This window comes from Vigna umbellata, chromosome 4 (genome assembly GCF_029865625.1).
Source record: "Vigna umbellata cultivar VRB3 chromosome 4, Vumbellata_1.0, whole genome shotgun sequence".
Lineage (NCBI taxonomy): Eukaryota > Viridiplantae > Streptophyta > Magnoliopsida > Fabales > Fabaceae > Vigna > Vigna umbellata.
In genome coordinates, this window is record NC_142168.1 from 12,971,233 (window position 1) to 13,110,831 (window position 139,599).

Here is a 139,599-nt window from a genome sequence, read left to right on the forward strand (position 1 = left end):
CCCGATTGTTTTCTACCCGCACCCAAGATTTTTCATAATATTCTTTTAACCCTCACGGAATACTCAAAAACCTAAAATCCTAAATGGAACATCTTCTTCTCTGTAATTTGGAAACCACCCTATTTTAATTTTATTTTTTCTGTGTCATTGACTTTTGAAAACTCTACAAAATTCTTTTATTTTGAATCAGTGTGTAACTCGATAATATATAATTTAAAATGCAATCCGACTAAAATAATAATTAAAAGTTACTCTTGTTCTACATTGTCAATTTCATCCGTATGTTTGTGATTTATGGAAAAAACCACAAAATAATATAATATCTTAGTATATTAATAATTAACTATCAATGACAGATGCATGCAATAATAAAAACTAATACGTGGTGTAGGTAAAAATTTAAGAAGTAATTTTAATAAATTAAAAATATAATAATAATAAAACAATAAAATCTGAAAAATGGTATTTCTGAGACACTGTTTTTCTTCTTTTCAACTTCTGTGACCGTTCCTCGTTTTCTTAAACCAGAGATTGACTCTTAAAAGAAATGGAGAATTTCTTAAAAGTGTTAATGATATAAGTTTCCATGTAGATAACAGAAATAAAATTGTTAAAAATATTTGCTCTTATTTTGTCAAATCTTCTCCGCATCTTGCAGGAAACACAGGTACACACAGTCTTACTTTGTCGAATTTGCTCTTATTTTGGTATCATACTTCCACAACAGATTATTGTGTTGTGCACCATCTGCTTGATCAAATTCATTGTTGGTTTCTAGTTTTGTGTAATTCTACCTTCAAAAACAATGCTTATAATGTGTTTGTTACAATATCTGAACCACATCATGCTTGTTGTTAGAAGATAAAATTGGCTTGATTTCGAGGATCAAGTTCGTATATGTGAATGCTTAGTTTTACAGGAAAATACATTTTGTAAGAACTCTCACCTGTGAAGCTTTGATGACATTCTACTCAAAACTTATCTCTGAGCTTGGGCGTGGAACAAACAAGCTTCAAAGGTCACCATCCTATAATCTGCTTTTGCCACTGTTTCATACTCTAGCTTGTTGTTAATCACAATTGGGTTCCTTCTCTTTATGGTTTCTTTTGTTAAGGACAAGAAGTTTCGTAGTTTCTTTCTAAAATACACAGTAAACTTAGTTTTAAGAGCCCTAATCCAACATAACTGACGTCATTTTTTATCCAAATGAAAAACACATTTACTTCTGTTCTCTAAGGCACTGATCATCTTTCCCTAAATGCATCACCTCCAAAATATTTGCTTCATACTCTTATTTTATTCAGAATAATGTTTTTTTTATTCTTATAATTTGATTAGTTACAAAAAAAATTCATTTCAGTCTGCGGGTAATCAATAGACATGTTTTATCCTACTTGTCTCTGCATAATATGTATGCCTGGTGCTCTCTAGTTTGCTTAAAATCTACAACTCTGAATATATGAATAAGATAATAGTCGTATCCGGGAGTTTCAACTTCTTCCGCTCTAGTTTGTGAACACTTGCTTGTTCCAATTACTGACATAGTAGAAGTGATGTCACATTCCATTTGCATTGATAATCAGGGCATGATTGATAGAAGTTATCGTTGAATATTATGCACTTTTGCAATCTGCTTCAAGTTATGGACCACAATGAATTGTAGAACTTGTGATATCTTGAAATTGGATGAAAGGAAAAATTATATTTAGGAACAACTATTAAGATACTATGGTGTGGTAGTATTGTCCATTGTGAATATAATTATAGGAAGATACGATAAATGTCCAAACAATATAAAACAGGGTGTTCTTTAGATCTGAATTGTAATAAAATTGACTTGCTGAAGAACATTATTTCAACTAAAACTGAAGAAAAGGACAGATACAATTCACTATTATTGATACATGGAAATTCACGATGTTGTGGATGGATCTATATACAGTACAGTACATGGAGTTTCCCGTGGGGAGTATTTATCTTAGTTTGTGTTTTTTTTCCGTATTTTTTCTTTTTCCTTGATCCTCTTTTTTTACTCCATCACCCATAGTATGTCTTATCTCAACATATGTCGTTAGAATGCAATAGCATCAAAATCAGAGATCTGCCACATAACACAAAGCATAGTAGTGTTCGGTTGAACAGGCTTACGCTGATTTTTGAACACACAATATTTGTTGGATTAGAACAATATTTGACATAGTTCTTGCTCTTATTTTAGTGCTCCTGATTTTTTAATACCAAATTGTGTTCATACTTTGCAGAGATTGCTTATTCTGGTTATGCTGTCTTGTTGAACATGCTCCAACTATTGTGTCATCCCCTACCAAGACTTCATATTTCAGGTCCTTTAAACCTCACAATCACGAGTGCATGCATCAAAGAACTTACAGAACACTGAGGAATCTTTCAGGAGTTCCCTCCTTGTCTTCTTGGTCAGGTCTTCTTCTAATGCAGCAACCAAATATCTTTGGAAGGCAAGGTATTCTGGGAAGCTGGCTCCCTGCCAGGTACATAAATAATGAATCAGTTGAGCTGAAGACTGACAATGATGTTGTGCGGTTCTCTCTGGACAAGTCCGATGATATTAATTCTACAAAAAAGACCCAGAAGAACAAAAAAGTTAAAATGTCTAAAAAAGCTAAAGTGAATGAGCTCAGGTTCTACCGTTTGAAGGCTAAGAAAAAGATGAATTCCCCAAATCCAGAGATAAGAATTAGATATAAGCTTGAAAAGGTTGGCTTTCATTGCAACTTTAAGTTCTAGTTTAAAGCTTTATCCTCTATGTTTTTGGACATGCTCCAATTTTCTAGCAGGTAACAATGGTATAAGCATTATTCTGGTATTCACTACGTTAATGTGTTTCTTTTCTTTTTTGTATGGGTGTTGAAATAATAAATATTGCTGCTTATGGATCTGTATGCAAATTCCTCCATGAAATTGTATTTTGTATTTGGGAAAGTTTGTGAAGCTATATTTTTCATTAAGACATGATTACTTCGAATATGAAATAATACAGACATGATTTAGTGACTCAGATAGGCTGGAACGATGCTTTGTTTTTTCATCCTTAATTTTTATTTTGTAATGTGGGGGTCTTTTGTTTTAACTTATAATTCTACAGGCCAAGCGGAAGGAAGCTTGGTTGATTGAGAAGCTGAGAAAATATGATGTACCAAAACCCCCTCCAGAAACATTTGATCCTGAAATTTTAACTGAGGAGGAAAGGCATTACCTGAAGCGCACAGGTGACAAAAAGAAACATTATGTTCCAGTCGGGAGACGGGGAGTATTTGGTGGGGTAGTTCTTAATATGCATCTTCACTGGAAAAATCATGAAACCGTAAAGGTTACCTGCAAGCCTTGCAAACCAGGGCAAGTACATGAATATGCTGAAGAGCTTGCTCGACTGAGCAAAGGCATTGTAATTGACATCAAGCCAAATAATACCATCATCTTTTACCGTGGAAAGAACTACGCACAACCGGAAGTAATGTCTCCTCCAAATACATTATCAAAAGCAAAGGTAATTTACATTGCATTTGTTATTCATTGGCTAAATGTGTTTGGTGATAAATATATTACGTTATTTTTATTGAAATTATAGGGTACTCAGATTATTATGACATTTGTGTCATGATGTGATAAGAGAAACTAGCCCAATAGTTCTATTTTCTTGTGAAAATTTTCCAGGCCTTGGAGAAATATAGGTTTGGCCAATCCCTTGAGCATACTAGCCATTTCATTGAAAGGTTGGAGAAAGAGCTTGAAGAGTATCATCAGCACCTTGCAAAGTTTGGAAAAGGGAAAGAGGATACCACCACTAACAATGTTAGTTTTGGCATATTACTACAATAATGTTTTTGCCTATATGATGCTTGATTTAGACAGAAATGTTTTAAGCAGATTCGTTTCCTTGTCTTTCTGTTCTTTATGGAAAAACACGCGTGATGGGCTTATGAAACAGCTCGATTGCACTAGTAAATTATAATGTAAAAGAAATAGGATGAGAAAAAGAAGAAGGACTATAAGTTCTTACAATTTTAAAACAGCATATTGCTCCAATGGCCCATTTAATAGAACACATTGTAAAGTGTAGTTATTTTGTCAGGGATTGGAGAAGCATGACTCTAATTTTTCTGGACGCCAAATGTCACATAAATGAGGCTCACACAACCTGATCGTGTTGGCTTTGGAGGAAATGTAAGATTCGTAACCTTCATCATTTTCAAGTGGTTTAAGGTCAGCATAACTTTTGCATGATATAGGAAGTGTCCATATTAGGATTGAATCCTGATGTCACAAAGGAAAAGGTTACTAATTCCTCATAACAATACACGTTACATGATAATATGTCGTTTTAAATGAATTAGTGTTATTAAGCATGTGATACCATTGGTTTATTTCCTCATATTTCCTTCATGATCCACCAGAATGACTGATATTTGCACTTTTTTTTTTTCAAATACATAGAATTATTTGTTCAGTAACCTTCAATAACACCATATATCTCACAATTTATTCTATTTAATTAAATTCAGAGTTTTTATTTTCATTTTCATTTTATAATTTTATTTTAATTATGAAATTAGAACAGTAATAATAGTACTGGTGTGACATTCTTCTGTGTCCCTCCCATCCAGTCTTACACTGTGGGAACACCTAATAAAAGAAGAGGTGAAGCCCATAATTTATTTGGACTTATATGATTTTTCACTGATAATAAAGAGTATATATATACTAATAAAATATATCAAAGTGTGTAATAAATATATATTAAAATAATTATATGCACGAGGACAAAGACGACTATGAGAAGGTGCGCAAATTACAGGACCTGTTAGTCATTATGAGCTTGTTTTAGATTTTGAGTCAATTTTATTAAAAAGCTATTGTAGTAAGAATATTACATTACAGAAATAACTTAATTACACTCCCATTTCTAATAAATGCAAATATTTCAGCGTCTCCCATTGTATGTTTCATTCAAATACAAAACAATTCACTTTATAAAAAAAGAAAATTACAATCAAAATACTAAAAATTTAAATATTATCATAAAACATTATATTTACTGACCTAATGCTAATATACAATATATTTATACACAAATTATAGAAGCTGATTCTAGCCTTAGAAAACAAAGCACGGAAGGTTAAATAATTTTGTTTGACAGTTGTTATTTATTTTTTAGTTGTGCACTTTTTTTTTTATCAGATACCGTGACTTTGCTACAACCCAATCATGTTGAGTTACTTTTATAAAATCCATATTAAATTTATAGAATTTCATTGTTTCAAAAATAAAAAATATTTGTCAAAATTAATATACCACCAACCAACCATGATTCAAAGAACATAATCCTAAGAAGTAACAAAATATTGAAAATTGATCCTACGTAGTTAAATTCATTTTCAACATAACATAACTACTGGAATCTAGAATGAAAAAAATTAGATGAAGAGAAGACACACAAACAGAGCATTACCTAGAAAAATAAAATAACGAACATTTCTTTTTTGTTCTTCCAAAATTTGGTAGTCAACATACGAAATGTTGAATACAACATTATCTTAATATATATTTCCATAGCACATGCACATGCATTGGTAACGGTGTAAAGAGAGTGATTGATATTGAAGAAAGAGATCATGCGAGAAAAAATAGGGTCAAACAACGTGAAGTAATAGTATAATGATATCAAAGTATGAGATTTTCCAGAACATTTGAAGCAAATGCAGAGTTCAGTCAACCAATGGATTCGGCTAGCTATTGCTGTGCTGTGATGCCACCATTTTCGTAATCATCATGCATTCATGCTCCAACTTTGGCGTTGACTTTTATCCTTGTCAAACGAGAACTAGCTACACTACACGTTCACGTTCACAATTATTGATATTATAAAAAGTTCTAATCTTTCACGCACCAAATTTATTAATTTGCAGGAATTTTTTTTTGGGTACACTCAGAAGAAGAAGAAGCTGTGAGATATGGCGGATTCCTCACCCTCAAGTACCACAGTTTCAAGAACTGCCCTTCTCCTTTTGAGGGTTTTAACCTTTATCTTTCTTTTCATTGCACTCATTCTCATTGCTGTAGCCAAACAAACTGATGATAACACTGGGGAAAAAATCAAGTTCAGTGATTTCTATACCTATAGGTAAGTATTCATTGCATGGTTTATATATACGTATATCAACCTTTCTCTTCGTTGTAAAATTTATTAAGAAATGTAAAAGTGAAATCTCGTAATTGCAGATATATGATCTCGACTATAATCATTGGATTTGTGTATAATCTGCTGCAAATGGGGTTCTCAATCTTCACTGTGGTATCAGGAAATCGTGTGTTAAGTGGTAATGGTGGTTATCTGTTTGATTTCTTTGGTGACAAGGTACATATTTCATGTCATAACAAGTTATATATATATATATATATATATATATATATATATATATATATATATATATATATATATTCATCAATCTTTTCCTGTAAAATCTGATAAGATTTTAAACAAGTTTGCATTGTGAATTTGCATGAACAGATCATATCGTACTTTCTGATTTCTGGTTCATCTGCTGGATTTGGTTTGACAGTGGAGTTGAGAAGAGGTACACCCTCCAACTCATTTACTGACAAGGCACACGCTTCAGCCAGTCTTCTTCTGATTGCATTTCTGTTCACTGCCGTGGCATCAACTTTCACTTCCTTTGCTTTGTCAAAGAAAACTAATAGTTAGTTAGCTTAATGCAGAAAAAAATAGTGATGTTCATGGATTATAAACTGAAAATTCTTTCTTATTCCTTCCATGGTTAATCTATGGTTCAATTTCTTTTGTTGGTCACTCAATTGTGGATTTATTTTTACCTTGTCTATATATCTTTTTCACTGTATTTCTCTTTCTGAATATATGAAACAGCTGTGTTCTTTGACTTTTGAACATAGTGAATTTTTCTCGTTTCACTCTTTGCTTTGCTTCTATTCTCGTCTACTCGTTATTAAATTAAATTATGCTGACTATAATCACCGTTTTTTAACTTCTATATCATTTCTCAAACTGACATCTTTTAAATAAATATTTGAAAGTGTTATCTATCAATGGTAGGAAATTTGATAAATGGACAATTTTTTTTTAAAATTTATTAAAATGGGTAAATTTTAGATACTATTACTTATATCATTGTGGGAAAACATGATTTTACAAGGAAGTAGTATCTAATGTATGATCTTATTTTTATTTTCAATGGTCGAAGTTGTACTTTCAAATACAACTTTGGTAAAATATTAATTATTAAGTTGTGAAATACAACTTCACTTATTTTTAAACTAATTTTTTAATCATAACTTCATTTTTTAAGCTGGAATAAATACAATTTCGCTTTCTTTTAACTAAATTTAAGTACAATTTCACTTTTTTGTAAAATTGTGTTTACAAACATAACTTAGTTATATAATTATTTATTTAAAAAAAATATTCATTTTTATAAATTATGAAAAAAAATTACATTACTTTCGTGATTTTTTATCCTTAATCTAAAATTCAAAAGGAATACTAGGGTGATAATAACATATTTTTGGATATCAAAATGACAATAAATAAATTATTATATACAAGAGTTTTAGGTTAAACAACTTAAAATTCCAAGAAGTAAGTGGTTTGATAATTTTGAACATCCTCAAACCGCAAACAATCAAACAAAATGACCTGCAAAGTGCTCTTAGCTTTTAGGTCCTGTTCTTTTGAGTGGATTTAAGAGAATTTGAAGATAAATTTTTGTCGTTTATTTGAGTGAATTTGGAGGTAAATGAGAGTGAATTTGGAAATAAAATTTGTGAGAATTAGTATAGAATTGTATTGACGTGACAAATTAAAAAAATTTATTTCCGAATTTACTCTTATTTACCTCTAAATTCACTCAAATAAACGACAAAAATATTTATCTTCAAATCCTCTCAAATCTCATCAAATCCACTCCCTCAAATTTATTCAAAAGAACAAGGCCTTAGTTCTTGAAAATATTTCCTTCATCTCCTTTACTCAAAGGGATATAGATGTAATCCTGACTTTAGAAAAAGATAGAGATATAAGAACTATATATTAGTATCTCTTATATTATATATAGAAAATGATATTTTAATACCAACATTTTCTTTATTTTCATTTGACATTAACCTTTATTATCTTTTTCTCTTTTTTTTCCTTTAAAAATATAAAAAATTATTTTTATTAATATAATTTTATCCTTATAAAAGAAATACATGTGGATGCCATAAAAAGTAGTAATAAGTGTCAAACCATCTTTTTCCTTTCTATACGTGTTTGGTTTGAAGACTTCATTAAACTAGTAATATAATATATATTGGTTTCTAATTGAACTTACTATTATAATCGGCATATGATTGCGCTGATAAGATGAAGTGAACGTTGACTAAGCTATTAAATATTTAAAATATGATTAAAATAAGATAACAAATGAACTAAAATTAAACCTTGAAAATATTTAAGAAGGAAAAAGAAAATACCCATCTGTATGCCATAAATAAGGCACATACCCATCTGTATGCCATAAACAAGATATTCTTATAATTAATGGAAGTCCAAAAGTTAAAAACATCAATACAAGATATAAAAGTCAACACTTTGAAATTTTTGGTTTCTACAAAAATACCAACGACTTTAATTTAGATTATTTTAATTTTATTAATTAGTGACGAATTTTGTTAAAGATTCTCGAATCTAAGTGTGAATGAAATATTCTGAAATCAATGTCCAGTGGTAATTATCGACATGTTTTGCTTAATAGGGTCAAAGTCAACTAATGTGAAGAAGCAGTGTTAAGAATGATCAAAGAATGAGATGGAGGTTTCGCAGAAATGATAAGCAAAGCAATGAAAGGTGTAATGCCAGCAGTTTCAAAGTCATCCATTTACGTTTCATTCGGAATCATTAGGCATCAACTTGCCTATTGACTTTATCCTTATCACACTGAGTAAACGATCAGAATTACAGAACACGTACGTTGTTCATCATTCTCGGTGTTATAAAAAGGTCAAAAACTAAACCTAAATTATTCAGAAACAAGGTTTTTGTTTTGAGATATACTAGGAAAATGCCTGAGACGGTCGTGAATACCACACCCTCCAACTCCTCCACAGCTTCATCAAGAACTGTGCTTCTCCTTATGAGAGTCTTAACCTTCGTGTTCCTTCTCATTGCTCTCATTCTCATTGCCACACTCAAACAAACTGATGCTGACACCGAGGAACAAGTCAAGTTTAGTGATTTCTATGCTTATCGGTAAGCATGCAACATTGTACTACAGTTTATAAAATTTACATATTCTCATCTATATGCATACCCTTTTGACTTTTATAGCATGCAACGTGAGAAAGATTTTTACTTGAAGCTATAGTTATATGATTGAGGATTGATTTTCAAGTATATTAATTTACAATGTGTCTCAATGAAAGTGAAAGAAACCATACTGTTTTGTAAATGCAGATATATGTTAGCGACGATAATAATTGGATTTGCGTATAACCTGCTGCAAATGGCGTTCTCAATCTTCACCGTGGTATCAGGAAACCGTGTGTTAAGTGGTGATGGTGGCTATTTGTTTGATTTCTTTGCTGACAAGGTAAATCTCATGTTATAAAAGAATATATATATATATATATATATATATATATATATATATATATATATATATATATATAGGTTTAATAGCCAATTTAGTCCTCACTTTGGTTGAAAAATCTCAATTTAGTCCCTCGTTATAAAAGTGCTTTGAATTAGTCCTAACTTTTAAAATAGTGGGTCAGATTAGTCCTTTCTGTTAAATATAAGTTAACAAAATTAATGGATGATGATGTGACACAACTTAAAGCTAACGAGGGACCAATCTAACACATCAGCTTTAAGCTGTGTCACATCATCATCTATTAATCTCGTTAACTTATATTTAACGAAAGGGACCAATCTGACCCACTATTTTAAAAGTTAGGACTAATGTAAAACACTTTTATAACGAGGGACTAAATTGAGATTTTTCAACCAAAGTGGGGACTAAATTGGCTATTAAACCTATATATATATATATATATTAAGAAGTGAATTTTAAGTTTAAGGTAACCTCACAAAATCGACTAGTCCTCTTCACGTTGAGAGACTAGATATTAAAAGATGATCCAATAACGGTTTTGGGTAGAACAACATGTCCAATAAACAACAAATATTGATAGCATATGTTTTAATATAACTCTGATATCATAGTGAACTTTAAAACTCTACAAAATCGACTTGTAAGGTGAGGTTTGTATCTATTTATATACTTAAAATTAGTCTTATCTTTAGTTGATATGAAACATCTTCTTCAAGTCAAGATATATATATATATCTCAAACATAAGATTAGACATTAATGAATGGTACGATAACGGTAATAACCAGGTAGAACAACATGTCCAACAAATAACAAATATCCATAAAATAGACTCTAATATAGCTCTGATATCATAGTAAACTTTAAATCTAACTCAACTTTACAAATTCGACTTGTAAGATGAAGTTTGGATCCATTTATTTTTTAGTTGATACGAAACTGTGACGAACAAGCTTTTTGTAATGATTTGTAATAAATACTGTGATTATGAATGATTGTGTTGTTAATTTGTATGAACAGATGATATCATACTTCATGATTTCGGGTTCAGCTGCTGGATTTGGTGTGACCGTAGAGTTGGGTAGAGGTGTACCCTCCAACCCGTTTACCGACAAGGCAAACGCTTCTGCAAGTCTTCTTCTGATTGGATTTGTGTTCACTGCCATAGCATCAACTATCACTTCCTTTGCTTTGCCAAAGAAAGCTAATTGAAGCACAAATTTAATCATATCTTGTAATTCTTTCTTATTATTGTTTCCTTCCCAACTTAGTAATCAGGTTTAGTTCAATTCAATAGATTACTTTGAATCTTGTTTATCTCTGTTATGTACTTTCACTTCCCAATATATAAAGCCAAATTGTACTTGTTTTTTTTTTTCTCAATAGAATGGGTTTTTCGTTTGTTGAACGAATGAGTGCAAATTTACAATCATGTTATCTTTGATTTTAAAACATAACAAAAATACATGTAAATTAAAAAAAATCAGAAAATAATTATAAACAATGTATGATTATAGTGTTTTAGGTCGTTTATTACACAACTTAGCGTGTTACACATTATAAATATGCATATTTATGAAAGTTTAAATTTATAATGAGTAAATACTTTTAAGGTTTAATACTTTTTTTGTTCTCAATTTTGGTTGGGAATGTTCGAAATGGTTCTATTTTTTTTTTCTGTTCATTGTTGTCCTAAAGAACGTAATTTATGTTTAATTTAGTCCTTTTTGCAAACGACTGTCCACGTGGATTCCCTTCAAGCACAGAGAGATGGAAGGTAGGAAGAGGCCGAGCAGTGAGGGACAAGAAGAAGGACACCAAACGGATGAAGAGGTGAAGCTACCGAACGGTGGAAGCACGGGAGCCGATCGATTCGCCAGAGAGATTTGTAATTTAAGCTCATGGTCTTGCAGATTTCTAGTTCTTGTGGTTTGCAGGTTTGGGGTTGGCGAGGATGATGGAGGTGTGTGCCGCGACGACGCGTTGAAGAAGGGAGAGTGGTAGTAGTAGCGGATTTAGGTTGGTGCTAGAGGAGGAAGACTCGTGATTTGCTGCAGGTTTGATGGCGTCGCGGATGGAGATGTGGTAACGCGATTCTTACGGCGGCGACAACCTGAAATGGGCTTTGCTGCGTAGCTGTGGGGGTGGCCTAAGGTTTTGGGAGCACAAGGAAGATGATGGCGAATATGGTGGTCTGGTGAGCTGAGACCCTAATTAGAAATACATTTTCAAAAATTAGTGCTTAGGTGGTGGAGAAGATGATGGAGGTGCAAAGATGGTGGTTGGTCGTGACCGTGGCAACGACAGTTAGATTTAGGTGGTGGCTAGGGTTTCTTTGTAAGGGAAATTAGGACTTTTGGAGGTAGGAGATAATGATGACGTGTCAAGGGTGATGTGTCATTTATTGCACAATTGGACAGTGCGTTGTTAATGATTTAAACGTCGTCTGCAAATAGGACTAAATTGAGCATAAATTACGTTCTTTATGACAACACTGAACAGAAAAAAAATTAGGACCATTTCGAACATTTCTAACCAAAATTGGGATAAAAAAGTTATTAAACCTAATAAGAAATCTTTTGAATTGTGATGTAAGGATGTTTTTAGTTGTTTATGACTTTATATTAATATTTATACAAGTTGAAAAATATACATATGCAAATAAAAAGAAGGTTTACCTTTTATTTTTTGGCGTCTCAATTGGGTCCTTATTTTTGTTAATTTGATGCAAATAAATCATTTCCGTCAATTTCATCAAACGGCGTTAATGAATGTGTGACGTGGCCTGAGGACAGTATTGACACGTGTAAGGCCACGTCACACATTCGTTAACGCCGTTTGATGAAATTGATGGAAAGGATTTATTTGCATCAAATTAACAAAAATAAGGACCCAATTGGGACGGCAAAAAATAAAGGGACCTATTTCAAATTCTGAACAAAAATAGGGACCTATTGAGACATTAAACCTAAAAAGAAATATGGTTTGAGATTATTTAGAAACAAATATGATAAATCATTTTAGTCTCACTTGGTTATTTATTTCATTAAAATATAAGTTTGAATATTAGGACTATGTGATAACTTTTTTCAATGCTTTACTATGATTAAGTATGGAAGTTGTAGTGCTTTGAGGAATTATTAGGATAATTAATTTAGTTTCATAACTATTGGAGTCTACTTTACTAGAAAAATTAGATAAATATTAGAAGTTAATTAAGGATTAAACTTGACTTGAATAATGGTGATTTCAACATCTACAACAACTTATTTAATATTAGAGATGAGATTCTAAACATGTGAGAAGAATTTCTTTTTTATGTTAATGATCATGATGTTATCTTTATATATATATATATATTAGAAAATAAAATATTTATCACCAAACCAAAAAGTAGTAATAAATAAAATACACAAAGACATTTTGTCTCTCAAATAAGTTGAAACAATAGGAATAATATTTATTAAAATTTATTATAAATATAAAATTATGAATAGTTGAAACAGATTGTCATCCAAATAAGAAACATAATATTACACCAACAAAAAGTAGAAGTACAAGATATTAATTTTAGTTTTTTTAAATTAATAATAAAACGTATATTATTATTATTGGAATAAAAATAATAATCGGAGAGGGTAACGGTGGACGTTTGTCTTCCTGCAAACACCTTCTATTGACGCGAGAAAGAGCTTCCCACCACACCACACGCGCCAGTGTTGCCACCGCCCGGAGGTAACGGAATTCGAACCGGAAGTTAGAGAAGGCAACGAAGGAGTTGGGGAATCGATGCGATGATGAAAAGCCATGTGCGTTAGGGTTTGCGTTCTGCATTCAAATTCCGAACACTCTTTCAGTTTGAGGAAGCGACGAGTGTAGCGTGCGTTTGAAAATGAGCATTGTTCCCAAAGAGACGATCGAAGTTATAGCGCAGAGCATTGGGATAAGCTCCTTGTCTCCCGATGTCGCTCTCGCTGTCGCTCCCGATGTCGAATACCGCATGCGCCAGATTATGCAGGTCTCTTCCGCTCTTTTCTTTTTGCAGCTATCAACTCTTTTTTTGAGTGTGTTTCGATCTGTAGTATCGTTAATTTTAGGCGATTAGACGAGTGTTGTGTTGACCTAACTCCTACCTCTTAACACTGTTTGTGTTAACCTCAGGAGGCAATTAAGTGCATGCGGCATTCTAAGAGAACCATTCTCACTGCGGATGATGTTGATGTTGCTCTGAACTTGAAGAATGTTGAAGTAAGTTTGAGTCTTAAGTGATTGAATTTTGGACTGCCAATAAAAAAGTGTTCGGGTAGTTCTTTTTGTTTTGAGGAATGCTTTCTTTTTTCACCTTTAATTTTATAACCATCCACTAGTCCTTGAACTAAAGTAGTTTGTTTCGATCAAGTGAATCAAATGTGTCTTTGCTATCTTTAAATGCAAAGCCCCTAAAGTACAAGCACTATATTAGTTTTCCGCTTTTGTTTTATCTTCCGTGGTTCTTCGTACATATTGGTTATATTAGATAATTATTGGTTTATGATTCCATATATATATATATATATATATATGTATGTATGTATGTATGTATGTATATATAATAAAAAGGTGTGTGATATGTGCAAAGATAAGTTCATGGCAAATTGATCTTCATTGTTCAAACTGTTCAGTAGTGTACTCAAAAGTTGTGGAAAGATATAATATAACTAGCTTCATTTATATTCGAACTGAGGATTGGCTGTGCATTGAGAGTAGTGAGGATTGTGATTTTACGGGTTCTTGCTATTTCCAGATAGAAGATGCATATTAGAACTACCTTGTGGAATTTTTTTGTGAATTTCTTTTCTTTTTGAGAAAAGAAAGCATAGTTGTTGTCTCCAATCTCATTATCGATTGTTTTCCTCCTTGTGACAGCCAATATATGGATTTGCATCTGGTGGTCCTTTGCGGTTCAAAAGAGCTGTTGGACACAGGGACTTGTTTTATATTGAGGACAAGGATGTAGATTTAAAAGAGGTAAGGGTGTACTCAATCATTTTCATTGACTCACTTCAATTGGATTTCAACCTGTGCATCACCTCGTTAAAATTATATAGCTTCTGTTAATCATAGGTTATTGAAGCTTCTTTACCAAAAGCACCTCTTGATACTGCAGTTACATGCCACTGGCTAGCCATTGAAGGTGTGCAACCTGCTATTCCAGAAAATGCTCCTATAGAAGGTATGTCTCTCACCTTGAGTTCTGCCTGTATTCTTTGGCTCAGATGAAACTAGGTTGTATGGTTTAGCTGCATGGATTGAGGGATCTTGGAGGTATGATTTTGTTTGATGTTATACTTGTCAGCTTGTTGTTTTGACTTCCTCTGGTTCATGATATCATGAATTTTTACTCTAGTTAGTGTTTAGATTGGGAGATGTTATTTAAGTGATTTTGTTTGTCACCATAGCATGGTCAGCTTTATGGGTCTAAAATTTGTGGAAAACATCAGTATCTTTATGCACACTAAATCACTAGAAATTAGAAATGGAAAACTAGAAGAAGTATACACATCCAATTAAATATACTGATTTTCAGAAATATTTAGTTATATGTGTGTGTGCGCCCCCATAGAATCATATAAATATTTTGCTCCTTATAATTTTGGAGATGTCCATCATACAAACAAAACAAACAGGAACTGTTTGGCTGCTTAATGCTTCGAGATCCATTATTTGTAAATTCTTCCAATTTAACCTCTACTCTCCTAATACCCCTTTTAAGAATTATTATTTACTTATTATTTTATATGCAGTAATTTCAGCTCCTTCTGATACCAAAAAGCATGAGCAGAAAGATGATGACCTTCCAGTTGACATCAAATTGCCTGTTAAGCATGTATTATCCAGAGAACTTCAGGTATTAAAATTGTTAAGGCACCATGAGCTATCTTGTTTCACATCTCGTGATTCATTTTTGTTAGTTTTATTGTTTCTTGCAGATGTATTTTGACAAAGTTGCTGAGCTTACTTTGAGTGAGTCTGATTCAGCTCTCTTTAAAGAAGCATTAGTAAGTTTGGCTACTGATTCAGGACTTCATCCACTAGTTCCATATTTCACATGCTTTATAGCTGATGAGGTAATAATATTTGTCCTTTTATGATGTTAATGGATAAAAAAAGAATTTTCACCTTATTGTAGCTCACTATAACTGCATGCTTCTCATTTCTTGTCAGGTTTCACGTGGTTTGAATAATTTTCCTCTTCTATTTGCCTTGATGCGAGTTGTTAGTAGCCTTCTGCTAAACCCTCACATCCATATTGAACCTTATGTAAGTTCACCCCTTGTTGGTTTAGTATATTTGTTTATATTCTTGCAGATGAAGTATGATCTTTGTTTGAGCACAGTAGTATTTTTAATATCTACGTAAATATTGGTTGTTTCATCCTTTTCTATTTGGTAGTCTGTTGTCTACATTGAACTTTGAAAGTATTCTGAGATATTTAAGTTGATTTATCATTTGTTGCTTGTCCATAAAGATGGCCCCGAACAAACTTGGTCGGTTGGCCCCATAAAAATTTGAAAGCAAATAAAAAATGTGCTTTCTACTGTATTTTCTTGTGGCCTGCCATGTGGCCTGACGCATCAGCCTCAAAGCAAAGGTCAGGCTTGGGTTCTGTTTTAGTAGGTCTTTTTCTGGCCAGATAGCAATGGTTTAGGTCGGTAGTCCAGTTCTTAATGGCTTTTCTTATCTTGTAAGGTAGTTTCAATGTTTGAATGATTATGGAGAGTTGTGAAAAGAAAGTAGCATGAATAACTAGAAAAGTTTTTCCATATAGGTGGGTTTAGCCACATGGATCAAGCACCACCATGTTGTTTAGAAAGGCCATTTGGTTATTGCTTTGTTCACTCGAACGAGTTTATGTGAAATCCTTGCTTAACTCTTTTCTTTCTGTTTGTGCATGTTTCAGCTACACCAGTTGATGCCATCTGTTGTGACCTGCCTCGTTGCTAAAAGGTTGGGCAGTAGGTTGGCAGACAACCACTGGGAACTTAGAGACTTTACGGCTAACCTGGTTGCCTCAATATGCAAAAGGTGAGATATCCCTCTTGCCTTGTTTATTTCGTATATATGGAAATAAGCAGTTTTCTATATTTATTGGTATGTGTACCTCCATGCTCGGTATCCCCATTTATTTGATGGTTGATGCAATTTGTTCACGTCCTTTTATTTCCTAGTAGCAAAGAGAAAGAATACTATATTTATTGTGTATTTCCTTTCAAATTCACCTATGTTTTTGGAGATCCAGTTCAAGGACACACTTCCTGGCATGGTCATTGGTATTTCAAGATGTAGAATTTGGTACAAACTGTTGAGTCATTGTATTGTAAGCTTGATAGTCTAGTTTTGCTTGATGACTTTAGGCATGTTGCTTATTTGCTGGGCTTTTATTGATTTCATTTCTATTTTTCTTACATTAACTTCATGTTTCATGCAGGTTTGGACATGTCTATAGTAATCTCCAGTATCGTTTGACTAAAACATTGCTGAATGCATTCTTGGATCCTAAGAAGGCAATGACGCAACACTATGGCGCGATTCAGGGGTTGGGGGCACTGGGACCCAATGTGGTATGTGTCTCTCCCATGTTCCTGGCGATTGTGGAGTTGGTCAAAAGCCAACAGTTGGAAATATACTTTTGGTGGTTTAAAGATGACAACTTTCCAATGCAATTTTTATATACGCTTGTCATCATATTATCATTAGATTAACATGCTATTACATTACAAATTCAGTATTGTTTCGTATTTATAATTTTAAGGTTTAAATGACCAATTTAAAAGGAACCTTGTATGGTATATTATGTTTGTTTGTTTAATTCAAAGTAGGTTTGATACTTACATATGAGGCTCTGATATATTTTTAATGTTACTTATTGCTATGGAAATAGGTTCGCCTTCTTTTGCTGCCAAACCTTGAGACATATATGCGACTTCTTGAACCAGAGATGCTTCTGGAGAAGCAGAAAAATGAAATGAAAAGGCATGAAGCTTGGCGTGTTTATGGAGCCTTGCTGGTAAGATATGCTGTCACATATAGCCACTTGCTAGTAAAAAATAGGTGCTTTTCCAACTGAAAAATATCAGTCTCGGTATAATGTGGTTGTTCTGATGATTGTATGTAATCTATCATTCAGCGTGCTGCAGGTCAGTGTATATATGATCGACTAAAGATGTTCCCAACTTTTTCAACTCCTTCTCCTAGTGCTGTCTGGAAGACCAATGCAAAAGTTCTTACTTCTTCATCTCGTGAGTATTTTCCTTGTTTCCCTTGAAAATACTAGTCACTAGTTCATGAAATACCTACTATAATCCTTTTAAGCCTTGGAGGGAAATCTTTTTTGTTTGGGCATTTAATTTAAGGTAAACAAGTATATATAATACCCACAATATATAATACCCACAGAAGAAAGGGATCTGTTTGTCAATATTAGCATCTAACTGCGGCAGGGTTGAAGCAATAGTTAATTGTGCTCATGATTGTCTCTACTAAATCATACAGGCACATAGCATAGACATAATAAATTTGATTTAAGTTCAAACCTAAATAAATTCATGTATGGAGGATTATTATAATTGAAATTTAGAAATAGAACTGTTAAATTAAAACAAATTGCTTCATCAGGTAAATTGACAGTTTTTGTTCGAATATGTTATTTTCCTCGAAACTTACTTTTCCTATTTTCTCATTGTCACTTTGAATTGTTTGTTTACAATATTTCCTTTTCTTTTCCTAACTGTTTCTGTATATTAGCTGGGATTATCTGTCACAGCAGGCACCAGATCTGTTACTTGGTTGTTATTTTCTTAAGAAATTCTTAATGCTGATGTACTGGGAGGCGCTGACTTAACGTTCAATGTTCTAATTATTATATAAATATTGTTTGTACTTTTCCGTTCTTTGTTTGTATACTTACTCCTTTTCATAATTGATTACTTAGGTAAACGCGAGGCAGACCCTGACCAATTGGAACAGCAGCCACCTTTGAAAAAAACTGCTACCGACGGAGAGGTTGGTGTGGTCCCAATGAATTCCTCACCCGCTCACAAGCAAGAGGAGGCAGAGACTCGAGCTTCTCCAGTTGATTCAATTATTGGTTCATCATCTTCTGCACAGATGAAAAATGAGACTTCTTTAGATGGCGAACTTAGAAGTAACAGGGGTGATACTCAGGCATCGAAGACATCTGCTGCTCTCACCCAGGTTTGGAAAGACGAGCTTAATTCTGGACGGATCCTGGTATCACTGTTTGACTTGTTTGGTGAAGGAATTCTTTCTTTCATTCAGGCTCCTGAGATGTATATGTTCTTGTAACTTTACAGTAATTTGATGAATAGAGCACGGATAATCCATTGACTATTAATTCGAGAACAAACTAAAATTCCTCCATGGCATGCGAAGTCCCGGTTGATGATTTCTTTAGATGTTAGTGGATAGTGCTCAATGGGAATCTAATGTTTGCGTAGCAAGTCAAATTCCTTATTGTAGCCTATTCCGAAATTCAAATGATTATGGAAAAAATACTATTTGTACTCCAAATGGCTATGTATAGACTTGAAGAAAGAAAAGAGATTGGAAGATGAAGAGAAAAGGAGATGTGATGTAAATGAAAGAGTGGTAAAAGAAGTGTATTTAGTAGGGTGTGAAATGAAAAAAAGATTGGTTCTAAGGAGGTTTTCGGATTTAGAGTCGTAACTTTTACTATTCTCAGGCGCAAATTTTCCTTTGGACATGTAAAGGGTCAGATTGAGACAGTATAGTTCATTCCGTGAGTAATTTAGAGAAAAAACAAAACAGCTTGAAAACAGTAATGGCAACAAAACAGGACATTAAAATATTACAATTCTAGTAGAACTCTGTTGATCGGAAGGTTGAGTAAAGTAGTACTCAAGCAGCTAGTTTATTGGTCTCCCTTTCAACAGCTGTTTTGAGGATGCTGTCTTCTTCCAGGACCATCTGAACTGGCACGAAACCCAATCCATCAGCCATGGCAAGCATCATCTGCCTGGTTTCCTTCTTGAATTCATCCAGATCAATCGTGCCATTCAAGTTGTGATCGAATTGTACGAACAAGGATTCATACACCTGAGCAAGCTCATCTGGGTCTGGCTCTACATCAATACCGAAGTGGGTTTCCAACACCCTAAGGCTCTGGAGCTCCTTCAGCATCTCTGCATACGAGAGAAGGCCATCATTGTCTGTGTCAAGGCGAGCAAAACGGTTTCTTACTGATACACTGAATGCTTCCTCATCCTGAAGGAAGTTCACTATGGTCGCACCATCCAAAATTTCTACACTCATATTTCTGTTCTACTTGAGGTCAAACGGAAGGTAGGTTTTCTGGACAAGGAAAGGAGAGGTTTGTGTATGATTTTGCAAATGCTGGTGCTTTGATGAAAATACTTGATTCTCTATGTATTAATTTATAGTGTTAATAGTCGGTTCAAAGAGCATATATTCTTCAATTACTCGTACAAAAGATTAAATGGTATCGAAACATTCCACTGTTTTGTGTCCTACGTTTGAATAGTAGTGTCTTGGCTTGTTTATTCTTTAGTTTAGCGGACTGTATTGGATGCTTCCTTCCAACCTTAGGTAGCGATTCTTGGTATTTTCCACAGTTTTCCACAAATTCACACTTGTACGGTGGAAAATAATTGGCATATGGGGTAAATTTTGTAAATAAAGACTTAGAATAAGACTAAAAAATGTTGTCATGGTTAACGTGACCATGCACTTTAAAAATATGGCGTATTAAAAATTGAATTTATCATTAAAGGTGTCACATGTCAAAATTAAAAAAAATAATTAAAATTTTAATACATAATATTTTTAAATAATGTTAATGTTAATTTAAAGAAGGAAATAAACTAAATCTTTCTACAAAATAAAAAAAATCAATTGAATAAATATAAATATAAAAACCAAAAACAAATTAAATGTCTAAAATACAAATATCGAATATTAATTAAGTCTAGTTTTTCTTTTAATAAATTTAGTGTATACAATTTATTTCTTATTACGTTAATTTTGTTATACATAAGCTGATCTAGTTTTATTTTTTTTTATTTTTGTTCTAGATGTATTTGATGAAAAAATTTCTTCGAAACAAAACAGGGAGTGTCCCAGTTTATAGAGAGATGGTCTTCCACTGAATAAACAAAGAATAGTTTGAAAGTCTTAAACATGGATAACCACTCATTGTTTTAATATATTCAATAACTAAAGTTATTATGCTTTTAAGGATCTTCTTCGTTTATACTTTATTCTTTCTTAATAAACTAATCACAAAGCTTATGTGTTCCGTAGCACATCTGTTTTTTTTTTTAAAAAAACCGGACCCGGTCTGGTCCGGCCCATCGGTCACTTAATGAGAATGTACTAAGTAAATATTCTGCAATTTAGTTTTGAGAATGTACTAAAATTAAATTCCCAAATCCGTTAACTAAATTTCAGAATAAGACGTCAATAGTTTCTAATGTTTTAGTGTCGTTTTGTTTTTTATGCACTCTCACCCTATTATCTACCTGTGAAACCCTAATATATATATATATATATATATATATATATATATATATATATATATATATATATATATATATATATATATATATTACATTATGATAGAGTTTGTATTTTTTTGTTTGAGTTTTTTTTATTAAAATAGATTGAGTATATTTTTGTTTCTTGGATATAAAAAAAGTGCAAATTTTAAAATTAAAGAAAAGAAAAAACAAAGCAAAATTTATGCATCTATTTTTTATCTTCGTTGATGACTAGATAAAAATTCATGTATAAATCACAAATATTATCGTGCTGGTTTATTGTTTATGATTTACATCACATCAAACTTTATGCAACACTTTCGCTTTAGCTACGTTGACAATCGCTCAACTCTTGACACCAGAACAAAAGTAATGAATTATACATCAAATTTCCACAAAGTTGCTATATGAATATACAACTTTCTTCCAAGAAACTATCATTGGTCCAAAATAGATATATTAAATCATCTTTAAAGCACATTAGATCAATTTTACAATTAATCAAATACCGATGTAATATGTAAAATACATGTTATATAAGTTGTGTAACTAATTTAATATGTATTCTAACTTATTGTATCGGTTGTCGAATATATAATGGCCTGGAAGAGAAAAAGAATTTGCTGAAGTGGGACGCGACAACAGTAAGAGACAACGACAATTATGGATAGTTGTTTGGAAGAGACGAGAACATCATCGTTTTTTTCAAGAAATAGCAAGAAAGAAAAGAAAAAACAATAAAGACATGAGAAAGAAGACAAAATTCGAAAACTAAAAAAAGCTTTTGCACTTTATAAAAGAAAATATATTAATTAGTTTTCTTTGTAACCAATTTAAAATACTTTTCATTATAAAATCGTTACCGCCTTTTAAATGAAATCAGTTTCGTTACAACCATGTTATATAATGTTCTAATATAATTGTTTTCCAATAGTGTATGATGTGTTTTCTTAATATTTTATGTCTTCCACAAAGAATATTCAAATTAATGAAAAGTTAACGTATTTTCCCTGCAATTAATTGAAGAAAAAGATTACAATTACAACCCAAATTACAACCCAGCCGAGCAACATTGACAATGACTTGAATGATTAAGAAACTATATGTTTGTTAATGTCAAACTACCAAGAAATTGCTACAACACCTTCAACATATTCATGTACAATTTCACAAAACCAGATAATTATTTTTATTAGCCAAGTCCTTTTCAAATGCCCTCCATAGAAAAAAAAAGCTACATTAATCATATTACTTTATCAGCTTCCATCCATCTATATGGGAAATTTCTATATTGTTCAAGGATTGATAGTTGAAACTGGAAATAATATATTGTTTAGATAGCCTCCTTCATAAAGTTTTACATTTTTGACCAACATAAACTTGAAACAAACTAGTTAATCTTTCATAATGGGTTCAATGAGGCTCTTCACCCTGTGCAGATGATCCACAAAAACCTCTGTTTCTGTCTTCTCCCTAGCATCAAGCAATTTCTCGGTCTCTGCAATTGCCTTGTTGATCTTCGTTTTCTCTTGTGGATTATGAACATCATCTATAGCATTCATTATCTTGTAAACGAAGTCATCCAAAGCATTAATTGCTTTAACTTTCTTTTCGTACTTCTGGTCTTCAGCCTTGTATTTCTCGCCTTCTTGAATCATTCTCATAATTTGTTGAGTTGATAGTTTTCCGTTTTCGTTGGTTACGGTAATCCAATTCTTACTTCCAATGGTTTCATCCTCAGCAATTACAGTTAGGATACCATCGGCATCTATACTGAAACATACGGTTACATGATGGCCTCGAAGAGCTTTAGGATTGCCATTAAGTTTAAAGAAACCAAGCAAATTGTTATCGCTTGCTCTTGTCCTTTCACCCTCGTAAACCTCAATAGAGATAGCAGATTGGAAATCTGTGACTGTTTTATATCCTTTCTTTTTTACAACAGGAATGGTGGTGTTCCTAGGAATCACGACATCCATGAGATCTCCTTTTAGAGATACACCGAGTGACAGCGGCGTAACATCTAATAGCACTAAGTTGGGGACAAATTTGTTGCCTTTAGTCAGCAAAGCAGCCTGAACTGCTGCTCCATAGGCAACAGCCTCGTCAGGGTTGATACTCGTGCACAGTTCTTTCCCCTTGAAGTAGTCTTGCAATAGCTGCTGTACTTTGGGAATCCTAGAAGAACCACCAACCAGTACAACATCATCTACATCACTCTTGTCCATCTTAGAATCAACAAGACACCTGTCTACTGTCTCCATACACCTTTGAAAGAGGTCTAAGTTAAGTTCCTCAAATCTTGCACGAGTGATTGATGAGCAGAAGTCAATGCTCCCAGATAAAGCATCTATCTCAATGGTGGTAGTAACAGCATATGAGAGTGTCCTTTTTGCTCTCTCACAAGCAGTTCTCAACCTCCTCAAGGCTCTCGGGTTCCCACTTATGTCCACTTTCTGCTTCCTCTTGATCTCCTCAACAAAGTACTTCACCATTCTGTTATCCATGTCCTCTCCTCCAAGGTGTGTGTCACCAGCAGTAGCCTTCACTTCAAAGACATCACCTTTGATTGTTAGCAGAGACACATCAAATGTTCCACCACCAAAATCAAAAATGAAAATATTCCGCTCTCCAGCACAATTAGCTCTCTTGTCAAGGCCATATGCCAGAGCAGCAGCCGTGGGCTCATTGATTATCCGCATAACATTGAGGCCAGCAACGGTACCAGCATCTTTCGTTGCTTGTCGCTGAGAATCATTAAAATAAGCAGGCACGGTAACCACGACATTCTTAACCTCTGATTCCAAGTACGCTTCTGCAATATCCCGCATCTTTGTAAGGACCATAGATGAGATTTCTTCAGCTGAAATTTGTTTCTCCTGACCCTTGTATGAAACAACCATCATGGGTTTTTCATCAGAATCAGCAATGACCTTAAATGGCCACAACTTTAGATCGTCCTGAATAATGGGATCACTATATCTTCTGCCGATTAACCTTTTCACATCTGCAAAATTGTTGTAAGTCAAAGTAGTCTTGTGGAATGATACTTACTAATTTAAAGTTATAGAACAAATTAGAAAACTGGAGGAAAGTATAAATAAACGACGAATGTTAAGCTATCATTTGGCACCTAAAAACCTACACAAACAGCTAGCGTAAACATTTAAACGAATTCACACGCAATAAAAAAACATTTTTTTACCAAAGAGAGTGTTGGTTGGGTTCATGGCAGCCTGATTCTTAGCAGCATCACCAATCAATCTTTGATTCTCTGTGAAAGCCACACAAGAAGGCGTAGTTCTATTGCCCTGGTCATTGTGAATGATCTCCACTCGACAGTGTTCTTCTAGCCATACAGCAACACATGAATATGTTGTGCCAAGGTCGATTCCCACAACCCATTCCTTGTTTTGTTTTGCCATTTTCTTTCAAATGATACTAAAATGTGTTCAAAGTCAAAACAAGTGAAGTAAGCCATAGAAAGTAATGTGGCATACACGAAGAGCCCATTTTGGCCTTAATAAACCAAACATTAAACATTTTGGCATAAAGGTGTAGCCTTTACCTTGAACTTATGGTGAGTAAAGCTGTGTGTTTGGAGCCTTTCCTTCAAAAACTTGTCAGCAAAGAGTATACAATAAACTGAAGCAAGGTGCTTCTCTGAAAGATTGATAATGGGAATTGTAGTAATATAACTTTGTCTAACCCTAATACTTCGCCAGCAAGCTACCAATTGATTTGACTCAAAAGTACTTCCTTTTTTCTTCATTTAATAAAGTTCACCCTTTAAAGTTTAGTTTTTTAGGACACTCCACTGTTACAGATGAGCAACACTCTAATGGGGAACAAATAAAATAAAATTATTAAACAAAATTTGGTTTATCTTTCTAAATTTAAATAAAAAACACACTAGATTATTTTCTTTAAATAGTAAATTAAATCATAACTATTAAAAATTGATAAATAAGTTATGCGTTTGTGTATGGTAACTAGAAACATATATAAAACCTTACATAAGGTGGATTGTTTTTCTCAGGTCACCTCTAAAAAAAACTTGATACTATCAATTACCTTTCCTCCCTCACCCATGCTATTTTATCATAATTATTTACAAGAAGTAAAAAAGTATTTTATATTTAAAATTGACGCATACAGTGACTAGAGTCCAGAGGTGAAGAAAGAATATATTATTAATTATTATATTATAAATAAAATCATTCGCACATATAGGTTTATATATTTTTTTTAAGTATAGAATGTTATTTGAATTTTTTATTTGAAAAAAAAAGTTGATCATTCTAATAGTTATCGTTTTTTTTATCAAAGTCGTAAATAGATTCCTCAATTTTGTTTTAATTTAGTTTGTAAACACCACCATGGTGTTTATAAGCTCGTCACTTGAATGGCGTTTCCACAATTTTCCATCATGTGTTTTGTCATTAGAGCCAACGCTAACAATCATCAACTTCAGCGTCATCCATTTCGTACAAATCATGCTCGAATCTATAACATCAAATCGCGAATATGTGAATTCACCTCGCAATAGCTGTTTTGTTCCACCATTGAACCCTAATTCTCAGAGCCCAAATCGCATATTTGCAAAAATCGCAGTCATGGAAACCTTGCGACAACGGTTTTGTTCCACCATTGAATCCTAATTCGAAAAACCCAGATCATAGATCTGCAAAAATTGCACAACCATGAAAACCTCGTGACAGCGGTTTTGTTCCATCGTTGAATCCTAATTCGCAAAGCCCAAACTGCAGATCCATGGTTCCTTCATGCCATCAGTCACCGTGACACCACTGTTCAACGTGCCACCACTGTCATCCGTTCACGCCATCATCACTCATTCACGACAACAACAACCACAAATCTTCGTCATTCATCCCACCAACAGAATCCATCACGAAATCAAGAGTACCATGTTCGACCTTCATTATACATGTCCACCTCATAATTTCCTAAAATGTTTTAATCAATTTAATGACAAGAGCAGGATTGCATCAACTTTTCATAATACCGAATTGAAATAAAAAATAATTAAAGAATCAATTTGTGAATTTGATAAAAAATGGAAACCATTGGAATAATTTAACAAAAAAAATGACAAAGATTAAAATAACTTCAAAAAAATCTATATATTATTAAAAATCTTCTTTACCTTCAATAAATTAATGAAAAAACAAAATTCCAGAAATAACTATTCTGGATGATAAGACACTCACTGATGGCAAATAGCTATTATATTAATTTGTTATTATTTTTTTTATCAAATATAATAGATTTAAATTTATTTTATATAAAATAATTATAAATAAATAGAGAAGCTTGAATAAAATATTATGATATACAAAATATAATTTAAAATATGTTTTCTAAAATTATTTAACTTTAAATATATTTAAAATGAGATTTCAATGAACTGGTCTTGTATAAACTAATACCTGTTTTATAATATAAAATCCTTTGAAAATTTAAATATAAGAATGAATTATTTAAAGATGATAAAATAGGTTATAGAAATTAACAAAGAAAATCCTTAGCCACCAAGCCGCCAGTTAACTTGACTCTAAAGTATTTTCCTTCTTTATTTTTTTTCTAATTAACTTCTCCCTTTAAATTTTAGTTTTTAAGGACACTCTCCTGTTAAAGATGAGAAAATAAAATAAAATTATTAAAGAAAATCTGGTTTAATTTTCTAAATTTAAAAAAAAACACTATATTATTTTCTTTGAATAGTAAATTAAATCATAACTATTAAAAATTGATAAATAAGGTCTGCGTTTGTGTATGGTGACCAGAAACATATATAAAACCTTATATATGGTCATTTGTTTTTCTCAGGTCAACTACCTTTCCTCCCTCATCTATGCTATTATCATGATTATTTACAAGAATTAAAAAATTATTTTATATTTAAAATTGACCGATACAGTAACTAGGTTCCAGAGGTGAAGAAAAAATATATTATTAATTATTATCTTATAAATAAAATCATTCTTACATATAGGTTTATATATTTTTAAAGTATAGAATGTTATTTGAATTCTTTATATGAAATAAAGAAAAGGTTGATCATTCCAATGATTTTCGTTTTTTATCAAAGTCAGTCGTACACTACTGTCATCCGTTCACGTCACTCTCGCTCGTTCATAACATTTATAAGGCTTAAATATTGCAATACTTGGTCCTCCCCATCCAAGATTTAATCACAATCAAATTTCTTCCTATTATAATTCATTTTACAAGAAAATAAATGCACAACATCAATAAAATGTAACATCTTCTGTAAGCTCTTAAAATGAAATTTTTTATAACTTACAGTTACATATGTGGACATACTAGTGAAAAAATGACATTTTATAACGTACAAAAATGATCTTTTATAACGGGGACATAGTTCTGGGCGTAGTTTCTAAAATCCGTCATAATATGCATAGTTTATTATGACAAATTTTCATTTGTCCGTTATAATAAATGGAAGGTAACATCACGTAGAAATTTTTGTACGTTATAATATGTGATTTATTATTACGTATATATTTTTGTACGTTATAATATGTGATCAACGTATCATGACGTACATGGTTTAGTACGTTATAATATATATTTTTTTAAAAAAAAAAATTAATTATTACATTTAAAAATTATAATAATATACTTGTATTATCATCTTATTCCATCAATTTATAGTTAATATAGCTTCAAATAAAAATATTTAATGAAACTAACAAAATAAAATTCATTTCAAACATTAAATAGTGTAATATTTAATACATCATTTATATTATACATATTTAAATGATTCATATACACTTGTGTTAAATGATTCAGTAGTAGTTGATTCACATCGTCTACCCATGAACAAATCTCTACTCATTGACAACAATTTGCATCCCCAAACAAATGCCCAGAAATGGAACACTATGTTCTCGGGCATACTTAGTCGCAAGAATTTTCCCTTGCATTCCTCCATCACCAAAACCTCTTGGAACTAGAACACCATCAACGCCCTGCAAAATAAGTCCAATTACAGAAAACCAATAAATAATATATCACTATATGAGATTTTAACATATATATCAATATTAAAGATCTGAAAATGGAATAAATATGTTTAGTCTAAATAGTAGGAATACCTTTAAAAGATTCCATGCAACTTTATATGCCTCAGGATCCTGCAGCAATATATTTTAATCAATCGTCATAGGGTTGCAATATATTTTATATCCAAACACTTTAGGATAAATTCAAAGCAAAAGGTTTAGGATATTGCATGAACTTAAACCACTTAAAATGCAAAAGTATGAAATTCAATTTTAAAAGAAAAAAGAAAAAAAGAAAACCATCAAAACCATGAAATTAACAAATTAAACTACATAAATACGGTTCCAGCAGTGCTTCAATAAAAGGCATGGACTCAATATCCCCTGCATGAAAGAAAAGTCATTGTAAATTAGTTGCTTTAAAATATAGCCGATCCCACCACCAAGTGAGAAGAAACTTGGTGGTTGCCTTAGAATATAGTATTAAAAATATGGATATGAATATTATTTTCTCCCACTGTTTGCTAAGTATAATTCATTTTTAATTTTTAGTTTTCAATTTCCATCTAACCCATAATCTTTAGAATTAAATATGGGAAAAAATTGAATGGATATAGAAATATAATATTGAAAAAGTTATATCTTAATTTAGAATAATTGAATGGATATCGAAATATAATATTAAATCTAGCAGCCAAAATAATTTAAAAAAAAGCTTTTCCTATAACATAAAATGAAAGGCCAAAAACTCTGTCCCATAGTTAATAGATAATTTTATAAATCACACACTGATAGATCCTGATCAACTACCATCACACATTCAGAACAGGGTTAGTAACAAAGTCATCAAACAGAAAAGCCACCATTAAAAGGCATGAAAGACGAAACCTGTTTTGTAGAGTTAAACCTACAAGTTACTAAAGGAAAAATGCAAATGTAAACTAAGTTACTTGGCTGACATTAAATGAAAACTTTAATTCAAGTAGAATGAGTTAGTAGTATACGGGAAAGAAATGTTATGAATGAAAGAAGTGAGGAAAGATACTATTAGAGACCAAAGAGAATCCATTGATACAATAGATTACATTTCAAACCATAAAATAATATGCACACAGATGACTCAGGATTTTCAGAAAAAGCTTTCAGCTAAGTTAATAACTAAATGTTCCAACAATCTATCAGTACAATAAGGTTGATAGATACCTGAGTCAGGTGTGCCCATGCTTCAAGAAAATTTCTATCAATTTGAAGTGATTTTAGATGTGCATCCTCAGCTTTCTTATATTCACCAATTGAAGATAATGCTAAACCCTGTAAAAGAAAGTGTTTACTCAGAAAAATAATAAAGCGATTCAAGTGAGATCTTACTTAAGTGTTATGTGTGCAAGAAAATCATTTATAATAAAAAGTGATTCAAGTGAGATCTTACTTAAGTAACTGAAAATTTCAATCACCTTCTTTTCAACTATATATATAATAAGATCACTAGTCAAACAGTTCCTTAACATGGCTCTACATAAGTCTTGACAACTGCACTAGTTTTGCTTAAACAATACATATTTGACCCAAGTGTTAATGCCTAAACCAAATCAAGTTTCTACTCCTTATAAGTCAAATCAAACATAAGTAAAAACCAGATTTCAAGATCATTTCATTTTCTGTACCAGAAGAGATCCATTTCATTAAGGGTGGGTGTCAATGGGACATACCTAACATGAAGCATTGATTAACTAAAATACCCAGGTTAAAAAATAAATAAATAAATTCCAATCAGCAATGCGAATTGGGTAAACTTCAAAAAAATTTACAAATACTAAGATCGAGTAAGCCACCCCACCTCAACAAACTCCCCCAAGGCTGCCCGAGCTTGACCTCTCCTCTTTCATAATCTCCTCTTCTCTCCTTCTCAATAACAAACTATAAACATCCAAAACAAAACAATTAGAAACATCTGGCTCACCTGATACATTTTTCTAGTAGTGATGTTATTGTCGCCAGTTAATTTAATGTCCAAAAATCGTTCGTAGTTCCCAAGATCAAGTTCAAGCTTCCACAAACAAAAAAAATAATGAAAATGGCAATCTAAAACTTCAGAGGAAAACAAACTGCAGATATCCTCTTTTACTACGACTCAAAAAGTTTTAGCTTGCACTTATGAAGTAAAATGAGAAAATGAAAAGAGCAGGGGAAAGTATAACATAACATACAACCTCAACCTTCCATTGAATTTAGAAGGAAATAAAAAATCTAATGACTGTCATCTTGTTGTAGAAAATTTTCATTTGCTTACCTCTCCGCTATCATCTAAGACGAAAACCTCCGCATGCTCGAAAGGAGACATTGTCCCCGCATCAGTGTTCAAGTAGGGGTCTGCAAATGATGGAAAAATTAAAACAAAGATAAAAACAGTGAAAATAGCATTCATTACTTTACATAATATGATAATAAAAGCAAACATGTTTTATTAAAATTTCTATAAATATGAAAACTAAATTAACAGGGTAAAGAGGGGAAAAGTGTTACAGAGAAGAATGTGAACTATAACTACGGTTGGAAGAGCAGCTCTGAGAAGATGACTGTAGGTGCGACGCGAATCCTCGAAGCTTCTTCCAAAGAGAAGACGTAGCGAAAATATGACAAAAACTCGAAGAAGAACATGAAACAAAGGATTAAACTTGATAGAAACCCTAGAAGAAGAAGGAAACCTATTCTGGACCGATTGATCGGTGTAAATCAAAGTTGAATCGGTGGAAAATGTTTCTAATGGTGAAAACAAGGTTTTAATCGGTGGAATCGAAGGAAAATGGTGAAAAGGAGAAGAAACCCCAACAGAGGGTTTAGCTCTATGAATGATGGTGAAAAATGAAGGATAGAGGAAATAGAGATGATTCTGTGAGTGAAGAAGCCTTGCCGTGATGATGAACGACGTGCGACGAGGAGATGTCTCTCGAGAAGGAAGACGCCAGGAAACCGAAATGGAGAGAAATGAGAGTGAGGCTCTCTGATGTGAGAAATGAAAGTGCTCTCTCGAATGCGCGAGAGGAAATGAAATGAGACCTCCAAGCGTGACAGCGAGCGAAGGAATACGCTCCACAACGTGGCTGAAGTTCTGAAAATGATGTGGCTGATGACGGAGATGCCGAGAAATGCAAGTGAGAGGGATGAGACGAATAGCGGAAGAAAAGAATGAGAGTGAACTTGAATGAAATCTAGCGAGAGGGAAATGTGAAAAATTAAAGAGAAAGAGATATTATAACTGATTTCTAAAACTCCTTTATAATACATTAATATTAGGTTTTTAACTTATTTATAAGTTTACCACCGCATTTTATATTATAACTGATTTTTAAAACTACGTTATAATATGTTTGACACTTATTTACAAGTTTGCCACCGCGTTTCATATTATAACTGATTTACAAAACTACGTTATAATATGTCCTATTTTTATTACCATCTTGTCACCGGTGACGGATAATTTTTATACGTTATAATAGCTTCGTTATAGAAAGGTATTTTTCCACTAGTATTGTATTGTTCATATCTACTTCAAACAAAGTCCAACATACAAATAATGTTATTTAACATATCAGTAAAATAATAAAAAATTTTATTTGCAGAAATAAACATTAAAAACTTACAAGTTTGGTTGGCTTGGTGCGTTGCAAGTGTTGTACCTTCAACGTAGTTGACCTGGTTGTGCTAAACATTTGTCTGAAGTCCCCATTTATTTTGCCTTTGCTACCACTGCAGTTTTTGCACTATGAGTTTAACAAAAAATGGTTCTTTGGATATGGAATTGTATATAAATGACATAATAATTGTGTCAAATGAACTAAACCAGTAAATGGTCAAAAAAATTAGAAAAGAACTTCATACTTTCCATCCAAAAACGCCATCAACCACTAAATCTTCCACACAACTCCAACCCACACTAAACCATACCTTGAAAAATACCAAAAAAACACAACAACACATGAATGCCCTAACAAATTTAAACAAACTAAACCAACTTTTAATGAACAAAGAGATTCCGACCACCCTTTAATGAACACCAACGCCTCTCGGTGGGTGGCACGGAGCAAGATGGGTGGGTGGATAAACGTCGACGGTGGCACTCCCGCAGACAAAGGATCGCGACGCTCCGAGGAAGACAAACCACAATGACTAGGTGGGGGAGTAGACGTAAACGATGGTAGCTCAAAACATGCCTTTGTCGGTGACGGTTCCAATCAAAGCTTCCAACGCCGTCGGTTACCGGAACGAACTCCACTTCCTCGTGCAGAACTCCGACGGACCACGCTTGCACTGACACGTTTCTGAGAAAAGACAGGTTGGCTGGGTGGGAGGGAACGAGACTCACTCTAGGGTTCGCTTTCTCTCTCTAAGCTTGGGTTCTCTCTCACACCTTGCCCGTTTTTTACTCCTTAAAACAAAACTAGGATTTGAAGTTTTCTCGGTCCACCAAGCGTAATATATTTTTCTTTGGTTTATACTCTTTGGTGGAACACAGATTGGACCGAACTTAATTTTTTAGACAAAAAGAAATACTATATAAAGATTGTTAGGTCAACATCTCTCTACAATAGTTTCTTCATGGACACAACTAAAGATTCCAATGCATGGTCAATGGAAATAAAGCACATGCACGTTTGAGAAGAATTAGTGAAAGTAATAGTCAGTGTAGATGGAAAACAGTCCAAAGATCATTCAGCAAAAATCCATGGCAGCAAAAGATAACAACAATTTATAACAATGTCCACTACAAATATATTTTAACTTGAACATTGTTCAGATAATAACAATGAGAAGAAAGTTCGTGTTTATCTAAAAAGAAATAACAGATCCGCATCAGATAAAATCTAAACTAGAAACATCTAAGCATAGCTGCTAATGACAGTGTCAAAAAAGTCCATAAGCTCATTCAGATAATCCTCAATCAATGCCGCTGCTGGTCTTCATCAAGCAACTTTGTAGCTTTCTTAACTGTTGCAGCTTCTTAACAGCAGAATTGATTTTCTCCCTATCTTGTGGACAAAGTTCTGAACTGATATTGCTGTTCTTCAATGCATTCTTCATCTTGTAAATAAAGTCATCCAAAGCATTCATTGCATTGGCCTTCTTCATGAAGTTTTGGTTCTCTCACCTTCACAAACCCCAATGTACGCAGAGATTTGGTTATCTACTGATGTATGATATATCTGGGTCTTCTTAACTGGAATAACAGTATTCCTAGGAATAACAACACTCATGAGATCTCCCTCCATGGATATACCAAGAGACAATCCAACAAAACCAAATTCGAAACATTCTCAATACCTTCACTCTAGAGAGAAATCATGAAAAACATTAATATTTTGGAGTTGAAACGTACCAAAGACAGGTTTTCTGGGTTGCTAGCTGCATGATTCTTAGCAGCTTCGCCAATCAACCTTTTTTTATCGGCGTAAAGGAATTTATATCTGTCATCGGAAATCACTACTGTTTATTCCCATAAACGACTCTTGGCGTCTGACGTTAAACTTCTGAATGGACCATGGAAAACCAAAAGACTAAGAGGATACTCATTACATTCCCATAAGCAACTTTGATTACTTCACATAGAAAATCATGACACATATAACATTTCAATTTCTAATGATAAAAAGACTCTGTAAATCTAAGGATATTATTCACCAGTGTTTTTTGAAAAAGTATGTTATAATCTCAATCATTCTACAAATATAACATTTTACTTCTCCCTTTTATTAAGTGGAAAAAAAAACATCTCTAAAATATTGTTGCGTATGTCATCATCTACCCTTATTGCTTAGAATCTTTTATACAGTAAAAGCAAGATATTGATAACTGTGTTTTTAGTCATTTGTATTCAATATACATTAGGCTTTTCAATTTTTATCGTTCAAAAGGATTTTTACTTTAAACCTTCTCTTCATATTTTATTATTATTAATAAATAAAATAATTATAATAATTTTAATGAAAATGTAAGATAAAATAGAAATATTTAGTCAAGGCATAAGAAACCCATTAAACCAATAAATTTCTTATAAATGAAGAACTAGTGACTTTTGAAGTATAAAGACTTTGATACTTTTAAAATTCTTCTCTGTTGAAAAATGAGTATTTTTTTTTTCTTTTGAAGTTAAATAAGTTTTGAAGTAACGTATAGTATGTATTCGTCACATTAAAATAGAAGCAAACAAATTTACAAAAGCTAGAAGCGGCTAAACTGCGAGAATTGAAGATTCCAAAGATAAATCAAATGTAAATGATTTGCATTTGCAACAATAACCATTTTCAAAACGAATACAATTACTACTACACTATCAAATATTCAAACGATACCTGCCAAAACATAAAAGTTTGATTTTATCACAAGTTAATGACAAATCAGTGACACACAAAACATAACAGCTTAAAACAACTACACAATCTTCTCCATGACCATAATAATTCGTTCACTGATTACTTTAAGATCTTTCAGAAAGTCTTCAATAGCAACTATATCTTCCATCTCGTTCTGACTATCAAGCATATCAGTGGCTCTAGAAATTTTAGACATGATATCTTGCTTTTCTTTCGAGCTCAACTTTGAGCTGATTTCTTCTTTCTTTAAAGCCTTTCTGATCTTATAAACATGAAAATCTAAATCATTCATTGCTTTGGCCTTCTTAAGAAACTTCTCATCTTCAGACTTATAATCCTCTGCTTCCTTAATCATTTTACTAATTTCTGCATTTGATAGTCTTCCTTTGTCATTGGATATTATAATTTCATTCCTATTACCGGTTACTTTATCCTCCGCAGAAACAGAAAGAATGCCATTTTCATTTATTGTAAAAGTCACGTCAAAAGGATAGCCACGAGGAGCTGGGGGTAAGCCAGAAATACTAAAAGAACCCAACAAATTATTATCACTTGCTTTTACTCTCTCGCCCTCACAAACCGGAAGCCTGACTGAATATTGGTCATCTTCGACTGTATAAATAACTGTTTCCTTCTTTATAGGAATAGTAGTGTTCCTAGGAATCACAACACCCATGAGATCCCCCCTTAACGATACGCCAAGTGAAAGCGGAGTAACATCTTTCAATACCAAATCTGGAACATTCTCAATGCCTTCGGTCAAGAGAGCAGCCTGCACAGCTGCACCATAAGCAACAGCCTCATCAGGGTTTACGCTCTTGCAAAGATCCTTCCCATTGAAAAAGTCTTCGAGTAGCTGCTGCATTTTGGGAATCCTAGAAGAACCACCAACAAGAACAACATCATGCACACTACTTTTCTCCATCTTAGCATCCCTAAGACACCTATCTACTGTTTCCATACACTCTTCAAACACCTCCATATTGATTTCTTCAAATTTCGCTCGGGTTATTGAAGAAAGCAAATCAATGCCTTTAAATAAACCATCTATCTCGATGCTTGTAGTAACAGCATATGACAGTGTCCTTTTTGCTCTCTCGCAAGCATTTTTCAACCTCCTTAAGGCACGTGGATTCCCACTTATGTCAACTTTACTTTTCCTTTTCATCTCCTCCACAAAGTAGTTCAACATTCTATTATCAATGTCCTCTCCGCCAAGGTGAGTGTTTCCGGCAGTGGCCTTAACTTGAAAGACTTTGTTCTCAATAGTGAGAATAGACACATCGAATGTACCACCTCCAAAGTCAAAAACAAAAATATTTCGCTGTCCAACACAATCATTTCTTTTATCAAGACCGTATGCAATAGCTGCAGCTGTCGGTTCATTGATTATACGAATAACATTGAGACCTATAATAGCACCAGCATCCATGGTGGCTTTGCGCTGAGAATCGTTGAAATAAGCAGGCACAGTAACCACTGCATTCTTCACAGGTTTTTCCAAGTATGCTTCTGCAATGTCCCGCATCTTTGAGAGGACCATGGATGATACTTCCTCCGCAATAAGGATCTTCTTCTGGCCTTTGTACTTAACAGAAATCATGGGTTTGTCATTGACACCGGCAACAACCTTAAATGGCCACAACATTTTGTCTTTTTGAACAAGCGGGTCACTGTATTTCCTACCGATCAACCTCTTAGCATCTGCAAGAGTTTAAAAAATAATATTTTGGTGGTCTATTTTTCCTGCTAAAAGTTTACAGGAAAATCATAGAAAGGAAAAAACAAGTAATAGTTTAAGAGTAAAAATATACCGAAGATGGTGTTCTCTGGATTCAAAGCAGCTTGATTTGTAGCAGCATCTCCTATCAACCTTTCATGGTCCGTGAAAGCAACACAAGAAGGAGTGGTATTGTTGCCTTGATCATTATGAATGATCTGCACCCTATTATGTTGTTGCTGCCATACTGCAACACAGGAGTATGTTGTGCCAAGGTCGATTCCTATTACCAATCCCTTTTTGGCTTTGGCCATTCTTCTTTGTATGAATGAAGACTGTGAGATAGAAGAAGCAGAGAAGTATGGATGAAGATGAAGGGTTGATTTTTATAGTTAGAAACAGTAAGAAAATGACCCCAAACGCCTGAGTTGTTCCGATCAACAGGGTCTCATCGTGCATCGTGGATCGTGGATCGTGCATCACAAGCAAAGAAATTGGAAACGAACAGACTCACGCACATTGACAGTGTGACAGTAATGACGATGGAAATGATAGTCTGACAAACAAATTTCTACTTTCAACATTATTGTTTTTTCTTTAAATATAAAAATTTATTTTTTTGTAATATTTTATTGTTGTAAGTGTATGAGATGAATGAAAATACGCGTTGTTTTATGGTTAATAATTTAAGAGGTGCTTGTTTCAAGGAGAATCTCAATTTCATCTTTTTTTTTATGCGTGTTGTTACTTTCACCGTTACTTTATATTTTTTTTACTTTTTTACATTATTTTAAATATAATTATATCTTAACTTAAAAAAAATTTTTACTTTTATTTTATTTTAAATAATTTAAAACCCTAATTTTACTTTTTCAACACTTACCTACGGAACTCTCTTCTCCTTTTCCATTTTCGTTTCACCTTCTCACCTTCCGCACTTCCATTTTTTTTTATTCCAGTTTTTGTTTTGGTTTGAAAGCTTCCATTGCCGCGGTGGTGTGAAGAAACGTCGCCGCCGTGGTATAGAGGAACATCGAGGAGCGTCCAGAGCATCAACCAGCGTGAGGAAGTATACATCCCCTAATAAAACAAACTCTAAAATAAAAAACGTAACCTTTAAACGGAGGTGACATCTTCAACGGATGTTGACATCCGTTGTAGGATGTCACCTCCATTTAAAGGTTACGTTTTTTATTTTAGGGTTTTATTTCAAGGTTTATTCGAATACGAGGAAGCACTCCACGCACTGCACCACTCCACGCACTGCACCACGAGAGCGACACTGCACCACGAGAGCAACACTGCACCACGAGAGGGAGATTGCTTGATAATTCTTTCCACCACCACCAACCTTTGCAACTTGTAGTATCTCACAACGAAAGAAAGAGAGGAAGAAATATAATGTTAAAATGAAAGAAAAATATTTTACTCATGTAGGGGACTAGAATAGGTTATTAGTGAAATATGTTGTGAATGAGTAAAATTAAAAAATAATAACCCTAAAAATAAAATTTTACTGAGGGACAAAATAGTAAAGGGAAGGTGGAGGGAGAAAGGTGTGGTGGTGGAGGGAGCAACACCCTTTTCGGATTCTCAATTGGGTCCTAATTTTGGGAAAACTATAACAATTGGGCCCCTACCGTTAAATTGGACCTAACGGTGTTAGTGTGTGATTGATGTGGCGCGCTGGAGTTTCTTTCTTAATTGACGTGGCATGCTGGAATAGAGGCACCTTAATTGACAAGTACGTCATTGGAGTCGCGGAATCTCCTAACCGCACTTCGAGTTGCGGAAACTAGTGGCCGCACTTCGAAGTGCGTTTTTTATTTTTTAGTGGCCGCACTTTGAAGTGCGTTTCTTATATGTGCACCCTTTTTCTGTTTTCTTTATTTCATGCATGCTTTTTTTCTTTCATGTTTTTTGTCTTATGCTATTATTTTTTATTTTAAATTTCTTGTTTTATGTTATGATTTTTTATTTTAAATTTCTTGTTCATGGATTATGCTTAGTCATTAGGCAATGTATTATTAGTCAAAGAATGAATTGGAAAAACCTCTTTAATAATATTTAGGTTAGTTAATTTTTATGTTGAAAAGATGAATATGAAAGTTAAGATCCCACTAGACTCAATATTATTCTCTTGCCTTATCCAACAACTCAATATTATTATCTTGACTCAACATTATTCTCTTACCTTATCCAACAACTCAATATTATTATCTTGCCTTATCCAGCAACTTAAGGTCCACGTAAGAGAGAAAGATACTCTATCTAGTTCGCGGCATAATATGTAGTTCTAAAAATATAAGTTTTCATTAACATTAGGTTAAAGAACTTCTTTATAGTTTCATTTTAATTTTAAAAGTGTTTTTGAATTTTTTATTTGTAATTTAATAAAATTTTAAATTGTAATATTTATTGTAGGTCATATTTAATTATATCAGATGGATAAGTATCCATATTTGGATTCTGAAATAAATTCTGATTTTATATCGGAGTTTTCTTATTTTTTAAAAGAAGTGGGTGAGGGTGATTACACAGATCAATTTTCCACTGATCAAATATTCCCAACACGCGCCGATTTAATTGAATGGGTTCGAAAGATTGCATTTGATCTTGGATTTGTTGTCGTCATTATAAGATCTGACACAGCAACTGGTGAAGCTGGTAGAATGACATTTATTTTGTTAGGCTGTGAAAGAAGCGGGAAGTATAGGAAGTATAAGCCAGATGTTCAACCTAGTTTCTCTGGCACAAGAAAATGTGAGTGTCCGTTTAGGTTGAGGGGTAAACCTAAAGGAGATGGTTGGGTGTTAAAGGTTATGGGCAACTATCACAACCACGAATTAGCAGAGACTTTGGTCGGTCATCCTTTCGCAGGTAGGTTAAATGCTGCTGAACAATCAATTCTTGTGGACATGACTAATAGTCAAGTAAAGCCGTCAAATATTCTTTTGACTCTGAAAGAACATAATGAAGATAACGTGACCACGATAAAGCAAATATATAATGCGAGGTACACGTACAAACGATCTTTGAGAGGGTCTAGAACTGAAATGCAGCAGTTGATGATGTTGTTAGATAGAGACAAATACATCCAGAGAAGTAGATGTTTGGACGATTCTGATGTGGTAAGTGACTTGTTTTGGACACATCCCGATTCAGTGCACTTAGTCAATTCTTTTAATATTGTTTTCTTAATGGATACGACGTACAAGACGAACAAATATCGACTTCCGTTGCTCGAGATTGTGGGAGTCACATCAACTGGTTTGATATTCACAGCCGCCTCTGTGACGTCTCGACAAGTTAACATTTGGAATGTCTATGACGAACTGGAGACACCAGCCTGTCATTTGGAATGTCTCGCCTCATGCGCGGTGCAAGACTAGGTCGTTCATCGTCGTTGCCTGGAGTGATGTACGGGTGCAACACCCGCCTAAACCACGTTATGTATCCATCAACACACGCATGTGGCTCATGAGCTTCAACGACACTAGTAATGGCATACTCTACATACCGCAACCAATTTAGATCAATCATAGGAATGTCTGGCATCGGAAGACTATCAGGTGACCGTGGTATGATCTGTTAAAAACCAAATTGACGCAACACGCGTTCAGGTAGATGTTGATGAATCATGTCACCTAATCGGATCCATCCCGAGTACATAATTATGGCAATGAATGGGCATGTACGTCTGTGCGAAACGTATGGATTCCAGATAACTACATCATAAGTGAGGGCATCCAGAAATGTTCGGCCCTCTGTCAAACTCCAACCCACCCTCGGGGGTATGTATCGTGAAGCACGTGGATCAAGTTCTGTGTACCTCTCAGACACTTTCCTCCTTCCCATTGCAGGAAAGTGCTCATATATCCAACTCTACAAAAAACATTACTTCAATTGTTTGATTCATTGTCAAACAATATTAAAATAAACTTAGACGATGGTAATGTACCTGTAGAAGAGTGGAATATCCAGCTATCTGTCTGACCTCACTGAAGCTAGCATCTCCTAGCTGCTCATATGTATGTGCAAGTGCTGCTGCTCCCCAAGCATATCTCGAACAAGCATTCAAGTCTCGCAAGAGAAGGAGATACGATACTCGAATTAGAGTCGCACTCTTATTCGTAAAAATTGTGCATCTAAGCAGATGCAACAAGTATGCCCGAGCAGCACACTCCCAACGCTCCTGCTAGATGCACTCCTGGTAGACCTCGCGTAGCCAGCTGAGCCTAACTTTTGGACCACGTGACTGTTTCATCTTAGCTGAAGCTTTAGCGTGGTCCACGCCAAGCAGCTCCATGATATGAGATCGAGCCTCATTATACTCTAACTCCTCAACCTCACAAAATTGTCCCATGATGGGTAGGTGGAGCAAATTCATAACGTCATCTAATGTGACACTCATCTCACCTATCGGTAGGTGGAAAGTATTAGTCTCTAGGTGCCACCTCTCCGAAAGGGCAACGATCAATCCATGATCGGCATACTCGTATGAGAGGTTCACTAAACAACCCAACCCCGACATGGAGATATAAGGCTCAATGGCCTCATGATACATTCCAAAATGCTTCAATTTTTTGCCATGGGTGACAACCTTTATCCCCCTTCGATCCTAAATAAAAACATAATTATATAAAAAAAATGTAACATTTATTAAATAATTAAAATTTAGGTTGATGACTAACCCGACCTTGCCATATGGCAAATGCAACATTCTGGGTATAGTGGGTAAGTAAGGAGGTGTCATGTGGACCTCCTGGGAATCCACCATCTTCACCTTCAGCTTCATCTTCATCTTCATCTTCATTTTCATCTTCATCTTCATCTTCATCTTCACCTTCAGCTTCATGTTCTTCCTGACTAGAGTCATGCTGCTGCTGAATACACTAGTGCAGAATTGGCTTTTAACGTCCCCCCATAGACGTCCGTCCACAAAAGCCCCAACGTAAATAATTGACTGGTGGCATATTCGTAAATAAGTGAAACTGTAGACGTCCGTTGTGGGGGGGGGGGGGGGGGGGACGGACGTCTATAATATTATAGACGTCCGTGGGAGGGTCCCGGACGTCTAAGAGGCTGAACAAATGAACGCTTCAACTCCCCTGTCAGCCCATTGAACGTCCGTGGGGGAGGGAGACAGACGTCTATAATATTATACACGTCTGACCCCCATATCGGACGTTTAGGTGTGCTGACAGGGTGATTGAAAAATTAATTGTCTTCAGCCCCTTAAACGTCCGTGGGGGAGGGAGACGGACGTTTATAATAAATATATACTAACATATATTTTAATAAAATTAAACATTTTATTTAACAACTAACATAAAAAATTAAATTTATTATACTAACCTAATAAAAGTAAAACCTAATAAAAGTAAAACCTAATAAAATAAATATATACTAACCTAATAAAAAAAATTAAAAAACCTATAGAAATAAAAACCTAAACGACATTTGAACTCCGGCAAGAACTAACGCACTTCCATGTGCGGTTAGTCTGAGCCGTTTTTATTATACTAACCTAATAAAAATAAAACCTAATAAAATAAATATATACTAACCTAATAAAAAAAATTAAAAAAACCATAGAAATAAAAACCTAAAACAACATTTGAACTCCGGCAAGAACTAACACACTTCCAAATGCGGTTTCTCTGTCCACCTTTCTGCACTTTCAACTGCGGAAGTCTGTGACCGCAACTCCAACAGCGTTTAAGCAGCCTGCTCTCCGGCGACCAACACGAACCAAATCTCCGACAACCAGCACGAAGAGAACACCCAAGCACATGTATAGATTGTATGACAGCAAACAAAGCAGATGCATGAATGAAGGGTACTAACCTGGACGCCAGAAACACCTGAGATTTGTGAGAAAAAAACCATGAAGGAGGATCGCAAACAAAGCTTGGCACAAGAGGGAGGGCGGAGACAAAATAATAGTGGTAGGGTTTGAGTTTGAGATGCGGTAGAGTTAAAGTTTCAAAATTAGTCAACTTTTTAAAAATTTAAAATATTCTCGTTGACTGTGCTAAAGGTATACTTGAAATTAAAATATATTTTGGAGGTGCAAAACGAAGACAATGAGGTGCAGGAGAATCACCCAAAAAAAACATTTCCCAAATGTTTAATGACTTTGAGTAATCCTCATCCTTAGCCATAAAGCCGTGACTTGACTCTTAAGTATTTTCCTTCTTTATTTTTTTCTAATAAACTTCTCCCTTTAAATTTTAGTTTTTAAGGACACTCTCCTGTTAAAGATGAGAAAATAAAATAAATTATTAAGAAAATTTGGTTTAATTTTCTAAATTTTAAAAAAACACTATATTATTTTCTTTGAATAGTAAATTAAATCATAACTATTAAAAATTGATAAATAAGGTCTGCGTTTGTGTATGGTGACCAGAAACATATATAAAACCTTATATAAGGTCATTTTGTTTTTCTCAGGTCAACTACCTTTCCTCCCTCACCCATGCTATTATCATAATTATTTACAAGAATTAAAAAAATTATTTTATGTTTAAAATTGACACATACAGTAACTAGGGTCCAGAGGTGAAGAAAAAATATATTATTAATTTTTAAATTTCCACAAAGTTGCTATATAAATATACAATATTCTTTCAAGAAACTATCAGTGGTCCAAAATGGATATATTAAATAAACTTTTAAAGCACTTGATCAATTTTACCATCAATCGATGTAGTATGTTAAATATGTGTTATATCAGTTGTGTAACTATATAATATATATTCTAATAAATCAATTCTAGATCAAAAGAAATAATAATGAATCGGTCATTGACGAACCATCAAATACCATGGACAGAGTAGGAGACTTCGCAAAACACTGTATAGATTAATTAGTGACACACATTTAATAAGAGACAATTACGAAGAAAACTTTCTTCGTAAAAAAAATCCTAAGTACGAGAAATGAGGGAAAAAAGAATACTAATTTGTTGTATTGGTTGTTAAATATATAATGATCTTGAAGAGAAAAAAAAGCTTGTTGAAACACGAGATGACAACAATAAAGCAGAAAAACAACAATGGTTAATTGTAAGGAAGAGACCATAGAGTATTTTTTACAAAAAAAAAAAAGAAGAAGAAACAATAGAGAGAAGATGAAATTCAAAAAATAAAAATGACTTTTGCACTTTATAAAAAAAACATATTAAATTAATTATTTCTTTAACCGATTATAAACCGATATAATATATGCATACTAAATCAATTTCCCTTTTAACCGATTTAAAATACTTATAAAATTGTTACCATGTAATATTCTAATATCACAGTTTTACACTATGGTGTGTTTTCTTAATATTTTATGTCTTCCGCAAAGGATATTCAAATTAATGAAAAGTTAACGTATTTTCCCTGCATTTAACTGAAGAAAAAGGAATACAAATACAACCCAGCCGAGCAACATTGACAATGACTTGAATGATTAAGAAGCTATATGTTTGTTAATGTCAAACTAAATTGCTACCTTCAACATATTCATGTACATTTCCACAAAACAAGATAATTATTTGTATTAGGCAAGTCATTTTCAAATGCCCTCCATAGAAAAAAAAAGCTACATTAATCATATTATTTTATCAGCTTCCATCCATCTATATGGGAAATTTCAAGCACATTTTCATTTTTTAAAACTAAACCATATATATATACAGCCCTTTGAGCTTTAAATTAGTATTTTAGGGTTTAATTCAAATGTTTCTCATTTTGGATTCTAAAAAAAGGTGCACTTATAATTGAACACAAGTTTACAACTGCCACATCGAGTAACATACACTGCATTGAAAACTATAGTAATCATGGGAACAAGAATATATAAAGAAGAAAAGAACATTGCTAACGTGCTTCTTTGACAATTAAGAAATTGGCTTGCATGACCTGCAACATTTTCATGCAAACATACATATATACTTTCTTCTATAAAACCATAACTTCCAGAGCTTGAATTTGAACTTTATTAATACAGGAAATTCTCAAAAACCACAACAATTTGAACTCTATGTGACACTCACTCAACATCATATCTGCACTCATGGTAAATCAAATCAACACTTGTAGGATTATGGCCATAATTTAAGAACCAAACGACAACACTTGTAGGATCTCCTAATCTGAAACTAGGGCTTCCACAAGAGAAGCAATGGCAGTGATAGGGTTTCCAAACACAGCTGAAAATACCAGTTTAAATACCAAAACAGCAATCTTTGTGTACTTCTTCATTGTCCCTAACCTCCTCGAAATTCTTCTACTTCGTACCATGTCCATGTTTCTCACTGCAAGCTGAGAGTACTCCCTGTCACTCATCCCAATTGAACTGGTTTCATTACTAAAATAGCCCTTATTCAAATTCTCTAGAATCAGTTGCTTAACACACCAAACATGGTAACAACATTTTCCCCCAGAATCTGAAGATACATAAGACCATCCTCTGATTCCATCCACAACATTCCTATGCTTACACTGGACACACTTTGAGGGAACCTTCTGACACAGTTCGAGTGACACAAGCCCTTCTTCATCAGAAATGCTATCTTTCAGGTTTATACAACATGGATGTAGATCATAACCTGTACTGAAGCAATGGTACACAAACCCTAGAACATCATTTCCACAAGCATCACAGTATCTGACCCGGTGCCCCGGTGCTTTCTCATAGAACTCGAAGTGGCTCCTGGGAAAAAATCGATGAAAGGCAAGGGAAACAGCAGTTGCACACTCTTCATGGAGGATGTAACCACACTTCTTGTTTTCACAGTGGTAACTGCCTCCAAACCCTACCTCTCGACATCCACTGCATCTGTAGGGTGACCCTTGTGGCTTCAATTGCATCTGTCGTTCTGGATGGCTCGGACAACACCTCTTGGTAGTTTCCATATCTCTTTTTTCAACTTTGTTTGTGATAATCAAGGATATACAATTTCTGTCAAAACAAAGAAAAGGCAAGAACAAAGAAAGTTAATGTGATGCACAAATACAAAATAGGAAACTGAGATATATATGCAAAAGTTCAACTGTTAAAGCAAACTTATCTAATCAAAATCACCAGAGAGAACAGGTGCAATTCTCTAGATACAAATTCAAAGATGTGAAAGAGTAACACATGTAAATTCTAGGGTCGATGTTATTAAGATAAGAAAAAGAAAGGAACATGATCTCAGATAGAGACAGAAACAGAAAATCAGAGAAAAGCCATGATGTTATGTGTAATATAAGAGATAGAAAGAAATAGGTACCGAAAACGCCACAGTGTTAGGACAAAAAGATGTTTTCTGTTGATATTAGTATGTATAAGCAAACGTATTTCCTTAAATAATGCATGAGTTACTTGGAAAGCAAACCATTTCTCATTATCTTCTTTGATAAGAGACGGAAAACGCGTAGCTCAATTTGTTATATTGTTCTTGATTTCATGTGGTAATTTCCCCTTTCATTGGACTTACACAACACAAACAAACATAAAAGTATCACACGTGTGCTCTGCATAAAAAATAAGCAAAAATTCCACACTTATCAACTTATATTAGAGATTTTCTGAAATTAAGTAAGGTTGTGATTATTTAAAAGATAAAAGTTTGGTCTGTGTCTCTGTCTGCTGGCTAACATCAAGCAATTTCCTGCAATTGCCACGTTGATCTTCGGTTTCTCTTGTGGATTATTACATTCCCTATCTTGTAAATGAAGTCATCCAAAGCATTAATTGCATTATTTTATAAAATGCAAAATAAAGAAAACATTTTACAAGGATTTAAACAAATCAAGAATTACTAGAAACGTAAGGGATTAAAATAATATCTGTCATTATATTCAAACTCAAATTTCAACATAGTTATAATAGATTGTTAAGTTTTTTCTATGCGAGTTTGATTTTTTACTGTATGAAGCAAACTTTGTTGAAGAAACAAAACCTTAATTGGGAACTATATATTTGGATAATTTATTTTACAATCACTTTCGAAAAGTAATAAGATCAACAAAAAAGTAAAAAATATTAGTCATGACTGAAGTTAATTTATGGAAACCATGTTATATTTGGTTTTTTAAATGAACATTTTAATTTATGGAAACTATGTTACATTAAGTTATTTTATCTCATAAAAAATATTTTACATATGTCTGTGAATAATAATTGTTTTTTTTTTACTATCAATCAAGAGATGTCTTTAGTACTAGTAAACTTATTTTACTATAATGTTTGTTTTGCGTTTTTTTATTTATAAAATTATCATATTATTTTCAGTTCATTTCCTACTTTTAAATGTTTGTTAAAACATTATATTGAATAATATTTTCTAAAGAAACATTTAAAATTATAAAAACTTATATTAGAAAACAAAGTAGCAGTTTCACCTTTAAAAAATGAAAAGAAACATGTAAACATACATATTCTAAATTTATAGTTGTTGTGTTCATCCACTCTCCCTCTCTTATCTGTGGGAACTCTCCTTTAATAAATATAAAGAATGAAAGATCATAACAAAGAGTCAATTGTTCACACACAAAATTATAGTCAATTGTAGTTGGTGGGTGATTCATGCACCATTGAAGATAATTACAAAACTGAATTTCCCATTATTATAATCTTTCATGGAAGAATATTGTTTCTATTGGATTGTATACTATATTGTACTTGACTTGACTGAACCACTCTCTGAGGCATATAAACAAGGTGATTCAGAGGACATTCTTTTGTGGAGTTGTTCTTGAGTTTCGTATTCGTATAATTGATTGTGCTGTGTTGTCTTGTATCTCTTATGATTTCTGACAAAAACGGTTTTTGTGTTGTTTGATTTAGTTGAAAGATTATGGCCAGAAAAAACGAGGGATGTGCAGTGGGGATAGACCTCGGAACAACGTACTCGTGTGTTGCAGTATGGCAGGAGCAGCAGGGGCGAGTGGAGATCATCCACAATGACCAAGGCAACAACATCACTCCTTCTTTTGTTGCTTTCACAGACAAACAAAGATTGATAGGTGATGCTGCTAAAAACCAGGCTGCCACCAATCCAGAGAACACTGTGTTTGGTAAGTTCTCTTTTTTTTTTATCATTGCCTTCCTTTAAATCTCTGATTTATGATCAGAATTTTGATAACTTCTGCAGATGCTAAAAGATTAATTGGTCGGAAGTGCAGTGATCCCATTGTTGAAAAAGATAAAAGGTTGTGGCCATTCAAGGTCATTCCTGGTGACGATGACAAACCCATGGTTGTAGTTAACTACAAGGGTCAGCAAAAGCACCTTTCAGCCGAGGAAATATCATCAATGGTTCTCTCAAAAATGAGGGAGATTGCAGAGACCTTTCTGGAAAAACCTGTGAGGAATGCAGTGGTTACTGTTCCTGCTCATTTCAATGACTCTCAGCGTAAAGCTACAGTAGATGCAGGAACCATTGCTGGCCTCAATGTTATGCGGATAATCAATGAACCCACAGCTGCAGCTATTGCATATGGTCTTGACAAGAGAACCAAAAGTGTTGGAGAGAGAAATGTTTTCGTATTTGACCTCGGAGGTGGTACCTTTGACGTGTCTATCCTCACAATTAAGGATAAGGTGTTCCAAGTTAAGGCTACTGCAGGAAACACTCATCTTGGGGGAGAAGACATTGATAACAGAATGGTGGAGTACTTTGTGGAGCATATCAAAAGGAAATACAAAGTGGACATTAGTGGGAACCCAAGAGCTCTAAGGAGGTTGAGAACTGCATGCGAAAGAGCAAAAAGGACACTCTCGTCTACACTCACTACAAACATTGAGATAGATGCCTTATTTCAAGGTATTGACTTCTGTTCTTCGATCACTCGTGCAAAGTTCGATGAAATCAATATGGAGCTCTTTGAAGAGTGTATGGAGACCGTAGATAGATGTCTCAGCGATGCTAAGATGGACAAGAACAGTGTGCATGATGTTGTACTGGTTGGTGGCTCTTCTAGGATTCCTAAAGTGCAGCAACTATTGCAGGAGTTCTTCAAGGGAAAGGATCTGTGCAAGAGCATCAACCCTGACGAAGCTGTTGCTAACGGTGCAGCTGTTCAAGCTGCTTTGTTGTGTGAAGGCATTGAGAATGTTCCTGACCTGGTGTTGTTGGATGTGACACCGCTGTCACTTGGTACATATACAACGGGAGATATCATGAATGTAATGATTCCTAGGAATACTGGAATTCCTGTAAAGAGGACAGAAGAGTTTGGAACAGTTTATGATGATCAAACCAGTGCCTCGATTAAAGTTTATGAGGGTGAAAGAACAAAAGCGAGTGAGAACAATTTGCTGGGGCTTTTTAGTCTTACCTTTCCTCCAGCTCCTCGTGGCTATCCTATTCTTGTGTGCTTTGGCATTGATGAAAATGGTACTCTATCTGTTTCTGCCGAGGATCAAACCACGGGCAATAAGAACCAGATTACCATAACCAACAACAAAGAGAGACTGTCAGCTGAAGAAATGAGTAGAATGATTAAAGAAGCTAAAATTTATGAGGCCGACGATAGGAAGTTCCTCAGGAAGGCTAACGCAATGAATTCTTTGGATGATTATGTTTACAAGATGACGAATGCTTTGAAGGACAAGTATAACAGATCAAAGCTTTCCTTGACACAAAAGTTGAACATCAGTTCTGCAATTACTAAGGCCACATATTTGCTTGATGATGATAACCAGCAGGTTGAAGTAGATGTATTTGAGAATTATCTGAAGGAACTCGAGAGTCTCTTTGGTCAGACAGACATCAATGGTTAGTTTATTTCCAGATGGGATATTTTGCCTTGTGTGATCAAGACAGAGTGTTTGTGATTAATGTTATCTTGACACAGTTTGATGTTATCTATCAAACCACAGTAAAGAATAGGTTTTAAATATTTTAATAAGGTTCTTTTCATAGTCTTGTTACTGATATTATCGGTTGTTTGTATTTTTCACCCTGGTGTACTGCTTTGTCTTCAGAAAAATAAAGAAAGTAATTATCTGCCTACTGATGTTATTGGTTGTTTGTATTTTTTCACCAGGCCATAAAATCCACACTGCATTTTAGGCCAACCCATGTTAACAGTCTAAAAACAATTACCCATCTGAATGCCCATATTGAAAAAATCTATACCCCACATAATTATAGGCATATCCACCTTCACGTTAACAAGATGTAGAACAAGAATGTGTTCAAGGATTGATAGTTGAAACTGGAAATTCTATATTGTTTAGATAGCATGCTTCATAAAGAATTACATTTTTCACCAACATAAACTTAAAACAAACTAGTTAATCTTCATAATGGGTTTAATGAGGCTCTTCACCCTGTGCAGATGATCCACAAAAACCTCTGTTTCTGTCTTCTCCCTAGCATCAAGCAATTTCTCGGCCTCTGCAATTGCCTTGTTGATATTCGTTTTCTCTTTTGGATTATGTACATCATCTATAGCATTCCTTATCTTGTAAACGAAGTCATCCAAAGCATTAATTGCTTTAACTTTCTTTTCGTACTTCTGGTCTTCAGCCTTGTATTTCTCGCCTTCTTGAATCATTCTCATAATTTGTTGAGTTGATAGTTTTCCGTTTTCGTTGGTTACGGTAATCCAATTCTTACTTCCAATGGTTTCATCCTCAGCAATTACAGTTAGGATACCATCATCATCTATACTGAAACATACGGTTACAGGATGGCCTCGAAGAGCTTTAGGATTGCCATTGAGATTAAAGAAACCAAGCAAATTGTTATCGCTTGCTCTTGTCCTTTCACCCTCGTAAACATCAATACAGACAATAGATTGGAAATCTTTGACTGTTACAAATCCTTTCTTTTTTACAACAGGAATGGTGGTGTTCCTAGGAATCACGACACTCATGAGATCTCCTTTTACAGATGTACCGAGTGACAGCGGCGTAACATCTAATAGCACTAAGTTGGGGACAAATTTCTTGCCTTTAGTCAGCAAAGCAGCCTGAACTGCTGCTCCATAGGCAACAGCCTCGTCAGGGTTGATGCTCGTGCACAGTTCTTTCCCCTTGAAGTAGTCTTGCAATAGCTGCTGTACTTTGGGAATCCTAGAAGAACCACCAACCAGTACAACATCGTCTACATCACTCTTGTCCATCTTAGAATCAACAAGACACCTTTCTACTGTCTCCATACACCTTTGAAGGAGGTCTAAGTTAAGTTCTTCAAATCTTGCACGAGTGATTGATGAGCAGAAGTCAATGCTCCCAGATAAAGCATCTATCTCAATGGTGGTATCAACAGCAAATGAGAGTGTTCTTTTTGCTCTTTCACAAGCAGTTCTCAACCTCCTCAAGGCTTTCGGGTTCCCACTTATGTCCACTTTCTGCTTCCTCTTGAACTCCTCAACAAAGTACTTCACCATTCTATTATCCATGTCCTCTCCTCCAAGGTGTGTGTCACCAGCAGTGGCCTTCACTTCAAAGACATCACCTTTGATTGTTAGCAGAGACACATCAAATGTTCCACCACCAAGATCAAAAATGAAAATATTCCGCTCTCCGACGCAATTAGCTCTCTTGTCGAGGCCATATGCCAGAGCAGCAGCCGTGGGCTCATTGATTATCCGCATAACATTGAGGCCAGCAATGGTACCAGCATCTTTCGTTGCTTGTCGTTGAGAATCATTAAAATAAGCAGGCACGGTAACCACAACATTCTTAACCTCTGATTCCAAGTACGCTTCTGCAATCTCCCGCATCTTTGTAAGGACCATAGATGAGATTTCTTCAGCTGAGATTTGTTTCTCCTGACCCTTGTATGAAACAACCATCATGGGTTTTTCATCAGAATCAGCAATGACCTTAAATGGCCACAACTTTAGATCGTCCTGAATAATGGGATCACTATATCTTCTGCCGATTAACCTTTTCACATCTGCAAAATTTTTGTAAGTCAAAGTAGTCTTGTGGAATGATACTTACTAATTTAAAGTTATAGAACAAATTAGAAAACTGGAGGAAAGTATAAATAAACGACGAATGTTAAGCTATCATTTGGCACCTAAAAACCAACACAAACAGCTAGCGTAAACATTTAAACGAATTCACACGCAATAAAAAAACAATTTTTTACCAAAGAGAGTGTTGGTTGGGTTGATGGCAGCCTGATTCTTAGCAGCATCACCAATCAATCTTTGATTCTCTGTGAAAGCCACACAAGAAGGCGTAGTTCTATTGCCCTGGTCATTGTGAATGATCTCCACTCGACAGTGTTCTTCTAGCCATACAGCAACACACGAATATGTTGTGCCAAGGTCGATTCCCACAACCCATTCCTTTTGTTTTGCCATTTTCTTTCAAATGATACTAAAATGTGTTCAAAGTCAAAACAAGTGAAGTAAGCCATAGCCATAGAAAGTAATGTGGCATACACGAAGAACCCATTTTGGCCTTAATAAACCAAACATTAAACATTTTGGCATAAAGGTGTAGCCTTTACCTTGAACTAATAGTGAGTAAAGCTGTGTGTTTGGAGCCTTTCCTTCAAAAACTTGTCAGCAAAGAGTATAGAATAAACTGAAGCAAGGTGCTTCTCTGAAAGATTGATAATGGGAATTGTAGTAATATAACTTTGTCTAACCCTAATACTTCGCCAGCAAGCTACCAATTGATTTGACTCAAAAGTACTTCCTTTTTTTAATTTAATAATGTTCACCCTTTAAAGTTTTGTTTTTTAGGACACTCCACTGTTACAGATGAGCGACACTCTAATGGGGAACAAATAAAATAAAATTATTAAACAAAATTTGGTTTAACTTTCTAAATTTAAATAAAAAAACACACTATATTATTTTCTTTAAATAGTAAATTAAATCATAACTATTAAAAATTGATAAATAAGTTATGCGTTTGTGTATGGTAACTAGAAACATATATAAAACCTTACATAAGGTGGATTGTTTTTCTCAGGTCACCTCTAAAAAAAACTTGATACTATCAATTACCTTTCCTCCCTCACCCATGCTATTTTATCATAATTATTTACAAGAAGTAAAAAAGTATTTTATATTTAAAATTGACACATACAGTGACTAGAGTCCAGAGGTGAAGAAAGAATATATTATTAATTATTATATTATAAATAAAATCATTCGTACATATAGGTTTATATATTTTTTTAAGTATAGAATGTTATGTGAATTTTTTATTTGAAAAAAAAGGTTGATCATTCTAATAGTTATCGTTTTTTATCAAAGTCGTAAATAGATTCCTCAATTTTGTTTTAATTTAGTTCGTAAACACCACCATGGTGTTTATAATTAGCTCGTCACTTGAATGGCGTTTCCACAATTTTCCATCATGTGTTTTGTCATTAGAGCCAACGCTAACAATCATCAACTTCAGCGTCATCCATTTCGTACAAATCATGCTCGAATCTATAACATCAAATCGCGAATATGTGAATTCACCTCGCAATAGCTGTTTTGTTCCACCATTGAACCCTAATTCTCAGAGCCCAAATCGCATATTTGCAAAAATCGCAGTCATGGAAACCTTGCGACAACGGTTTTGTTCCACCATTGAATCCTAATTCGAAAAACCCAGATCACAGATCTGCAAAAATTGCACAACCATGAAAACCTCGTGACAGCGGTTTTGTTCCATCGTTGAATCCTAATTCGCAAAGCCCAAACTGCAGATCCATGGTTCCTTCATGCCATCAGTCACCGTGACACCACTGTTCAACGTGCCACCACTGTCATCCATTCACGCCATCATCACTCATTGACGACAACAACAACCACAAATCTTCGTCATTCATCCCACCAACAGAATCCATCACGAAATCACGAGTACCATGTTCGACCTTCATTATACATGTCCACCTCATAATTTCTTAAAATGTTTTAATCAATTTAATGATAAGGCAGGATTGCATCAACTTTTCATAACACCGAATTGAAATAAAAAATAATTAAAGAATCAATTTGTGAATTTGATAAAAAATGGAAACCATTGGAATAATTTAACAAAAAAAATGACATTAAAATAACTTCAAAAAAATCTATACATTATTAAAAATCTTCTTTACCTTCAATAAATTAATGAAAAAACAAAATTCCAGAAATAATAAGACACTCACTAATGACAAATAGCTATTATATTAATTAGTTATTATATTTTTTTATCAAATATAATAGATTTAAATTTATTTTATATAAAATAATTATAAATAAATAGAGAAGCTTGAATAAAATATTATGATATACAAAATATAATTTAAAATATGTTTTCTAAAATTATTTAACTTTAAATATATTTAAAATGAGATTTCAATGAACTGGTCTTCATTGTATAAACTAATACCTGTTTTATAATATAAAATCCTTTGAAAATTTAAATATAAGAATGAATTATTTAAAGATGATAAAATAGGTTATAGAAATTAACGAAGAAAATAGTGTCACAAAGTTATGTTTTATTCTCATATAAATGAACTGTCAAGTTTTTTTTTACTCCACTTGGTACTTGCCTTTCAAATTTTTTTAGTCTTTTCATTACAGGTAAAATACTTACTGAAGATTTTCCGAAACTCAGGTTAGTGTTATGGTAAGAGATTTAATCAAAGTTGAATTAATGTAAAAGAGTGAAATCAAATTAAAATAATGTTTATAAAAGTGTTTTTTAGCATGAGTCCTACATGAATAGTCATAATTATACGTCCATTGCTCATAGACTCAATGGTCAGCTTATTTGAACTTTTGGTTTGGAAAACATAATATTTGTTATTTGGTCATTGTATTTGTTATTCAACATTGAACTTACATCTTTTGGGGTGTAATCCTCGATATTCGATAGTTCATCCATTGCAAAGTATTTGATAATCGTTCTATTAGTTATACTAGTTACAAGGTATCCGGTAGACAATATCCTATTGGTATTTTAGATATTGAAAAGTTATTAACAATGTATTTATGTAACTTGCTTTAAAAATTTCAATCAACCCGTATAATCCGGCATGTCAATTCACGAGTCAGCCGAGCCGCCTGGCTTCATTAAAAAAATTGAAATTCACGTGTGAACCTTTATATTAATACAACTTAATAGTCTGATCAAGCTCTGATATAACTTGACTAAGATATGAAATAGTCTAAACAATAACCAGTTTTAGCCTTTCTAGCCCGTAATCAATCGACAATCAACTTGTTTTTATGTAAAAAATAATAAAATTCAATTTGTTTTCATTAGATATTTTAAGGTTTAAACCCTCCCTTGGTCCTCAAGTTTATATGAAAATCTCAGTTGGGTCCTCGAGTTTTTTTCTGTCTCAATTGGGTCATATTTTTTGTAAAAGTGAGCACATTTTGCCATAACCGTTAAATTGTAACAAACGGCGTTAGTTGGTGCTGACGTGTTGCATAGTGACGTGGAATTTTTATTACGTGGAATTTTTATTTAATTTGAGAAATTATGACATGGCAACCTTTATGACGTGGTGATGTTTTGACTAGAACCAGATCTTCTCCTCCCTCCCCCCTCTGCTTCCTCCCCCGTTCGCAACACCGGACTCAACTTTATTCTTTATCATGATAATGACGCCTTGCACTGGCACTCTGTCTGCAGGCAACAAGCTTCTCCGGATCTGTATCAAACTGCAGCCATTACTCAACTGAGGGTTCCACAGGAAGGGAAAATATTTCCTGTAGTATCAGTGACGGGCAGAGCCCGACTGGAATACAAGGTTCAGCCAGCTCCCAGAAAAGTGTATCCCATCACGATTACCCTGTAAACTCTTCTCAGTCAAATGATTCGTCATTTGTTTCCCAGAATATTCAAGATATTGGTTCATTGTATTCTAAAACGACAAATGCTTCAAATAATCGTCTGGAACCTGCAGAAGACACAACTGAAGAGCTACGGGCAGAAGCAAAGATGTGGGAAATGAATGCTCGAAAGCTAATGAGTGATTTAGACGTGTTGAGGAAAGAATTCTCAGATCAATACGAAAACCTGGCAGGTATAAAAACGGAACTTTCAGCGGCCCAGGTAGAGCGTGATAGTTTTAAAAAAGAAGTTGAACAGTTAAAATTGTCGAGTGAGGATCCAAGAGCGAGAAAGCGAGCATCGGAAGATTCACTATGTGAAGGTGAATGTTTTTCAGAAATTGAGAATGCTCTAAAGGAGGAACTGAAGTTCGAAAAAGAATCAAATGCCAACTTGTCTTTGCAACTGAAGAGGAGCCAAGAAGCAAATCTGGAGCTCGTTTCTGTTCTCCAGGAGCTGGAAGAGACCATAGAACAACAGAAAATTGAGATAGAAACCCTTTCATTATTACCCTCAAAATTCAGTGATCTGGACAAAATTTTCCAAGTAAGCACACAAGAAAACAAGCGGTTAATGCAACAGCTAGAACAACTGGAGGAGTCGAAGAAAAATCTGCTAGTCAAGGTACAAGAGCTGGAAGGTGCCTTGGAAGACAAAATGCGAGATACTGCACATTTGAAGATTCAAAATAACAAAACCCTTTCAGATATTGAAATGGAATATGAAGGAAAATTAGCTGCTAAAGATGAAATTTTAAGTTTGAAAGCAAAGCTATCTGAATCTGTCCCAGAAAGTTGTAATGTGGAGACTGTGTCCAAAAATTTAGGTCATGCAGATCTTTTAAGAGAAATTGAATTACTGAAAGAGAAAGTTCAGGAACTTGAGGTGGATTGCAATGAATTGACAGAAGAAAACCTTGACCTCTTGTTCAAGCTAAAAGAAGCAAACAAAAATTCCACGTAATAAAAATTCCACGTCACTATGCAACACGTCAGCACCAACTAACGCCGTTTGTTACAATTTAACGGTTATGACAAAATGTGCTCACTTTTACAAAAATTATGACCCAATTGAGACAGAAAAAAACTTGAGGACCCAACTGAGATTTTCATATAAACTTGAGGACCAAGGGAGGGTTTAAACCATATTTTAATGATAGAAAAGAGAAAGAAAAAACAAACAAGTCAGTCGAGTAACCTCGACAATAGATTGTACCGGATTGTAAAATTCAACAGGGAGACTAGTCTAGTATGACTCGTTTTTAGTAGGTCTATGTTAGACTAGGCTTAAACGGATTAGATTTACCCATTTAGACTCCTTAAAAAAAGACTAGGATTTGAAGTTTTCGTGGTCCACCAACAACAATGCGTAATATATTTTTCTTTGGCTTATACTCTTTGGTGGAACACAGATTGGACCGAACTTAATTTATCAGACAAAAAAAAACTATATAAAGATTCTTTGGTCAACATCTCTCTACAACAGTTTCTTCATGGACACAACTAAAGATTCCAATGCATCAAGCACACTGTCAATGGAAATAATGCACATGCACCTTTGAGAAGAATTAGTCAAAGTAATAGTCAGTGCAGATGGAAAACAGTCCAAAGATCATTCAGCAAAAATCCATGGCAGCAAAAGATAACAACAATTTATAATAATGTCCACTAAAAATATATTTTAACTTGAACATATTGTTCAGATAATAACAATAAGAAGAAAGTTCGTGTTTATCTAAAAAGAAGGTTTAATCATTCACTTGGTCCCTATTTTCGCATGGAATCTCAATTTCGTCCCTTTCTTTCTGAAAATATCAATTGAGTCCCAATTTTATGAAAATTGCAACAAATCGATCCTTTCCGTTAAATACTGTCAAACGGCGTTACGGTGTGTTTGACGTGGCACGTTGCGTTGGACGTGTTATCTGACGTGGCATCTGACGTGGCCTCCACTCCCTCAAATCCCTCTCCACCCTCCACTCCCTCCTCCTCCTCAACTGCCCCGTCACCTCCACCCCCTCCCCCACTCGCTTCCCTCTCCAACTCTCCTCCACGCTCCGCTCCCTCACCTCCGTCAACAGCCTCCGCAACATCTCCGTCGTCTCCCTCTCACACCTCAGGAACCTCACCCACCTCACTCTCTCCAACCTCACCATCAAAGCATCCGCTCCCCACATCTCCAACCTCCAGACCCTCACCATTTCCCACGCCAACCTCGCCGGCTCTCTCCCTAAACACTGTACATTTTCGCCTCAACAAAAAACGGAATACTAAAGTGGGGTATATAGCGTCAGGAAAAGTTTGGGAGCATAACAGCCATCTCGCCTCCCAAAAGAACCATCCTGTGAAAAAATATGGATTTGATGTGTCATTGTTCGAATTTTCTTCTTTCGCCGGAGAACCCCAACGCGGCGTGTTCTCTTTCTCTGAACTACGCTCTCGTTATTCTCAATCAGAGTCTTCCGAGATTTGCTCCTCTGCTCTGGGACCACGGTATTCTCCCTGCACCCTTTCATCTGTTTTTTTTTTCTTTCTTTATTGTGTTGGTTGTTGATTGTTGATTCATGCATTGATGGGTGCAGCTCATGTGCGAGTGTGCGCCGATGGAGGTGCCAATAGGGTGTATGATGAAATGCCTCTTTTCTTCCCGCATCAACAACCTTCCCATGTTCGCTCCAGGTTCCTATTTTTCATTTAAATTTTGATTATTTTTTCCCCTAAGGTTTTGTTTGTTTCTCTCTTTAGCTTAGTTCCGTTTGTGTGACTTTGTGCTTGTGGTTGTGGTGTTTCTCGCAATTGGGGTGCTGAATGAAAAGTTCTAACTTTCCTATTATCACTTTTGAGTTCTCTCAATCAGTGGTCCAGGACAAGTTCACAAAAGGCTGAATGATGATTTTTTTTTTTATTCTTTTACATGATGGGAATTTCTTAACGCTCGTGATTTCTGAGTTCGATGTCTTTCTTGAAAGTTTCAAGCTGCTGTGATTTTCTTTACTTCTATTTTACGTATTTGTGGTGGGGCTGGGTTTTTTAAAGTTCTTAGTGGCTTTGAGTGAGACTGAGGGGATCAGAAAATGTACAGTGTTTAGGGAGAGAGCCGGCGAGGTTGGCGTGGGAAATGGTGAGGGTCTGGAGGTTGGAGATGTGGGGAGCGGATGCTTTGATGGTGAGGTTGGAGAGAGTGAGGTGGGTGAGGTTCCTGAGGTGTGAGAGGGAGACGACGGAGATGTTGCGGAGGCTGTTGACGGAGGTGAGGGAGCGGAGCGTGGAGGAGAGTTGGAGAGGGAAGCGAGTGGGGGAGGGGGTGGAGGTGACGGGGCAGTTGAGGAGGAGGAGGGAGTGGAGGGTGGAGAGGGATTTGAGGGAGTGGAGGCCACGTCAGATGCCACGTCAGATAACACGTCCAACGCAACGTGCCACGTCAAACACACCGTAACGCCGTTTGACAGTATTTAACGGAAAGGATCGATTTGTTGCAATTTTCATAAAATTGGGACCTAATTGATATTTTCAGAAAGAAAGGGACGAAATTGAGATTCCATGCGAAAATAGGGACCAAGTGAATGATTAAACCTAAAAAGAAATAACAGATCCGCATCAGATAAAATCTAAACTAAATATAGCTGATAATGACACTGTCGAAAAAGTCCGTAAGCTCATTCAGATAATCCTCAATCAATTATTCCATGCTGCTGCTGGTCTTCATCAAGCAACTTTGCAGCTTTCTTAACTGCAGAGTTGAGTTTTTCCCTATATTGTGGACAAAGTTTTTAACTGATATTGCTGTTCTTCAATGCATTCTTCATCTTGTAAATAAAGTCATCCAAAGCATTCATTGCATTGGCCTTCTTCATGAAGTTTTGGTTCTCTCACCTTCACAAACCCCAATGTACGCAGAGATTTGGTTATCTACTGATGTATGATATATCTGGGTCTTCTTAACTGGAATAACAGTATTCCTAGGAATAACAACACTCATGAGATCTCCCTTCATGGATATACCAAGAGACAATCCAACAAAACCAAATTCGAAACATTCTCAATACCTTCACTCTAGAGAGAAATCATGAAAAACACTAATATTTTAGTCATATGTAATCAATATACATTAGGCTTTTCAATTTTTATTGTTCAAAAGGATTTTTACTTTAAATCTTTTCTTTCATATTTTATTATTATTAATGAATAAAATAATTATAATAATTTTAATTAAAGTGTAGGACAAAATAGAACTAGTGACTTTTGAAGTATAAAGACTTTGATAGTTTTAAAATTCTTCTCTGTTGAAAAATGAGTATTTTTTTTTCTTTTGAAGTTAGATAACTTTTGAAGTAACGTATAGTATGTATTCGTCACATTAAAATAGAAGCAAACAAATTTACAAAAGCACTACACTTGAAGCGGCTAAACTGCGAGAATTGAAGATTCCAAAGATAAATCAAATGTAAATGATTTGCATTTGCAACAATAACCATTTTCAAAACGAATACAATTACTACTACACTATCAAATATTCAAACGATACCTGCCAAAACATAAAGCTTAAAACAACTACACAATCTTCTCCATGACCATAATAATTCGTTCACTGATTACTTTAAGATCTTTCAGAAAGTCTTCAATAGCAACTATATCTTCCATCTCGTTCTGACTATCAAGCATATCAGTGGCTCTAAAGGAGTGGTATTGTTGCCTTGATCATTAAGAATGATCTGCACCCTATTATGTTGTTGCTGCCATACTACAACACAGGAGTATGTTGTGCCAAGGTCGATTCCTATTATCAATCCCTTTTTGGCTTTGGCCATTCTTCTTTGTATGAATGAAGACTGTGAGATAGAAGAAGCAGAGAAGTATGGATGAAGATGAAGGGTTGATTTTTATAGTTAGAAACAATAAGAAAATGACCCCAAACGCCTGAGTTGTTCCGATCAACAGGGTCTCATCGTGCATCGTGGATCGTGCATCATTGGAAACGAACAGACTCACGCACATTGACAGTGTGACAGTAATGATGATGGGAAATGATAGTTTGACAAACAAATTTCTACTTTCAACATTATTGTTTTTTCTTTAAATATAAAAATTTATTTTTTTGTAATATTTTATTGTTGTAAGTGTGTGAGATGAACGAAAATACGTGTTGTTTTATGGTTTAAACATTTTAGAGTTCCTTGTTTTCAAAGAGAATCTTAATTTCGTTCTTTTTTTATTCTGAATTGGTTCTAATTTTGAGAAAATTATAATCCTATTGTTAAATTGGGTCCAACGATGTTTGTGTAATTGATGTGACTGTCTTGGAGTTCCTTTCTTAATTGACGTGGCATGTTGAAGTAGAGACACCTTAATTGACGTGAATTATTGTATTTTCTAAATATAAAAAAAAAGAAAAATAGGAATTAAATATTGGGATTGAGATTGAATCTTGTCCAATTAAGGATTGGGAGAGGTTTCTTTCATATTTAAGCTTCTCATCATTTCCTTCCATGATGAAAGACAACCTCAATATCTTCATCCATGATGCAAAACACTATATATATTGTTACTACCGAGGGCGGGCAACCGACCGGGAAGGTTTGGACAAGGCCGAGCGGGTGGAAGCAAGGCTAACATGTCCGATCGGGTGTTCCAGCCTGATATGTCCGATCGGAACTCTTTAGCACAACGTGTCCGATCGGGCAGATGTATAAAACTGTGGACTGGAGACAGCAGTTGAATGCTCATGAATGTGTAGTTAATGAGGTAACGGTCATTGTCGAGTATTTAAAGTGTGCATAGAAAGCCATTAAGAGGTAAATTAATGGGTAATATTCTCTGAAATCATATAAATAGCAGTCAAAGGAGAAGGTAAACTCTCTGCTCTTTGATAATTATATAGCCTTGCAAGAGCCCATTCTGACTTGAGCGTCGGAGTGTTTGCTGCAGGTCAACCCATTTGCGTTGATAACAAGTGCGAGGAGAGCGAAGGGAGAAGGACCGATCGGACGAGGAGGAGTGTTTCCGGGCGGAGGTAGCAGGAGTTTTTCCCGGTCCCATTCAGCAGAAACATATATGTATTTATACACCTATAATGCAATCACATGACGACAAAACATGTATTAACACCATAAACAAAACGCACTCAGACACACACAGAAAAACAACTTTAAACATGGAGGACCACAACATCGCAATAAAAAATGGAACACAATGCGACGGGGACCACAACCCAACATCACAATAAAAATAACACAACATATGACCCCTCTAATCAATAATCAATACAAAAACAACTTTTAATGACCTGGTCACTCAAGAAGGTTCCACAACTCCGACCACGACGATAACTGCACGCTCTCTTTCAACGTCACCTTCGATTAAACCCTAAATCCCTAAATTCATACCCCAATTTCTGAAATTGATTGAACTTTGCATGAACCCTACAAGAACCCCACAATGTCAGAAGAAACCTCTCCTAATCCCTAATTCGACAAAATTCAATCTCAATCCCAATCCAAATATTTAATTCCTACTTTTCTTTTCTTTGTATTTAAAAAAATACAATAATCCACGTCAATTAAGGTGCCTCTACTCTAGCGTGCCACGTCAATTAAGAAAGGGACTTCAGCGCGCCACGTCAACCACACACTAACGCCGTTGGGTCCAATTTAACGATAGGGGCCAAATTGTTACAATTTTTCCAAAATTAGGATCCAATTGAAAATAAAAAAAACAGGACGAAATTAAGATTCTCCTCGAAAATAGGACCTCCTGAATGATTAAACCTTCGTTTATTATATAATCATACTAGTGTGATATTTTTTGAAAAACTAATACCATTATTTTGTGTGGATTTTCTGAACACGAGTGAGTAGTGAAAGACGGATTTGGAATTTTTCTTCTTGTTTGAATTAAGTGATATGAGTGGAGAGGTGAGCGTGGATTTGTGAGATGAGGTGCATATGCCATCTTCGATGAAGAGAAGAGATTTCGAGATGAAATGGATGATTTTATAATATTATTCCTGAAATGTGCAAAGAAAAAAAAATCGGTTCTCCGATGTATGGATCCGATTCTGTGAAAACATGAAATAGAAGGAATTGACTATCTTAAACTTTCGTTTTCGTTCTCATTCGTTCTCCGAATTCTTTGTCGGAGGTACTTAGTGTAACCACATCACTCCACCGGTATTTGAAATTGTAACCGAACAGAATATATAGGAAAAATAATACTGACCGAGTTCAAATAAAATAAAAAAAGAATGGATTACAACCAAACTGGAAAAAGATCATACACGACAACTGGAAAAAAAAGAAATGGGCAACAGAAAAAGGAAAAAATAAAGCTCAAACGAAATTACAAATAAATTTCAAATTTAAGTACGAAAACAACCATCAAATTTTAATAATTTTTTTTAATAACATTTTGAGAACAGATTTTTGACAACACTATTTTATTGATTTATATATTTAAAATGAATTAATAATAATATATTATTACATAACCATTATAAAAAGATTATCAAAAAGTTGTTAAAAAGACTTTTACTTCTAACAATGTTACGTATCATTATTTTATAAGTTCGTTTGAGTTTATTTTTAAAAAAATATTTAAAACTAACCGATCACGGTCACATTTGTCAAAATGTTTTCAAACAAAGAGGATAAAAAAACTTTTCCCAAATGTTTAATGACTTTGACTAATCCTCATCCTTAGTCACCAAGCCGCCAGTTGACTTGACTCTAAAGTATTTTTCCTTCTTTATTTTTTTTAAAGATGAGAAAATAAAATAAAATTATTAAAGAAAATTTGGTTTAATTTTCTAAATTTTAAAAAAACACTATATTATTTTCTTTGAATAGTAAATTAAATCATAACTATTAAAACCTTATATAAGGTCATTTGTTTTTCTCAGGTCAACTACCTTTCCTCCCTCACCTATGACATTATCATAATTATTTACAAGAATTAAAAAATTATTTTATATTTAAAATTGACAGATACAGTAACTAGGGTCCAGAGGTGAAGAAAAAAAAATATATTATTAATTATTATCTTATAAATAAAATCATTCTTACATATAAGTTTATATATTTTTAAAGTATAATTTGGCTGATAGATTTACTAAAGCATTGATTAAATATTCCATTTTCAGAATGACAATTGAAATATGAATGGAGTTCACGATTAATCACTAAAGGAATATTAATTTAACGCCGACATTGAGTCTTAAGTTCAATAAGATTAAATCTCTTATTTGATGATTGAAAGCACAAATCATTATTTCTAGAGTGCTTTAGATCTGTGATGCTTAGGAAGTTGATTAATTCTTAATTGATTTCTTGAATTTATGTTTTGTCACAGAAACATGTTTACCTAAGAAATCAACCTATGTAAGTGCGAAGTTTGGCCGCTTCAAGAAGTCAATGGGGCATAACTTTGTTGCACTTATGAATAGATATGGACGCATGGCCTTATTGTGTCAAGTATAACAAGAATATGTAATTTATCTTATATGTACAGTATCTTCAAGACTTCATTATGTATTATGTTGGTTCAATCGTTTCGACTCCAATAAAATACGAATTCCTGAAATGTGTATTCTACTAAGTGAAAGTTCAAGTCTATGTACAATTTCATTTATGTGTAAGATTGCAATTATTAAATTGATGATTGTGTTACAATACTCTTAAATGGTGGAGGATTGTTGGAATTTAAGAGTATTAGAGATAATTTCAGATTCATGAAGAGTTACAATTATTCATGAAGAGTTACAACCAATGAAAAGTTACAATTATTCATGAAGGGTTACAACCATTCATGAAAAGTTATAATCATTTATGAAGAAATGTAACTAATCAAAATCTGATATCTCTTGGATTTGAAAGATGCCGCCTAATCAACATTTATATAAAGGGATTCTGTGCTCTATTGATGTACACAGATAAAATGAGACTTTTCTTTACATTCTGTCATTCACTTAATACACAACAATTGGTGAGAATTTTATTCTTGTTTAACATTAATACTAAGAGTGAGTATCTTCGTTATATTTCTTCTTTTTATCTCAAAAGCGGATTTCGTGATTCCCTTCACTCTTATAAAGGACGAAATATTGCTTTTAGGAAAGTGTGTATTCACGTCTAAAAGATTATATCAAGTCTACATTGTTTTCTTGGAAAATTGTTCCAAGAGTCTGTCTGCTGGCTAACATCAAGCAATTTCCTGCAATTGCCATGTTGATCTTCGGTTTCTCTTGTGGATTATAACATTCCTTAACTTGTAATCGAAGTCATCCAAAGCATTAATTGCATTATTCTATAAAATAAAAAATAAAGAAAACATTTTACAGGAGCCAAATAAACAACTTAATTACTTTAAGGATTTAAACAAAACAGAAATGACTAGAAACGTAAGGGATGAAAATAATATTTGTCATTATGTTCAAACTCAAATTTCAACATAGTTAATAGATTGTTAAGTTTTTTCTATGCGAGTTTGATTTTTTACTATATGAAGCAAACTTTGTTGAAGAGACAAAACCTTAATTGGGAACTATATATTTGGATAATTTATTTTACAACTACTTTCGAAAAGTAATAAGATCAACAAAAAATAAAATAATATCAGTCATGACTGAAGTTAATTTATGGAAACTGTTACATAAATTCTTTGGATGATTATGTTTACAAGATGACGAATGCTTTGAAGGACAAGTATAACAGATCAAAGCTTTCCTTGACACAAAAGTTGAACATCAGTTCTGCAATTACTAAGGCCACATATTTGCTTGATGATAACCAGCAGGTTGAAGTAGATGTATTTGAGGATTATCTGAAGGAACTCGAGAGTCTCTTTGGTCAGACATTGAACATCAATGGTTAGTTTAATGTTATCTTGACACAGCTTGATATATTGTTATTGTGTCTCACTTGAGAGCATTCTGCTTTTGAATTGGCTCACCCTGATGTACTGCTTTGTCTTAAGAAAAATAAAAGTCTATTCTCAACTCTTTCGATTTGTTAACCCGTGAGATTCACCAGTACAATAATTTTACAAATTATTTATAATTTAAAAATATCTCGTTTCAAAATTCACTGTTAAGTTATATAAACAATTCGTTGTACAGTGTCCAAATATCATTTTCTAGCAATATATATATATATATATATATATATATATATATATATATAAGAACTGTGTTTGATGAAGATCGTTTTGCAAACTCGAGCCAATCTATCAAACCACAGTAAAGAAGAGGTTTTAAATCTTTTAATAAGGTTTTCATAGTCTTGTTACTGATCTTATTGGTTGTTTTTGTTTGTATAAAGAAAAGTAAAGAAACAAATTATCTGCCTACTGATGTTATTGGTTGTTTGTATTTTTCCACCAGGCCATAAAATCCACACTGCATTTTAGGCCGACCTATGTTAACAGTCTAAAAACAATTACCCATATTGAAGAAATGTATACCCCACATAATTATAGGCATATCCACCTTCACATTAACAAGATGTAGAAGAAAAACGTGTTCAAGGATTGATAGTTGAAACTGGAAATAATATATTGTTTAGATAGCATCCTTCATAAAGTTTTACATTTTTCACCAACATAAACTTGAAACAAACTAGTTAATCTTTCATAATGGGTTCAATGAGGCTCTTCACCCTGTGCAGATGATCCACAAAAACCTCTGTTTCTGTCTGCTCCCTAGCATCAAGCAATTTCTCGGTCTCTGCAATTGCCTTGTTGATCTTCGTTTTCTCTTGTGGATTATCTACATCATCTATAGCATTCCTTATCTTGTAAACGAAGTCATCCAAAGCATTAATTGCTTTAACTTTCTTTTCGTACTTCTGGTCTTCAGCCTTGTATTTCTCGCCTTCTTGAATCATTCTCATAATTTGTTGAGTTGATAGTTTTCCGTTTTCGTTGGTTACGGTAATCCAATTCCTACTTCCAATGGTTTCATCCTCAGCAATTACAGTTAGGATACCATCAGCATCTATACTGAAACATACGGTTACAGGATGGCCTCGAAGAGCATTAGGATTGCCATTAAGATTAAAGAAACCAAGCAAATTGTTATCGCTTGCTCTTGTCCTTTCACCCTCGTGAACCTCAATACAGATAGCAGATTGGAAATCTTTGACTGTTTTATATTCTTCCTTTTTTACAACAGGAATGGTGGTGTTCCTAGGAATCAGGACACTCATGAGATCTCCTTCTAGACATATACCGAGTGACAGCGGCGTAACATCTAATAGCACTAAGTTGGGGACAAATTTGTTGCCTTCAGTCAGCAAAGCAGCCTGAACTGCTGCTCCATAGGCAACAGCCTCGTCAGGGTTGATGCTCGTGCACAGTTCTTTCCCCTTGAAGTAGTCTTGCAATAGCTGCTGTACTTTGGGAATCCTAGAAGAACCACCAACCAGTACAACATCGTCTACATCACTCTTGTCCATCTTAGAATCAACAAGACACCTGTCTACTGTCTCCATACACCTTTGAAAGAGGTCTAAGTTAAGTTCCTCAAATCTTGCACGAGTGATTGATGAGCAGAAGTCAATGCTCCCAGATAAAGCATCTATCTCAATGGTGGTAGTAACAGCATATGAGAGTGTCCTTTTTGCTCTCTCACAAGCAGTTCTCAACCTCCTCAAGGCTCTCGGGTTCCCACTTAGGTCCACTTTCTGCTTCCTCTTGATCTCCTCAACAAAGTACTTCACCATTCTGTTATCCATGTCCTCTCCTCCAAGGTGTGTGTCACCAGCAGTGGCCTTCACTTCAAAGACATCACCTTTGATTGTTAGCAGAGACACATCAAATGTTCCACCACCAAGATCAAAAATGAAAATATTCCGCTCTCCGACGCAATTAGCTCTCTTGTCGAGGCCATATGCCAGAGCAGCAGCCGTGGGCTCATTGATTATCCGCATAACATTGAGGCCAGCAATGGTACCAGCATCTTTCGTTGCTTGTCGCTGAGAATCATTAAAATAAGCAGGCACGGTAACCACAACATTCTTAACCTCTGATTCCAAGTACGCTTCTGCAATCTCCCGCATCTTTGTAAGGACCATAGATGAGATTTCTTCAGCTGAGATTTGTTTCTCCTCACCCTTGTATGAAACAACCATCATGGGTTTTTCATCAGAATCAGCAATGACCTTAAATGGCCACAACTTTAGATCGTCCTGAATAATGGGATCACTATATCTTCTCCCGATTAACCTTTTCACATCTGCAAAATTGTTGTAAGTCAAAGTAGTCTTGTGGAATGATACTTACTAATTTAAAGTTATAGAACAAATTAGAAAACTGGAGGAAAGTATAAATAAACGACGAATGTTAAGCTATCATTTGGCACCTAAAAACCACCACAAACAGCTAGCGTAAACATTTAAACGAATTCACACGCAATAAAAAAAACATTTTTTTACCAAAGAGAGTGTTGGTTGGGTTCATGGCAGCCTGATTCTTAGCAGCATCACCAATCAATCTTTGATTCTCTGTGAAAGCCACACAAGAAGGCGTAGTTCTATTGCCCTGGTCATTGTGAATGATCTCCACTCGACAGTGTTCTTCTAGCCATACAGCAACACACGAATATGTTGTGCCAAGGTCGATTCCCACAACCCATTCCTTGTTTTGTTTTGCCATTTTCTTTCAAATGATACTAAAATGTGTTAAAAGTGAAAACAAGTTAAGTAAGCCATAGAAAGTAATGTGACATAAAAGGAAGAACCCATTTTGGCCTTAATAAACCAAACATTAAACATAATAATCGACACAGTAAATGACCAAGTATCCTGTCACTAGTAATTAATGACACTGAGAAGAAAAGGAAACTTCAACTTTCTGAAGTGAAAACCTAGACATACATGTGTATCACCTCTAACAATTTACAGAACATTTACTTTATACAGAAGAAAGATATATGAAGGTGTTAATTCAGAGGCTTTACCTTGAACTAATGATGGCCTTTCCTTCACAAGATGCTTCTCTGAAAGATTGATTATGGGAAATAAGGTAATATGACTTTGACTAATCCTCATCCTTAACCACCAAGCGGCCAGTTGACTTGAGCATAAAGTATTTTCCTTTTTTTAATAAATTTCTCCCTTTAAAGTTTAGTTTTTAAGGACACTCTCCTGTTAAAGATGAGAAAATAAAATAAAATTATTAAAGAAAATTTGGGTTATTTTTTTCAATTTAAAAAATTTGAAAAAAAAAACACTAGACATTTTCTTTAAATAGTAAATTAAATTATAACTATTAAAAATTGATAAATAAGTTCTGCGATTGTGTATGGTGAACATAAGACATCCAGTAATGACAAATAGCCATTATATTAATTAGTTGTTAAATTTTGGTTTAATAATTTCGCAGGTTCTTATTTCTACGTATTCGTGTAAGTGTTCAATTGAATTTTTTTTTGTAAAAGCGCGTTAAGTTTATTGCCCGTGATATGCTCAGTATCATTTAATAACTAGGTGGTCCAACAAGAGGTAATGATGTGGATTTATTTGATTTTAAGTTTAAAATAAAATAAGCTGAGATCCGCTCCCCTTAACCCCGTAATCGTTCTCCGTCAAGAATTTCCTTCAATAAGCTCCAACTCCTTGTCAATGGCCTGAAATATGCGATAAAGCTCCAACTGCTTGTCATCCATGTAACGCCTGAAATCATGGTAATCAATCCTACCATCCCTATCAGCATCGCAAACCTTGAAAAACTCCTTCGCATACTTATACTCAGGGGGAATCTGCAGTGCAGACAAACCAGACTCAATGTGAGCATAGTCCAAGTACCCATCATTGGCAGCATCGAAGAAATCGAAGAGACTCTGAATTCCAAGATACCTCTCGTCTTTGGTCTACGCAAGGCAAGAAGCACGTGATCCATCGAAACCGGGCCCGTTTTCTTGCCACGGCCATATCGGCTTTTGCTTTCGAAAACCCCACCTTCTCCATGTTTATGGCTTGGCCTGCCCGGACATGCTCTTTCGCTAAGAATCTCAAAAACTCGAAAAATTAGAGATACCCAATGGGGCATTTGAATTTTGAACGCTAAGAATCTTTGGCCTCAGATCTGCGTAGCGGTTACGTTCTTTCAAATCCTGTTACATTTCAAATAAATAAATATCAAAAAGAAAAACGAAAATGAAACAGTTGAAAAAATGTTGAACAGATATGAAGGAAGAGAAGGGAGAATAGAGGATGAAGATGGTGTATCGTTGATTCCGATCTTGACCTTGCTTGATCCACGCAATTCATTGGAAAAGAAAAGGACAACGAAACCGAGAAGAAAAAGGTGAGAAACGGAAAAGAGGTGAAAACGCAATTCATCAACATTACTAGAACCCCATTCTTCGATACATCCTTCACACGGTATCATCCAAAATCAATGAATTTTAAGGGAAAATTATTGATTTTTACAGTAATGAGATTCAAGGTATATTTGTTTGAACCCAGAAACATAATTTTTGAAATTAGGCAAAACCCAAGAATCAAAACCGAAACTTTTGAGCACTCATATGCACATACCTCCATCATGGTCTGAACCCAGATACGACGATTGATTGCATTAACAGCAGGTAAATATGTTTGCATATTTAACACCCCTTTAACTCGTGGCGGCGGCACACCGTTCATCTCGATTTGTGCGAACTGTTCGAGTAGGCGGTCGAAGCCTGAGCCGAGGAGGAATTCCAACATGGTGGGCGGGAGCGGATGGAAGCAAGTGCCATCGCCGCCGTGAAAGAGCTCAAAGGTGCTGGAGCCTTCGTGTTCGGCAACGGAGTCATTGACGGGGTTAAAGGGAAGTTGTTTTATTTTAAACTTAAAATCAAATAAATCCACGTCATTGCCTCTTACCAGGTGATTATTAAATGATATCTCAGGCCATTAGGCAAGAAAGTTACTATCGTATATAATAATTATAGTAATTAATTGCAAAAATATTATTGACTCAATTTAAAAAAAAATGATCGCACTCTTAAAATACGAAGAAATTGACACGAGTCTACGTAAACAGAGACTTCCGTGATTAGACCTTATTTTTTTTATCAAATATAATAGTTTTAAAGTTATTTTATATAGAAAAATATAAATAAATAGAGAAGCTTGAATAAAATATTATGAAATACAAAATATAATTTAAAATATGTTTTCTAAAATTGTTTAACTTTAAATATATTTAAAATGAGATTTCAATGAACTGGTCTTCGCTACATAAATTAATACCTGTTTTGTAATATAAAATTCTTTGAAAATTTAAATACAAGAATAAATTATTTAAAGATGATAACATAGGTGATAAGAGATTAACAGAAGAAATGGGTGCAGTATATAAACAAAAATCTAAATATTAAATATCTTATTTATTTTAAAGAAAAAAAAAAAAACAAAACCCATAAACATTGTGAATGGATCTTGGTTACAAAAGAGAAACTGGACATGCTAGAGAAACGTAAACATACGACAGTGAATAAAGTTGGTCACAAAAAATAGATAAAGAACTGGAAGTATTAAAATTCGTAGAATAATTTTTAATATAATATAAATTATCTACCGTAAATTTATAATAGAATTTTTATTATGTGAAATATTTACTTTTATAAAGTTTTGTTCATACCGAATTTTATGGATACTTTTTAAGGTGAATTATGAGATTATTAATAGTTTAGTTCTTCAAGTTTCTCAAAATAAAGACGTTTAAGTCAGTAAAAATTTAAAACCTGTATAGAATAACAGTACATGAGAGTATTGAGTATGGGAAAGCACTCAAATTAATAAAAAAGTTAAAATCAGTATAAAATAATAGTAAATGAGAAGGTTGAGTATATAAAAATTGAGTATATGTTTACAGGTTTTTTTAGCCCATGGATAAATACATATAATATATTAAATAATCAGTATTATATTTTGAAGATAAAAGAAAATACAATTCGTTTCAATTTGACCATTATAATATTAATAATATAGATAAACTCTAAATCTAATTGGAAACTAATTTAGCCAACAAATACTGATCAGAAACTAAATTTGAGTATTGAAATGAAAATTTATCAATAATGAAATTTTTATAAAGTTTGAAAATATCTTCAATAAGTAAACGCAAGTACAAGACACCTTATCCTAGTGAGGGTTGTACTTATCACAGAGAATGTATGTAACTTTTGGTTTTGGAAACATAGTATTCGTTATTCGGTCATCGTATTCGCTATTTAACATTGAACTTATATCTTTAGGGGTGTAATCCTCAGTATTCGATAGATAGTTCATCAATTACAAAGTGTCTGGTAATCGTTCTATTAGTTATACTGGCTACAAGGTATCCGGTAGACCATATCCTATTGGTAGTTTAGATATTGGAAAGTTATTAACAATATATTTATGTAACTTGCTTTAAACATGCTTTAAAAATTCCAAACAAAATTAATTGTTTTTTATTGATATACAATTTACTCATATTTATGTTAAGTGGGGGAAGGTAGGAATGACTAAAAGGAAGTCTGGTGAGTGAGTCCGCTAGCTGACCATAAAAGGTGGATTGGGACAACATTTTCAACCTAGGAGTCTAAATCAATTCAGTCTGTATAATCCGACATGTCAGTCCCCTAAGTCCTGACTTCATTAAAAAAAATTAAAATCCGCGTAGTGACCCTTTATATTAACACAACTTGATGTTGGGATTTTGTTACTCAAACAACATTTGGTGAGTCAAAGCAGTTAAATAAAAATATATTTCTTAGGAAGATTTTATGCATTATTTAATTAATTAGTTTAGGAGATATTTTTTAAAAGTTGGTTACAGATTATGTTGTATAAATATTTTCTGCTTATACTCAATAAAATTATCAGTTTCTGTTTCATTCTTTTGCCTCTTATACTTTAAAAGCTTCATAGTCTGATCAAGCTCTGATATAACTCGACTAAGATCTGAAATAGTCTAGACAATAACCAGTTTTAGCCTTTTTAGCCCATAATCAATCGACAATCAACTTGTTTTCATGTAAAAGATAATAAAATTTAGTCTATTTCCATGTGATATTAAACTTTTAATGATAGAAAAGAAAAAAAATAGACAAGCCAGTCCAGTAACCCCGACAATGAATTGTATCGGGTTATAAAATTCAACTCGTTTTCAATTGGCAAAATAGTCGAGTATGCTCGTTATTTTAGGTCTATGTTAGACTAAGCTTAAACTAATTAGGTTAACCATTTAGACTCCTTAGAAAAAGAACTAGGATTTGAAGTTTTCGCGGTCTACCAAGAACAATGCGTAATATATTTTTCTTTTGGCTTATACTCTTTAGTGGAACACAGATTGGACCGAACTTAATTTTTCAGACAAAAAAAAAATACTATATAAAGATTCTTAGGTCAACATCTCTCTACAATAGTTTGTTCATGGATACAACTAAAGATTCCAATACATCAAGCACACTGTCAATGGAAATAAAGCACATGCACCTTTGAGAAGAATTAGTCAAAGTAATAGTCAGTGCAGATGGAAAACAGTCCAAAGATCATTCAGCAAAAATCCATGGCAGCAAAAGATAACAACAATTTATAACAATGTTCACTAAAAATATATTTTAACTTGAACATTGTTCAGATTATTAAACGTATAGAAGAAAAGTAAAGTAACAGAGGAGCAAAGAAAGACCATAGTAGATACTTTTTGTAACATCCCAAAAATATAGCACACAACTATATACAGGTGTCAACATTTAATAATATGATAGAATAGTTACTATAATAAGAAAGTCAAACTTACAGTTATTACAAAAATAACCATAAAATTTTTTGTTCCGAACGTTCAATATATAACCGAACGGTTAGATTTACAGAACAAAAATAGTGAACGTTCGGTTCACCAAAACTATATATACTATATGACCGAACGGTCATCTACTAATCAGCAAGAATCTCACCATCCAGCTCTTGCTCTAACGTAAGCTCTTCCCCTTCTGCTCACATCCAACCAGGATGATCATTGCAATAGAAAACCGAACGATAACATGGATAACAACATAAAATAAGGATAAGCTACTATAATTCAATTGAGCATGTATTCATACATGTAATAATTACAAACCCTTACAGACCGAACGCTATAACATACAAGAGCCAACATAGATATCACACATAACTTAAATATCATAATTCTTATACAACCGACACTTGACTTGACCATCCAAATTGTATGAATACGTAGCTTGAGGCCATTCGTGCACTCAGGTGGTGTAGTAACTGGAAAACCATTAGCTGCCACCCGAGGTTAGTCTGTTATAACTCACCCAAGAACCTATGGGCTAGGACCTCCTGCCATTCTCACACAATGACTTACCCATCTCTACTTGAGAACTGGTAATCATCAGAATATCAGGATGAACTCCATGAATTTCACTATCCACATTCATACTTTACCACAACATTATCCTTACACTAAGACATTCCTTCCCGGAATTCTCTTCCACATTACTTGAAACATAAACTTTTACTTGAATGCCAATAATATTTTTCATTCATCATGGATCTTCTCTATAATAAGCAACCAGTACCAAGCCATAACATCAGCATGGCAAGATCAAACAACATTTCATATAAAAAGACCGAACGCTCAAATAATACCACCCTTAATTACCACTGAACAGAAAGGATCAAAACAACAGACAATATAACCAAACGTTTATGTAATCGTTAGGACTTTGACATGAACAAAACACATTTTTTTTAAGAATAAAACACTCTAATTAAATCAAATATTTAACATAAGACTGAACCATATTTAACTATTCTCGACACTAGAACGAACGATATTTCACTATCTGATAAAATCAAACGCTTAAAGCTTATACCGAGCACTTAGAACTACTGACACTTGGTGTAAGACCGAACGTTACTTCATTATTTGACAACCAAATGCCTAGAGATTATACCGAACACTATGATTACTCCTACAAACTATTCACCAAACCTAATACTTTTAAGGAATCCGAATGTTAAGACATTTTAGCTGAAATATATACATAAACTTATATCCGATCATAAATGAACGTATTTTAAGCCTAGTACTAGTACGAAGTCTACTAATAATAATATATGAGCTATCACAAACCAAAATACCTAATCCAATAAGACTGATTAAAACTGTATATAACCATCAACACTTGATATATTAATCACTTCCTATAAAACGAACGATTATAACCTGGTAAGGCTAAAATGCTAACTCTATTGATAACTTATTCACTAACCATAACCGAACGGTTGAGACCGAACACCCAACTATTCTACATAATTTTGCAGAATCCTTATAGACTTATGCAGAACCACCAAAAGCCCAGAAACATACATTTCATACACTCATATACAAATCATCAATCAATTCAATCCATACATATACAGAATCATCACATGCATAATTAAATTTAATAGCTTCCCTTACCTCTTAATAGACCGATCGTTCTCAAGACAGAATTTGCACCACAACCAAACATTCAACCTCCCAGATTCACTGTTTGAGGAAAACAAACCACCCAAAAGACCAGAAACGTTATCAGAACCTTAGAACAAGAAGAAGATAAACACATGCAACAGAAACTTGGTTTGCATGTGCCCCAAACTAGACTTTATTAGAATCAGGAAGACCTACCAGTTCAAACCACTAAACGATCAGTTGAAAAGAGGATCCTTGCCACCAGCAACCTTACATACACTCTGATGGATGATCAGATGGAAGAAAACGTGAGATTTAATGGAGGAAAAACTGATAATATTATAGAGAAGTTAGAGAGAAGGAGGAGAAACGAGTTCAGAAGTTTTGGAGGAGAAGATTGCATGCAGAAAGTGGAACCAACTTTTGAAATTTTAGCCTATATATTCTCTCAGAAACCGATCGTCCACTCTTCTGCAACCACCTGTCTTCCACTTCCTGAGTCTCGTTCCTCTCTTACAGACACACGTTTCTCATTACGAGGGAGAATTTAATGGTGCTGACACTTTTCAAAATGAAGGAAAGGAACTTAACTTATTCAATATATGTGCATACATTTATAATAGAAATCACCCACAGATTTTAGTAAAAGGTGGATACAAAATTGACTTGTTCCTAAAGTGTAACAACCACTTATTGACTGAGTCCTGTCTAATAAATTGAAATAAATTAAGGCTGTTATACAAAATTGACTTGTTCCTAAAGTATAACAACCACTTATTGACTGAGTCTTATCTAATAAATTGAAATAAATTGAGGCTGTTGCAAAACACATGTAATAACAATAAGAAGAGAGTAGTTTATCTAAAAAGAAATAACAGATCCGCATCAGATAAAATCTAAACTAGAAACATCTAAATATAGCTGTTAATGACACTGTCAATAGACAATCCAACAAAACCAAATTCGAAAAATTCTCAATACCTTCACTCAACAAAGCACCCTGAACTGCTGCTCCATAAGCAACAGCCTCATCAGGGTTGATGCTCTTACACAGATCCGTCCCTTATTGTTTATTCCCATAAACTACTCTCGGCGTCTGACGTTAAACTTCTGAATGGAACTTGGAAAACCAAAAGACTAAGAGGATACTCATTAGATTCCCATACGCAACTTTGATTACATCACATAGAAAATGATGACAAATATAACATTTCAATTTCTAATGATAAAAAGACTGTAATAATTCTAAGGAGATTCACCACTGTTTTTTTAAAAAGTATGTAATAATCTCAATCATTCTACAAATATAACGTATTTTATTTCTCCCTTTTATAAAGTGAAAAAAAAATCATCTCTAAAATATTGTTGCGTATGTCATCATCTACTCTTATTGCTTAGAATCTTTTATGTAGTAAAAGCAAGATATTGATAACTTTGTTTTTAGTCATTTGTATTCAATATACATTAGGCTTTTCAAATTTTATGGTTCTAAAGGATTTTTATTTTAAACCTTTTCTTTCATATTGTATTATTATTAATAAATAATATAATTATAATAGTTTTAATGAAAGTGTAAGATAAAATAGAAAATTTAAGTCAAGGAATAGGAAAGTTCATATTAAACTATATAAGTCAATTAAACCAATAAATTTCTTATAAATGAAGAATTAGTGACTTTTGAAGAATAAAGACTTTGATACTTTTAAAATTCTTCTCTGTTGAAAAATATGAGTGTTTTCTTTTTTTTCTTCTGAAGTTAAATAACTTTTGAAGTAACGTATAGTATGTATTCGTCACATTAAAATAGAAGCAAACAAAATTTACAAAAAAAAACTAGACTTGAACAGGCTAAACTGCGAGAATTGAAGATTCCAAAGATAAATCAAATGTAAAGGATTTGCATTTGCAACAATAACCATTTCCAAACCAAATACTATTACTACTACACTATCAAATATTCAAACGATACCTGCAAAAATACAAAAGTTTGATTTTATCACATGTTAAGGACAAATCAGTGACACACAAAACATAACAGCTTAAAACAACTAGACAATCTTCTCCACGACCATCAGAGTTTGTAAATTAACTATAACGGTGTTTTCCTTTTACCAACCTTTTCCATGACCATAATTCGTTCACTGATTGCTTTAAGATCTTTCAGAAAGTCTTCAATAACAACTATATCTTCCATCTCGTTCCGCCTATCAAGCATATCAGTTGCTCTAGAAATTTTAGACATGATATCTTCCTTTTCTTTCGAGCTCATATCCTCTGTCTTTAAAGCCTTTCCGATCTTATAAACATGATAATCTAAATCATTCATTGCTTTGGCCTTCTTGTGAAACTTCTCATCTTCAGACTTATAATTCTCTGCTTCTTTAATCATTTTACTAATTTCTGCATTTGACAGTCTTCCTTTGTCATTGGATATTATAATTTCATTCCTACTACCGGTTACTTTATCCTCAGCAGAAACGGAAAGAATGCCATTTTCATTTATTGTAAAAGTCACATCAAAAGGATAGCCACGAGGAGCTGGGGAAAAGCCAGAAATACAAAAAGAACCCAACAAATTATTATCACTGGCTTTGACTCTTTCGCCCTCATAAACCTCAATCTTGGTTGACAATTGGTTATCTTTGGATGTCAGAAAAACTCGTGTCTTCTTTATAGGAATAGTAGTGTTCCTAGGAATCACAACACTCATGAGATCCCCCATTACCAATATGCCAAGTGAAAGCGGAGTAACATCTTTCAATACCAAATCTGGAACATTTTTAATGCCTTCACTCAAGAGAGCAGCCTGCACAGCTGCACCATAAGCAACAGCCTCATCAGGGTTTACGCTCTTGCAAAGATCCTTCCCGTTGAAAAAGTCTTGAAGCAGCTTCTGCATTTTGGGAATCCTAGAAGAACCACCAACAAGGACAACATCATGCACACTACTTTTCTCCATCTTAGCATCCCTAAGACACCTATCTACTGTTTCCATACACTCTTCAAAGAGATCACAATTGATTTGTTCAAATTTTGCTCGGGTCATTGAAGAACACAAATCAATGCCTTCAAATAAATTATCTATTTCAATGTTTGCAGTAACAGCATATGAGAGTGTCCTTTTTGCTCTCTCGCAAGCACTTTTCAACCTCCTTAAGGCACGTGGATTCCCACTTATGTCAACTTTACTTTTCCTTTTCATCTCCTCCACAAAGTAGTTCATCATTCTATTATCAATGTCTTCTCCGCCAAGGTGAGTGTTTCCGGCAGTGGCCTTAACTTGAAAGACTTTGTTCTCAATAGTGAGAATAGACACATCGAATGTACCACCTCCAAAGTCAAAAACAAAAATATTTCGCTGTCCAACACAATCATTTCTTTTATCAAGACCGTATGCAATTGCTGCAGCTGTCGGTTCATTGATTATACGAATAACATTGAGACCTATAATAGCACCAGCATCCATGGTGGCTTTGCGCTGAGAATCGTTGAAATAAGCAGGCACAGTAACCACTGCATTCTTCACAGGTTTTTCCAAGTATGCCTCTGCAATGTCCCGCATCTTTGAGAGGACCATGGATGATACTTCCTCCGCAATAAGGATCTTCTCCTGGCCTTTGTACTTAACAGAAATCGTGGGTTTGTCATTGACACCGGCAACAACCTTAAATGGCCATAACATTTTGTCTTTCTGAACAAACGGGTCACTGTATTTCCTACCGATCAACCTCTTAGCATCTGCAAGAGTTTTAAAAAAATATTGTTGTGGTCTATTTTTCCTGCTAAAAGTTTACAGGAAAATCACAGAAAGGAAAAAACGAGTAATAGTTTAAGAGTAAAAATATACCGAAGATGGTGTTCTCTGGATTGAAAGCAGCCTGATTTGCAGCAGCATCTCCTACCAACCTTTCATGGTCCGTGAAAGCAACACAAGAAGGAGTGGTATTGTTACCTTGATCATTATGAATGATCTCCACCCTATTATGCTGTTGCTGCCACACTGCAACACAGGAGTATGTTGTGCCAAGGTCGATTCCTATTACCAATCCCTTTTTGGCTTCGGCCATTTTTCTTTATACGAATGAAGACTGTGAGATAGAATAAGCAAAGTATGGATGAATAGGAAGGGTAGATTTTTATACTTAGTAACAATGAGAAAATGACCCCAACACGTCTGAGTTGTTCCGATGAACAGGGTCTCTTCGTGCATCGTGCATCGTGCATCACAAGAAACGAACAGACTTGCGCCCATTGACAGTGTGACAGTTATCATGATGGGAAATGATAGTCTGAGAAACAAATTTTTACTTTCAACATTATTTTTTTTCTTTAAATATAAAAATTTATTCTTTTATAATATTTTATTGTTATAAGTATGTGAAATGAATGAAAATATGTGTTCCTTTATTATATAATTATATTAGAGTGATATTTTTTGAAAAACTAATACTATTATTTTGTGTGTATTTTTCTGAACACGAGTGAGTATTGTGAAAGACGGATTTAGAAATTTTCTTCGTGTTTGAATTAAGCGATTTGAGTGGAGAGGTGAGCGTGGATTTGTGAGATGTGGTGCATATGCCATCCTCGATGCAGAGAAGAGATTTCAGAGTGAAATGGATGATTTTATAATATTATTCCCAAAATGTGCAAAGAAAAAAATCGGTTCTCCGATGTATGGATCCGATTCTGTGAAAACATGAAATAGAAGGAATTGACTATCTTAAACTTTCGTTTTCGTTCTCCGAATTCTTTGTCGGAGGAGGTACTTGCTGTAACCACATCACTCCACCGGTATTTGAAATTGTAACTCATGTATGTTTATATTCATTGAATAGAATTGGTCACTAAATAATCATGAATAGTAACCGAAAAGAATATACAGGAAAAATAATACTGACCGAGTTCAAATAAAAAAATAAAATAGATTACAACCAAACTGGAAAAAGACCATACACGACAACTAGAAAAACAGAAATTGGCAACAGAAAACAGAAAAAATAAAACTTAAACGAAATTACAAATAAAAGTCAAATTTAAGTATATTCTAACAAATGATTGATGATTGAAACTGAAAGTTTTATATTGTTTAGATATCATGGTTCATAAAGTTTTACCTTTTTCACCAACATAAACTTAAAACTTAATCTTCATGATGGATTCAATGAGGCTCTTCACCCTGTGCAGATGATCCACAAAAACCTCTGTTTCTGTCTGCTCCCTAGCATCAAGCAATTTCTCGGTCTCTGCAATAGCCATGTTGATCTTCGTTATCTCCTGTGGATTATCTACATCATCTATAGCATTCCTTATCTTGTAAACAAAGTCATCCAAAGCATTAATTGCCATAACTTTCTTTTCGTATTTCTGGTCTTCAGCCTTGTACTTCTCGGCTTCTTGAATCATTCTCATAATTTCTTGAGTTGATAGTTTTCCCTTGTCGTTGGTTACGGTAATCCAATTCTTACTTCCACTGCTTTCTTCCTCAGCAATTACAGTTAGGATTCCATCGGCATCTATACTGAAACTAACGGTTAAAGGATGGCCTCGAGGAGCATTAGGATTGCCATAAAGATGAAAGAAACCAAGCAAATTGTTATCGCTTGCTCTTGTCCTTTCACCCTCGTAAACCTGAATAGACACAGCAGATTGGAAATCTTCGATTCTTACATATCCTTTTTTTTTTACAACAGGAATGGTGGTGTTCCTAGGAATCACGACATCCATGAGATCTCCTTTTAAAAGTATACCGAGTGACAACGGCGTAACATCTAATAGCACTAAGTTGGGGACAAATTTGTTGCCTTTAGTCAGCAAAGCAGCCTGTAGAGCTGCTCCATAGGCAACAACCTCGTCAGGGTTGATGCTCGTGCACAGTTCTTTCCCCTTGAAGTAGTCTTGCAATAGCTGCTGTACTTTTGGAATCCTAGAAGAACCACCAACCAGTACAACATCGTCTACATCACTCTTGTCCATCTTAGAATCAACAAGACACCTTTCCACTGTCTCCATACACCTTTGAAAGAGGTCTAAGTTAAGTTCCTCAAATCTTGCACGAGTGATTGATGAGCAGAAGTCAATGCTCCTAGATAAAGCATCTATCTCAATGGTGGTATCAACAGCAGATGATAGTGTCCTTTTTGCTCTCTCACAAGCAGTTCTCAACCTCCTCAAAGCTCTAGGGTTCCCACTTATGTCCACTTTCTGCTTCCTCTTGAACTCCTGAACAAAGTACTTCACCATTCTGTTATCCATGTCCTCTCCTCCAAGGTGTGTGTCACCAGCAGTGGCCTTCACTTCAAACACATCACCTTTGATTGTTAGCAGAGACACATCAAATGTTCCACCACCAAAATCAAAAATTAAAATATTTCGCTCTCCGACACAATTAGCTCTCTTGTCAAGGCAATATGCCAGAGCAGCAGCCGTGGGTTCATTGATTATCCGCATAACATTGAGGCCAGCAATGGTACCAGCATCTTTTGTCGCTTGTCGCTGAGAATCATTAAAATAAGCAGGCACGGTAACCACGACATTCTTAACCTCTGATTTCAAGTGCGCTTCTGCAATATCCCTCATCTTTGTAAGGACCATAGATGAGATTTCTTCAGCTGAAATTTGTTTCTCCTGACCCTTGTATGAAACAATCATCATGGGTTTTTCATCAGAATCAGCAATGACCTTAAATGGCCACAACTTTAGATCGTCCTGAATAATGGGATCACTATATCTTCTCCCGATTAACCTTTTCACATCTGCAAAATTAGTCATTTTATGCATTTCTTAAAGCTTGTTCCTAATTGAGCAAGAATGTAAGGCTATTCCACAATGATGTTAGTCAAAGTAGGCTTGTGGAATGATACATACTAATTTAAAGTTATAGAACAAATTAGAAAACTGGAGAAAAGTATAAGTAAATGATGAATGTTAAGCTATCGTTTGCGCACCCAAAAACCAACACAAACAGCTAGCGTAAACATTTAAGGGAATTCACACGCAATAAAAAAACAATTTTTTTTACCAAAGAGAGTGTTGGTTGGATTTATAGCAGCCTGATTCTTGGCAGCATCACCAATCAATCTTTGATTCTCTGTGAAAGCCACACAAGAAGGCGTAATTCTATTGCCTTGGTCATTGTGAATGATCTCCACTCGAGAGTGTTCTTCAAGCCACACAGCAACACATGAATATGTTGTGCCAAGGTCGATTCCCACAACCCATTCCTTATTTGGTTTTGCCATTTTCTTTCAAGTGATACTAAAATGTGTTCAAAGTCAAAACAAGTGAAGTCAACGCGAGAAAGTAACGTGACATAAAGGAAGAACGCTTTTTGGCCTTAATAAATAAAACATTAAACATAATCATCGACACATGAAATGACCAAGTATCCTATCACAAGTAATTAATGACACTGAGAAGAAAAGGAAACTTCAACTTTCTGAAGTGAAAACCTAGACATACATGTGTATCACATCTAACAATTTACAGAAGATGTACTTTATAAAAAAGAAAGATATATGAAGGTGTTGATTCAGAGCCTTTACCTTGAACTAATGATGATTAAATCTCTGTGTTTTTGGGGTCTTTCCTTCACAAGATGCTTCTCTGAAAGATTGATTATGGGAATTATAGTAATATGACTTTGACTAATCCTCATCCTTAACCACCAAGCGGCCAGTTGACTTGAGCATAAAGTATTTTCCTTTTTTTTTAATAAACTTCTCCCTTTGAAAAATTTGAAAAAAAAACACTAGATCATTTTCTTTAAATATTGAATTAAATCATAAGTATTAAAAATTGATAAATAAGTTCTGCGTTTGGGAATGGTAACCAGAAACATATATAAAACCTTATATAAGGTCGATTGCTTTTCTCAGGTCAACTCTAAAAAAAAACTTGATACTATCTATTACCTTTCCTCCCTCACCCATGCTATTATCATAATCATTTACAAGAAATAATATGTTATTGATTATTATTTTGTAAATAAAATCATTCCTACATATAGGTTTTATATTTTTAGGTTATTTGAATTCTTGATATGAAAAAAGAAAATGACAAAGATTAAAATGACTCCCCCAATAGTTTATATATTAAAAGTCTCATTTACCTAGTGATATCAAAATGATATCAAAATGAGTTGTAATTCGAAGCTAATCAGACTCACTACGGGTTGTTAAGTTTGAAAAAAATATAATTTTTTTATGCGGGTTAATTTTCAATCCAACTCATTTAGAATCTGACTCATCCAGGTTGGATCCGTTGGCTCATCCGGGCCCCCGCCCCGTTGGCTCACCCACCCACCTAGTTTGATTTAATTATTTATTATTTTATTTTTTAATATTATTTTCTTTTTTATTATATTGTAGATGGGGATAAATAAGATGTTTCAAGAGAGAAAAATATTATAAATTTATTTATTCAAGACTTTAATATTATAAATGGACAAGTGATACAAAAATTATTAATGTTAAAACCTTATTTGTTCGTCTTTTATGTTTGGTTTTTTATTACGCTTGGATTGTATGATATGTTTTCTTTGAGTTTTCTTTTAAATTTAACATCATTTTAGAGTAAATTTTTTTTATATTTGAATAAAAAATATTTTTTTTTATTTTTAGAAAAAACTTATAATTAAATAAGATAGTTGTTTAACCCATCAATTCATGGATCGAATCGAGTTTAAATTTTTTCAATTTACTAATAAATGAATTAATTAGATTAGTGGTGAATGAAAAGACAAAATTCTAGAAATAACTATTCTAGATGATAATACACTCATTAATGACAAATAGCTATTGTATTAATTTGTTGTTACATTCTTTTATCAAATATAATAGATTTAAAGTTATTTTAGGTAAAAGAATTATAAATAAATAGAGAAGCTTGAATAAAATATTATGAAATACAAAATATAATTTAAAATATGTTTTCTAAAAATAGTTAACTTTAAATATATTTAAAATGAGATTTCAAACAACTGCTTTCACTGTATTAATTAATTAATTAAAGGTACTGTATTCAGAAAAGATTGTAAGATGCTAATACACTCCTTATGATAAGCGATTTTCAGACTCAATTTTATTTTGTAGACCATATTTCATTTTATAATTTATTAAAATTAATTATGGTGACGATTTCCAATTTTGATTTTCAAACAATTGATTATTTTCAAAGTTTCGATATACCTGTCGTGATCCTTTGTAACAGTTTTGCATACTGGAGCCAATCTATCAAACCACAGTAAAGGACAGGTTTTAAATCTTTTAATAAGGTTTTCATAGTCTTGTTACTTATCTTATTGGTTGTTTGTATTATTCCCCCATCCGCCTTCCCATTAAAAAGATATATAAGAAAAATGTGTTCAAGGATGATAGAAAATACGACATTCACAAATATGTGAAATTGGAACTCGCTATATATTCATTAATAGAATTGACCACTAAATAGTTCTGAATAGTACCGAACCTGAGAACATAAGAAAAATAATACTGACTGAGTTTAAATGAAATAAAAATATAATCAGTTACTTCTTACGTGTTTTTATTTTTTTTTCTAGATAAATGAAACCGACATTAATGTATTTTTTTTTTCTTCATATGATTTTGCTAACTAAATAATTGATCTGTTATCTACTTGGATAATGACGGTCTCTTCTTGTTTAAGTCCAACTTGCTTAAAAGATTTCTAAGTCAAATAGCATATCACACACATTCTGTAATATATTTGATTTTATATATTAATATAATTGTTGGGTACAAACAAATCTTACGTAGAATAAAACAAAAAATAGACATGTTCATATATATATATATATATATATATATATATATATATATATATATATATATATATATATATATATATATATATATATATATATATATATATATATATAAAAGATACCTACTTATGAGTATGTGTACGTTGAATCTTCATACAAAAATCATAATAAGTTGTTTTTTCGTTAGGTGGTATCCATTAAGTCAGTAATTGTACTTGCTTGTGTCAACTCGATTTCCATCTTCATGTTTGAAGAGTTTTGTGTTAGGTTTCATTGGTATAAGACCCCGGTTGCACTTCATCATATTTTACTTCTTCAATATCTCCTCAACATATCTCATTTGAGATACAAAAACGTTTTTTGTGTTTTGAACGACATCTAATCCAAGAAAGTACTTCATGAAATCCAAATGAATAATTTCAAATTCCTTTTTCAATATCTTTTTAAACTCTTCAACCAATTCGTCTCTCCTCTCCGTAAAGATTAGATCATCAACGTACCAGACGACAATCATCATATCCTCTTTGTTCTTCTTTAAATATAAAGCATATATATGAACATTGCTCGTACTCATTCTTCTTGAAACAGGGGTCAATCATTTTATTTCATTTCATTTCATGCTCGAGAGATCTATTTTAAGCCATACAAAACCTTTAGCTCCTCAAATCTATCAAGCAAACATCGTTTCGTTGACCATCTCTGAAACTCATATTCCTTCCAGATTGGTCTTTTTTCATTTATTTTTCGAGAATAAATTTTGGAAAGGTCCTATAAGTTATGTTTGGTATTTTTTAAGTCTAGTCTGAAAGGAAGCAATTTGCATTTTGTTTCTTTCAATCTAGTTTAGAATAAAGTATTTGGCTTGATTATTGCTCTAAAAAGTAATAATTGAGGCAGATAGAGCACCTGAACTATTTGAGACATCGCGATTCACGGGCCTGAGTCTTAAAATGATAACTCAATACATGGAGCGTCAGAGAGATACCAAAAATAAATTCGTAAGAGTTTCACTCAAAGCTGTTAATATCTTATCTGTGTGTGAAGATATATATGTATACTATGTATTGTCCCTCTCTACACTTTATCCACATAGAGTATACAGAAAATTCTGCGTTCAAATAAAATAAAAACAGTATCGATTACAACAAAACTGGAAAAAGACCACTGGAAAAATAAAAATAGGCTAAAACTCAAACGAAATTACAAAAAACTTCAAATTTAAGTTTATTCTAACAAATGATTAATGATTGAAACTGAAACATATTGTTTAGATGGTTCATAAAGTTTTACCTTTTTCACCAACATAAACTTAAAACTTAATCTTCATGACGGATTCAATGAGGCTCTTCACCCTGTGCAGATGATCCACAAAAACCTCTGTTTCTGTCTGCTCCCTAGCATCAAGCAATTTCTCGGCCTCTGCAATAGCCATGTTGATCTTCGTTATCTTCTGTGGATTATCTACATCATCTATAGCATTCCTTATCTTGTAAACAAAGTCATCCAAAGCATTAATTGCCTTAACTTTCTTTTCGTATTTCTGGTCTTCAGCCTTGTACTTCTCGGCTTCTTGAATCATTCTCATAATTTCTTGAGTTGATAGTTTTCCCTTGTCGTTGGTTACGGTAATCCCATTCTTACTTCCACTGCTTTCTTCCTCAGCTATTACAGTTAGGATACCATCTGCATCTATACTGAAACATACGGTTAAACCATGGCCTCGACGAGCATAAGAATTGCCATAAAGATTAAACAAACCAAGCAAATTGTTATCGCTTGCTCTTGTCCTTTCACCCTCGTATACCTGAATAGACACAGCAGATGGGAAATCTTCGGCTCTTTCATATCCTTGCTTTTTTACAACAGGAATGGTGGTGTTCCTAGGAATCACGACATTCATGAGATCTCCGTTTACAGATATACCAAGTGACAACGGCGTAACATCTAACAGCACTAAGTTGGGGACAAACATGTTTCCTTTAGTAAGCAAAGCAGCCTGTAGAGCTGCTCCATAGGCAACAGCCTCGTCAGGGTTGATGCTCGTGCACAGTTCTTTCCCCTTGAAGTAGTCTTGCAATAGCTGCTGTACTTTGGGAATCCTAGAAGAACCACCAACAAGTACAACATCGTCTACATCACTCTTCTCCATCTTAGAATCAACAAGACACCTATCTACTGTCTCCATACACCTTTGAAGGAGGTCCAAGTTAAGTTCCTCAAATCTTGCACGAGTGATTGATGAGCAGAAATCAATGCTCCCAGATAAAGCATCTATCTCAATGGTGGTATCAACAGCATACGAGAGTGTTCTTTTTGCTCTCTCACAAGCAGTTCTCAGCCTCCTCAAGGCTTTCGGGTTCCCACTCAGGTCCACTTTCTGCTTCCTCTTGAACTCCTGAACAAAGTACTTCACCATTCTGTTATCCATGTCCTCTCCTCCAAGGTGTGTGTCACCAGCAGTGGCCTTCACTTCAAACACATCACCTTTGATTGTTAGCAGAGACACATCAAATGTTCCACCACCAAGATCAAAAATTAAAATATTCCGCTCTCCGACGCAATTAGCTCTCTTGTCAAGGCCATATGCCAGAGCAGCAGCTGTGGGCTCATTGATTATCCGCATAACATTGAGGCCAGCAATGGTACCAGCATCTTTTGTTGCTTGTCGCTGAGAATCATTAAAATAAGCAGGCACGGTAACCACAACATTCTTAACCTCTGATTCCAAGTACGCTTCTGCAATCTCCCGCATCTTTGTAAGGACCATAGATGAGATTTCTTCAGCTGAAATTTTTTTCTCTCGACCCTTGTATGAAACAACCATCATGGGTTTGTCATCAGAATCCGCAATGACCTTAAATGGCCACAACTCTAGATCGTCCTGAATAATGGGATCACTATATCTTCTCCCGATTAACCTTTTCACATCTGCAAAATTAGACATTTTATGCATTTCTTAAAGCTTGTTCCTAATAGAGCAAGAATTTAAGGCTATTCCAAAATAATGTTAGTCAAAGTAGGCTTGTGGAATGATACTTACTAATTGAAAGTTATAGAACAAATTAGAAAACTGGAGAAAAGTATAAGTAAATGATGAATGTTAAGCTATCGTTTGCGCACATAAAAACCAACCCAAACAGCTAGCGTAAACATTTAAACGAATTCACACGCAATAAAAAAAACAATTTGTTACCAAAGAGAGTGTTGGTTGGGTTTATGGCAGCCTGATTCTTAGCAGCATCACCAATCAATCTTTGATTCTCAGTGAAAGCCACACAAGAAGGCGTAATTCTATTGCCCTGGTCATTGTGGATTATCTCCACTCGAGAGTGTTCTTCAAGCCACACAGCAACACATGAATATGTTGTGCCAAGGTCGATTCCCACAGCCCATTCCTTATTTGGTTTTGCCATTTTCTTTCAAGTGATACTAAAATGTGTTCAAAGTCAAAACAAGTGAAGTCAACGCGAGAAAGTAACGTGACATAAAGGAAGAACGCTTTTTGGCCTTAATAAACCAAACATTAAACATAATAATCGACAGAGTAAATGACCAAGTATCCTGTCACAAGTGTATCTCATCTAACAATTTACAGAACATGTACTTTATACAGAAGAAAGATATATGAAGGTGTTGTTGATTCAGAGGCTTTACCTTGAACTAATGATGATGGCCTTTCCTTCACAAGATGCTTCTCTGAAAGATAGATTATGGGAAATATAGTAATGTAACTTTGACTAGTTATCATCCTTAGCCACCAAGCCACCCGTTGACTTTACTCTAAAGTATTTTCCTTTATTTTTAATAAATTTCTTCCTTTACAGTTTAGTTTCTAAGGACACTCTCCGGTTAAAGATGAGAAAATAAAATAAAATAATTAAAGAAAATTTGGTTTAACTTTTTCAATTTAAAAAATTTGAAAAAAAAAAACACTAGAACGTTTTCTTTAAATATTAAATTAAATTATAACTATTCAAAATTGATAAATAAGTTCTGCGTTTGTGTACCTTGACCAGAAACATAAGGTCGATTGCTTTTCTCAGGTCAACTCTAAAAAAAATTTGATACTATCTATTACCTTAATTTCCTCCCTCACCCATGCTATTATCATAATTATTTACAAGAAAGAATATATTATTAATTATTATCTTGTAAATAAAATCACACATACATATAGGTTTATATATTTTTATGTTATTTGAATTCTTTATATGAAAAAGGAAAATGACAAAGATTAAAATGACTCCCCCAATAATCTATATATTAAAAATTCCATAAATTACTGTTATGGATGATAAGACCCTGACTAATGAGAAATAGCTATTCTGTTAATTAGTTATTATATTATTTTTTATCAAATATAATAGATTTAAATTTATTTTATATAAAAAAAAAATTATAAATAAACAGAGAAGCTTGAATAAAATACATATTGTTGTTTCTAAAATAAAAACAAAGAAAAAATTGAAAATTTTAATTCTAAACAAAGATGAAAATGTTAATACAAATAACTAAAAATATTATATATAAAAAAATCTTCGAAACTTAAAATGAAATACATACAACATTTTTACAATAAATCTAAAAATCTAAGGTATACACCTTATTTCAAGTTTTATTTGAATTATAATCTATGTATATCAAAGTTATGTTTTGAGTTCCTTAGTGGATGAATGGTAAATAAAAGATGTTGATAAAAGTTCTCATTATCAATAAAAGTCTTTCTATATTAATATCAAGATTTGAGATAATACCACATTCTTTAGATCTACTTTAATTTACATAAACATTGAAAATTGAAACAACTTATATGTTATCTAATTTAGACTTATAATATAAACGGTGATTGTATTATTTTCTTAGTGAAATACAGTATTATATTTTTATTAATTATGTTGATTAGATACTAATAAAATATTATAATCTAAGTTACGCTTGCAATAAAAAAAATATATTGTAAATACATATGAGATGACAAATGGAGTATCTAAAAAAGCATATGTCTTGGAGACAAAAAAGAAAATAGATGTGAAAAAGAATAACAGAAGACAACACTGAAAATCACAAGATAAGAATGCCAACAAAACTGTAGCTGTACAATCAGAATTTGTAAATTAACTATAACGGTGTTTTCCTTTCACCAACCTTTTCCATGACCATAATTCGTTCACTGATTGCTTTAAGATCTTTCAGAAAGTCTTCAATAACAACTATATCTTCCATCTCGTTCCGCCTATCAAGCATATCAGTGGCTCTAGAAATTTTAGACATGATATCTTCCTTTTCTTTCGAGCTCAACTTTGAGCTCATATCCTCTCTCTCTAAAGCCTTTCCGATCTTATAAACATGATCATCTAAATCATTCATTGCATTGGCCTTCTTAAGAAACTTCTCATCTTCAGACTTATAATTCTCTGCTTCTTTAATCATTTTACTAATTTCTGCATTTGATAGTCTTCCTTTGTCATTGGATATTATAATTTCATTCCAATTACCGGTTACTTTTTCCTCAGCAGAAACGGAAAGAATGCCATTTTCATTTATTGCAAAAGTCACATCAAAAGGATAGCCACGAGGAGCTGGGGAAAAGCCAGAAATACAAAAAGAACCCAACAAATTATTATCACTGGCTTTCACTCTCTCGCCCTCATAAACCTCAATCTTGGATGACCATTGGTCATCTTTGCTTGTCTCAAAAACGTTTGTCTTCTTTATAGGAATAGTAGTGTTCCTAGGAATCACAACACTCATGAGATCCCCCATTACCAATATGCCAAGTGAAAGCGGAGTAACATCTTTCAATACCAAATCTGGAACATTCTTAATGCCTTCGGTCAAGAGAGCAGCCTGCACAGCTGCACCATAAGCAACAGCCTCATCAGGGTTTACGCTCTTGCAAAGATCCTTCCCATTGAAAAAGTCTTGAAGTAGCTTCTGCATTTTGGGAATCCTAGAAGAACCACCAACAAGGACAACATCATGCACACTACTTTTCTCCATCTTAGCATCCCTAAGACACCTATCTACTGTTTCCATACACTCTTCAAAGAGATCACAATTGATTTGTTCAAATTTTGCTCGGGTCATTGAAGAACACAAATCAATGCCTTCAAATAAATTATCTACCTCAATGTTTGCAGTAACAGCATATGAGAGTGTCCTTTTTGCTCTCTCGCAAGCACTTTTCAACCTCCTTAAGGCACGTGGATTCCCACTTATGTCAACTTTACTTTTCCTTTTCATCTCCTCCACAAAGTAGTTCATCATTCTATTATCAATGTCTTCTCCGCCAAGGTGAGTGTTTCCGGCAGTGGCCTTAACTTGAAAGACTTTGTTCTCAATAGTGAGAATAGACACATCGAATGTACCACCTCCAAAGTCAAAAACAAAAATATTTCGTTCTCCAACACAATCATTTCTCTTATCAAGACCGTATGCAATTGCTGCGGCGGTGGGTTCATTGATTATACGAATAACATTGAGACCTATAATAGCACCAGCATCCATGGTGGCTTTGCGCTGAGAATCATTGAAATAGGCAGGCACAGTAACCACCGCATTCTTCACAGGCTTTTCCAAGTATGCCTCTGCAATGTCCCGCATCTTTGAGAGGACCATGGATGATATTTCCTCCGCACAAAGGCTCTTCTCCTGACCCCTGTACTTAACAGAAATCATGGGTTTGTCATTGACACCGGCAACAACCTTAAATGGCCACAACATTTTGTCTTTCTGAACAAGTGGGTCACTGTATCTCCTACCCATCAACCTCTTAGCATCTGCAAGAGTTAAAAAAAAATATTTTGGTGGTCTATTTTTTCTGCTAAAATTTTACAGGAAAATCATAGATAGGAAAAAACAAGTAATAGTTTGAGAGTAAAAATATACCGAAGATGGTGTTCGCTGGATTGAAAGCAGCATGATTTTTAGCAGCATCTCCTATCAACCTTTCATGGTCCGTGAAAGCAACACAAGAAGGAGTGGTATTGTTGCCTTGATCGTTAAGAATGATCTCCACCCTATTATGTTGTTGCTGCCATACTGCAACACAGGAGTATGTTGTGCCAAGGTCGATTCCTATTGCCAATCCCTTTTTGCCTTCGGCCATTCTTCCTTATATGAATGAATACTGTAAGATAGAAAGAAGCATAGAAGTATGGATGAACATGAAGGATTAATTTTTATACTTAGTAAAAATAAGAAAATGACCCCAAACACCTCTGAGTTGTTCCGATCAACAGGGTCTCTTCGTGCATCGCAAGCAAGGAAATTGGAAAATAACATACTCGCAGCCATTAACAGTGTGATAGTATACAATTTTCCTTCATTTGTGGAACTAAAATATCGTTTTAACTGACACGATTTTAGTTAGATGGATGAAAAAAAAAACGACGATAATGATCTTTATTATATCATCGTATTACAGTGATATTTTTCGGAAAACCTATATATTGTTTTTACCTAACTTTTGCGGAGAGGTAGCAAGTTGATCGCTTCTTCAGTTTCTAGTTTGTAGACGGATAGTTAGGATTTGTGAAAGAGAGTGGGTGTTTATTATGACGTTGGTATTTCTGACAGAATATTAATTGTATTGTAAAATATTAGTTGTATACAGGGAGAACACGGATAATGAACCTATATTCTTATTATAATAATATTTAATTTTAAAATATTTTAATAATATAACAAATAATAACAAAATAATAAACACCCACGGCCATTCTTCCTTATATTCTGAGAAGTAATAATAACAGTAATATTCTGAGAAGGTGAAGAAAGTCAAATTGCAATCTCTACGAAGATAAAATCTAAACTAGAAACATCTAAACATAGCTGCTAATGACACTGTCAAAAAGGTCCATAAGCTTTCTTAACTGCAGAGTTTATTTTCTCCCTATATTGTGGACAAAGTTTTGAACTCATATTGCTGTTCTTCAATGCATTCTTCATCTTGTAAACAAAGTCATCCATTGCATTGGCCTTCTTCATGAAGTTTCTATCTTCAGCTTGGTAATTTTCAGCTTCGTGAATCATTCTTTTAATTTCCCCGGCTGAAAGTCTGTTTTGATCATTAGTTATGCTAATTTCATTCTTATAACCTGAGTTTTTTTATAGTGACCACTGAATGACTCTAATAATATTAATAAAAACCTAACGCTGAATAAAGAAAAGGTTTGAAAATAATTTCAAAAATAAAAAAGTACTCTGATTAACATATTCTTAATAATTCCAACAATAAAAAATACTCCTGACATCTATCACACTTAACAATTTTTTTTGATAAATTAGTTAAATGAGATGAAAGTTGATAAAAAAATGCTTTAATTTTCTAAAAATATTTTAAGATTTATCAATTTTTAAAATTATGGAGATAATCAAAGCATAACAAAGAAAACAAATTTTAATAAAATATAATTTAATGGTCAGGATTTATATATATACATATATTAAAATTTAAATATTATATAATAAATGTCTTTTATTTTATTCTCATCATAAAAAAATTTATATACTTAGAAACAGTTTTATTTTATCATCAAATTATAAACTATAATATATAATAAATTAAAATATAACTAATTATAATTAATTATATCTTAATTATAACAAATTATAATTAAAACTTAAATCACAATCAATTATATTTTAGTTATAATCAGAAAAAAATGATAAATATTTTATAATCATAATTAATTATATCTTAATTATAATTTATTGTAATTAAAACTTAAATTATCATCTACCCTTATTGCTTATAATCTTTTTATATAGTAAAAGCAAGATATTGATAACTGTGTTTTTAGTAATTTGTATTCAATATACATTAAGCTTTTCAAATTTCATCGTTCTAAAGGATTTCTATTTTAAACCTTTTCTTTCATATTTTATTATTATTAATAAATAATATAATTATAATAAGTTTATTGAAAGTGTAAGATAAAATTTTGATTTACCAATCCCTTTTTGTCTTCGGCCATTCTTCTTTGTATGAATGAAGACTATAAGATAAAAGAAGCATAGAAGTACGAATGAATAGGAAGAGTTGATTTTTATACTTAATAACAATAAGAAAATAAGAAAATGATCCCAAACACCTCTGAGTTGTTCCATCAACAACTTCTCTTCGTGCATCGCAAGCAAGGAAATTGAAAACGAACAGACAAGCATATAGAAGGAATCGATTATCCAAAATATGAAACCGATTTCAGATTATTCAATATATATAACCATTAGTTATAGGTTATGCCGTATATATTGACATACAGACCTTGTGTCAACTCATCATTCATAATGAATTAAGACATACAATTCCATTATTAACATATATATATATATTAAGAAGAAATACTATAAGGATAAACTAATAATCTTATAATAATTATATTTTCTCAAAAAACAATTCATTAAATTGTTTCTAATCCTAACTAATTCAAAATTAATTTTATATTATGTTGTTTTGTAATTTTTCTTTTTTCTTTATAAAAAAAATTATTTATTAATCGAATCTTTCACAAATTTTAATTTTAAATTTATTTTTTATCAGCTTTAAATTTCTAAAAAAATAATTAACACTTTATTCTTAAATTTTTTCAAATTCATCTTCGCATGTTAACATATTTATAAAGAATTAAAATAGAAATTTAAGTATAATTGATGTAAATGCATAACTTTATATAGTTTATCAGATTTTAAATAGACTAATTTATAAAATTAATATTGTGGCAACAGTGGTCAACATTTAAATTCCAACCAAAATATATAATAGAGTCAATTTCCTCCTTTGCTTTTACGGTGTCAAAACAAGCTATTGCAAAAACAGCATATATTATCATGTGTTCAACTTCTAATCTTTCAATAGTCAACATGATGGGTGACAATTTTGTAAATAAACACAATTATTAAAGATCGTTTAAAATAATAATTCGACATAAAAAGATATAAAACTTCGAATGTTTGACCTCTTCTCAGCTCAAACTTTTCTCGAACAAAGGTTGACGACCATCACATGTAATCTTTCTTTCATTTGATACAAATGCATGTTAATTAACTACTTTCGATGAACCAGGTGGCAACACTTTATTCCGATGAACCCACCTTTTAAAGGTTAGTTTTCGTTTTCTTTTTGAAGAACTTATTTGATGAACTTGTTTGTTGTTTTTTTGTTGAACTTGTTTGTTGTTGTTGTTTGGTTGAACTTGTTTGTTGTTGTTTAATTGAACTTGTTTGTTGTTTGATTGAACTTGTTTGTTATTGTTATTTGTTGTGGATCATATAAGACCGTTATGTTTTTCAGGTCTCAGTTGTAAAAAAATTACAATTATTTAAAAAAAATTTATTAAGGTCATATATGGACAAAATTCGTTGTTAAATTAACGTTGAATTGACATCAATTTAATGTTTCCTGATATGACGTTGTTCTCGAATTCAACTTGAAAGGCCAAAAATATTCTAGTGACAAGTCATGGGTTGGTTTGAACTCTGATCATAATGAGTTAGTGGATTAAATAGTTGACTCACTTCAATTCAAAAAAAATAACAAAAAATTTCTAATTCAAATCTAAACGAAGAAGAAATATTTTAAATTAGATTTATGGTTAATAAAATATAAGATTTCATTCATACAAAGATATCACAAAATCTTCTAAATAAAATTTTTAATTGGCTTCATAGCAATTCAAATTTATTTCTACATAAAAATTGAGTTATTAAGTAGAGATTTGTGGATTTTTCATGTTGTCTAATTATTCTATACAAAAATAATTTTACAAGAGCCTCTCTTTCAATATTTTGAAAAAAGATTAACTGGACAAAAAATTGTTAGAAAAATTTGGTAGGTTAGTGAATCAATCCGGTTCATCACGAGTTCAACCCAGATGAGTTTGATTCTTAGTGAGTCAAATTTAAAATTGAGCTAACTCGTTGTGACAATAGTACTTATTGTAAAAAAATAATATAAAATTATATTTTTCTAGAGCGATTAAATTATATATCTGACATAATTATAGCATCTCACTTTATCTTAAAATAAATAGTTTAATTGCCTTAATTGAACACCGTTAAAATTAACTATATTTATCTTCTGTGTAAAATTTACTTTAACTTTTTTTCTTAATATAATTCAAAATGTTGAATCTCATAAGTCGTTAAATATATGAGTTCACTCTTTAGTTAAATATATGATTTCAATCATTATCTCATACTACTTTCATTATAGGATATTAAGTAATTTTAATCTATTTTTTAACAATAAACTTAAACATATTTTATTTTCCATCCTTCAGTGGAAGAAACAATTAAAGAATAATAATTTTGTCGTAAAATTCCAAAAAATAAATAAATAAATAAAACTCTGTAAAACTCCAAAATATAAATAAATAAATAAAACTCTAGAACATAAATTCTAGATATCACTTAGAACTAAATTCAAATTAAGACTACCAACTTTTCATTTTAAATCCATTATTATATTTCCTTGTCATTCATCAAGGTTATAATATTTTAATATACAAATATGTTTATAATTTTTTTTGTGTCATTGAATTTTGAAAACTATAACAAAATTCTTTTATTTTGAATAAACAACTTAAAGTGTCAAGTATACACATCAAAGTAGATTGGTTTGCTCTTAATGGTTTGTATTTGGAGCACTATCAAGATTGATAGAAAACAAAACAGTTATTAGTATATACATTAAAAATATGATTAACCTTTGGGAAAATTTATTATAACAGTTTTGTTTTGTCTTCGACTTAAAATGTTACCAACCACAATTATAATTAAAAGAATCTGTGTGTAACTCGATAATATAATTTAAAATGCATTAAAAGACATAATTAAAAGTTACTCTTGTTCTGAACATTTGATTTCATAGGCAGATTTGTAGTTTATGGAAAAAATTGCAAAACAAATTTATTAAATTTGTGAAAATTTATGAATGACTTGAATAATATGATAGGTAAAAAATAATTTGAATAAATTAAAATATAATTGTTTTTATAATTAAAATTAATATCTTATTATTATTATTATTATTAAAACCTTTAAAATATAATAACACACAAATAGATTTTAAGAATGAGGAATCGATTACGACAATTCAAAATTGATTTTCCAATATCACACGCATCGTCCAAAATTAACTGAATATTTCTCCCTTTTCTTTCTTTTTCTTTATTTTTTTAATTCACTTGCCAATCTTTTATTATTATTTTTCTTTCCTTTTAATTTTGTTTATTTTTTTTATTTTTTCAAATTATTAAAAAAAACATTTTTAATCTTTTTAAGAATAAATTTATTTAGTCATACAAAATGGGTATTAACATACAAATACCATAAAAGAAAAAAGAAAATTGGGAAAGAAACATTTGAGAGGGAGAGAACTTGAAAATATTTTCTCATCAATGATGAATAAACGATGCTTTGAATAATTCGATAGAACATTGAGAAACATAATGAAAAATGTTGATGATACAAACCAACAAAAATTATTTGGTGGTAGAGTGATTGTTTCCAGAGGAGATTTTAAGTAAATTTTGCATGAGGTAAAAGAATGATTTAGACATGATGTCAAATTATATATATTATTGAAACATTGCAAAGTGTTCAAACTTTCCAAGAATATGAAATTATGTATCGTCACAAATCAAAATGCAACAAATATCAAAGAATTGACTAATTGGATCCTTAAATTTGGAGATGAAAACATAGACTTAAATGAAAATGGGTGAAGACAATCTTGAAATACCAAAAGATCTAATTATAAACACTGAATTATCGTGAAAAAAAAATCATACATGACAACTGAAAAAATAGAAATCGAGACAGAAAAAATAAAACTCAAATGAAATTACAAATAAATTTTAAATTTAAGTTTATTCCAACATATGTTTGATGATTGAAACTGAAAATTCTATTTTGTTTAGATATCATGGTTCATAAAGTTTTACCTTTTTCACTAACATAAACTTAAAACTTAATCTCCATAATGGGTTGAATGAGGCTCTTCACCCTGTGCAGATAATCCACAAAAACTAGTTTGATTTTACCAACCTTTTCCGCGACCATAAGTCGTTCACTGATTGCTTTAAGATCTTTCAGAAAGTCATCAATAGCAACTATATCTTCCATCTCGTTCCGCCTATCAAGCATATCAGTTGCTCTAGAAATTTCAGACATGATATCTTTCTTTTCTTTCGAGCTCAAAATTGAGCTGATTTCCTCTTTCTTTAAAGCCTTTCTGATCTCATAAACCTGATCATCTAAATCAATCATTGCTTTGGCCTTCGTAAGAAACTTCTCATCTTCAGACGTATAATTCTCTGCTTCTTTAATCATTTTACTAATTTCTGCATTTGATAGTCTTCCTTTGTGATTGGATATTATAATTTCACTCCTATTACCGGTTACTTTATCCTCAGCAGAAACGGAAAGAATGCCATTTTCATTTATTGCAAAAGTCACATCAAAAGGATAACCACGAGCAGCTGGGGGAAAGCCAGAAATACGAAAAGAACCCAACAAATTATTATCACTGCCTTTCACTCTCTCGCCCTCATAAACCTCAATCTTGGATGACAATTGGTCATCTTTGATTGTCAGAAAAACTCGTGTCTTCTTTATAGGAATAGCAGTGTTCCTAGGAATCACAACACTCATGAGATCCCCCTTTACCACTATGCCAAGTGAAAGCGGAGTAACATCTTTCCTTTTAACAACCTTTTCCACGACCATAATTCGTTCACTGATTGCTTTAAGATCTTTCAGAAAGTCTTCAATAACAACTATATCTTCCATCTGCTTCCGCCTATCAAGCATATCAGTGGCTCTAGAAATTTTAGACATCATATCTTCCTTTTCTTTCGAGCTCAACTTTGAGCTCATATCCTCTCTCTTTAAAGCCTTTCCGATCTTATAAACATGATCATCTAAATCATTCATTGCATTGGCCTTCTTAAGAAACTTCTCATCTTCAGACTTATAATTCTCCGCTTCTTTAATCATTTTACTAATTTCTTCATTTGATAGTCTCCCTTTGTGATTGGATATTATAACTTCATTCTTATTACCAGTTTTATCCTCAGCAGAAACGGAAAGAATGCCATCTTCATTTATTGCAAAAGTCACACCATAAAGATAGCCACGAGCAGCTGGGGGTAAAGAAATACGACAAAAACCCAACAAATTATTATTACTGGCTTTGACTCTTTCGCCCTCATAAACCTCAATCTTGGTTGACAATTGGTTATCTATGGTTGTCACAAAAAAATTTGTCTTCTTCATAGGAATAGTAGTGTTCCTAGGAATCACAACACTCATGAGATCCCCCATTACCGCTGTGCCAAGTGAAAGCGGAGTAACATCTTTCAATACCAAATCTGGAACATTCTTAATGCCTTCAGACAAGAGAGCAGCCTGCACAGCTGCACCATAAGCAACAGCCTCATCAGGGTTTACGCTCTTGCAAACATCCTTCCCATTGAAAAAGTCTTCGAGTAGCTGCTGCATTTTGGGAATCCTAGAAGAACCACCAACAAGGACAACATCATGCACACTACTTTTCTCCATCTTAGCATCCCTAAGACACCTATCTACTGTTTCCATACACTCTTCAAACACCTCCGTATTGATTTCTTCAAATTTCGCTCGGGTTATTGAAGAAAGCAAATCAATGCCTTCAAATAAACCATCTATCTCGATGCTTGTAGTAACAGCAGATGACAGTGTCCTTTTTGCTCTCTCGCAAGCACTTTTCAACCTCCTTAAGGCACGTGGATTCCAACTTATGTCAACTTTACTTTTCCTTTTCATCTCCTCCACAAAGTAGTTCATCATTCTATTATCAATGTCTTCTCCGCCAAGGTGAGTGTTTCCCGCAGTGGCCTTAACTTGAAAGACTTTGTTCTCAATAGTGAGAATAGACACATCGAATGTACCACCTCCAAAGTCAAAAACAAAAATATTTCGTTCTCCAACACAATCATTTCTCTTATCAAGACCGTATGCAATTGCTGCAGCGGTGGGTTCATTGATTATACGAATAACATTGAGACCTATAATAGCACCAGCATCCATGGTGGCTTTGCGCTGAGAATCGTTGAAATAGGCAGGCACAGTAACCACCGCATTTTTCACAGGCTTTTCCAAGTATGCCTCTGCAATGTCCCGCATCTTTGAGAGGACCATGGATGATATTTCCTCCGCACAAAGGCTCTTCTCCTGACCCTTGTACTTAACAGAAATCATGGGTTTGTCATTGACACCGGCAACAACCTTAAATGGCCACAACATTTTGTCTTTCTGAACAAGTGGGTCACTGTATTTCCTACCGATCAACCTCTTAGCATCTGCAAGAGTTAAAAAAAATATATTTTGGTGGTCTATTTTCCTGCTAAAAGTTTACAGGAAAATCATAGAAAGGAAAAAACAAGTAATAGTTTAAGTCACTAAAAATTTAATACCTGTTGTATAGAATAACAGTATATGAGAGCCTTTTGAGTATGGGAAAACACTCAAATTAGTAAAAAAGTTAAAATCCGTGTAAAGTAATAGTAAATGAGAGGGTTGGGTATATAGAAATTGAGTACGATATGTTTACTGAGTTTTTGAACTCATAGATAAATAGATATAAATATATTAAATAATCAGTATTATATTTTAAAGATAAAAAAACATATAATTAGTTTCAATTTGATCACTATAATATTACTAAGGAAAATGACACTTGAACAACCATTTTTGACAACATTTAGACACGCGCACACGTGTCAAAATCTGAGTGGTCCAGTTGGAAAAATTAAATGAAAATGGACCACTCAGATTTTGACACGTGTGCGCGTGTCTAAATGTTGTCAAAAATGGTTGTTCAAGTATCATTTTCCTATTACTAATATGGATAAATTCTGAATCTAATTGGAATCTAATTTAACCAACAAAATACTAATCAGAAACTAAGAGTAATGAAATGAAAATTCATCAATAATGAAACTTTTATCATTCATAAACTAAAAGGATAAATATTTATGAACAATAATATTCATATATATATATATATATATATATATATATATATATATATTCGTTTTTATTACTATAAAGAAAAAACAAGTAATAGTTTAGGAGTAAAAATATACCGAAGATGGTGTTCTCTGGATTGAAAACAGCATGATTTTTAGCAGCATCTCCTATCAACCTTTCATGGTCCGTGAAAGCAACACAAGAAGGAGTGGTATTGTTGCCTTGATCATTATGAATGATCTGCACCCTATTATCTTGTTGCTGCCATACTGCAACACAGGAGTATGTTGTGCCAAGGTCGATTCCTATTGCCAATCCCTTTTTGTCTTCTGCCATTCTTCCTTATATGAATGAATACTGTAAGATAGAAGCATAGAAGTATGGATGAACATGAAGGATTAATTTTTATACTTAGTAAAAATAAGAAAATGACCCCAAACACCTCTGAGTTGTTCCGATCAACAGGGTCTCTTCGTGCATCGCAAGCAAGGAAATTGGAAAATAACATACTCGCAGCCATTAACAGTGTGATAGTATACAATTTTCCTTCATTTGTGGAACTAAAATATCGTTTTAACTGACACGATTTTAGTTAGATGGATGAAAAAAAAACGACGATAATGATCTTTATTATATCATCGTATTACAGTGATATTTTTCGGAAAACTTAGATATTGTTTTTACCTAACTTTTGCGGAGAGGTAGCAAGTTGATCGCTTCTTCATTTTCTAGTTTGTAGACGGAAAGTTAGGATTTGTGAAAGAGAGTGGGTGTTTATTATGAAGTTGGTATTTCTGACAGAACATTAATTGTATTGTAAAATATTAGTTGTATACAGGGAGAACACGGACAATGAACCTATATTCTTATTATAATAATATTTAGTTTTAAAATATTTTAATAATATAACAAATAATAACAAAATAATAAATTTATTAAATTTTTTAGATTACATTTAGTTATAACATAAAAATATAGTTTAAATAGAAATAAGTTAAGCTTATTTATAATAACAAAAAAATTTAAAAAAATTTATTACATTGCGTTTTTTAATATATTTATTGAATCAAGACGTAAGTGATATAATATAATAAAAATAAATACATAATATTAATAATTTATGAGATTTTAAGTAGACTAAGTTATAGAATTAATAATGTCCCAATACTCTTCAACATTTAAATTCTAATCACAATATATAATAGAGTCAATTCTGTTCCTTGTTGTATTAAAAATAAATATGGAGTTATGTTTTCCCTGAATGGTTCTCACACGATTATAATACCTCACTTTATCTTAAAATAAATAGTTTAATTGTCTTAATTGAACAGCTTTAAAATTAACTACATTTATCTTCTATGTAAAACTACTGTAACTTTTTTTCTTAATATAATTCATAAAAGTATATGATTTCACTCTTTATCTCATACGATTTTCACTATAGTAATTTTAATATATATTTTAACAAGAAACTTAAACATATTTTATTCTAAGACTTTAGTGGAAGAAACATTTGAAGAATAGTAATTTTGTCCTAAAACTCAGAACAAAAAAATAGAACATAAATTCATTATATATAACTTAGAACTAAATTCAAATTATGACAATCATTTTAGATCCATTATTATACTCCCTTATCATTCATCAACGTTATATTATTTTAATATTCAATTATGTTTATAAAAAGAAATTTTTTTGTCATTAATAATAATTATAATAATAATAATTATTATTATTATTATTAAAATATTTTAAACAAGTCCAACACACAAATAGACACTATAAAAAAACAAACATGTATTACAGCAGAAACATAAAAAATTTATTAGTAAAGATTTTTTTTTCAAGGGAGAAATCCGTCAATAATAATATAGTTGATAATATTTATTAATAAAATTTTATATTCTTCAATAATTGCTGTAAAAAAATTCATTGATAATTACAAGAAAAATTCACTGATAATTAAAGAAAAATATATTTGTCGATAATTACTAAAAAATATATTTGTCGGTAATTACTGAAAGATATATTCATTGGTAATTATCAAAGAATATGTTTGTCAAAAATTACCAAAAGATATATCCGTCGATAATCACTTAAGGAAAAATTCGTCAATAAATTTTGTCAGTAAATATTACGATTTGATTCATCTTCATTACACCTTGATTTTTCAATGTTCCTCCATTCCCTTTATTCATGCCATCAATTCTCCTCACCAAATCATTACAGAAGCACAATAATCCAAAAAAATATTATCTATATCCATCCCAACTATTCATTCCTCTTCGATCATCCATTACAATATAACACAACACACACAGGGCTCTCCCTTCGTCTCTCTCCTTTTTGCTACTTTATTCTTCTCATGTAACGACATGGTTAGCGATGTAGGAAAATATTTGCTGGTTGTAGGCGCAGTTAGGTCTAGAAGAAAGAAATTGTTGCCAACACCAACTACGTTGAAGGTTTCGGTCACCGTGATGGTGCATTACAGGGAGAAGCGCAAAATCAAAGGGAGAAGAGGGCGCCACGTGAGGTCCTCGGCACGATAAGCGGCAACCATGAATGAATCTTGGTGAAGATGACACCATTGGGAGAATAACAATATCCTACGTAGATAGAAGGAGGTTCGTTGGTGTCATCAACAGAGGTTGCGATTGCATTGCGACGATAGTGAACGACTAATGCAAGTAACGACAATATGATTTAGAGTTGGTCCTTTGTAAATGTGAAGAAGATGAGAAATGAGACATATACGGTTAAGAAAATGAGAGGTCTAAGAAGACGAGATAGCATGGGGAAAATTTTGTTCCTTTTATTACTTACGAATTATTCTATCGATAAATAAAATATGATTATTGGTAAATTTATTGATGATATTTTTTTCGATAATTAATTCGTTAATAAAATATGTCGATAATTAAAATAATAAAATTTGTTGATAAAATCTGTTGATAATTCAAATTTATCGACGAACTTATTTTTGACGGTAAAATTCTATTAGTAATTCCATAAAATTTTTGTAATGATATTTCTAGAAAATGAATTTCCTACAATCCAAAAGTTCCCAAACATTGCACACATGAACTCCAACTAAACACTTCTCTCTTTGTAATGCATCTTGCTCCCCTTCATTAACACACCTAAAAATGTAAGACATATTTAGAAAAACACTTTCCTAAATAATAAACATTCTCAAATCTTCACACTTGAACACAAATCAATCTTCAAACCTGTTCTGCAAATCATCATATTTTCATCTTTACAAATGACATGAAAGAAACAAACAAAATTTGCGTCTTTCCATCTCCTCAGACAATAAATAAGTGGATTTTGATATGTTAACAATTTTTTGACAACAAAACACATGTTGTCACTTTATTGGTCTGCTTGAATTTAATTTTAGAAAAATATTTGAAACTGATCAATCACAAATTACCACGTATTGTCAAAAAGTTGTCAACAAAAAGTTTTAAAAAAACTTTTTCCTAAATAAATATAAGAGAGCACAACCTTAATAAATCATATATTTATATTTCCCTTACTCCGTACCCAACACTCAATTAGGCAATATGCCTAAAGGAATAAATTTAATGGTTAAATGCAATTTTTAAAATAATACAACGTATAGTTAAATAAAAATGTACATTGTCATGTCCATATAAGTATTATTTTTAATATAAAAGTTCTCTTAATAATTTCTAATGCATATGAAAATATTTTTTAACAACAATTTTTTATAACCTTTTTACAATGTTTATACGATGATTTGTTATTGATTTATTTCAAATACTTTTTGAAAATAAATTTAAACAAGTTAATAAAACAGTAATACGTGATCTATTGTTAACATTTTTTTGATGAAAAATTATTAATATATCATAGTTCCACGAAAAATACATGCCGAACAAATTAACTATTCCTCTATTATTTTCATGTACTTGTATCTCGCTCAATCTCAATAAAGTAGTAAAAAATTTAATATTTTTATGACTATTTTGTTCTATTTGCATTGATATTATTGGAATATTTGGTGCGATTTTCTCCAATATTTACATAATATGATTGTCGTAGAATATTTTTTTATGAACACTTTTCGAGGTTGAATTTGCTTTTCAACTTCTTTTTAACTTTTCAAAATCATATGCATAATTTCTATTACATATTGTATTATTTTTATAAAATCTTTAACCAACCAAAGTATACTAAAAAATTAAGAAGTGCAGTAACTTTAATAAATTAAAAATATAATAAGAAAACAATAAAATCTGAAAAATGGTACTGTTCTGAGACACTGTTTTTCTTCTTGCGTTCCTTATTTTCTTAAACAAGAGATTTAAGAAATAGAAATAGAGAATTTCATTAAAAATGCTAATGATATAAATTTCCATGTGGATAACAGAAATAAAATTATTTAAAAATTTTGCTCTTATTTTGTCAAATCTTCTCCGCATCTTGCAGGAAACGCCAAGTACAAACAGTCTTACTTTGTCAAATTTGCTCTTATTTTGGTATCAAACTTTCTTACTTCCATAACAGATTATTGTGTTGTGCATCGTCTGCTTGATCAAATTTATTGTTGGTTTCTAGTGTTGTGTAATTCTACCTTCAAAAACAATGCTCATAACATGTTTGTTACAATGTCTGAACCATATCATGCTTGTGCTGTCTCCTAGAATCCTAGCACCCTTGCTCTTGACCATGCTTGCTCTCTTCTATCTGCCATTGTCCTTTATTTATGTTTCTGGGGTTTATTCAGTTAACTCAAAAGTGTGTGGGCAATTAATTTAGGTTTTGTGCGGATATATCCTTTGACAATTTTCTGACTGATTGACTTTATGCTTGAATTTTAACAATAATGTTAGGTTTTTCACTTGCCAATTTATGTTCACATTATGTGTCTGAATGTTTGAAGGTCTTGTGTGGTTCAAGCTCTGATTTAAATCATTTTGGGTGACACGCACGGTCAAAAATATTTTGAGGATGAATAGAAAATTTGGTGGTGGAAGGCCGCCGACAGGGACTCCTTCACTGGCTTGGTCCTGTGTGGTTGTTGTCTGCTCTCTTCTTGCCGGTGCTTCCGTTGTTCACAATATCTATAAGCCTAATCTTGTAAGTTTTTAGTTTTACTTTTTCATGGTCTTTAGTAAATAGTACACTCTTTATTCAGTGTTGTTATAAATATGAAAATACGCCCAAGGTATGTGTGTTTTTTCATTGGTTGAACTTTGACTTTTGAATGCCTAGTATATGATTTAACACACAGGGAGCTTGTGTGCTGGATTGAAACCTATGCTATTTGAAATACCTTTTTTTTAAACTGTCAAGAAAACAACATGCAGAGTTGAGATCATTGCTAGCTAATTTTTTGAGATGTAGCCCATCCTTTTACTTGACATTGCATTGATCATTGCAGTATACTATGCCATCCAGTTACTTAAGCACAACTTGTTAGATCTGTTTCACCATCCATAAAATCTATCTTTATGTCCGTATTACTATAAATTCAAGCCACTCTGTGTAAACATTGTGGTGAAGATATTTTGGTTGCAGTAGTAGCACATTCAAACACGTATATACTTGTTCAAGATCCTTATCTTGTCCTCTACTTTCACTATGAATTTAAACTTTCCCTATATTGCATCATACATAGTGAAGTGAAAAAACATTGATACAAACTCTTGAATAAAAAAGTCATGGACATCTAAGTGTTATACTCCCTTGAGGTTTTTATCATCTTTTATCACTTATACTATGGTGTACCTACGTGCAATCTAGAGGGTCTATATCTTTTTTTTCTTTGTTTAATGTTTGTTGACTCATTCTTTATGTAGACATTGCCTCCGGTCGATGGAGTTGATAGGACGAAGCAGAAAACTGATGAGAAAGAATGATCATCTTCCCCAGAATTCCTTTAAAATTCGTGAGATACCAATCTCTGGAGCTTAAAGTTAATAATCATCAGTAGTCTGATATACAAAAGTACAAAGGATTCAGTTTGGATGAGAATATTATTTCATTTATAAATTCCTTTGGAGTTTTCTTTGTACGAGTATGTTTTAAACTTTTGATGGATGTATGGTTGCAACATTTTTGGCGGACTAATTTGGTGGTCAAAAATATTTAGAAAACTGATACATTTGTGTTCTATAGTAATGTTTTAATGCTGTTTTAATTTGGTGAGTAGGGTCATCAAAAGACCAATTTTAGAATTTACTACATTTATTAAATATATATTGGCTTTGCTGTTTATGGTTATAAAATATAATGCACCAAACAACTGATAAGACGGGCTTCCGTCATATATAAGCATCCTCAGGAGTTTCTCCTCTCTGATACCTTTATTTTATCTGATGCACAAATAAGTCCTTAATTCAATGTATGAAAATAATGTTAACAACGGATCTTAATTTAGTTTCACATCGTTTAAAATCGTGACATGTTATTCTCTTTTTAACTATATAAACAATCATCAGTAAAGTTTGAAATATACATCAAAATATAAATATATTATTTAATATAATTATAGATATTAAATCACTTTAAATTTCTATCTTCTTTATTTCTCTTTATTCCTAACAATCACAAGATTTTACAAGACTTGTCCTATAAAATACACTTAGCTGATTCAAGCTGTTTTAAACAAATTTGTTATATATATATATATATATATATATATATATATATATATATATGTATTAAATCTTTTCACAATTATGTCAACCTTAAAAATCATGATTTAATTTGACTCCTACTCTTGATACATTTATAAACTATGTATTAAACTAACTCATTATAAATACAGTTGGTACCAATATAATGAATGCAGTTTTTTGCGGCCGGTAATTAAAGATTGAAGCACTTTTTGATTAATAAGCCTATATGGTAAATAAACTTTTAAATCTCCAATAATTAAAGCCTGAATAATTAACTTCATCTATCTACATGTCACGAACAACCTCAACTACTAATGCTGTTCATTATCCATTTCCACCCCTTTCTTTTATTCTCCTATGTTGTATTATTTTAAACACAATGCTTTGCTGGCAATTAGTACTTTTATAGAGCTTTATTTCTCCTTCGCTTTCAAATATTTGCTGTTAGTCTTGCATTTCAGGGACTTGACAGAGCATATTCAGTTAGGATTGAAGATGTTCTTAGTGCTCGACAACTATTTGTGGTTGGCTAGCTGCATAATCGGGCCCAAATAACATTAGGGTTTATTTTATTGTAAAGTGGATCCTAAATTAAAAGTTAATCTTAGAAAAAGTTGCATATCCTAATGAAATGCTATCCACATAAGCTTTCATTCTTGCCACTCCATTATTAGAGGGAAAGGGGTGTTTTATCTTTTTCTTCACCATTCCTTTATATACGTTTAAGAGAAACAATAGAGTATTATTACATAACTTCCAAATTAACATAATTCGTATAAACTCTCTTTTACTTGTACTGCTAGTTTTTTTCTTATTTTTTTTTCTGGAATCCAATCTTTATTTTAACTGCATGATAAATGGACTGTTTCACCTTGCATCTTCAATCAGTTCATCCTACACTTCTAATTTTTATTTTTAAATTTTAAAATTATCATTTGTAATTCAAAAAACTTTATATTCTATTTTTGTGTTTCATCGAATTTTGAAATTTGATGAATGAATTTTTCTTCATCACATTTCAAAATCTAATAGAAGATTTTTTCTTAATTAGATTTCAAAATTTGATGAAAGTATACTTTAAAATTTGATAAGGATTTTTTAAAAATTTTAATAAATTTCAAAATTTGTTGAATTTTTTAAAAAATCTTTCTGTGAATTTTAAAATTCATTGAATTTTGAAATTTAGTGAATTTTTTTTATCAAATTTTAAAATTCTTTAAGAAAAATATAACTTCTAAAGCAAATGATGAAATAATTGGAGGTTTGGTGTGACATATCCTAATTAACCTCGTATGAAAGGAAAAAAAATGTATAATAATAATTAAAAATAAAAAATTTCTTTTTTAAAATAAGATAAACAAAAGAAAACTTTAACTAAAAACAAAGGATATTTTGAGAATGTAAATATTTTAAATGATTAGATATTTTAAGTTATTAATGATTTTAAAATGAAATTATACTTATATAACACTCTTTATTGTTTTCCTCAAAATGAATGTTACTTCTACTAACTATTTCTAACAAAATGATCTCTTAAACAATTATTATAAGCAAAATTTAATTATAAAGACTGAAAGTAAGGTATATGTGAAAGAGAAAATTAAGTTGACATTCCACATAAAATGAACTTGGTTTTAGAAAAGAGATTATGAGAATTAATCTCTTGAATAAATAAAATAAGAAAAATTTAAGATGCTAAAATTAGCAATTTAGTGAAGGATAAAACGGGAGGACAAAATGCGTGCTAGAAAATAAAGGGTAAAAAATTTGTGGAGAAGAAAGAAAACAGTAACAAAAATAGAAGCACAAAAAACTAAAAAAACGAAGCACCGTGGAAATCATTGTTTGATTTAAAATGAGAAATCAACGGTTGATATTGCATCTTATGCTTCTTATATTGAATACCGGTTTCCATATTTTCTTGGTACAGCTCTCTCTCTCATTTCCCCTCATCACTAACTCTGCATTTTCTCTCGCTCTTTGCCTTCCATCACCCTCGCCATTTCCCTTCCCAAGGTCTGTTTCTAACCCTCGATCCGTTTCTTTCTTGCTTGGATCTGTTTCTTCCTTTTCCGTTTTACCATTTCAGCTTTCAATTTTGCTTTCTTGCTCAATTCCAATGGAGACATTCTTTGTTCTCCCTTTATTGGTTGTTGGGTAGCTGGATTTCAATCGGGCTGTGTTGGATTTTGATTTCTTCCTTTGGGTGCGAGAAATTTTTGTTTTTTCTTTTATTTTCTGACTTCTTTGTGGATGCGAGATGGATTATTGTTAGATTTTTGGTTTTTCTGATGTTTTTAAGTTATTTTTTCAAGAAAACTTAATCTGGGTCTTTTTCAATCGATCGATCTGGGTGTTGTTTGTGAAATGGTTTTTATTTTGAAGGAAATAGTTATTTTGACTGGCTTTAATCGTTACATCATGAACCGTTGTGTTTGTTTCTTTGAGATTTGTGGTCGATGGGGATGGATCTGTGGTTGTTGGGCTTGGTTCTGTGTAAAAGTTGTTTTCAGATGAGTAGGTAACGAATCTGGATTGTTGTTTGAGGTTGAGAGAACACAATGATTTGTATTAGTATACTTTTTTGCCGTGATGCAATTAATTAGTTATGTTTAAAATTATGGTGAGGTGTATGAAACTTCCCTCTCTCCCAAAATTAAAAGAAGAGATACCGAAAAGGAAATGCAATAATGCTTTACTTGTGGACCCTTTCTTTGGATATTTGCAACATTTTAAGTGTTCCCTAACTTTCTAACAACCAACTATCATGACTTATGGTGCATGTCTCATCAACTTATTCTTCTAACAACATCCCCGCACTTGTCTGAGAAATGTAGGATCTATATGTGAATGTAGGATGTTATAGTGGGTATGTGTACAGTATGTATTTACCTTTATTTGGGATATACTCTGTTGGAACACATTTATTTCTGTCATGCAATCTGAGATACAAGTCCTTTTCTGTGTTAAGTATTTGCCGGTAATCAATTGCCTAAGGTTTCTACTGTATATTGATGTGTGAAATTATATCACCACACAATAATCAATTTGTCACATGATGCTTTGTCCATGATATACTCATCCTTAGTGTTGATATATGTTATTTTGTAATGACTTGCTGTGGGACTAATCTGACTTAAGTAATATAAAAATTAGAACAAAAATAATGCAAGGTTTGTATAAGATTTCAGCTTATATTCTTCTTTTGTCATGCCTTTATTGTAATGGCTTAGCTTTCTGTTCATGTGTCCTCGTAGATCATTTATTGTTTATAAACCAAAAGGATTAAGATTAAATTATAATGGGTTAGGCTAAACGTATGATTAAATTGTGATCTTATCATCTAATTTTTGGTTTTTGGATATTTATGTCACTTGTTCCTAATGTACTATGGAAGGGAAGGAAAGCAATATTAATGTAGAACTTTTCTCATTCTAAATTTCCCTTATGGTCTTCTATTAGCTGTGTTTACAGAATTAGTGCACTTGTACTTAATATTAGTCAGTTATCCTGCAGAAATTAGAAGATGGCAGACGCTGAGGATATTCAACCTCTTGTTTGTGACAATGGAACAGGAATGGTCAAGGTACATGTTGGAGCTTTCTTACCATTTTGTATCAAATTTGTTTAATAGTAACTGACATAATTCTGTTGGTTTTATACGAATACCATTTTAATTTTGTTACTTATTTGAAATTGAGAAATTAATTTTAACGAATCTTTGTAGGCTGGATTTGCTGGAGATGATGCCCCACGTGCTGTGTTTCCCAGCATTGTAGGTCGTCCTCGTCACACTGGTGTGATGGTTGGCATGGGTCAAAAAGATGCATACGTTGGTGATGAGGCTCAGTCTAAGAGGGGTATTTTGACTCTAAAGTACCCAATTGAACATGGAATTGTGAGCAATTGGGATGATATGGAAAAGATTTGGCATCATACCTTCTATAATGAGCTTCGGGTTGCCCCTGAAGAGCATCCAGTTCTGTTAACAGAGGCTCCTCTTAACCCCAAGGCTAACCGTGAGAAGATGACCCAGATCATGTTTGAGACCTTTAACACCCCTGCCATGTATGTTGCCATCCAGGCCGTTCTTTCACTGTATGCAAGTGGTCGTACAACTGGTAAGCTAATCTTTAGTTGTTGGATTAGATTTAGGTTGTATAGTTTAGCAAATGTGAAAATTGCTATAAAGTTTCCATATATCAGGTGATTGATTTCGAGTTTATTTATTTTCCTTCTCTTTGCAGGTATTGTGTTGGATTCTGGTGATGGTGTCAGCCACACTGTCCCTATCTATGAGGGTTATGCTCTCCCACATGCCATCCTTCGTCTTGATCTGGCTGGTCGTGACCTCACTGATTTCTTGATGAAAATTTTGACGGAACGTGGTTATTCTTTCACCACCTCAGCAGAGCGGGAAATTGTAAGGGATGTTAAAGAAAAGCTGTCCTACATTGCCCTTGACTATGAACAAGAACTCGAGACAGCAAGGACCAGCTCATCTGTGGAGAAGAGCTATGAGTTGCCTGATGGACAGATCATCACCATTGGCGATGAGCGTTTCAGATGTCCGGAGGTTCTGTTCCAACCATCCATGATAGGAATGGAAGCTGCTGGCATTCACGAGACAACATACAATTCCATAATGAAGTGCGATGTTGATATCAGGAAGGACCTCTATGGTAACATTGTCCTTTCAGGAGGAACTACCATGTTCCCTGGCATTGCTGACAGAATGAGCAAGGAAATTTCTGCATTGGCACCCAGCAGCATGAAGATCAAGGTTGTAGCACCACCTGAGAGGAAGTACAGTGTCTGGATTGGTGGTTCCATCCTGGCATCTCTCAGCACATTCCAGCAGGTATGTTCTCTTCCTTTATTCTTCTGTCTTTCTCTAAATGATACTGTGGGAGATGCATTTTTCTATGCACAATAATGACACAAACTTGTTTTGAGTGCAGATGTGGATTGCAAAGGCAGAATATGATGAGTCTGGCCCATCAATTGTTCACAGAAAGTGCTTCTAAAGTGTCTTGAGAAATAGGTTTATTGAAGGGAAAGACTACTATGATGATTTGTCTGGAAGCAATACATTGCAGATTGTAATCTTTTTCATTCTAGCTTTTGTTATCTGTTCATGTTATTCTCTTGTTGGAGTGGTCATTTATTTGCAGAAGGTGAGGAGAGTTGTTTTTGAAAATGGTCCAGTTCTTTTCATGTACTTTGACAAGTTTTTGACTGGTTCATTCTGCCTTATGAGTTAGCTGGGATTATTAAACTACGCTTGTACCCGTTGTATGCATAATTATAGTCCATCATCTTTTCAATTACAATTTTATTATCACTCCCTATATTTTCTACTACTGCTATAATACTAGAAGAAAATTAACAATAATTGGTGCGGTGCTCCGCAGAAAACATTAAGTGATACAAATTAACAATAACTGGAATAAAACACTGCTGCTACCAATATATTTCTTATATAATATTTTTTCTATCTTAATATATTTTAAGAGGGATCAAGTTTTATAAAATACTTTTAATCCCAATCTTTCATTTGTCTTATCTAATGACTATGAATCCATTACTTTTTATCATGGTTATATCAGAGAAAAATAAAAGGAAATTACAAAGAGTTTACAATCTATTCTTCAAATAACTTGATCTCTCCTTGTACTTTTAAATACAATTATTTAAATTGACCTTTTCTTTTGATATATACTTTTTATTCTAATGTTTAAAAGTAAGAAACATCTTCCTAATTTATATTTTTTTATGATAGTTATTTTAAAATTTATATTTTACTTTATTGATATTTAATATTTTTTAATTCAATTTTTTAAATACGTTTCTTAAACGTGTTCTATATTTTTAGATTTCCTTAAACGTTGTTTATATCTTCATTTATTAGATTACTCAGTTTGACAATTAACTAAATTTTCAGAAACATATAGCATTTTGGATAATACTGAAAATCATTGTATGGTTCAAAAGGCACTGTAATGTAATTAACTTGTCACGTGTTCATAAATATAAGAACTGTGTAGTAGATTCCATCCTACAGAAAACAGATAGACAAATTACTTAATAATCTTTGTTCCCTCATCAGTAACCATATTTCTGATTTCATCGTTACGTAAATAGTGACCATTTATACCACCTTCCTTGATTCTACATTGTCCAAACTTATGATTAGTTCAAGAACTATACATATATCTTAAGTAAATTCTTGTAACATATCATCACACAGAAAGCAAGGATGCTACAGTCAGTTTCTCTTGATCATCGAAAGGATGATGTTCTTCTGTGTCTGCTGAACTTGAATCATTTTCATGCTTTAGCAGCTTTGAATTGTCCATGTCTTCAACAATTTGTAGCTCTCTATTATTTCCATCCGCACTGAGCTTCTTTCCCAAACTTGTGAAATCATATTTTTCATATTGGCGATCATCATAGTAAGAGTTACATCTCCCATAAATCTTAGAAGGTAAGTCACTTAACCTTTCATCCATTGCTGAGCTTCGCGGGTTAAAACTTCCAAACCCTTTGATTGCATGAGAAAGGTGACGTGCTGTTGCTCTTTCTTCTTTGAGAAAATCCTTGTTTCTTAAGAGCTTCAACACTCTTTCTGATAATTTTCTAACACTCAAACCCCAGTTGAACCTGCAGAATGGAACAATGTAACAAGGGTCATTTTGATTCATGCAACAAAGTTTAGGTCACAAACAAGTATTTGAGTTCAGACAGCACCTACCCTTTCTCATCAATGTGCTGAAGTTGTCCAATCTCTTCAATAACATCAATGTCACTTTGAAACTCCTCCGAAACTCTTTTAGGTCCATGAGTTAGAAGATGTTCCAGTAATATAAGAGCCTTGTATGAGGCTCTCCAATACCCTTTATCAAATTTCGAAAACCTGCTTTCTCCACAGAACTAGATCACAATTATTACACTTAACTATAAGACTAAGATTAGAATAACCAAATCAGGACATAAGAAACAAGAAACCTGTTATGCAGAATCTCCACGATTCTCTCATATTCATCCACTTCGAAGGCTGCTCGTGATATTACACTCGTGCTATGTGTGTCTGGTGGCCATGGATTCTCATTGGTGGCTTCTTCTGTCATTCTTTGAGATACACTCACAAAAAAAAAAAAATCATTCTCAAACATGAAAAGAAGGAAGTGTTTGATTGCACCAAAAACAAATAAAATGATTACACAAAAAGGATTACTGCAATTGAAATTTATCTCATTTCTGCTCAACAGTTTCACATGTTTAAACCAATTCCTCTGATTTGATATTAATAAATAAGAAATTGTACTAACAGGTTTCTAAAGACTTATTCTGCAAAATGAGTCATGTCGTTCCTTTGGTACTTTGTTGGAGTAAGTAGATGATATATTCCTTCCTTGTCAGAAGAATCACACTATCCCGAAAAAAGGGTTTTTTAGTTTCATTTTTAAATAAAAAAATAACTTGAAGAATGATTTGGTTCCATGACAAAGAAGTTCATTGTTTTTCAACTGTCCTTGTCATCTTGGAAGAACGATCTCTTTTTCATTTTCAAATATTGAATATCTTAAAAGCATGGTTGGGTTGAAACACAAATTATTACATGCATCAGGAACATCATGACCCCAACTGATCTCCATGTGATACATAACTGAGTTACATTTACTGGTAAATTAAAAATCTGAAGCACGTGGCGCTATAAAACCATGTAATAATTTCTGAGGTCATAGAAAAAAAAAGACTTACAACTGTACTGGTGTAACATCAGTGAGAACCAGCCTTGCAGTTCTAATCTTTTCCTTCAAGAACCGAAATGCTTGGCCTTTGATTTCATGGATGAGAGGAGAACTCATAGTTGCAGTTTTCTCTGGAAGGATTTTGAAGATAATGGTGACGAAGATTTTGAGAACTGGTTTTATTATATTATAATCTATGCTTTCCGTTTGTACATACGCAATATACGCAACTGCTCCATTACCAAAAGCACTAGTATTTCTTATAAAGTGGAGTTGCATATGTAATGAGAGGTAGAATAAATGAATAAACCCAACTTGTGAGTAGGAAAAAGGAAGAGGAACAATGTAAGCATGATTATTCAAAGGCAAGTTTTTCTGAAGCGTCTTTGTCTTAAAGTTCATGTCGTTTACAGAGTGCCTTGAACTACTCATTCATGACCAACGAGATTTTTGACTCAGTAAACTTATAAAATACTGTTTATTGATCTCAATTCCTCAATCTATGGTTGACTACGTATACTTAAATAGTGTGTATACGTGTGCGTATATACAAACTTCTACCACACTGTCACATATATAATGTATTAGTTAAAATGAAAGGAACATGAACTTATGTTTATCTATTTTCAATTTCAAGTTATTTTCTTACTAGTATTTTAGTTTGTACATTATTATAAGTATAAATAACGATTCTATATAATTTAAATGATAAACAAACATGTTTAACTGCATAAATCACTATAATTAAAATTTATAAATTGTGGTATCAAACGTGTTTACCCACTAATACATAAAAATTGAAATTTAATTTAAAAAATAAAAGTAAAAGGGACTTCCAACAACAATATTTGTTAAGCTAGTCATAGGAGTAGTGTGAAATACATATCCAGAGTAGAGAAAGGAGAAAATATTGACATTTGAAACACTGCATATAAATCAAGATTTGTGACTAGTAAAGAATCTATGTTCTCTTCCACCTGCCGTTCTTACTTCTGAAAGATTCTACAACTTTTGTCATTAAGTGACAGGTGTAAGAAGTGAGAGAATTGTGCGAAAGGTGAGCTTAAGAAGCACGAGATTACACAATTAACACAGACAAACTATCCACCAATGTCTCACATGTTTGTTTTCATATCTAGAAATGTGAGTTTATAAAGCACAGGTCACAAAACTAATAGAACCAAGCCATCAACAAATAAAACCAGGGTTTCCGGTTCTGTGAAACCAAACAAGAGTATTAGCCAATGCAAAATCCTCAAAAATAAAAACAAGAGTTGTCTAATGGGAACGATACGCGGCTTTGCTAACATGGTGTTAAAACGATCTCAGTAGCCATGACATTACATCCAGGAGAGATGAACAAAAGAGCATCAACAACTCACCGATTTTAGACAATCTCTTTTAAATGAAAGGCATAAAAAGTTATCTGTAGAATGTTGAGTAAGAAAAATACAACCAATGTGTGTGATTAAAAACTATTCCCAGTCAAAAGTAACAGATAATTAGTTGAGTATATTTTTACCTAGTACAATCGCAAAACTAGAAAAACAAAGAAGCAGAATGCCTCCATGTCCCAAAACTCAACGGCATCACCGGTAGGTTGTGGTCAGTCCCAAAAACTTTAAATATCACGTAATTGTCCGCTGAGCCCGGTATGAGAATACATGTTCCCTCGAGCAACAGATGACTCTTCGTTTGATAGGAAAATGTTCCCTTTCTTGATCATGGAAACTCAAGTAGAATTAGAAATTCTCCACATACCGGTCCTGTACCCCACAGACATGAGCACAAGCTCCCAAAGCATGTTAGGTATACTCAGAAGATTGACCTTGGATCCTGGAATCTCAGACCAATTCACAGAAACTTCCGAAATTGGGATCTTAAACCTTTTGCATAGAAAGACTAATTCAACATCAAAGCACCACCTGCAGAAAATGATAAAGGCTATTATAGATAGTTGCAAAAGTTTTCACCATATATGTGGGCCATACAAATTAGGTATAATATGCAGAAAGCTGGTTAGAACGAAAAACCACCATAACTTAAAAATCAACTTATCTTTCTGACCTGAGTCAAAGTTTTATCCCATTTAAGTTTCCATTACATGGATCACACTACACCATACCGCTTAGTTAAGACCAAAGTTTCAGAAATATTATTCAATATTTCCATCATTAATAAAATTTGTTTTATCTTCTTGAGGATGTATGATTTTCACTGTTGTTAAATGTCAATAACATGAGATTGCTTCTCATATCATGCTTCCTCTAAATATCAAATTTAGCTTATGGGAAAATCTAAAGAAGCCATTTATAGTAAAGGATATACATCTTATGGGTTTATATGCATTAGCTATCATGAATCCTCCATAAAAAAGACAGTGACCAATGAAGAAAGAACAAGAAAATTACAAATAAAAAATTGTACAAATAATTCATGAATAAAATTAAGTATGAAGAATAGGTTTTCTATTATTTCTGAATTATGAATTAATTTCCTTTCAAAATTTAAGAAAATATTGAATTACCTTTTTAAGCGGACATTTGAAAAAAGGTTCCTAGCTGCAGCCCTTGTGAACATCTTGAAACCACACTGAGGAAGTACTAGGTCAATATCAGAGAACAAAAATCAACAACAAATATAATAAATGAGTTCAAGCACAAGCATTCCATAAGCTTGATGAGCACTGAAAATATCGATCATGCTAATGTCAACAGGCATCGATGTCACAACTACCATGTCTGGTGAAGTTTTGGTCTCTATGTAGACATAAGCTGTATACCAATAATAGGAGTATCATATAAAAATGCAAGGAAAAAGTCAATGAAGAAGGAGATTGCCTGTGTGTCACGAATTCCAGGACCAGAAGCCAAGAGAACCACGAGATGGAAGCCCTTCATCAAAAAATTGCGGTACCACTTCCTCTGAAAGCATTAATTGAAGTTATTCAACCAAGATGACCTATGCGTATGACAACAATAAAACAAAGAATGAAGAGGCCCACACGTAACTGTAGCTAAAGCTTTTTCCTCTAGATGAGCTCTTGAACCAAATACAGCAACTGGGACATCAGAAATTCTAAATCTAGGATCACTATTGCTTGAATCTCCCTGGTGATATTCGCTTTTGGCAACAGCATGAATCTGATGTCAAAGCATTAAACAATGCATATCAAGATTTGGCACCAGAATATTGTTCTAAGATTTGATTGAAAGATTTATGAAAACTGCCATTGTAGAATTCCATTAACCTGATTTTCGAGCTTTTCTAGGTCTGTGACCTTAGTTGCTCCATCGGCATCAAGCATGAGAAGTAGTTCACCACGTGAATGCAACATTCCCTGTAATACAATGCTTTCAAGGAAAGAAGAAAGCCTTAATAAATTATCAATAAGCATGGTGTGACACAGGGGCATTTGACTTTTGATATGATTATATTTAAAGATACTATAGTTTAAATTAGACTCACTTTTCTGATTGCTTCTCCTTTGCCATGGTTTCTTCCTAGAAGGATGACCCTTACCTTGTCTACTGTGTATTTCTTCACAAATTCAAAAGCTACTCTTTTTGTTTCATCGGTACTCCCATCATCAACAATTACTACCTGCTCAAGTGTCCATTTTGAAGAGAATGTGGACGTGTACCCACAAAAAAGTTAGCATCTGGAAGAAAGTAAGTAGAGCAAAGTGTTTCAGATATGGTATCTTAGGCCAAACTGATTTCAATGAATATTAGAAAGTACTTTCGCTTCACATTAGTAAGGTCATGAGTGAAATAAAGCATTTCTTATTTCCACCAAATATCGTCATCATGTAATGGAGACATTTCTTTACAATACTAAATCTATATTGATAGTCCCTAGACAATAAGCTAGAATTTAAAATTCTAAAACAGTTCCAAGAGAGTGGAAATAAAACAGGATTATATAGACAAAACAAATATGTAGTAGAATAAAAGGAACTAGAAGTACCTCATATGTAAATGAAGAATCCTTTAAAGTACGCTGTTGAAGATAACTACAAATTAAGACATAGATAGATTACATTCATATCACCAAACTTAAACAATAAATGCTATGTTACTTAACACGAGAAGCATATAGGAAATTAATTACACCAACACTCTGCATATGAAGTCCTAACCAATTTAAACAAGTACAACCATGAAGAAAGTGCATATAAGTTTGGGTTTTCCCTTTCTTCTGGCTTCTTACCATTGTTGTCTGTACACCTCTCTCTTTTTTATGGAACGGGAGGCTCATATCAGATTACATTTGTCGTGTAAACAACCACCTTACAGAAACAATTGAATACACAGAACACACACATACTGATGGAGGTGGTCATCTGATATGGGCACTAGAAGAAGTGGATCAGCCTATGAACCGGTGCTGGACACAAGTCTTAGGAAACCTACTAAGTGGAAAGCATATCCAAGAAGAAATAAGACAGGGGTTCTTAGGAGTTAGTAGCAAGATGGAAGTTACTCGCTGTAGGAATAACAAGAATATAGACTTGTATGGGGGTTGGTGGCATGCGTTTGGTTAGTGTAAGTTAGGCAGGTATCCTTCCATAACAAGACAGAGGCTCCAGTGTGTGATGCTGTTCTCATCTTTCAGTAACAAACTTTTAGTTATCTATGATTGAATAATACAATACAATAATACCTTGATCATCCTCTCAGGTGCTCTCCCAGATGCAAAAACAGAATATAAAATTATGATAGTAGCCTAATAGACTCATTGCAATCGATATTATACACACCCAACAAAATTTGCATAACAGAACAACCAAAGTAGACTGACTCAGTTGTAACCAAACCCAAATCCTTTTATAGGTATTAAAATAAAAGCTTAAATCTGGTTAAAAAAACCATGCTTTCACTTACTTCATAGTTTCATCAAGAGCTCCTGGAAGCCTATGCTCCTCATTGAATGCAGGAATAATCAATGAAATATACTTTGTGGCTGGATCAACAATATGTGGGCAAGGAACCTAAATGTGCAGGAGTATCAGTCAAAACAAATTCACAACAGGGTGCTACCTTCATAAAGCGCATTAACTTGAAACCTCTCAAAACAAAATAAAAACATGTATGTGCAAGATACAAATATATGTAACCGGAATTACATTGCTATTTAGTTTCTAGAAAAGCCCATCAGCATACACAATGAAGGCAAGATAAGAGAATGTTGGAGCACAGTAATGACAAATACTTCCTCTTGAAATTGACATTAGAACTCAATTATAAAACTAGAGATTAAGGAAACGCCATAAATGGCCAACCACTCCAGATCATGAATGAGCAGAGATTGGTGATGAACGAGAAAGATGTGAGCAATTTGAATAATTTTCACTTACAAACATTAGAAAACTAGTAGGAACAAACTATTCAAACTAAAACTAGTAGGAACAAACTATTCAAACTAGAGAGTGCTTGTTGAGATTAATTTTGCTGCAGCATAATTTTAAACTTAAATAGTTCAAGCATAACAATGTTACATTTATGGAAGAACAGTACTCAGTAGCTTCAGCTTTTGTGGCACTAACGAAATCTAAGATGTATAGCATGTCATTATGTAGAAATTAGTTGGTGCCTCTAACATGGTCTCCCCTTGAATCAAATATTATTCTCACGTGGCATATCTTTCAACTGTTTTGTGCTGAGTCCATTCATTATATAAAAGGAAAACATTACAAAAGTGATCATACTTCATATTTTCGTTAAACTTCTCTCACTTCTTGATCATTAGCTTGTAATGTATATGTTTAATTCCATGGTAATCCTATAACAAGGAACATAGGCTAAAACACGCTTCCTCTAGATCTGCAATCTTCAATGGCTAAAAGTTGTACAATTACAAATTTCCTAAGCCATCGCAGCAACAAAGTCACCAGTTTGCAATACCAAATTCACTAGTTAATCCTCTCAAAAGTTTAAAAAAAAAAATCCTATTGAAATGGGGTGATAATTTAAAAAGTGGATTCCTAAATTCTGTCAATCCAGACTTATTTCACTAAATTATAATTATTAAAGAAAACCCCAGTATAAGTAAATAAATAAAGTATTGCTTACAAAATCTTGAATATCTACAGAAGCTCTAACACAGTGCTAAGGGAAACATTTTACCTGTTTCAATGAATTAGGATCTTCAAAAATAGCTGGAACTTCAATATGTCTTTAGAAAAAAAAATGAAAATATCAAATAAATAATCCCAGTCCACATATGCATACAACATTTTAAAGCACATATTAGAATAGTATAAAAAAGGGCGTACTGATGGTTGTTTCTTCTCTTGTATGCTTCAAAAAACACTACAAAGACAAACCCTAAGATCGCAATCGCACAGAAGGCGACCAAAAGGCACATATACTCCATTCCTATTCAGATTCTGCTGCTACTACCAGTTTCTTGCCCCTGTCATAAAGCACACAGAATTCAATTACATTGTTAAAAAATAAAAAACGCATAGCAGATAAGGAATCATACAATTCAACTTACACAAATAGTATGATAGAACATTCAAAACAAGTTAAAACTAATGTTATTTTGTCAAATTCAAAACTTTTATTTCATCATCACGGTAGTTCCTAACCATTAATTGATTTTGAGTATCGAAACATATTGTCAAAGGAAAAAATAAATAAAAAATTGAAGAAGAAGTGATGGTCATAACTGAGTCAAAGCATATCGATAATCAATTTTCGAAATATATATTTTAAGAAAACAGTAAAGGAATCAAACGGAGAATACTGAATCGAATATTCAAAGAAGAGTTAAAGATGATATACGAGAGATGGTTTCGAAGAATTACCAAATTGAGTTGAACGATGAGAGAGCACCTTAACGTCGTCGTCGATCAAAACTTCAACCCGACCCAAACTCACCGTTATTCGATCGGTTCTCTTTGCTTAACCGGACTTTTCTTCCTTTCAAATCGACACAACAACAATAGAGCCCAAATTGAAAGGCCCAAATTGGTTTTCTAAACACTTTGTATAAATTGGCATTTCTCTAAGCTCAAACTTAAACCAAAAAGCTTTAATAAGTGACATTGTATTTGCTTGTTTATCCCTTCAAACATCACCAAATTCTTATTTAAACTCTATTAAATGAGAAGCACTCAATATTTTAATATGGTGAAGTAATTAAATTTATGAAAATGTATTCACACAAGAAATTATAAATTAACTTTTTATGTAATGAAAAATAATAAATATATTTTAGAGTATTAGTTTGGCATAAATGTCTAAGTATGTTATAATGTCTAATATGAATTTTACAGGAAATTATAAATTAAATTTAAATATAAAAAACAGCGATCAAATCTTACAAATTAGGTAAATAAATTTTTTGTGTCGGTTTAAATTTATATTAAAAATATGAAAATATTAATGCGAACATTTGAAAAGAATTGTCAAATTAGAATTTATAAATAGTATATATAATGCAAATAAAAAGTACTCACACTTTATTAATTGATTGATTATTTTATTGTTTATATTTAACAGTTATTTTTTTATACTTTATTTATTTTAAGTGTTAATTCGTGAATTATCTTTTAACACGTGTTTTCTTTGGAAAGTCACATATAAAGAGTAAAAAGAAAAATGAGATATGTGTTGAAAATTTAAGTATGAGTATAAATTTTACTAATAATATATAAAATTGAAGACTGTTTTAAAACTTTGGATAAAAAGTGATATTAACTCTTATATATGGTTGAGTTTCAGATAAAGGTGTCTCTGTGAACTACCGTATTAAAAAGAGTATTAAGAATACAAGTCTGAGTTTAAGGTATAACAAGGTGGTGAAGCACCATGTCTGGCGTGAATTCGTATCATGAGCTACACAGCAGAAAAAGGTTCCAATTTCACAACAAAACAAAGGGGAAAAACCATCTCTCAGATAACTTTTTTCCAACAAGTTTTTCCAGCAAAAAAATGTTTCCATTTCCACATATTATAAGCACATAGTACTGCTAAGTTCCAACATGTGACACTCTATAATGCCTCCTAGTGGTGGCACCACCTACAGCCCTACAACATTTATTGGGTCAATACTTCAATCTCAAAGGACTCATGACCCCTCAACCTAATCAAGTTTTATCAGCACACATAACATATGAATGATGAGTAAAGGTGAAGCCTTTGTGCTTGCAGATGATGCAGCAGCAAGGATTCACACACCCAAATGTCCATTATTCTTGTGAAGATTAAAGTAAGGTTGCATTTGACATGGGTCCTAACACACCATGATTAAAGCCACAGGTGGGCACAGTGGAAAAAGAAATGTAGTCTCTTTCTTTTTTTTTTTCTTCCTTCACTTTTCTGAACCATTACAAACTTTATGGATAGGGAAAGGTTGCAAATTGCTATTGCTCCTTCTCCATTGATCCTACCTTCACTGTTCTACTGAACAAAACTCTATCAGTAATGCTTTTTACCATGTTCACATCTAAATTCAAGAATGATTTAATCTAATGTAATCCTCATTCTTCACAGACAGAAACATTTTTTCTTCCTATATTCAAAATTCAGAATCATTTGGCATTTTTCTACTTATGGCATACTCTTGTGATGATATTTCATGGATCACGGGATAGATAGTATAGTGGCACAATTTACCACAAAACAGTTTGCAGGAGAAAACATAAATTGGCCAGTTTTTGTCTCTTGATTATTACCCAGTAGTTGTGTCCTATCGTTAGTTGAATAACTTCTTCCAAGAAACATTATGTTTGGTGATAACTACAATGTGTTGTGATACATTTAATCTGCAGAGAGAACAAAATCAAGTTTTTCTTACCATAACTTTCAACTAGTAAACTTGTTTTTGTGATGACTGTAATGGAAGTGAGTTGTTCTCAGGTTAAAATATGCAGAGATACATTTACAGAATCATTTACATTTACCTACGTTGCAACTATCGACAGTTCAAGTGCACTATTGCTGGAAAAAAAATGTTTGTCTGGAGTTGTTTAAGATTGTTGGTACTAAGAACAACAAAGTAAACAAAATCTGCAACCCCTTTGACAAATTTGTATTAGTGTAGCAGTTGTCAACAAAAAATTGCAACCTCTGGATTCAGTCATCCACTGTATAACCTTCGATTCAGTACCCAATTATTCACGCTACATTACACTTTCATTTTCCCCAAATTCAAAAGGAAAATACAGATCAAACAAGATCATGAACAAATAAACCAATAATAAGCCTCCCAAAATTCCAAAGACTAGAAACCAAGTTAACAGATTAAGCCAAAATATTTATCTTTTAACAGCCTAATAATGAGGATGGTGTTAATGTGAAGAAGAAGGAAGCACTTGGACACATCTATATTCATATATAAAAAAATAAAAACTCTGATACTGATGATGATGATTGATTCACAGAGCTTGGCCTAATGAGCCATGGCTACCTGGGGGTGGGACTCTGAGTAACTGATGCTTCTCTGGTGAGGCATGGAAAGCATGGCAGTGTGATCCAAGAAATCTTTAAGCTCCACCACAGACTGCAGAATGGTTCTGAGATCCTCGGCACAGGAAAAGCCAAAGCTTCCAACCTGTCTAACAGCGTAGACATAGAAAGTTATGCAACCTTTTCTGAACTTGAACCTTGCCATCTCACATCCATGGAGGCCCCTTATGAGCCTCTTGTTGACATCACCGAGTGCTATCTCCGGTGGCCATATTCTGTCCACGGAGGCCTTCATGGCCTCAGTTTCAAACACAAAAAGAACAACCTTGGACTTCTTGGTGCCGAGGCCGAGGGTGAGGGTGTGCCAAGCATGGTGAGCCAAGATGGTGAAGTTGGTCGGCAAGAATGCTGTGGTGGAAGGGAAAGGAAGCTTGTCTTTTGGTTTGTTGGTGTTGTTGGTTGGTGGGAAAGAAAGAACCTTGAGAAGCTCCAATGGTCTTGCCCTTCTGATTGTGAAGGATTTCACTATGAACTGCCCTCCAAATCGGATACCCTTTACCTCTGAGATTGGCTTGAAGGAGAAATCAGAGTTTTGCTTTGTGGTTTGGTCATTGGGGTGCTGGTGCTTCTGCTTCTTGTTCTTGTTTCTCTTCTCTTTCTCTTTCTCTTTCTCTCCCATGGCTAGTGGGTGAGGAATTGAGGGGTTTTGTTTTGGTGGACACAAACTAGTTGGTTATCTATCTTGATGCATATCATAACATCAACCAATGTACAACAATGTTATCAATGGGATGTACTATGTAGTAGTAGTGCTAATGGCATTCTAGTACTCGGATTTTTCTTCCTGCCTTGTTTTTTTTTTCCATATTCGAATAATTTGATTGCAGTCAAAAACATGAAAAAACACTTGACATAAATTTCAACCATTTTTGAAAAGAAACAGGGCCCAAACTATTCTCATTCCATTCTACTGTACATATTTCTATCTCATTCGGAACATAGAGTTATAAATTAGAAATTTAGAATACAATTAAAAAATATATATTTTAACATATATAAAAATTTTACATTTATTTGATATTATTTTTTTTCTTAAAAAGATACAAAAATTTATTTTTTATAATATTTTATTCTTATAGTACGTATTAAATGAATATAAAAACATATCATCCAATCATTACTTCAATTAAAATATTTTACAATGTATTTAAAGAAACAACTGAAGATATACTTAAATACTTTTTAACGTTGAATACCAATATTAATACATGTCACAGCAAGAACCTGATCAGGAAAATCCTTTGAGTACAAGTTTTAAAATTTTGAATTTAATTAATGATTGGAAAAAATGTTCTATATTTAATTCATGTGTAAGATTTTAGGTGGAAATTGTTCAGTTTTTTAAAAGCTTGAAAACAGCAAGGTAAGCAGAGAATCTCTGCCACTCGTGCGTGCATGCACTAACCTAAGTCTTCCCCCTACAGACGATGAACATTAAAATTTTGATTTGTTAAAGTTGTTTTTTTTTATTAATGAAAAATGTATTAAGTGAAGCTAATCCCACTAATCTACTTCATTGACGTGAGTAAAGTTTAAGATAAAAAAAAAATAATGATAATACGTGTTGTCTTCGTTATTATCGCTTGTGATCTTCGCATCAAACAAAAAAATTATCATTGCACCAAAAATATATTTGGTATAAAAAAAAAAAAAAAAAAAAAACTACCACTTGCTCTTATCGTCTAACCTAACCAATCCATGCATCCACCAATCAAAGATAACTAATCACTGCCATGTATCATGTAAATGACAGTAGTTAGTTGTTGATTAAAAAATCATTATTTATTTCCATCACAAAAAACTAGGAAATGAATTGTTGGTGTGCTTTGTGGATAAAAAACATAGAAAAAGGACATTTTTTTTGTGTATCTTCCAATTCGTGAATGTAATTAAATAAGTGGAGGATGTGGTGTGAATAGCAGAAAGAGGATGGAACTTGTTGTGGTGTCAATAGCTGAAGCACCGACAGAACTAAACAATCTTAGGTGGCAAATTAAAGAAGATTAATTTAGAAGAACATCATGTGCAGCCATGGATTGTACTCATTAATCATGATTACCATGCAAATGACTTCACTAATGGAGAGAGAGCAGATTCAGCATACCACCCATTTGTTTAAACTTTACAGCTATTTAATTTTCATAGGATTGCTAAAACTATTTTATCACTCCTTAATTGATTTTGATTTGATTTATGTTGTATATTAACGAAGGAGTTAAATATATTTTTAATTTCTTAATTTTAAATAAAAATTAGAATTAGTTTTTTTTTTAATTTTGAAGTAATTTAGTTCTTTATGATTACGTAGATTTAGTCTTTAAACTAAATTTTGTTAATTTTATGTTATATTTCAAACGTGTTTCTCGATTATTATTAAAAAAAAAATTATCAAATAGACTAAGATACTATCAAGAACGTATTTGATGTCAAATAAATCTAAAAAAGTTAGTTAAAATAATTAAATTTATACATTTCTAAATTGAGTCAAAATTTTGAAGAAAGACAGTTTCTAATTTTCAGTAAAAATTAAGAAAAAAGAATATTTAATTCTTAATTAAAAAATAAAAAGTTAAACTTATATTAAGGAGGAACAACTATAATTTATTGTATTAAAGTTTTAAGTTGAAAACGATATTAGTATGTTTAAGTAAATTGAATTCTTGTTTACATGTATCTTTACAAAGAATTCTTTCTTTCAAAGATTCATAAGTCATGTTTTAGACATTCATACTAAGAAACATCTTTTAAAACTTGTTAAAATATTAATCTAGTACACCTTTTTAAGCTTAAGATATTAAGGTATGGATTTAAATATTAAAAAAATGAATTAAGTATAAAAAAGGATATTAAAGAAAGTTGATTACTAAGACATGATGATGTGAGTTTAGGATTTTGTATATAAGGGATGATTGTATGATACAGAAAGCATTCTTGTTGTTAAAGCATAATGAAAGATGGTGGTTGATATATATGCATTTGATGCTTTTTTTGAGAGGGATGAAAGGAGTTAGGCTTACCTCATTTGACAACTTGAAAGTTCTATCACAAAAGTGTTTCCTTCTAAAGTTGTCATTGCCTTCAAAAATAATTAAAATAGAGAGAACGTGAAGAGACACAACATGCAACAACTTTATCCTTGGTCCTAGCTAATAATAATCAAGTTTCAACCCCATCATATACCTCTCTCTTTATCATATTCATCTCACTTTAGAACCCCTTCTTTTATTCCATCTTCTCAATTCTTTAATGGTAAACTTTAACTAATACCCTACTAAGTAAAAACCTTCTGTTAATCAAACTAGTAAATATAAAGATTTTCATGAGATTTTCTTAATTAAATATATTTTTCCTCTTTAAATTACTTTTAAAAATAATATTTTGTCTTTTAAGTAAATCATATATTTATTTCATTCTCCAAAGTTATCTAGAACATTCCCAAACACGTTTAAAATTCATTTTATGGTATCATAATAATATATTAAACTTTATGTTAATGAAGTTTGTTGTTTATTAAGTATATTGTTTCACTTGTTATTTGATCACCTATTAATGTTTAGTTTCACACTTTACTTATATATATGTCTCTGTATGAGAAGTGTGTTAGAAGTTTAATACAACTAAAAATAAAAATCCATTACAATATATAAAAGTACAGCTTGCAAACAATCAATTTTGTGAGATTAAATTAGACTTAAAATTAACATATAAAATATTTTTCACGTTGGACATAATGAAATGTAATATAACCTCTGTTTTATAATTGTTGAGAAAAATGTCATTGGTAACTTTCATGAAATGTTAGAACTAAATAGATATATAGTTTAATTTGGAGATAAAACATCACTTTTAAAAATAGTTTAGAAATGAAAAGTCTATTTAATTTTATTTCTTTTAGTGTTTAGGTATATTTATAAACTGAGTCTTGGTAAATGAAGTTAAAAAAAGTTGTATTACATGATAAATGAAGTTAAAAAAAATTGTATTACACTGTTTACACTAAGTTAATTGATAAGTACTTTATTAATAGATTTGAATTCAAAGTTGAATACTCAGTCGACCAATTTGTTTAGTATTAAACTATATTAAATTCAATTTTAATATATAAAAAAAATCATACTACATATTGAAATCTAAGGATCAAGACAGGTAGGTATTCTCTCTATATATCATTAGTTAACATGGCTTTTAATTAAAATTGAAATTAATTAATTATTCTATGAAAAGGGAGATGTGAAATAACGAGAAAGGATATTTTTTGAATGGTTTGCTAGAAATTATATGCAGATGATGTAAATTTTGTTGAGATGTATATCAGTTTCAAACACCAGAACTGATAGGAACTTTGACATAAGGTTTCAACAAAAAGTTAGTTCTTTTTAAATCAAGAGTGTAGTTCATAAAGATCATGTCAACATCTTCCTCATTGGCACGAAAACTACCAATTATGATCAATGATCTAACATGCACAGTTTTTGTACATCCAACAACACTATCAAACAACTGATGTTGACCTAAATTTCAAATGCCACAACATTCAGGTAAGAAACAACATAGATATATATGTTTCAGAGTTTACTTTTCAAATTATAGGAAAAAACTTCTGTTTAAAAAATTATAAGATTCAAAAGTTGAAACATTTTTTAATTGTACAAAGAAAACAAAAGGAATAGGCTTCGAACTCGTAAAAAAATTTTAAAATTTTGATATGAATTAATTTTAAATTTGATCCACTAAGAACTCGACTCATCCAGATTAGATGTCTGGTGAGTCGAGTTAGTTTGTCAATCAACCTAATTTTGTTTTTTGTTTATTTTTTATTATTTTTTGAGTTTAAGATAATTTTGGATTATATTATCTTTTTATTTATTTTGAGTTGTCTTTAAAATTTAATATCATTTTATATTGAAATTTATTTAGATTTGAATTAGAAAAAAAATTGTTATTTTTCTTTGGAATTGAAAAAAATTTGTAAATAAACAAACTAGTGAGTTAACTCGTTTAACTCACCAACCCTTATAAATAGGATGTAGTTCGAATTTTTTCGACTTACTAATAAATGAATCAAGTTGGATTGTCTCATTAAGTGGTCAACACGTAATAAACCGAGTCGAGTTGAATCATATGATCTATTACAAAATTTAGATTTAGATTATAGTAATTTGATTAAATTTTAGTAATATATGTCAAATTTAATAAATATTATGAATTTGAATTTAGTTTGTTATAATTGTATTATGTTTAATTAATTCATTTTATCTGATTAAAGAATATCTAATGCGAATGTGTAGCTTTAGTGTTTTACAGCCCAATTTCATCATCATTATGGTCCCAATCATTAGACATGAAATTATCAAATTGAATAACTTACATTTAAATGAAAAATATACACTTTTATATTTTTAAAAAATCAACATTACGTACGTAATTTCTATGCTTAAATATTGATATATATTTTTTCATATATACTTAATCGTGAATTATTAGACACTTTGTCATTGATATATTAAATGTTATGCTGAGTAGGTTAATCAAATCATAACTCAAATTCATATTCTACATGTCTTAATTTAAAGAAAAATGTTTTATTTTAATTAGTGTTAACTAAAAGTTACAAATTTTGGAAGGACAAAATGATTGGATTGCCGATTTACAATTATATTGTCATATTTATCGTGAAAATAAATCTTAAATTTATTTTTAAAATTTTGTTGGTTAGAGAAAAGTACAATGATGTGAAAAATAATTATCTCTTAAATTAATCATTCAAAATATTATTTATTAATTTTCAATGATAATTATAAAAACATTAAACAAAAGTAACAAATAAAATTATTTTAAAAAAATTAAATGTTAAGCATAGAAGTAAATTAATAATTCACTAAACAATTTTTACAAACTGAATCATTTCTCCTTATCTCACATTCCATCTAGAGTTCAAAATTATGAATTATTAATAATGTTTTTCTATTCCGCATTTAAAAATACACTGTTTTTAGTTTATTAAACAATTTTTTAATATCTTTTAAAATATCTAAAATCTATGTATTTTGAAATCATGTCTATATAATAAGAACCCAACAGAAAGTTAGAATTATTTTATCTTCTTAATTTTTCAAATTAAACTTATAATTCTTCAAAGATTTATTTTATATTTATTGATCTTTAAATATTCGGTTACATAAATCAAGCCATTTAATTAATGTACATTAAAATCATCTTAATTTAATTGACAATAATTTGATGGAATTAAAGGGCGTTTATAACATTACAATTCTTTGAAAGGCCAAATATAGTAGACTGTTCTTTCTAAAAAAACTTGAATTATAAATAGTTGAAAGTTTTTACATATATTTTACACATGCAATTATCTTATATATTCTCTCATACACATTTTATATTCTCACTTTATTATACTATATTTTAAAATAAAAAGATTATCCAAATATTAAAAATAACTAAAATGCACTACAGATCACTCACATCACATCCTTCAATAATTTAATATATTCAAACCACTCACTATTTTATTTTTCTAATGTGTCTATTATTATTAATTTTATTCTTTTACAAAATATAGAAATAAGAGTTGTCTGCTCTATCAATAATATTCATTTTAATTTCAAAATAGTAGAAAGTAGTAAAGTCGAACTAACATGAAATCTTTATTCTGAATGTTTTATTTTGTTGAAAAAATGCATCTCCGATTAAAAGCGTCCAACTTCAAGTTGAAGTTTATTAGTTTCATCTTTTTTTTTCTTTTTTAATTCTCTAAGTGATTCCAAATTATCCCTTTTCCAAAATTTGACTAAATTCTATCTATTCCGACTTCTTTAGGTCTGTCTGTTGTTAAGGAAACCAAAGAATCAATTAAAGTGCTTTACCAAACACACGTTAAAAAAATTACTACTATAAGATCTGTCACAAGAGATACAAGGAATTCTCAAAGACATTTTCTTGCTTTTTTTTTTTAATATTAGAACCATGAATTAGTAAAATAGGCAAAAGTAAAAGATGGGCTTATGATTTGTAACAAGTTGGGCCAATGGGCCTGGTACATGAGCCCATTTATATATTGTTGATCTTCTGTACTCCATGATCCAATAAGTGACTCAAAAGATGACTAATTATGATTAGGTGTTTGATTATTAAACTAAATTTTCAAAAATAATATATTAAATTGGGAAATTTTTAAATGAAGGAATTGTAATTTAAAAAAAGAAGTTTCTATTAAAAACATCAAACCAAGAAATTAGTCTCTGATTGGAAAAAGGCTGTAAAACAAAAACAAGAAGAACAAAAGAAAAAGCTGAAAAGAATCTGTCCGCCATAAAATGTTCCCATCAGCCTAAAATGTTAACGTTTTCTTCTCTCGTGTTATATACTCATTCGACAAATTTGGAAAGCAAACAACTAAAAACCACCATAATTCTGTTAAACAGAACAAAGTTTAGTCATGTCGGATTGAGCATATCATTGAGAAAAAGGGGAAAAAACCTTTTTCAATTTCCGTGATTTGATTTCAAATTTAGCATTTAAGTTACCAAAACTATGTTTAACTTTTTAAAAGTTGAATCCAAAGAAAGCCTAAATTATCGAGCACGCCACTGCTAATCGAGTACAGCTTAGCTTGCAAAAGCAAAGGTCGTACAGTTATAGAAATTAGGGATCAAGGAGATAATTTTCTTTTAAATAATTATAATCATACAAACTAATTCGAGTAAAAAAATTAGGAACAACCAGCACTGGCTAGAACTAGAACTGATGTTAATATTGATGTAGGGTTCCGAATTAGTGACATAATTTAGCCGAAGCATGATGAAATGTACAATAAATGGCAAAGATACCGCTAATTAAGCCGCATTGCCACCCAGACAATGGGCATTTTCCTCTCTTTCTCGTCGTAATAATCTTCAATCAGGAAGCTCAGATTTTGCAGTTATCATGGCCTGCAGATAATAACACCAGGGAAGTTAATTTATGTAAAGAATGAATAAATAGATGTTCTTAAACAGAAAATGATTGTGCTAATTATGGATAAAATGAAAGTGTGATGAGACTAACTTGGATTAGTGGTGGTAATGACACCAGTGTTGGAGAAATCACAGTTGAAATCATGGCGGCCATTGGCTTGGTAGTAGGCATTCATGGCGTAGGTGGCAAGTGCCTTCACGTTGTTGGGGGCGTAGCAGACTCCACCAGGTTGAATAGGTTTACAATCAACTCCTTGGCTGCAGACATAGTTTATGTTTGCTTGTAAAGCTTCATCGTTAGCATCTGCCTTTGGCACGCACCATTTTCCACCTCCGGCTGCCGGTGCAGGTCCAGGTTTTGTCGAAGGTGCAGGTCCAGGTTTTGTTGACGGTGCAGGTCCAGGTTTTGTCGACGGTACAGGTCCAGGATTTGCAGGTGCAATATTCTGTATTATGGCAGGCAATTGAATAAATTTAATAAAATAATAATAATAAATAATAATATGATATAATGCAGAAGCCATGTGAAAGAGGGAGCGGTGGAAAGATTCTGACTGATAAAGCAGGGGTGGTGTGGGGCAAAGGAAGGTGGATACACCTCTGTCTCAACCGTCAGATTGGGTGGTGTTTATATTATAGAGCGCAAAAAGATTCATAATCAACGGTTGGTTTTTGAAAGATGCACTGTGGAAAAGAAAAAAGAATGAAAAGCGAGAAATAACAGAGGAAAAGGACAAGCGATGGACCTGTCCGTTGCGCATGACTCCGCAATCGTAGACGGGCGTGAAATCGGGCTTAAACAGGCCCCAGTTGCGTTCTGCTATTGGGCCGGGCTTTTGGTTCTCGTTGAAAAGCGCGAAGATGTAGGTCTCGAAGGTTCGGTTGGGCATCAACGGCGTTCCCTTGCCCGATGCCAAATGCTTCACGAGTTGGCCGTTGAAGGTCTGAGCGTTGTTCCCGCTGCAGGCGTCCCAACCGTCGCAGACGGAGGGCCACCCCGTTTCTCCGATGGCGATGTCCACGTCACCGTAGCCCACGTCCTTCATGGCGGAGTGGACCGCATCCATAAGAGCGTCGAACTGGTTGGTGTAGCTGAGCTTGGTGTTTCTGTCGTACAGGCCGCGGTTGGGCCTGAAGAGAAGAAAGTTAACGTTCTTTCCATTGTACCCGAAATAGGGATACGGGTTGACCATGAAGGGCGCTCTCGTCTCCTTCAGAAACTTCAGCATTGGGCCCAGCACGTGCTTTGCGAATCCGGGCCTGAACCTTCCCGCACTCGGCGGAATCGATGACCTCATTATCCCCAGAGAGTGAGCTGTGGTCACCTGAAAATCAAAAACAAAAAAAAAATTAACTAAGCTAGATTTGAACGCGTGACACGTGCGATAAATATGGAGCCGAGCTAATAATAGAAGTGAGAGGGAAGGAATTGAAAACCTTAATGTCGGTTATGCCCTCGGCTATGAGGGCGGAGTGGAGGGTTCGCATGGCGGGGTTGAGGCCGCGGATCATGTCGGCGTCGCCCCAGTGGAGGAGCTCGCTGCCGACGAGGATGTATTTGATTTTTGTCTGCGGGTGATAGGGTTTGATGTGCGTGACCACCCACTGCCTCGCCGAGTCGATTTGTTTCAGAACGGCGATGTCGCCGTTGGGTGCCGTCACCGTCACGGGGACGCCGGTGTTCGCGAAGGCCTGCAGGATCTGCGGGTTGACGTCGTAGATCTTCACGCGGTCGATCGTCGTCCGCGTCTTCAGAAAGTTCGCCACCGTGGCCGGCGGCGGTAGGTTGTCGCCCAGAGTGCCGTAGTTTATGCCGATGCCGTGCACGGCGGCGGCCAAATGGAGCAGTAGTAGCAGGAATGAGGAGAAAAAGGAGGTGGTAGCCATGGATGAAGAGGAGGATGAAGTTGTGTTTGAAGTAGGAAGTCAGAAGCAACGGTCTTACGTTTGTGTCTTGCTAATTTTGATATATAATAAGGAGATTGAGAACGTTAGGAAGAAGGGACCGTGGTCAAAATAGTGCGTCTCTTTGGTGTCACCTTATTCTATTTATGTATTTTTTTTTCTTTTTCTTTCTTCATCTGTCTTCGTAAGTTAATTCAGTTTTATCTAAAATATTGATTTAATTAACTTTGTAAATTATTAAAATCAATGAGTGGGGTAGAAAAGAAAAGAAAAAAAAAAAAAGAAAAAACACGGATAGCACACGAATTGAGTGTGCATTGAATTGCTTGAACCGCCACGGAATTTGATTGATTGTGAGATTTAAGAAAAGGAACGAACAGATTACAAACGCAAGAGAGAGGGGCACGCTATGGTAAGAATGGTGAGGATTTGGGAATCGGATTCAAAATTGAATAGAAAAGTCATAAAATTAATGGTGGGCCAAGGTAGGTGTCATGGGTCAAAAATGTTTGTACGTTTTCAACATTTCACTTATTTTATTCATTGATTTATTATTATTACAATGTCCAAAGGCAGTATGGCAGATGTTGCACTTTCCGTCTAATCTAGCTGTCAGAATGTCTTAAAACAAAACCTACGCGTTTTCACGCCCATTTGTGCCACGCACGCGCTTTCCGACGCTCTTCTTCTTCTCTACCCATCTACTTTGTGGGCTTTATTCTAAGTTTGGCCCGTTACTATAAATCCATGTTCCCAAAATTAAAAAAAAAACCACAATATACTAAAATAACATTACCAGGAAGAGGTTTTTGAATTTTGAGGACATAGAATACCAAAAAAGATAAAACATACCACACGCGTACTAGTTACTTCTAAACTCACGCAATAAAGACTTGTGATAACTCTCGTTCAAAGGGAAATTGGAAAACCAAAATAATCAGAGCCTATTTTGTGTAAGTAGATTTACAGCTTCAAAACAGTGGTTTGCGAGAAGTTTTTAACAAAAGTACTCATACCTTGTAGTAGTGACGATAAACAATGACAAGTAGCGATGAAGAAGAACAATGACAAGTAACGATGAAGAAGAACAACGACAATAATAACAGTAAAATAGAACAAGGATGGTCAAGAGTTTCTATCCAGATGCAGTGATAACAAGAGCCATAGCGACCACATAAACCACAAAGTCGAGATGAAGTGAATTAGTGTTTCTCTATTTCACTACCAAAAGTTTAGTTTTTGCATTTTCATTATGTATTTTTCTTTCATAAATTTTGGTTTATAATTTTAAGTTTATGAGTCGATATTAAAATAAGAACGAGAAGAAGAAAAGGAAAAAGAGAAAAAAGAAAGAAAAAAGAGAGAAGGAAAATAAAGAAGAGGAAAAAGAAGAATTTTGGTATATATAAAAAACAAATACAAAAAATTTACATATTATAAATGTAACGTATGTAAATTTTTGTATTTTTTTAATGTGTGTTTGACCTATCACGTATATAAAAAAAAAGTTTAAAATGACATACATAAAAAAAATTGTATTATTGTAAAAAAAAGTTATTTCGAAAATAAGAAGAACTTGTCCTCTTTTCATGATTGTAAATTTAAGGCAATTGCAACAATTATTATGTTGAAAGTAGATAGGGAATGCTAATATTTTTATTAAATGGAATTCGATATAAAATTTCGAACACTAAATGCGAAAATGGGGAGAGTTTTATATATTATAAAAGTACTTATTTGCATATATTACCTGAATATTTTAAATAATTTTAGGCATTTTGACATAATTATCAAGGTTATTGTAGTAGTTTTTTTTTTTTATTAATTACAAATTTAAAAATGTGACTGTTTGACTACAAATTTAAAAGTTATAAATAATTTGTTTCTTTTGTAGTTGATTTTTGTTTGACATAAAACATGTTTAAATATGGAGTTTAACTTTGATAAATTCTCAACATGATGGTTTTTACATTGGTGACTATTTACTAGAAATATAAGTTTTAAAGTATTATTTCATTGAGCCGCTATTCTGTGAGAAACATTTTATTATTGGATGGCGGTGTACTTTTTTAAAATGTTAGTGTATTTTAACTAAATTCTTAGAAAACATATTAAAATATAATTAATCTAGGAAAAAAAAGGAATTATATTTTTGTTATGAAGTATGAAATTAAATAATGTAGTCGTTATGTAAAAATTTGTCTAGAACTTAAATATGTATTCTTTCTTACAAAAATAAAACTCATTTCATAATTATTATAAAAAAAAGGTAATCTACGATAATATATACAAAAGCTACAGGATAAAAGAAATTAAAAAACCTATATATTTTTAGTATATACAAATTTAATCAAAAGGAAATAACTATATTCTTGTGTGAAAGAGTTTCTATAATTTATTACACAAGTAGATCTGCATATTACTGAAGTTTTAAAAATGTTAAATATTAAAATAATTATTAAAGAAAGGTATACGTAAAAAAAGAAAGAAAGAAAATTACAATATTTTATCACTATTTGCAAATTAAGTTATTAAAACTTCGATGTTATATATATTTAGAAAGAAAAAAATTCTATGTTGAAAATTTACAATTATTAAACATGTTAGACATCTGTCAGATAGCAAAGCAATATATGACAAAATTGCTTGAGTTACGAATAATTACTTTAAAACGGATAAATGAATTAATTTGCAGTTGTTAGAAAGATTAAAAATATTAAGTGCATTAAAAGTAAAGTGTTGTTTTAAATATTGTAATGTTGAAATTTTGCAACTACAGTTCATTTGTTGAGATAGTACCAAAGCAATGTAACAGTTAACGTTAACCTGCGATAAGGAAAAGAATTAAATGTAATAAAATGATTAGCCATAAAGAGGTTATTAAAAGCATCTGTGATAGGCATTGGAAAGCTCAGAGACATATTGGTGTGAAAGTTGAAGATGTTTCGCCGCCATGGTCCTGCTGGTTACAAACATATGTTGGTGTCGGATTCTGAAACTGAGTCTGATGATAACCTTAGCGCTGTTGCTGTTACTGTTGCTAAGGATGGAAGAAGACAAAAGGAGGAAGAAGAAGGAGAGAGAGATCTTTCAACTCACCAACGTCCTACACCATCATTCAAGTCCAAACAAACTCTTGATCCAGGTTATACCAATCTATTCATTTATTTTTTAATTAAATGACAAATTTAAATGTGAATTTAAATTTTACATTTAATAAAAATAAAAAGGTTGAATATTATATAAAATAAACTTTATAAATTTATTGTTTTAAATTTTTTTTACTAAAAATACTATAATTTTATAATAAAATTAAATATGTTTTTAGCTTTTCAATACGTGAAATTAAAATTTATTTTTATATGAAACTTTGGTGTTTAAATTTTAAAAGTAAATGAGTATAATATTTTTTATATCAAATTTGTAATTAATAATGAAGTAAAAACATGTAAAAAACAAGTCAAGTATTAACTTAAAATGTGTTTATCATGTCAAAAATAATTTAACGAATTAAAATAATTATATCAATTTATTTTTTAAATTTAAAAACAAAAATATGTCAAAATTTAGGAATAAAAAATATATTTAATTGATTAATGCTATATTTCTTTAATGAATCTTATAAAAATATTCAAAAAAATTATTTTTAATATTAAAGTTGAAGGTTAATCTTATAATTAGAATGTTGAGTTTTTGTTTTAAACTCATAATTTCAAAGATATTTTTATGTTTGTTATACTACAACTCTTTTTATACTTAATTAAAACATTTAATGGATTCTGTAAGAGAAGAGTCATGAGTAATAATACTCAACACAACCAATGATTTCCAATAAAATTCAATCTATTTAAAAGAATGTGCGAAAGATAAATGTACTTATTCTCCATAATAATAATAATAATAATAATATTTTAATAATGATATAAATTCAGGGATGGGTGGTACTTTTTACGGAGAGGATTTTTTACTTATATTCAGTATAATAATAAATATGTATTTTGAAATTTAATTTTTCTAAAATAGCTTTATTCTCCTAAAAATACATTATTTCCTTTTGGAACATAAAAATAAATAATTTGTGGCCAAATTAATGTTATATGTATATATAATTCTTAACAGTTTCATGTTTTATTTTATTTCATTTTTTTAAAATATTTAATAAATATTTTGATGGATAGCAACAAGAGAATAAAAATAAATATAAATTTTTACTTCACGAAAAATAAACAAATATGCTTAAACTCACCAGAATATGAGTTATTTATGTCATCTCATTACCTGTATTTGATAAGCTTAAGTAAGCAAATTATTTCAAAATCCTATTTAACGTTACAATCTGAAAAACACTGTCATCTTTAAACTTAATCATCATTGTCAATAAATACAATTAATGATAATTTAAAAACATATATCTTTATTATATAAAAGTAAAAGCATTAAATGCACTTAACATAAATAGTATAATAACTATTTTTGTCTGTTCCCCTTCATTATTTATTATATGCATATATCATTTAATATATAATTAAAATGAATAACGCAGAAGCTTTGTTAGAAGTTGCAAAGGAATATCAAAAGAAGATGGAGAAGAAGAGTATTCCAAGAGAACGGTTAAAGGAGATGGTGGTTGTGAACTGGAGAGGTTTGGCGAAAACCATGAAAACGTTGTACGGACAACCTTTGCATTATCTAACACAGGAGCTTTGCAAAGAATGGGATAAGTCGAGGTTTGGAAGCAAAAACGAAGAGAAGGCATTGAATAGTATATTTAGTTGGCGTGAGGCTGAAGAGACTGTTTGGAAAGTTGAAGCAGTTCATAGACTCTGCACTTCGCCTGTTCATCTTGCACTGCTTTGGCTTCATGACCCACAATACCATCTCATTGTTGATGAAGTTATTTCAACCCCTTCTTCTACTTCTACAACAAAATAGTAACTTTTGAGGAATAATAATATTTGATAACATTTTTTTGACGACATTTTAATAATTTTGGATCAATCACAAAATGACACATAAATGATGTTAAAATGTTGTCAAAAAAATATTGTATCATTATCCATTTTTAGAGATATTCTTAATTTCCTTTCATGTCAAGGTTTCTCAATGTTATATTTTGGAAGTTATGATATTATGTTTTTAAGTTAATCAAGTTTCAAATTCTTTACGTGAATTATGGTGTGTTGAATTTTTTCTCACTTTTAATTAAATTTTAATAGTTTATTTTTTTTATTAAAAATACTTTTAATCCTTAAATTTTATGTGAAATTAGAATTCATCATTATTCTAAATTTTGATACATCTTAATTTTCCAACTAAATATAATTCTTTCAATCTAATTAGATTAAATTTTGTTGAGGTATCAAATATATTTTAAACTAGGATTTAAATTATTTGCACTCTTTCACAAGTTTATACTTTAATGTTAGTCAGAAATATTATTTAACGAA

The 139,599-nt window shown here is 32.8% G+C and overlaps 23 protein-coding genes and 1 pseudogene across 28 annotated transcripts; 8 read left to right on the forward strand and 16 right to left on the reverse strand.

Annotated features, from left to right (window-relative positions):
- Positions 1-353: 353 nt before the first annotated feature.
- LOC124833377 (RNA-binding CRS1 / YhbY (CRM) domain protein) lies at positions 354-5,991 on the forward strand. 2 transcript variants are annotated; one of them, XM_047307849.2, is made up of 7 exons: positions 354-667; positions 920-1,018; positions 2,262-2,733; positions 3,122-3,523; positions 3,691-3,828; positions 4,109-4,200; positions 5,943-5,991. In XM_047307849.2, exons 2-6 carry the CDS (start codon positions 960-962, stop codon positions 4,160-4,162), a joined length of 1,125 nt encoding a protein of 374 aa, XP_047163805.1. In that variant the 5' UTR covers positions 354-667; positions 920-959; the 3' UTR covers positions 4,163-4,200; positions 5,943-5,991. The 2 variants fall into 2 exon arrangements, with proteins under 2 accessions (XP_047163805.1, XP_087970833.1); XM_088114707.1 differs by lacking the exon at positions 920-1,018 and having other exon boundaries at positions 373-667.
- Positions 5,988-6,963, forward strand: LOC124833367 (CASP-like protein 4D1). The gene is made up of 3 exons (XM_047307837.2): positions 5,988-6,157; positions 6,256-6,391; positions 6,545-6,963. Exons 1-3 carry the CDS (start codon positions 5,988-5,990, stop codon positions 6,737-6,739), a joined length of 501 nt encoding a protein of 166 aa, XP_047163793.1. The 3' UTR covers positions 6,740-6,963.
- A 2,080-nt stretch (positions 6,964-9,043) lies between these two features.
- Positions 9,044-11,036, forward strand: LOC124833378 (CASP-like protein 4D1). Its single transcript, XM_047307853.2, has 3 exons — positions 9,044-9,298; positions 9,503-9,638; positions 10,682-11,036. The coding sequence occupies exons 1-3, from the start codon at positions 9,111-9,113 to the stop codon at positions 10,871-10,873; spliced, it is 516 nt and encodes a 171-aa protein (XP_047163809.1). The 5' UTR covers positions 9,044-9,110; the 3' UTR covers positions 10,874-11,036.
- Positions 11,037-13,288: 2,252 nt separating this feature from the next.
- Positions 13,289-19,081, forward strand: LOC124833368 (transcription initiation factor TFIID subunit 6). Its single transcript, XM_047307838.2, has 12 exons — positions 13,289-13,679; positions 13,823-13,909; positions 14,567-14,668; positions 14,765-14,873; positions 15,445-15,548; positions 15,631-15,768; positions 15,866-15,961; positions 16,602-16,726; positions 17,130-17,262; positions 17,583-17,708; positions 17,829-17,940; positions 18,633-19,081. The coding sequence occupies exons 1-12, from the start codon at positions 13,554-13,556 to the stop codon at positions 19,004-19,006; spliced, it is 1,632 nt and encodes a 543-aa protein (XP_047163794.1). The 5' UTR covers positions 13,289-13,553; the 3' UTR covers positions 19,007-19,081.
- Positions 19,082-19,433: 352 nt separating this feature from the next.
- LOC124833369 (uncharacterized) lies at positions 19,434-20,197 on the reverse strand. The gene has a single exon (XM_047307839.2). It carries the CDS (start codon positions 19,991-19,993, stop codon positions 19,580-19,582), a length of 414 nt encoding a protein of 137 aa, XP_047163795.1. The 5' UTR covers positions 19,994-20,197; the 3' UTR covers positions 19,434-19,579.
- A 2,205-nt stretch (positions 20,198-22,402) lies between these two features.
- LOC148199271 (heat shock cognate 70 kDa protein-like) lies at positions 22,403-24,965 on the reverse strand. Its single transcript, XM_088111627.1, has 3 exons — positions 24,806-24,965; positions 24,443-24,678; positions 22,403-24,244 (listed from the first exon to the last, which is right to left on the reverse strand). The coding sequence occupies exons 2-3, from the start codon at positions 24,660-24,662 to the stop codon at positions 22,632-22,634; spliced, it is 1,833 nt and encodes a 610-aa protein (XP_087967753.1). The 5' UTR covers positions 24,663-24,678; positions 24,806-24,965; the 3' UTR covers positions 22,403-22,631.
- Positions 24,966-34,715: 9,750 nt separating this feature from the next.
- Positions 34,716-36,691, reverse strand: LOC124848908 (heat shock 70 kDa protein 4-like). Its single transcript, XM_088112614.1, has 2 exons — positions 36,472-36,691; positions 34,716-36,361 (listed from the first exon to the last, which is right to left on the reverse strand). The coding sequence occupies exons 1-2, from the start codon at positions 36,689-36,691 to the stop codon at positions 34,716-34,718; spliced, it is 1,866 nt and encodes a 621-aa protein (XP_087968740.1).
- Positions 36,692-38,821: 2,130 nt separating this feature from the next.
- On the forward strand, positions 38,822-39,674 carry LOC148199272 (uncharacterized). Its single transcript, XM_088112615.1, has 2 exons — positions 38,822-39,508; positions 39,663-39,674. Exons 1-2 carry the CDS (start codon positions 38,822-38,824, stop codon positions 39,672-39,674), a joined length of 699 nt encoding a protein of 232 aa, XP_087968741.1.
- Positions 39,675-39,686: 12 nt separating this feature from the next.
- Positions 39,687-40,235, reverse strand: LOC148199273 (serine/threonine-protein phosphatase 7 long form homolog; annotated as a pseudogene).
- A 3,947-nt stretch (positions 40,236-44,182) lies between these two features.
- Positions 44,183-45,676, reverse strand: LOC124820023 (uncharacterized). The gene is made up of 2 exons (XM_047291637.2): positions 45,646-45,676; positions 44,183-45,332 (listed from the first exon to the last, which is right to left on the reverse strand). Exon 2 carries the CDS (start codon positions 45,284-45,286, stop codon positions 44,519-44,521), a length of 768 nt encoding a protein of 255 aa, XP_047147593.1. The 5' UTR covers positions 45,287-45,332; positions 45,646-45,676; the 3' UTR covers positions 44,183-44,518.
- A 1,407-nt stretch (positions 45,677-47,083) lies between these two features.
- On the forward strand, positions 47,084-49,372 carry LOC124820024 (heat shock 70 kDa protein 4-like). The gene is made up of 2 exons (XM_047291638.2): positions 47,084-47,434; positions 47,512-49,372. The coding sequence occupies exons 1-2, from the start codon at positions 47,215-47,217 to the stop codon at positions 49,140-49,142; spliced, it is 1,851 nt and encodes a 616-aa protein (XP_047147594.2). The 5' UTR covers positions 47,084-47,214; the 3' UTR covers positions 49,143-49,372.
- Positions 49,373-49,566: 194 nt separating this feature from the next.
- On the reverse strand, positions 49,567-51,990 carry LOC124820022 (heat shock cognate 70 kDa protein-like). The gene is made up of 3 exons (XM_088113606.1): positions 51,835-51,990; positions 51,469-51,701; positions 49,567-51,270 (listed from the first exon to the last, which is right to left on the reverse strand). Exons 2-3 carry the CDS (start codon positions 51,683-51,685, stop codon positions 49,655-49,657), a joined length of 1,833 nt encoding a protein of 610 aa, XP_087969732.1. The 5' UTR covers positions 51,686-51,701; positions 51,835-51,990; the 3' UTR covers positions 49,567-49,654.
- Positions 51,991-65,654: 13,664 nt separating this feature from the next.
- LOC124829379 (heat shock cognate 70 kDa protein-like) lies at positions 65,655-70,009 on the reverse strand. Of its 3 annotated transcripts, XM_088113991.1 has the most exons (5): positions 69,688-70,009; positions 69,004-69,260; positions 68,106-68,906; positions 67,582-67,817; positions 65,655-67,382 (listed from the first exon to the last, which is right to left on the reverse strand). In XM_088113991.1, the coding sequence occupies exons 4-5, from the start codon at positions 67,799-67,801 to the stop codon at positions 65,770-65,772; spliced, it is 1,833 nt and encodes a 610-aa protein (XP_087970117.1). In that variant the 5' UTR covers positions 67,802-67,817; positions 68,106-68,906; positions 69,004-69,260; positions 69,688-70,009; the 3' UTR covers positions 65,655-65,769. The 3 variants fall into 3 exon arrangements, with proteins under 3 accessions (XP_087970117.1, XP_087970115.1, XP_087970116.1); XM_088113989.1 differs by having other exon boundaries at positions 67,582-67,804; positions 68,106-69,260; XM_088113990.1 differs by having other exon boundaries at positions 68,106-69,398.
- A 6,670-nt stretch (positions 70,010-76,679) lies between these two features.
- On the reverse strand, positions 76,680-78,657 carry LOC124829378 (heat shock 70 kDa protein 4-like). Its single transcript, XM_047302875.2, has 2 exons — positions 78,438-78,657; positions 76,680-78,328 (listed from the first exon to the last, which is right to left on the reverse strand). Exons 1-2 carry the CDS (start codon positions 78,655-78,657, stop codon positions 76,680-76,682), a joined length of 1,869 nt encoding a protein of 622 aa, XP_047158831.2.
- An 813-nt stretch (positions 78,658-79,470) lies between these two features.
- LOC124829380 (heat shock cognate 70 kDa protein-like) lies at positions 79,471-81,835 on the reverse strand. Its single transcript, XM_047302877.2, has 2 exons — positions 81,612-81,835; positions 79,471-81,345 (listed from the first exon to the last, which is right to left on the reverse strand). Exons 1-2 carry the CDS (start codon positions 81,829-81,831, stop codon positions 79,727-79,729), a joined length of 1,839 nt encoding a protein of 612 aa, XP_047158833.2. The 5' UTR covers positions 81,832-81,835; the 3' UTR covers positions 79,471-79,726.
- Positions 81,836-85,471: 3,636 nt separating this feature from the next.
- Positions 85,472-87,799, reverse strand: LOC148199274 (heat shock cognate 70 kDa protein-like). Its single transcript, XM_088114008.1, has 2 exons — positions 87,568-87,799; positions 85,472-87,302 (listed from the first exon to the last, which is right to left on the reverse strand). Exons 1-2 carry the CDS (start codon positions 87,785-87,787, stop codon positions 85,684-85,686), a joined length of 1,839 nt encoding a protein of 612 aa, XP_087970134.1. The 5' UTR covers positions 87,788-87,799; the 3' UTR covers positions 85,472-85,683.
- A 1,693-nt stretch (positions 87,800-89,492) lies between these two features.
- Positions 89,493-91,482, reverse strand: LOC148199275 (heat shock 70 kDa protein 4-like). The gene is made up of 2 exons (XM_088112616.1): positions 91,263-91,482; positions 89,493-91,153 (listed from the first exon to the last, which is right to left on the reverse strand). The coding sequence occupies exons 1-2, from the start codon at positions 91,480-91,482 to the stop codon at positions 89,493-89,495; spliced, it is 1,881 nt and encodes a 626-aa protein (XP_087968742.1).
- Positions 91,483-97,340: 5,858 nt separating this feature from the next.
- On the reverse strand, positions 97,341-100,724 carry LOC124829396 (heat shock 70 kDa protein 18-like). The gene is made up of 2 exons (XM_088112617.1): positions 100,505-100,724; positions 97,341-99,718 (listed from the first exon to the last, which is right to left on the reverse strand). Exons 1-2 carry the CDS (start codon positions 100,722-100,724, stop codon positions 97,341-97,343), a joined length of 2,598 nt encoding a protein of 865 aa, XP_087968743.1.
- An 8,194-nt stretch (positions 100,725-108,918) lies between these two features.
- On the forward strand, positions 108,919-112,377 carry LOC148199276 (actin-11). 2 transcript variants are annotated; one of them, XM_088113400.1, is made up of 5 exons: positions 108,919-109,060; positions 110,561-110,630; positions 110,772-111,165; positions 111,292-111,905; positions 112,006-112,377. In XM_088113400.1, the coding sequence occupies exons 2-5, from the start codon at positions 110,571-110,573 to the stop codon at positions 112,069-112,071; spliced, it is 1,134 nt and encodes a 377-aa protein (XP_087969526.1). In that variant the 5' UTR covers positions 108,919-109,060; positions 110,561-110,570; the 3' UTR covers positions 112,072-112,377. The 2 variants fall into 2 exon arrangements, with proteins under 2 accessions (XP_087969526.1, XP_087969527.1); XM_088113401.1 differs by having other exon boundaries at positions 109,024-109,060; positions 110,550-110,630.
- A 690-nt stretch (positions 112,378-113,067) lies between these two features.
- LOC124829398 (ENTH domain-containing protein C794.11c-like) lies at positions 113,068-116,005 on the reverse strand. Its single transcript, XM_047302896.2, has 4 exons — positions 114,809-116,005; positions 114,053-114,175; positions 113,799-113,960; positions 113,068-113,707 (listed from the first exon to the last, which is right to left on the reverse strand). The coding sequence occupies exons 1-4, from the start codon at positions 115,228-115,230 to the stop codon at positions 113,287-113,289; spliced, it is 1,128 nt and encodes a 375-aa protein (XP_047158852.1). The 5' UTR covers positions 115,231-116,005; the 3' UTR covers positions 113,068-113,286.
- Positions 116,006-116,239: 234 nt separating this feature from the next.
- Positions 116,240-121,767, reverse strand: LOC148199277 (uncharacterized). 2 transcript variants are annotated; one of them, XM_088113293.1, is made up of 11 exons: positions 121,613-121,767; positions 121,076-121,215; positions 120,927-120,975; positions 119,685-119,791; positions 118,768-118,813; positions 118,267-118,401; positions 118,049-118,138; positions 117,810-117,941; positions 117,639-117,722; positions 117,326-117,390; positions 116,240-116,723 (listed from the first exon to the last, which is right to left on the reverse strand). In XM_088113293.1, exons 2-11 carry the CDS (start codon positions 121,174-121,176, stop codon positions 116,531-116,533), a joined length of 1,002 nt encoding a protein of 333 aa, XP_087969419.1. In that variant the 5' UTR covers positions 121,177-121,215; positions 121,613-121,767; the 3' UTR covers positions 116,240-116,530. The 2 variants fall into 2 exon arrangements, with proteins under 2 accessions (XP_087969419.1, XP_087969420.1); XM_088113294.1 differs by lacking the exon at positions 121,613-121,767 and adding an exon at positions 121,300-121,318.
- A 2,041-nt stretch (positions 121,768-123,808) lies between these two features.
- On the reverse strand, positions 123,809-125,016 carry LOC148199278 (uncharacterized). Its single transcript, XM_088111913.1, has one exon. The coding sequence runs from the start codon at positions 124,894-124,896 to the stop codon at positions 124,201-124,203; it is 696 nt and encodes a 231-aa protein (XP_087968039.1). The 5' UTR covers positions 124,897-125,016; the 3' UTR covers positions 123,809-124,200.
- A 6,920-nt stretch (positions 125,017-131,936) lies between these two features.
- Positions 131,937-134,269, reverse strand: LOC124829402 (glucan endo-1,3-beta-glucosidase-like). Its single transcript, XM_047302902.2, has 4 exons — positions 133,685-134,269; positions 132,994-133,572; positions 132,339-132,693; positions 131,937-132,223 (listed from the first exon to the last, which is right to left on the reverse strand). Exons 1-4 carry the CDS (start codon positions 134,132-134,134, stop codon positions 132,201-132,203), a joined length of 1,407 nt encoding a protein of 468 aa, XP_047158858.2. The 5' UTR covers positions 134,135-134,269; the 3' UTR covers positions 131,937-132,200.
- Positions 134,270-137,092: 2,823 nt separating this feature from the next.
- Positions 137,093-139,148, forward strand: LOC148199279 (protein RDM1-like). The gene is made up of 2 exons (XM_088112329.1): positions 137,093-137,297; positions 138,696-139,148. Exons 1-2 carry the CDS (start codon positions 137,093-137,095, stop codon positions 139,082-139,084), a joined length of 594 nt encoding a protein of 197 aa, XP_087968455.1. The 3' UTR covers positions 139,085-139,148.
- The last annotated feature ends 451 nt before the right edge of the window (positions 139,149-139,599 follow it).

What these genes read in the sequence shown, in the direction of transcription:
- LOC124829378 (XM_047302875.2), bottom strand. Translation starts at nt 78,657, where the DNA reads ATGGCCGAAGCCAAAAAGGGATTGGTAATAGGAATCGACCTTGGCACA. An exon ending in TCCAGAGAACACCATCTTCG is followed by an intron (nt 78,329 to 78,437) that starts GTATATTTTTAC and finishes AAACTCTTGCAG; the next exon opens with ATGCTAAGAGGTTGATCGGT.
- LOC124820024 (XM_047291638.2), top strand. Translation starts at nt 47,215, where the DNA reads ATGGCCAGAAAAAACGAGGGATGTGCAGTGGGGATAGACCTCGGAACA. An exon ending in TCCAGAGAACACTGTGTTTG is followed by an intron (nt 47,435 to 47,511) that starts GTAAGTTCTCTT and finishes TAACTTCTGCAG; the next exon opens with ATGCTAAAAGATTAATTGGT.
- LOC148199275 (XM_088112616.1), bottom strand. Translation starts at nt 91,482, where the DNA reads ATGGCCGAAGGCAAAAAGGGATTGGCAATAGGAATCGACCTTGGCACA. An exon ending in TCCAGCGAACACCATCTTCG is followed by an intron (nt 91,154 to 91,262) that starts GTATATTTTTAC and finishes TAACTCTTGCAG; the next exon opens with ATGCTAAGAGGTTGATGGGT.
- LOC148199277 (XM_088113293.1), bottom strand. Translation starts at nt 121,176, where the DNA reads ATGGAGTATATGTGCCTTTTGGTCGCCTTCTGTGCGATTGCGATCTTA. An exon ending in ATTCTTCATTTACATATGAG is followed by an intron (nt 118,402 to 118,767) that starts GTACTTCTAGTT and finishes ACACTTGAGCAG; the next exon opens with GTAGTAATTGTTGATGATGG. An exon ending in CTGGAATTCGTGACACACAG is followed by an intron (nt 117,391 to 117,638) that starts GCAATCTCCTTC and finishes GTACTTCCTCAG; the next exon opens with TGTGGTTTCAAGATGTTCAC.
- LOC124820023 (XM_047291637.2), bottom strand. Translation starts at nt 45,286, where the DNA reads ATGGAAACTACCAAGAGGTGTTGTCCGAGCCATCCAGAACGACAGATG.
- LOC148199278 (XM_088111913.1), bottom strand. Translation starts at nt 124,896, where the DNA reads ATGGGAGAGAAAGAGAAAGAGAAAGAGAAGAGAAACAAGAACAAGAAG.
- LOC124833377 (XM_047307849.2), top strand. Translation starts at nt 960, where the DNA reads ATGACATTCTACTCAAAACTTATCTCTGAGCTTGGGCGTGGAACAAAC. An exon ending in GGAACAAACAAGCTTCAAAG is followed by an intron (nt 1,019 to 2,261) that starts GTCACCATCCTA and finishes CATACTTTGCAG; the next exon opens with AGATTGCTTATTCTGGTTAT. An exon ending in ATACATTATCAAAAGCAAAG is followed by an intron (nt 3,524 to 3,690) that starts GTAATTTACATT and finishes AAAATTTTCCAG; the next exon opens with GCCTTGGAGAAATATAGGTT.
- LOC124829379 (XM_088113991.1), bottom strand. Translation starts at nt 67,801, where the DNA reads ATGGCAAAACAAAACAAGGAATGGGTTGTGGGAATCGACCTTGGCACA. An exon ending in CCCAACCAACACTCTCTTTG is followed by an intron (nt 67,383 to 67,581) that starts GTAAAAAAATGT and finishes ACAATTTTGCAG; the next exon opens with ATGTGAAAAGGTTAATCGGG.
- LOC124833367 (XM_047307837.2), top strand. Translation starts at nt 5,988, where the DNA reads ATGGCGGATTCCTCACCCTCAAGTACCACAGTTTCAAGAACTGCCCTT. An exon ending in AGTGATTTCTATACCTATAG is followed by an intron (nt 6,158 to 6,255) that starts GTAAGTATTCAT and finishes TCGTAATTGCAG; the next exon opens with ATATATGATCTCGACTATAA. An exon ending in TTGATTTCTTTGGTGACAAG is followed by an intron (nt 6,392 to 6,544) that starts GTACATATTTCA and finishes TTGCATGAACAG; the next exon opens with ATCATATCGTACTTTCTGAT.
- LOC124820022 (XM_088113606.1), bottom strand. Translation starts at nt 51,685, where the DNA reads ATGGCAAAACAAAAGGAATGGGTTGTGGGAATCGACCTTGGCACAACA. An exon ending in CCCAACCAACACTCTCTTTG is followed by an intron (nt 51,271 to 51,468) that starts GTAAAAAATTGT and finishes AAAATTTTGCAG; the next exon opens with ATGTGAAAAGGTTAATCGGC.
- LOC124829402 (XM_047302902.2), bottom strand. Translation starts at nt 134,134, where the DNA reads ATGGCTACCACCTCCTTTTTCTCCTCATTCCTGCTACTACTGCTCCAT. An exon ending in AGGGCATAACCGACATTAAG is followed by an intron (nt 133,573 to 133,684) that starts GTTTTCAATTCC and finishes TTTGATTTTCAG; the next exon opens with GTGACCACAGCTCACTCTCT. An exon ending in GAGTCATGCGCAACGGACAG is followed by an intron (nt 132,694 to 132,993) that starts GTCCATCGCTTG and finishes GCCATAATACAG; the next exon opens with AATATTGCACCTGCAAATCC.
- LOC148199272 (XM_088112615.1), top strand. Translation starts at nt 38,822, where the DNA reads ATGGATAAGTATCCATATTTGGATTCTGAAATAAATTCTGATTTTATA.
- LOC124833369 (XM_047307839.2), bottom strand. Translation starts at nt 19,993, where the DNA reads ATGAGTGTAGAAATTTTGGATGGTGCGACCATAGTGAACTTCCTTCAG.
- LOC148199274 (XM_088114008.1), bottom strand. Translation starts at nt 87,787, where the DNA reads ATGGCAAAACCAAATAAGGAATGGGCTGTGGGAATCGACCTTGGCACA. An exon ending in CCCAACCAACACTCTCTTTG is followed by an intron (nt 87,303 to 87,567) that starts GTAACAAATTGT and finishes CTAATTTTGCAG; the next exon opens with ATGTGAAAAGGTTAATCGGG.
- LOC124829398 (XM_047302896.2), bottom strand. Translation starts at nt 115,230, where the DNA reads ATGAGTAGTTCAAGGCACTCTGTAAACGACATGAACTTTAAGACAAAG. An exon ending in GATGTTACACCAGTACAGTT is followed by an intron (nt 114,176 to 114,808) that starts GTAAGTCTTTTT and finishes TGTATCTCAAAG; the next exon opens with AATGACAGAAGAAGCCACCA. An exon ending in CAGCACATTGATGAGAAAGG is followed by an intron (nt 113,708 to 113,798) that starts GTAGGTGCTGTC and finishes TCCATTCTGCAG; the next exon opens with GTTCAACTGGGGTTTGAGTG.
- LOC124833378 (XM_047307853.2), top strand. Translation starts at nt 9,111, where the DNA reads ATGCCTGAGACGGTCGTGAATACCACACCCTCCAACTCCTCCACAGCT. An exon ending in AGTGATTTCTATGCTTATCG is followed by an intron (nt 9,299 to 9,502) that starts GTAAGCATGCAA and finishes TTGTAAATGCAG; the next exon opens with ATATATGTTAGCGACGATAA. An exon ending in TTGATTTCTTTGCTGACAAG is followed by an intron (nt 9,639 to 10,681) that starts GTAAATCTCATG and finishes TTGTATGAACAG; the next exon opens with ATGATATCATACTTCATGAT.
- LOC124829396 (XM_088112617.1), bottom strand. Translation starts at nt 100,724, where the DNA reads ATGGCAGAAGACAAAAAGGGATTGGCAATAGGAATCGACCTTGGCACA. An exon ending in TCCAGAGAACACCATCTTCG is followed by an intron (nt 99,719 to 100,504) that starts GTATATTTTTAC and finishes TAACTCTTGCAG; the next exon opens with ATGCTAAGAGGTTGATCGGT.
- LOC148199279 (XM_088112329.1), top strand. Translation starts at nt 137,093, where the DNA reads ATGTTTCGCCGCCATGGTCCTGCTGGTTACAAACATATGTTGGTGTCG. An exon ending in CAAACAAACTCTTGATCCAG is followed by an intron (nt 137,298 to 138,695) that starts GTTATACCAATC and finishes TGAATAACGCAG; the next exon opens with AAGCTTTGTTAGAAGTTGCA.
- LOC124833368 (XM_047307838.2), top strand. Translation starts at nt 13,554, where the DNA reads ATGAGCATTGTTCCCAAAGAGACGATCGAAGTTATAGCGCAGAGCATT. An exon ending in AGAAAATGCTCCTATAGAAG is followed by an intron (nt 14,874 to 15,444) that starts GTATGTCTCTCA and finishes TTTTATATGCAG; the next exon opens with TAATTTCAGCTCCTTCTGAT. An exon ending in ACATCCATATTGAACCTTAT is followed by an intron (nt 15,962 to 16,601) that starts GTAAGTTCACCC and finishes TGCATGTTTCAG; the next exon opens with CTACACCAGTTGATGCCATC.
- LOC124829380 (XM_047302877.2), bottom strand. Translation starts at nt 81,831, where the DNA reads ATGGCAAAACCAAATAAGGAATGGGTTGTGGGAATCGACCTTGGCACA. An exon ending in TCCAACCAACACTCTCTTTG is followed by an intron (nt 81,346 to 81,611) that starts GTAAAAAAAATT and finishes CTAATTTTGCAG; the next exon opens with ATGTGAAAAGGTTAATCGGG.
- LOC148199276 (XM_088113400.1), top strand. Translation starts at nt 110,571, where the DNA reads ATGGCAGACGCTGAGGATATTCAACCTCTTGTTTGTGACAATGGAACA. An exon ending in ATGGAACAGGAATGGTCAAG is followed by an intron (nt 110,631 to 110,771) that starts GTACATGTTGGA and finishes GAATCTTTGTAG; the next exon opens with GCTGGATTTGCTGGAGATGA. An exon ending in CTCTCAGCACATTCCAGCAG is followed by an intron (nt 111,906 to 112,005) that starts GTATGTTCTCTT and finishes TTTTGAGTGCAG; the next exon opens with ATGTGGATTGCAAAGGCAGA.
- LOC148199271 (XM_088111627.1), bottom strand. Translation starts at nt 24,662, where the DNA reads ATGGCAAAACAAAACAAGGAATGGGTTGTGGGAATCGACCTTGGCACA. An exon ending in CCCAACCAACACTCTCTTTG is followed by an intron (nt 24,245 to 24,442) that starts GTAAAAAAATGT and finishes ACAATTTTGCAG; the next exon opens with ATGTGAAAAGGTTAATCGGC.
- LOC124848908 (XM_088112614.1), bottom strand. Translation starts at nt 36,691, where the DNA reads ATGGCCAAAGCCAAAAAGGGATTGGTAATAGGAATCGACCTTGGCACA. An exon ending in TCCAGAGAACACCATCTTCG is followed by an intron (nt 36,362 to 36,471) that starts GTATATTTTTAC and finishes AAACTCTTGCAG; the next exon opens with ATGCTAAGAGGTTGATCGGT.